General features: G+C 34.9%; 1 pseudogene; it reads left to right on the plus strand.

Moving 5' to 3' along the window:
* The first annotated feature begins 11,838 nt into the window (after positions 1-11,838).
* Positions 11,839-116,401, plus strand: LOC141565498 (glyceraldehyde-3-phosphate dehydrogenase pseudogene; annotated as a pseudogene).
* The last annotated feature ends 27,778 nt before the right edge of the window (positions 116,402-144,179 follow it).

The raw sequence follows: 144,179 nt of genomic DNA on the forward strand, positions 1-144,179 counted from the left end.
CTGGCACATGGTTGGGTCCTTAAAAAATGACTTGACCCACCCTGTATATTATTTTGGTTAAGGAAATCACCATTCAGCTTCACCCTCAAGGAACCATCTTCAACTCCTAGCTCATATTCATCCTCCCTTTATATGTTACCTCTTCCACACCTTTTGCATTCATCTTTCTTTCTTTCTTTCTTTCTTTCTTTCTTTCTTTCTTTCTTTCTTTCTTTCTTTCTTTCTTTCTTTCTTTCTTTCTTTCTTTCTTTCTTTCTTTCTTTCTTTCTTTCTTTCTTTCTTTCTTTCTTTCTTTCTTTCCTTTCTTTCTTTCCTTCCTTCCTTCCTTCCTTCTTTCCTTCTTTCTTTCTTCCTTCCTTCCTTCCTTCCTTTCTTTCTTTTTGTCTCTGTCTCTGTCTGTCTCTGTCTCTCTGTCTCTCTCTCTCCCTCTTTGTCTCTCCTACTCCCTCCAAAGGTAACTTCAGCTAGAAGTATTAAGTATCTGAGGTCAAATTTGAACTCAGTCCTCCTGACTTGAGGATTGGTTTCTGTCCACTACACCTCTTAGCTGCCCCTTTGTATTCATCTCTTAATCTCTATTCTTACCAAAACACTCTGTGTCTAGCTCCTTAATACATATAACCTGTATTATTTCAATTTGCCTCCTCAATGATCTTGCCTCCAGTTTTTCCCCTTTCCAAGCCATGTTCTATATAACCTCCAAATTAATATTTTAGAATACACTTCTAACCACAATATTCTCCTGTTTAAGAAACACCCTAGTGCCTTTATGATAAAATACACATTCTTTTGTTTGCCATTTGAAGCAGTTCCCAAACTGGTTCCATGTTACTGTTTCAGGCTGATTGTAGATTATTCCGACTCATTTATTTAGCACTAGACAAATTAGCCTACTTGGTGCTCCTCATCTACTCTATTTTTTTGTACAAAAAATGCTATCACTCCATCTCTATGTTCTAAAAATCTTAGTTCTTTTCAGACCTCATTTCTAGTTCACTTTTGCCTATCTCCTAATTGAGATTTCTTAAAGTCAACGACAAAACTTGTCCTCACGAATTTATCAAAATACTTTTAAATTTGTTGTGCATTTATCTTACACAATGTAAACTAAACACAATGAAAAGGTGTTTAGTGACCCCCAAAATTATCACAATAAATTTGAATTTATTTTGTGTATACTCTGTATTTAACTATGTAAGACTGTAAACTCTTTCAAAGGGAAACTCTTTGCACTTTTATTTTGTATCTGTTTTGCTTCAAATGGTACCTGGCCCACAGTAGATGCTTACTGAATGCTTATCAATTGGCAAAAGGGTAGAAGTAAAAGTGATGAAAGCGAAACCAGACAGCCCAGTAAAGTTATGTAAAATCACCAACAAAACCTTATACAAACTTAAATAGACTTACATTCTCTGGAGGAGAACTCCTTTCTTATACAAACTAAAATGGCTCCACATCCTCTGGAAGCAGGAAGACCTTTTCAGATACAAACTTAAGTAGTCTTGCCTGTTCTGTTCTATTATTCTATTTCTGTATAGTTTTCGATTATGTTTCTTTGCAACTTCACTTCTCTCTTGAGTGATTTGCCCGCCAATTGGCGCTTATTTCTAACCCAATAAAGCCTTTCTTATCACAGCTGTGAGTAGGTGAAATTCTTTCACTATGGACCCGCCCATAGAACTTTGGAGAGAGAAGGACTGCAGACCCATCCCTGCACTATATCACACCCTCATCAAAAGATCAAGATCCCTTAGAATGAATCTGCAGGACTCAGAATCACTACTCCTTTGGTGTGTGCTGTGGGTTTAATACAAAGCAGAATCACACACACCATAAACATTTGGAGAGAATGGAGGGGTCGGATCCTGTTGCTCCTTCTCCCATCTGTTTAGCAGGCAAGTTCTCATAAAACAAAGAATAGAAACATGAAGGATGGCCCAGGCCAGCATGGAGGAGCCTTACCTACCTGTATACTCCAATGCTCCTCTGAACACTGAACCTCCCAAAGGATGCATCCCTTTGAGCATTAAACAAGTAGTAGTAAACTTAGCTAAAATAGTTCCTCTTTCCTGTACCTGGCCATAGGGAAGTATCAGAAACTTATCCCTTTCTTGTATCCAGAGGCAGCTAAGTAGAACTGTGGCTGGAATGTTTGACTTGAATTCCAAATTCTGCTTCAGACATTTATTAGCTTTGTGACTCTAAACAAGTCACTTCAGTTTCTGTCAACCTCAGTTTCTTTATCTGTAAAACGAGGATAAAAATAGCACCTACATCCCTACATAGTTCTGAGTAAGGAGCAAAAGAGAGGCTATCATCTTAAAATGCCATTGAAGTGCTAGCTTTTTTCATCCATCCCCAGGTCCTTCTCCAGAGATGGTCTGAGATAAGAAGGGTTTTGACTGTGCTACGATGTAAGTTGGAGTCTCTCTGGCTAGAGAATGAGAAGGATATAGTTAGGAATTTTATACACAAGGAGGTGGCAACAATGTTTTTGAGACCTGGAGATACCTCGCTGAGGAGCTAGAGGCAGAAATGATAGTGTGAATCAGAAGCAGTGTCTTTGTCAGGATAAAAATAAAATCATAAACTAGGGTTCAATTTTAAGATAACAGAAGTTGAAGTTTAGCAGAATTAATTGCTTCAGTTAGCTACATTCAGTTTTCTTTAGATATTTGTAATTTTTTTTTTAGTGTTTAGTTGCATGAAGTTGTTCAATGATCAAGAAAGAAACCAATATATTTACTGAAGAAATGAACAATGGTTAAATTATTTTATTTTTCCCTCTTTGTTATTTGCTTTTTGGAATACTATTAGTGAAATTCAGAGTAAAAGGCATCTTTTACCTATTTTTAAGAATCCTCTGCTGTTAGTGTCAAGAGAAAACTGAATAGAATGAATCCTCCTTTGTGCATTATATTATAATCTAACATGCTATACAGTGGGGACTGTCAAGCACCAGATATTAAATATTCTAACCTCCCACTTGAAAATTATTGTTAGTGACTGCTGACAAATTTTGCCATTTTTCAGAAGAGTGCCAAGTATCAACTGGAAGAGGGTGAAGTAATAGAAGCAAAATAGCAAGTGAAAAGTCAGCAAAATAGAGAGAGAAGAGATAACAATTCAGTCTCTCATACTCTGAAAGTCTGAGTTGCAATTTTTTTTAGCATGGACTTTCTGATTAAACTGTACATGCAGTTTCTATTGCTAGCAAAGGAATTTTTGTCCACGAGGAATAAATTTATTGGAATTGTAATATTTGAGTTAAGGCTTTCAAAATCATGCCTGGATTATTATTAATGTCATTATGTTAAATTTCTGCATGTGCCTTTGAATAATTTTTGGATCAGTCCTTATATGGGACAAGTTAAGACTTGGCAAGATCAGATTTTCTATTCACTTTGAAATGAAAGATGAATATAAACTATTGTTATTACTTCTCATCCAGCACTGAGGCTCACAGAAGCCCATAGAAGCTGGGACTCTCATCCTTTCCTGAACTTTACCCAACCATGTGGTTTGGATTGGCACATGATGTTGGTCAATATCCTCTAGATGCTTTTCAGTTATCTATTCCTTTCCCCAAAATCTGGCACCTAGAGAAACATGATAGTCCAGAAATGGTTTGCCTAGTAAAGAGTTCAATCACCATCCTTTTCCTAGATATTATCTTTCTTTATGTAGCTAATGACCACATTTTCCCTCTCGGTTCCTATTTCTTTACTCACAAAATCAGGTGGTTGCAAAGGTGATTTCTAGCATTCCCTTTAGTTCTAAATTCTATTGTTTTATCATCTTCATTTCTTAAACCATCTCAGGGCACAATTAATTATTCAAAAGAAATGTTAGTCATTAACATGGAAATATGTTTTGCATGACATGCATGTATATATGCATAACATATTGAATTGCTTATCTTTTCAAAGAGGAGAGGAGGGGAGGAGAGAATTTGGAGCTCAAAAATGTTAAAAATAAACTTTTAAAGGCTGGAGTAGAATCTGCTATGCTTCAGGTGAAGTAAAAAAAAAAAAAGCAGGGGTAGCCATCCTTATCTCAGATCAAGCAAAAGCAAAAATTGATCTAATTAAAAGAGATAATGAAGAGTACTATAACTTGCTAAAGGGTAGCATAGATAATGAAGCAATATCAGTATTAAACATATGTGCACCAAGTGGTACAGCATCTAAATTCTTAAAGGAGAAGTTAAGAGAGCTATGAGAAGAAATAGACAGCAAAACTATAATAGTGGGAGATCTCAACCTTGCACTCTCAGAATTAGATAAATCAAACCACAAAATAAATAAGAAGTCAAAGAGGTAAATAGAACATTAGAAAAACTAGGTATGATAGATCTTTGGGGAAAACTAAATGGAGACAGAAAGTAGTACACTTTCTTTTCAGCAGTTCATGGAAGCTATACAAAAATTGATCAAATATTAGGGCATAAAAACCTCAAATTCAAATGCAGAAAGGCATAAATAGTAAATGCATCCTTGGAAATTACATTCAATAAAAAGCCAAGGTAAAATAGACAAAAAATAATTGGACACTAAATAATCTCATCCTAAAAAATGATTGGGTGAAACAGCAAATCATAGACACAATTAATAATTTCACCCAAGAAAATGAAATGATGAGACGTCATACCAAAATATGTGTAATGCAGCCAAAGTGGTAATAAGGGGAAATTTATATAAAGGTCTACTTGCATAAAATAGAGAAAGAGAAGGTCAATGAATTCGGCTTGAAACTAAAAAAGCTAGAAAAGGAGCAAATTAAATACCTCCAGTCAAACACTAAACTTGAAATTTTAAAAATAAAAGGAGAGATTAATACCATTGAAAGTAAAAAAAAAACTATTGAATTATTAAATAAAACTAAGAGTTGGTTCTATGAAAAAACCAACAAAATAGATAAACCCTTGGTAAATTTGATTAGAAAAAGGAAAGAGGAAAATCAAATATTAGGTCTTAAAAATGAAAAGGGAGAATTTGCCACTAATGAAGAGGAAACTAGAGCAATAATTAGGAGTTACTTTGCCCAATTTTATGCCAATAAATTTGATAACTTAAATGAAATGGATCAATACCTTCAAAATGTTGGAGGGGATGCAGGAAAACTGGGACACTGGTGCATTATTGGTGGAGTTGTGAATGGATCCAACCATTCTGGAGAGCAATTTGGAACTATGCTCAAAAAGTTATCAAACTGTGCATACCCTTTGATCCAGCAGTATTACTACTGGGCTTATATCAAAGAAGGGAAAGGGACCTGCATGTGCAAAAATGTTTGTGGTAGCTCTTGATGTAGTGGCTGGAAACTGGAAAATAAATGGATGCTCAACAATTAAACAATGGCTGGATAAATTGTGGTATATGAATGTTATGGAATATTATTGTTCTATAAGAAATGACCAGCAGGATGAATACAGAGAGGCTTGGAGAGACTTACATGAACTGATGCTGAGTGAAATGAACAGAACTAGGAGATCATTACATACTTCAACAACAATACTATATGAGGATATATTCTGATGGAAGTATATTATCTTCGACAATGAGAAGATCCAATTCACTTCCAATTGATCAATGATGGACAGAACCAGCTACCCCTAGAGAAAGAACACTGGGAAATGAATGCATTTTTGCATTTTTGTTTTTCTTCCTAGGTTATTTTTACCTTCTGAATCTGATTTTTCTTGTGCAACAAGAGAATGGTATGGATGTGTACATATATATTGTATTTAAGATATACTTTGATATGTTTAACATATCATCTAAGAGAGGGGATGGAGGGAGGGAAGGAAAAAGTTGGAACAGAAGTGATTGCAAGGGACAATGTTGAAAAATTACTCATGCATATGGTCTGTCAATAAAAACAAAACAAAACAAACAAAAAAGAAAATTATCTTTGGATATATTTTGGAAGAATAATATTATTACTTAAAAGGAAAAATAAACTTTTAAATTATTTTTACATGAAATTGCAGAAAATAAAATATTAAATCATCTTTAAAAAAAGAAATGGTAGTCATTAATTCAGCAAGAATTTCTAAAGCAAATAACTACTTTAGACAGAGTTTGAGGTTGTGAGGGATATACATCAATGAAGTCAAGCCAAATCATTGAGTACAAGTGTTGTTCCAAGTGCTATGCTAAGGAAGTACTGGGACTGCAAAGAAAGATTAGAATAGTTCTTGATCTCAAGCTCACAGTTCAATGGGGGAGACTAAGTGCAAACAAACATGGTATATATGTTAAGTTGGTGACAATCTTGGTGGAAGGCACTAGGATTATGGGAAAGTTCATCTGTCTATCTATCTATCTATCTACTTGTTCATTTGTTTGTTTGTTTACTTATTTTTATAGAAAGTGGGAGTTGAACTAAGTTTTGGAAGATTTGGGAAAACCAGGAAGCAGAAGCAAGGAGAGAGAGAATTCCAGATATGGAGGGAGAGCCAATAGAAAGGCATGCAATTGGAGATGGAATGTCCTTTTCTAGGAAAAGCCAGGAGGCCAGTATCACTCAATTGTAGAGCATGTGGTAGGGAATAATGTTTAAGAAGGTTGGAAATGCAAGATGAGGCCATGTTATGAAGACTTTTAAAAACCAGAGAATTGTATATTTAATTTTGGAGATAATAGGGAGACAAGGATAATATGTTCCTTGTCCTCAAGGAATTTTACAATCTAGTAAAAAAAAAAAAAGATGAATACAAATACTACGATAAGAAATAGAGCATGAGTGTACAAAACAGATGTGAAGTTCCATGGAATCTCAGAGATAGGAGAAATCATTTCTGGTTGCAAAGATAAGGGAGGCTTTATGGAAGAAATAACATTGGAGGTGGATAGTAGATTTTCAAGAAGTGAAGATGGGGGAAAAGGCCTTCTAAATGGAAAGAACAAAGGTATGGAAACATGAGTTGATAAGATATGTCTGAAGATCATTGCATTTGTGTTTTGCACAAGTATAAACTATATCATGTTGTTTACTGTCTCAGGGCTGGAAGAAGGAAGGATAAAGGGAGAGAATTTGGAACTCAAATCTTTAAAAAATGTTTCAAATTGTTTTTACATATGGAAGATGTGTATAATAGGTTGGGAAGGTCAATTTATGGAGTGACATAAATTTCAAACTTTAGAGTTCAGACTTCATTAAATAGGCAAAGGGGAAGATCACTGAAAATTTCCCAACAACAAATCATTCAGTTGAATCTTTCCACATTAGGAGACCCAATCTGCTAGTAGTATATAGATAGATTTGATGGGCAAACACTAAAAACAAGAGAATATGTAAGGAGTCATAACATTTAGCACCCCAAACAAGAGATAATGTAAGCCTGAGTTAGTATAGTGAATGGAGTAAAGGGAATTATGGGACAGATTATGTAGAGAAACTGTGGAAGTAGAATTGACAGGACTTGACTGATTGGATAGGGAGGGAGAGATCAAGGTTAGAACTCTGAAGCTTAAGTCAGTGACTGACAGTCTCAGTGACTGAGAATAGTGATATGATTGTTAGACATGAAAATAGAAAACTAACTGTTGAGAAAAGCTACAGTATGGGATTTCTCCCTAATAAAAAGCCTTTCTCCTCTTGAGAAGAGGTATAGATTGCTTTTTAAATTTCTAAGTGTTTGTATAACATAGTAGTCAAATACCAATGTTGTATAGAAAAGACTAAATGACTTGGGATGATGTGATTCTGGGACACTGAAATTTTTCTGAGATACATTGTCAAAAGTTATCACCCTTCAATTGACCTGACCTTCTTTGACTAAGACCCTGAATAGGCTGTATTATTTCATAATTCTTTAATTAGACAATTGGTTTATTAGAGCTGTCAATGCAATTTGTGAATATAGGCTTTGAAGTAAATTCTTTCCTTATTTTAAAGGTTTATCTGTGGAGACAACAAGACAGATACAGAGGGTGTTTGCTTTACAGGACAATTGTGGAATATTAAATATAGGCTCTTGGCAAAGATCACTGTGCCAGTTAATGGCATCCATCATCCATAAAAAAGACTTACAAACTTTGATCAACTGTTAAAATAGTAAGTTATGCACAATAGCTATTGTTTTCTTTGAAAAAGATTTTCATTGACATCTTTTATTTTTATATAGTCCAGATTTCCTTCCTTCTCAGAATTCCTCTTTTAGTTTCCACAGAACCATTACTTATGGCAAAGAATTTTCTTTCTTTCTTTTTTTTTTTAAGATAAAGAAGGAAAAGCAATACAGCAAAAGTAGTCAACACATTAAGGAAAATGTCATAATATGTATTGCTTCACGCCTGGTAATCCAATCTTTACAAGAGTCGTGGTGGCTGTTATCTCTTGAGTGCTTCAATATGAAGTCATGCTTGGATTAAGAATGAATCATTGCACAAACAGTAAAATCCATCAGATTTCCCTGGAAACACGACTCTGAATTAGAAAACAAAGCTGTCAAACTAGTCTGGCCATACACTGTAGATTGAGGCAGTCTGACAATGAATGTTACTTTTAACCTGCAGAATATACAAGAGTGAGTCATTGGTTTAAACTCATGCTTTTATTCTTTTTTAAGTTTTTCCAACAATAGGCATAAAAGACATTGGACTGTGGAAAGGTGCACATGAAAACAAAAGAAGTATATTGTGAATAAATCCTTTCAGAATTCCTTCCCTTTGTAATTATTAATGATGCCATAATGTCTGATTGGCTACTCTTTCAAAATTCCCTTTTGTGGATTTGTGATATTTTAATTGTATGTATTGTCTTGAAATACTTTAGTGGGGGGGAGGGATGAAAGTATTTAATGGTTAAAAAAAAAACATTACTGCAACATGAAAGAGGCATGTTATTACAGTTTTTAAAAAATACTGTCAGTACTGAAATTCCGCATTGGCTCTTTTTGTCTCTCCAAATAGTTTTATGGTATTTATTAAGCATTAGAGTCAATTTTAGTCAAATCTTTAACTTGGTTGACATTGAGTAAATGGGTGGAACAATATTATTTTCATTTTGCTTAAAATTCTGTTGATGTTCTCCTTGTGTATGCAATTTAACAGTTGTACTGAATTTAAACAACATTGTTATGTGAGTTATTTCTCATATTGGAATTTTCCAGGTAATTAAATTTTACTCCTTTTAGCTTCAAAACTAAAAAAAAAATTTAAATCATGTTGAATGGAAAATTGTCAACAATGTATTGTATACTTCTCTGCTTATTTAAAGAGAGGACAATGAGCATAATTTAATCTTTTGATGAGTCAGAGTTCTCAATACAAATGTCTGCTATCTTGCTTTATATACAATTTAGTTCTGTGTGTGCTTTTTCAGTTTTTCTTTTTCTTCCTTTAAGATCAGATTATCAGTTGCTATTTTCCACTGTTTTCACTAAGCCTATTTCTAACAGATCTTCTTCATCCCTACTTTTAATCCTTGTTTTATAATGAAAGGATTTCCTTCTCCATAAAACTCTATTGGAGGGGAAAAAAAAACCCTCATAAAATTCTGTTGGGGGAAAGTTGGAAGGTCAGTGAAAGAATAAAATATTGCATAGCATTACTGCTTAGGTTAGATGGGACAATGATAACTGATGACAGAAAACTGCAGAACTATTCAATTTTCATCTTGCTTTTTTTTTTTTCTTTAGTGTGAAGAAGAATGACATTTGATCAGAAAAGGAGAGAACAAAAATGGTTAAAAGGGAGTTGGTATTCAAGATTATTAAGGAGCTAATGAAAATATGCAGCTGCCCATAATGAATTTGAGCCAACTGTACCATTTGAACTACCATATCATGGGGATACTGAAAGAATTGGCAGACATAATTCCTGAGACCCTATTAGTGATATTTGAAAGTTTATGAAGAAAAGGAAAGACAGCATAATTGAGAGAAGGAAAAATGATGTTCCAATTTTTAAAAGATAAGAAAAAGAAGAGAGTAGAGTTTATAAACCATAGACTGGTAAGTCTGACTTCAGTTCCTGACAAAAGTTTGGACTTGATTACTAAAAAGATAATTAATGAATCTTTAGACAAGGAAATGATGAGCATAAAAAGCTCTCTCTCTCTCTCTTTCTCTTTTTTTTTTTTTTTTTTTTTTGATGAAGTTGATAAATTGGGAGATCAGGGAAATGCTACAGACCAAATTGACCTAGGGATTAGCAAACTTCACAAATTATTTCATGTTATTCCTATGGAAAATAAAGAGATATGTTATCATGAAAGAGTACAAGTCCAGGAATTTATGCTTGGCTCTAGGCTGTTGGACATTTTTATCGATAACTTGGAAAAAGTCACAGACAGCATGCTTATCACATTTGCATATGACACACAGCTGAGAGGGATAAATATAAAGTCTAACATTTGGATTTAAGAAATCACTGGGAGACATGGTTAGACAGTAGTTTTGATAAAAAAAAAAAAAAAAGATCACAGGGGGTTGAGTGGATTGTAAATTGAGCATAAGTCAGCAGTATGATGTGACAACTGCCTTAAAAAGCTAAATTGATCTTAGGTTACATGAAGAGACACAGTTTCTAGGAATAAGGAAGTGATATCCCACTGAGGTCAGAACACATTGAGAATATTGCTTTCAGTTCTGGGCTCCGTAGTTGAGGAAGGCTGTTGGTGAGTTACACAGTCCACCAAAGGCATCTAGGATGGAAGAGGGCCTTAAGCTTATTTCATGTGAGGATCAGTTAAAGGGGATGGGAGTGTTTAGGCTAGAGAAGAAAAGGTGGGGACTGGCAAAGGTAGGGTATGGTAAGTTCTGGAGGGCAATTTGGGAACAATGCCTAACGGCTACAAACTGTGCATAAGCTTTGGTCCAGCAGTGTTTCTACCGGGCTTATAACCCAAAGAGATTTTAAAGAAGGGAAAGGGACCTGTATGTGCAATGGCAGCCTCATTGTAGTGGCCAGAAACTGGAAACTGAGTGGATGCCCATAAGTTGGAGAATGACTGAAAAAATATGGTATATGGTTATGGAATATTATGATTCTATAAGAAACAATCAGCAGGATGATTTTAAAGTACTGGAGAGACTTGCATGAACTGATGCTAAGTGAAATGAGCAGGACCAGGAGAACATTACACACAGCAACAAGACTATAAGATAATCAATTCTGATTAACTTGGCTCTTTTTAACAAGGTAATTCAGGCCAGTGCTAATGGTCTTGTGATGGAGAGAGCCATTTGCATCTAGAACAAGGATTGTCAGGAATGAATGTGGATCACAACATATTTTTTTCACCTTTTTGTCGTTTGCTTGTTTTTTTGTTTTGTTTCTCATTTTTTTTCCTTTTTGATATGATTTTGATTCTAATTTGATCTGATCAGCAGCATGATAAATATAGAAATATATATAAAAGAATTGTACATGTTTAACATATATTGGATTATTTATAATCCAAGGGAATGGGGGAGGGAACGGAAAAAAATTTGGAACATAAAGTTTTGCAAGAGTGAATGTTGAAAACTAGCTTTGCATGTATTTTAAAAATAAAAAGCTATTATTAAAAAAGCAGGGTATGGTAGCTGTGGTCAAGTATTTCAAAGACTTGTAAAAGGGAATAAGGCAGATTCTCTTTTGTCTAAGGATGGGGTAGAACTGGGAAGTGGGGGTGGATATTACAAAGAAGAAAACTTAGGCTTGGTGTCAGAAAAAAGCTTTCTAACTATTAATATTAAAGGTTGAATGGGCATTGTGACTTTAACCTCATTAGAGCCTTCAGGCAGAACCTCCATCACCACTTGTTGAGTTGGTTGCACTGTGGAATTCCTCAGAAGAAACGGATTGGACCAAATGGTGGCTAATATTCCTTCCCACTCTCACAGTTTGTGAATTCTATGAATTCTTCCTCTGCCTGCCCTTCCTCCCCGATCCCCGAGCTCCATTTCTCCCACTTTGACTGCTTTATCTTGTACTAGACATTTCTAATTTTTCATCCATTGCATTACGGATAAGGTAAGCAAATGTTAGGATTGTGCCACTAGAACTTGGTGTCAGAGGTTCATGTCCTGTATATATATATATATATATATATATATATATATACACAGGACATGAACCTCTGACACCAAGTTCTAGTGGCAATACAGCAGAGCACAATCCTAACAAGCAAAGACACCAGCACTTTAGATCCCAGCTGTGATTCCATGTGGGGCTTCATGACTGGATGTGGTGGACATGAAATTATGATCAATTATCAGTAAATGTTCGATTTGTATACCTATTTTATATACCTATATTCCCTGGGTCATGTAAAAATTTCTCAGGCAAAATCACAGGCAAAAAAGTTTAGGAAGCCTTGCTTTTGATAAATGTCTAGTAGTCCAATCTGGTGTGGTCCTGCCTCTGGGATAAAGGAGATTGTGAAATGGCAAAATAGGGCTAGTCAACAAGTTACAAAGAGAAAGAAATTCTTGGAAAGCTAACCAGATTGCATTATTCCAAGCAAAAGCCCATGGGTTCCCAGATATTAGAAGCAACAATTTAATGAGTTTACTTTCAGCTTCATAGTAATTCCTATTTGTACCAAACAAGTAAGCTTATAAGAACATCTTAAGAGCAAATGAGTCCTGAGTGAGAGAGGAAAGAGGAAATGGGAAGGGAATAAGCATTTATATAACACCTACTATGTGCCAGGCACTGTCAAGCTCTAAAATAGAGAATTTAAAGACTCATACTAAATAAATAACATGACTTTATTGATAGATAAGAATTGGTCTTCATTTCTGAGATATGATATTGTTTTAGAGTATAAAGTTATTGTAAATCTGATCTTCAGAGAAGCTAGACTTTATTATGCTATCCTGGCTTGATAGTCTCTCCCTTCCTTTGCATTATTTAATTTTCTGATTTTTATTCCATACTGTGGTGATAGCCTGCTTATTCAAGTGGCATTGAAATGAATGAATAAATGTTCGGTTACATTCCAGCTGTTTAAAAAGGGTCTGAATGGAGAAAGAATGAAACCAAAAGAAGAGGGGAGTATTTGGGGGAAGTGTGATTGAATTAGAAAAGAAAAATGATTTCTATAATAATGGGTCAAGATTTCTCCTGGATTCCATTTACTTCTCTTGAGGGAGCCCTGTATGTTAAACTAGGGTGTCACTAGAGAGAATGATGTATTGTGAGGAAGGAATGGAAAAGGGAGGCTATGGAATTTCATATAATATGCAGAATATATCCTGGAGATGTTTCCCTCATGCTGTGGGTGGGGTGGGGGGAAGGGAGGAATAGCAGGATAAAGTGACCATTTATACCAGCCTTCACTTCAAAACTTTGAAAGGGGATATTGCAAGAGAGTCACTGAGAATGAAGCTGGAGTGTCATTACTTAGACAAAACTAAGCATGATAATTAAATGGGAAGAGTATATAGGAAGCCCATTAAGAGCAGTCTCCAAGGTATTCAGACTCTTCATGGAAATAGGGACACCATTTAAAATTTCTTCCTATTCCCAAATTAGTTATATCTGTGTCTCCCAAGGCTCCTACCTCCTTACAAGCTCCCCCCAAACACCCCTATTCTCCATGCCCACATCACTTGTCAGGTTAATACCATAGCAGAGATTGAATTTTAGGCTATCTCAGGAAAACCTCATCATTATTGAACTGTAGCCAATGGAGATACCAAGCAAAGCCATAACGCTCAGATATAGGGAATGCATAAAAACATCCATATGCACACAACTCCCCTAGCTAATATCCTATGAGAGAAAATACAGGCACATGTCTCTGTAAGGGAAGTCTCCTAGGAAACTTGCCAAATGTCATCATTTTTTTTCCCTAAACCCTGTAGACATTCTTCAGTCTCTGGAGCCCTCCAAAGACTATAGAAACTGCTTTGAAGCTTTAGACTTTTAGAATCTGTGAAGTAAGATCTAATCTTTCCTGCTACTACATGTTGGTGAACTGTAAGTAATGGTGGCTCAGCTGTAAGCACCTGGATTTGATCCTTTTCAGCAATGGTAATTCAAGTGAGAATTGTTATTCTCCCTGCCACCCTCAATTTCATCAATTTTTCAATGCCTTTAAAAACATGTAAGACTCACATGTGCTCATGAATTCCTACCTTAAGTATACTGATCAATGCAATGCTCAACCATGGTTCTAGAGGACCAGATAAATTGTGCTATCCACTTTTTGACAGAGAAGTGACATACTCAAGAAGAAAAATAAGATGTTATGGTTTTGGATATGAATAAGGTGGGAATTAATTTTGCCTGACTATACATTATTTGTTCCAACTATTTTCTTTTGTTTTTTCTTCTTCTTAGTGGAGTGGGAAGTAAATAAAATAAATGCTGGTCACTTAAATAATAAAAGATTAAAAATCTCTACAAAAGAATTATAAAAATATTATCTTCCATTTTAAAATGAATTTAATACAAAATCCTTCACTTGAAAATCATATCCATCCCCTCCCCCAATCACATGAAATCATTTTACCTCCTTTAAGTCATTCATTGTTTCCTTGATTATCCCTTTTATTTTTCAGGTTCCCCAAAAAGCCTAAATAAAAGCAATGTATTGAGTTTGTGGGGGAGGTAGGTTGTATCATGGATTGTGCTAGGCCTGGGATCAAGAAGATTTATCTTTGTGACTTCAAATCTGGCCTCAGACACTTACCATGTGATCCTAGACAAATCACTTAACACTATTTGCCTCAGTTCCTCATCTATAAAAGAAGCTGGAAAAGAAATAATAAGCCATTCCAGTATCTCTTCCAAAAAAACCCCAAATGGGGTCATGAAGAGTCAAGCATGACTGAAAACTGACAATAACAAAATTGAGGTTTTAGAGTGGTTCATTTCAGTTCAGTATAAGGAAAAGCTTCTTAAGACTCAAAAAGGAAGGGGATTATGGAAGGCCTCGGAATAGAGACTGCTTCTTGAGGTACAGCTAAAACTAAATAAAATTCTGAAGTTTCTTCCAGATCTGAGAAGCTGGGACACTTTTCTCTTTTAAAACCGTACTGTGGTTTTCCTTACTGAGAGAAAAACAAAAAAAACAAAAAACAACTTTCTTACATCCTATAAACTGACGAGCTGACATCCTGTTGTTTGTCCTTTGATTGCCAAACTTCTTTAAATGGAAGTCTATATTTCCTCCACTTCCTCATCACTCACATAGTTTCTCTATCAATCTTTGACTTTCATTCCTCTCAGGTCACTGAAACTTGCTTTGAGGATGGCTTCTAATCTGCTATTTATTATAGTCAACTGTCTTTTTCTCATTCCCCCTTCTCCATGACATTACAATAAATGTAGATAGGGCCTCCTAGACCTAGAATTTCATTAGTTATAGGGAACTCCCAAGTTGGGAAACGCCCTGTACCAATAAATATTGGTACCTTCTCTGCAAGTTATAATCTTAGAGAGTTGTTTAGAACTCTGAAAAGCTAAATGATTTGCCTTGGGTTATACAATCAGTATGTGTTAGAGGTGAAATTGAATCCAAGTCTTCTTGGCTTTGAGAGTTAATTTTCTATCCATTGTGGTGCGCTGTCTCTTATTATAGCAAACAACAAACCTTTTCCTATAGTTGATATTATTGGCTGTCCTCTAAAATTCCTCTCCTTTTTTTGGTGACACTGCATTGTCTTGGTTCTCAGGCTCATAATTTTTTTCCTTCATTGGCTTCCTTCTTTTCTTCCTCTTGAAAAATTAATAGAGGAGACTACATGTATTAACTTCTTTTGATCTGAATTCTCATTCTATATCCAAAAGAAATCATGCTCTCAGATGTCACCAAATGACATCTTAATTGCTAAATATTATGGCCCTTTTCTCAGTCCTAATCTTCCTTGAGTTCTCTGTAATGTCTGATACTATTAACAACCATTATCTCTAGGATATTCTCTGTTCCTTAGCCTTATTTGATTCTGTTGTATTGTGGTACTCTTCTTTTTATTTAAACATTCTTTACCGTCTTCCTTAATTAGTTTGCTAGTTTTCTGGGACCTTTCTTCTCCTTCTATAATCTCTCCCACGCTTGGCTAAACCATTCCCACGGGTTTATTTATCAGCTCTATGAATATGATTACTCTCTAAATCTAGCCCTAATTTTTCTTCTGGCCACAAATCTCACATCTCCAATTACATATGCTGTGGGCATCTCAAACTCAAAATGTCTCAATACAAACTCATCATCTTTCTCTTAGGACTACTTTTTGTCAAAACATTTCATTCCCTGTGGACCATCCTCCCAGGCTTAGGGTAAAAGAATCATAGATTTAGCGTGAGGAAAAACTGCAGTCCAGCCCTCTCATTGTAGAGAAAAAGAAACTAAGACCCAGATTGCTTAAATGACTTACCTACAGTCACCTGGATAGTAAGTGTGAGGACTAAGATTTGAATGAAGGCTTGTTTAAATCCCCCTTTCTTCTCTTTCTACATCCAGCCATTTGTCAATAATTATAACTCTACTATGTCACATCTACTCCTTTCTCTCTACTCACTTCCCTGCCATTGTATTTCAGTCCCTCATTATCACTCACTGGCCCTTCTGATCAGTCTTTTTCCTTTGTAATCTATCCTCACGCAGTTGTCAAAAGTTGTCTCAGTTTGCTTATCTTAACCTTGCCATACATATAACCTTGTGTGGCTTCCTATATTGTCTAAGCTATAATAAAATAATAGGAACTAGCATTTACATAGAAATTTGTAAAGTTTGTGAAGCCCTAAATCATATCTCATTTCATTCTCACAACAACATAGAAGGTAGGTGGTATTATTATTACCCCCATTTTGTACGTGAGAAAACAGAGGCAGATAAAAGTTAATTGAAGGTCTTAATCTGAATTTGAACTCAGCCTTTTCTGACTCCAAGCCCAGTGTTCTCAACACTGAGCCACTCAACATATCAATGGATTGAATTGGGGAGGAATTGAAGATTCTAAGATAGAAACCTATGGTATCTTAGAGAATCATAGTGTCATAGGATGAACCAAATAAATTATCAGGAGAAGCAAGAAGCAGATTTTTTTTTTTGTTTTGCTTTTAAAGGTTTAAGGGTTTGTTTTCCCCCTTTCCCCGGGGTGGTAGATATTTGGTTTTAGGTCTTTAGGGCTTACTTTTACTATCTGAACCCTTATTTATACCTATAAATTCTGACTCTTCTATATTTGGCTTCCCATAATTGGCTCCCTGGTCATGCTCTTGGATTTGTTTATCCTGATCCCACCTTTTCTTGTTCATTTGATTGACATGGACCTTGGAATGCCCAGTCTAGACTGACTACTTGGTAGTTCTTTCTTGTGCCCTCTCCTATAAATTCATAGCTACACCATTCTTCCTTCCCAAATAGAGTCCCAGCTAGGATGTCTGACAGGTATGTCATTCTAGATGCTTCAACTTCCAAGTTGGACCAGCCTCACCTCCACCTCTGAAGCCTCTTTCCTCCCCTATTTGGTAGCAAATCACCACCTAGTGTGGATAGAAAAATCCAAATTTAGGCAAATGGATAGAAAAATCCAAATTTAGGCAAACAGACAGAAACAGAATGATTAAAGTAAAAGTATTCGGGCTGAAGAACAGTGCCAGGAATGAATAACAAGGAAGGGTTATGAGTGTTCTTGCCCATTTCCTATTCAGAGCATCCATACGTTTCCTCTAAAAGCAAGAATCAATCCCAGCAGAGCCAGTTTAGGATGATCAGGTTTGGCATATTAGACTTAATGATGTCTAAAGTTCATAAAACCATAGCTCTGGAGCTAAAAGAAACACCGGAGACTATCTTATCCAATGCCTTCATTTTACTGGTAAGAAAATTGAGGCTCAGAAAAAAAAGGGATAAAAACATTTAGATTTTGTATAAATAGATAGAGCCCAGGACATTGAGTGGGGAAGAACTTACTTTAAATCGTATCTTAGTTATTTACTACCTGTCTGAGTTTTTGTATCTGTTTTCTCATCTGTAAAATGTGGATAATAGAATTTAGCTAATGGCTTGAAATACTAGATATTGTTGTCCTATGGTCACACAGGTAGCAGTTGTAAGAGAGAGAATTTAAACTCTAATCTTCTAGGTGTTTCTGGCACTAAGACCTTGGCAAATCTCATTTTCCTAGGTCTATGGGGAAGGGTCTTAAGGAGAAATGGAAGAAATACTATATCAAAATTATTTTTAAAAAGTAGATAGGAAGCATGGAATAGTGGTCTCAGATCGGGAAGAGATTGGCTTAATGGGGACATATAGATTTTGTGACTCTGGGTAAGTAATCACCTGCTTCTTGGTGCCTCAGACAACTCACTTAAGATTATAAATTTCAGAATAGTCACTAATCTGTATTGATTGGTCGAGGGAGTCTTTCTTACTTGTGAGTTTCCTTCACCAATGAAGTCAAAGTCTGGACCTTGGTCTCTAGTGCTCTCAGTCCCCTCTCTTCCTGAGAGAGACAGACAGAAACAGAGAGACAGATAGAGACTAAGATAGAGATATATAGACAGAAGGAGATCTCTATCACAAAAAGAGAAACAGAGACAGAAAGATGGAGAAAGAAGAAGAGAAGGAAAAGAGAAAAAAAGAACAAGCAAAGGATACATTTTTCTTGGTTAGCTTTCCTTATTCAGGGAGTGTAAATATAATTCATGTGGATTGCCAATGATCTGACTTCACAGTGTTTAGCAATTCTGGGTCAACTGGAACAGAAGGATCCTTCACAATACACCTACTATGTATGCTGGCTCCTAAGGGCTTGACACGTGGTCTGAATGTCCCGAAAGTGGAGCTGACGTCCTGGATTCCAGAGGACTTTCTGCCAGTCACAGGCTTGCTGAGTGACCTTAAACAAATTACTCACATATCTCAGTAGCACATTCCCTTTATCTATAGTGAGTATGTCAAGTGTTCTGTTCTGTGTTTGGGACATTCTTTGTTCTTGATTAATTTAAAAGCACAATTAGTTAAATTGGCTAACAAGTTATGGCAGACTGGTACTTATTGGCTTTCTAAGTTACATAGTTGATCCAAACTTTGCAGAATTGTGTTCTTTAATTTTTTTTTTTTAATCTGAGGTTTTACTCAGGGTACTTTGATTACACTAAGACTTTTTTTTTTGAGATGCCCTCTATTGTCCTTCATGTTCTGTAGTTTATTTCAAAATTATCTCTCTGTTCTTCCTGAGGCTCTTAAATATTTTTATTCTTTTATGATTCTTCTCATATTAGGTGGTGTTTGTCCCTAGAGTTTTCTGCAGTATTCTAGCCTGGCTTGTTGGGAACTTAGTTCCCCCCTCCCTCTACAATTTACTATGTGATCCTGGCCAAACCATTTCCCCTCTGACTCTGGATTTCTTTGTGGATGAAATGAGACTATGAGTAGTCACGCTACCTTCCTCACCCACAGGGTTGCTATGAAGGAAGCATTTGGCAAAATCTTAAAGAGATATTCCAGCTATTATTTCTTCCTAGTTTTCTATCAAGATTTATTGAGTAGCAAGTGAAAAATGAGGACAAGTCACATTATTTTCCCTTATGCAAGCCCAAAAGGATGTAAGTCATTTTGAACTTGAAAATAATTAAACTATGTTCTATTGGTCTTTAAAAAATGCTGTAAAGGGAAACAAACTAGCAAGAAAGGATATGACTATAAAAGTTGATACTTGTCATGAATATGGTCTCAACCTATTTTTAGGATAATGTGTTTTGTGTTTAGTGACATATCCTCAGAAACAGAATGTTTGTGTCTAATAACAGTCTAGCACAAGGCATGGTAAGGAGAAAAACACACCAAATATTCTGATGTGTTTCACAGACTGAAATGCTCATAGAAATGGCCACAGCAAAAGTTCAGTTAACCATAATTCCACTAACTGAATTCTTCTTTCCCCCTTTCGTTTGCAGGAAGAAAGAGGCATATAACAAGAAAACACAGCTCTATTAACAGTTTATTACTTTAAAAAAAAGACAAACACAAATTTTGTGGATGTATCTTAAATGTGCCTCATCTTCCATGCTAGAAAAGCACCATGATATAATAAACAAAGTGTTGGAATGAAGAAGACTTCAATTCAAGTCTCACCTAACTTTCTGGCAGTGTGATCCTGGTCCTTAGCTTCTCCATTTGAAAAAGAGGAAATTGGATTTCATAACAATCCATTTCTTTATCTATGATCTTATGAATTTTTATGTATTCCTATCCAAAGGGCTGTATATAAAGAGAACTGATCTGCTGAAGGATGTCTCCAAGGATGGTACCCATTGGAGAACTAAGTATCCTTAGTTCTTACAATTTCAATTATATTCATCATATTATAATTAATAAGAAATATGAACAAATAAATTTTTCATTTACTTACATTTTACTTTTCATTTACTTACAATTTCAATTATATTCATCATATTATAATTAATAAGAAATATGAACAAATAAATTTTTCATTTACTTTTATTGTTGTTCAATTCATTAACATATTTTGTTTTAACACCCAAACAAGTTATCTTGCAAAGTGTATTCTTTCAAAAAGTTTGTTTAAAATTTTTATTTTATTATTTTTTCAATTATCAAACATTTCTTTCCTCTTCTTCCTTCCCTTTCTCCTACCTTCCCCACCTTTTTTTTACTAATTGTTAACACAAAAGAAACAATGTGTCTTTCAAATCTGACAATATATTCCAACCAATGACCTTATCTGATCAGAGAGTTTTGCTTCTTCACATTGAATTTACTTGTTTGTCATCAATGCAAATGTTGTTGCCTTATTTTTTCTTTACTCTATCATTTTATACAAATCTCATGTTTATCTGGATTTTTCACAATTAAAAGAACCACAATGAAGGAACAAAAAAAAGAGAAATTTACTTGATAATGTTGTATACTTGAAAGGAACAACAAGTTGTACATAGTAGATTTGCAATTTCACATACAATCATACTTTTTTATTGTTTTATAGATTTGCTTTATTCCATAATTTTTTTAAAGTTAAAAAGATTATACAAAATTGGAAAATCCAGCCTTTTCATTTTGCAGATGAGATCTCCTCCTCCTCCTTCTCCTTTTTCTCCTCCTCCTTTTCTTTCTCCTCCTTCTCTTTCTCTTCCTAGCAGTGTTAAGTGACTCATTTCCTATGATTATACAGGCTATAAATATTCAAGGCAGAATTTGAACCCAGATCTTCTAAATCCAGAGTCTGTTATTATAATTTATATAAATATTATCTATCAGTTATATTCTACCACAGCTTTAACAAAATCACAAATAATGTTGTTTTAGGTATCTTTTTTTTTTGGTACATGAGTCTTTTTTGTAGTCAATGTCCTCTTTGGGACACTGTCCTAATAATGGAATCTCTGGTTGCAAATATATAAACACTTTATATTTTTTTCTTGCACAACTCCAAATCATTTTCCAGAATAGATTAATTAATTCATAACTCTATCAAGAGGGAGGCAGCATGGTAAAGTAGAAAATGGCAACAAATTTGGAATTGTAAGGCATGAGTTCATATTCCATATCTTATTGTTTCTTCCTCATCTGTAAATGATATTGGAATGGTAATTGCTAAGGTATTTTCCAGGTCTAGATTTATGAGATTATAATTATTTTGCTAGTCTTCTGACAGCTTCCTTAATTATGGATTTTCCATGTTTATTTTAGATTAGGTCTCTGTGTCTCTTCCAAGATAGAAATGTAGTCTTTTATAGAAATGGAAACCTCTATTTTCTAACCTATGCTAGTTTGTCCCTCCTTAGGCAGCCCAGTGGCTCCCCATTCTCTGGGACTTAGCATATTGGTACCCGATTTAGAGTAGGTTGGTGCAGATGGGCTGACTGAAGCTCAGAATTCCTAAACTTAAATGATGTATAAACCTCTGCCTCCCCTGAAAAAGAGATTAGAAGTGGACATTTTATAGTATTTTTGTTAGCATGTTAGGCATGTTAGCATGTTTAAATTTAGAACTTTTTAAATTTGCATTTTTCTTCTGGTGATTTTTGGCCTTTTTGGGTGGTTATTGATATTTTATATTTCTTCTTTTAAACATTAAGGATCTTTCCATTGAATCTTTCTATCTCACTTTCAGCCAAAATGAGGAGTTAGTTCTTCTTATTAGAATGTGTGTGACTTAAAGCAATAACTACTTTGTATTTGTACTTAATAAATGTTTCTTCTTCTTGCCTTCCTTTCTTCCCTCATTCCTTCTTTATAACTTCTCTCATTTTTGTTTAAAAATTGTATTTGTATTGATCTAGGTGCTATGTATTTCTTGTAAAGTTACTTTCAGGTAATGTAATTTATGTTTATATTTAATAGAATTTCTGTTCCTAATTCTACCTCTGGGGTTCGAGTAATGTTAGACAGAAAAGTTGGTGAATTCTCTGGATTTATTTTATATGACTAGTACATTTTGAGAAAGAATTTTCAAGCACACAAGATTAAAACAAAGTGAGATTTCTGGTAAAGACATAATAACTTCAATTGATTCAAATATATTAGTCTCCTGTGAATTCTGTAGAACTGAAATTTTACTATGTTCCTTGTAAATGTTAATATTTTGGCTCCCAGGACTTCTGGTATTTTAATAAAAGCCTATGGAGTTTTTAAAAAGTTTTTTTTTTAATTTAAAAAAATAATCAAAAGTTCCACTGGGAACATATAAATATGAATCCGAGCTGATATGCCAGAATGGTTAGGTAGATAAATCCAGGATGGGGACAGCCTGGTCATATTTTAATTCTTGTTTAAATGCTATGAAAGCCTTTGTGATTTTTATAAATGCTCTTGCCTGTTCTAGCTTTCTCATACTTCAGTACTTTGAACATTTGGGATTGAAATGGAAATTCTATTTGTATTGGGATTTTCCATCAATGTAAATCACAAGCCTTCTTTTGTAAATGCTATAGTCAAAAAATTCATCACTTTGTGGCTAAGTTGGTGGTAAGGCTATGAAATGAATGAGACTGGTTGTCAGATGACAGGCCCACAATTGGTCATGGGACCCATCTTTCAACCTGTTTTGATTTGATGGGAAATAGTATACCTTATTTGAGAACCACAATAAGGCATCAGCGTTGGTCTTTGGTGGAAGGAGTATGCTTCTAGGAAGTTAATAACAGGGGGAATTTAGTAAATGTTCTTATTTACCTTATATAATATATCCCAAGTCCTGAGTGCAGATGCTAAGATTTTTAATAACTTTGATTAAGCTTTAATAGCTTAAAACTGTGCTAAGTCTTTTGGAACACACTATAAAATGCTAGAACGAAATCCATTTTAAAAAGGGCTTTAATGATTTTTTTTATATATCATCACTGCTTCCTGATGACAACTCCCCCCTTTCCTTTATAAAATTCCATCGGATTTTTTTAAAATTAAAGTACAGTTAAACAATGTAAACTAACACATTGGCTTTTTCTAACCAAAAAATGTCTCCATTCAGCACCTTCTGCTGAGAGAAAGGAGATGCACAGCATTCCAGGCTTCTGAAAACATGATGTATTGATTTTACTCCTTATGTCACTCAGTGTGCAAAATTTCCCTCAACCTTATTGTGGCTAACTTTTCTTGTGATTCTGCTTACTTTGCTAGCATAATTTCATAAAAGTTTGGAAAGAAATCCTAGTAAAGGACTCAGCCTTTTAGTAAAGACAAATAACAGAAGTGGTATTTTATTCCCAGGAATAATGGTACTTGGAAAAGCAGGAAGCTTTTTCCATAATATCTCAGCATATGGTGGCATTTTAATATGCCAAAAAGAAACCAGAGGAGATGTATGTTTTAATGGTGGCTCTTTGTATTCTGTATTGCAAGAAAAGTCTGTAAAATATAGCTGTTTAGAGGTACTAAAAGTTATTTTTATGAACATTTTCATGTGGGCCATAAAAAGTCATTCCATTCCATTTTGAAAAGAGGGTTTGACAAGGAGAAACCCACAGGATGTTTTCTCCACACACACACCTTTCGCTAAACAGATTTTAAAAGTGGAAGACATTTAATTACTTGATTCTATGATCTTGGGTATTGGCTGATTACAGCTGTTCCCAGGAAGTGGATAGGAATATCATTTCCTTCCTCCCCTTCTCAAATCAAACTTACATAAAAATAACCTTGGCTAATTTATAGTTGATGAGTTCAGCATTTTTTCACTTTGGCTCCCAATTTTCCCTAGTCATGCAAATGAACACTTGGTTGCATGACTTGAAAACAGTTTTTAAAAATAAACAGCCAACCAGAAGAAAGGAGGGAAGGCCCTATATAAATTTAAATACATTCTCACACCTTCCATGGCCACATCATGATCCAAAGTTCTACCTAAAATTTGCTTCTTTAATAATAATATTTTCCTCTGCTTTATTGATCTTAGAATTACATAGTATTTTTCCTCACTGTAACCACTGGTTGTACTAGGCCATATATGGGACACTCTAACCATGATCTATCTTTGCCTATTATTTGGGAGACTGTCCTGGATTAATCCAGGTGGGGATCATGAACCAAAGGAAAAGAAATTAATTCTTTGAAGTTAAATTCCCAGATTAACCTTCGTCTGTATGAATTTTGGAGGACCTTAGTAATGTGTTATAGCCTTCCTTGTGCTTCAGTCCATCTCCCCATATTTTGTTCTGCCTTTTCTCTCTTAGTCTTGACCAAACAAATTACTGGTTGAACCCTTTAATCCTTTGTCCCATGGTCATAGAATTGGTTCATACTTTGTCAAAAGTCAACCAGAGATTGTTTTCAACATTTACCTTCTTGATTCCTATGCTAGAAGAAGACTGATGGAATTGTGTAGAAGAGAGCTGCTGCAAATTCACATTCTCATTTCAAAAACATCATACCCTCTGAGCTGCTCAGCAATCCTTCGATCTTTTCTGGACTCATTGTCATATTTCCTGCAGTGGCTCAGTCTATGTTGAAAGTTGGAACAGATCTCAGGGATTATCAGATACAAATGAGAAATTTATTTACAAATGAGAAAGCTAAAGCCCAAAGAAGAGAAGCAACAGTAATAGGAAGTAGAAGCAGGACACAAACCCCAATTCTTTCACTCCAAATTCATTCCTTTTTTTTTTTCTTACTATAATATGTCTTATAATGTGTTTTCCTCACAGTCCCATGAGTTTAAGTAATGCAGGTGCATAACACATAGTAAATTCTTAATGAAATGGTTGTTGATTGCTAAGCATGAACACTTAAATGAATGAAAGGGTCTATGAGATTAATAACTCATGTGAATTTAAAAAAGTAGATTAATTGATTTTTGTTTGCCTATTGAAGAAAACCATATAGTGTTTTAGCCCAAATTTGTGAGAGACCATTCATTAATATGCAATCATTTCTCCTTGGAGCAAAGTTAAGCTAGGCAGACTTTGCTCTACAATTCAGAATACTCTTAGACTCTAACAACTTCTAAATTACATTTGATAGTAGCCAGCAGCTACTAAGACTTGATTTTTTGCACCAGGTGTCTGATATTAGTAAGTATCAGAGTGTGAAAGTAGTACTCTGTGCAAATCATTTAATCCCTATTTGCCTCAGTTTCCTCATCTGTAAAATGAGGATGATAATAATAGCATTTATTTCTATAAGGCCTATGGTGAAGATCAAATGAAGTGCTTTGCAAATCTTAAAGTGTTTCATATGTATATATACATATATATATTCTAGCTGTTTATTGTTATTATTTTGAAAATCTTGAAAATTTTTGATAACAAAGTAAAATGAAAGTAAAAAGTTTATGTTTAGAATTATTGATTGATTTAAACAGAACAATGAGAATGTCACTGCTGGGGAATATGAGAAAACTATCTACCTGAAAGCAGTTACATCTTTTAACCATTTTCTCTAAGGATCCCTTTTTCAATATGGTTTTTAAAAATGAATAAAGACTAAAGAATATCTTTCTGAAAGCAATTACACCCATTTTTTTTTTACCCATTTTGCCCAGTATATTTTACCCATTCTCTCTAAGGATTCTTCTTTCAATATGGAAAAAAATTAATAAAATAATTCTTTTTTAACTAGATTAAATAAGAAGACATCACCATTAGTTTGATAACTGTAAACAAGAAAAATAATCTTATGATCTTGATCTCAAGGAATTAAAATCCTTCCTTGAAACTTATTGTCTTTTTCAAGGAAACTGGAGAAGACAAGATTTTTATGCCATTGAGATCAAGGTCTTCAGACTAGGACAGTCAGAATATTATTTAAATTTTTAAAATTAAAATCAATATTTTAATGTTTCATAAAACAACCAAGATCCACCTTTTATTTTTTATTGATAATAAGTTTTATTGATGTCTTTTAATTTTATATCACAGTTGTTTCTAAATATTAACAGATGACTGTATCTTCCTTCCCTTTCCCATCTCTTTCTCTTGTTATTAAGAAAAAAAAAAAAACAATTAAGCAAAAATCAACTAACATTGCACATTTATAGATCTCCCCACCCCTTACACAGCTCAAGAATAAGAAAGTGCCTATTCTCATCTCTTCACTGCAATCAGAACTGGTTATAGTTATATCACATAAAAGCTTTGTTTTATAATTCTTTTTCATTTCCAATTTTGAAGATGCCATCTACTTTGTTTCTGATGACTTCATTCTTCATCAGTTTAAACAAGTCTTCTGATGTCTTTTTCTGAATTCCTCATCTATGTTTTACAGTTTAATAACTGAAATTTTATTATGTATATATCTCATAATTTGTTTAGTTATAGTTTACTTGCTACTTTCTTCTACTGAAAAAGTGATGCTATGAATATTTTATTTTATTACTGGACATTTTTGCCTTTGGCTTCTGTGGTTTATGGTGAATTCTTTCTGTTATAAGGTATGAACAGAGTGATCTCTTTCTCCACCCCTTTGCCTAATTCCAAATTATTTTTCCAAAATAGTTGGACCAATCTATGACTCCACCAACAGTTTACTAGCCAGCTAGTGTTCTAAGTTTGAGTTTTATGGATTTTAGATGACTTAGAGGATCACACTGTATACTTTCAAGGCCTCTTATTTTTGAATGGATCTTTTGGAGCCAGTACTGCTGACTCACATGTCATGGATGAAGGTTGATCAAGCTAATTGCTCAGGGGGAAATGGTAGGTGGAGAAGTACTTAGATGCAACTAGTGTTGCTCTGCTCATTGTTATGATCTCTCAAAAATGTTTCTCAGACTGGGAATGTTTGAAAGGGTGCTTGTTCTTTGTTTTCTGATGCTGCTAAATTTTATAATAAGTCAATCTGCAAGTTAAGCTCAAGATAGAAAAAAAAAATCAGTGAGATGAGATAATACTTCAAGGGTGGTTATGACACAGTCTCTAACAATAAACCCCCATGCTGGGAGAACAGCTGGTAATTCCTCTTAGCATCTGGAAAGAAGGTCTGGAAATTATCAGAATGCTCTTTAGTTTGCATTGCTTTACAGGTGTCATCTCACTCAAGCAGATGGTGATAAAAAGAGAAGAGCTACAGCTAGCTGATGGGAAGGAAGATGCAAATTTATCAAAGGGGGAGATGGTGTCTCTACTTTCCCTTCAGCTCTCCCTTCTAACCTGGGACCCCAAACCAAAAGCTTCCCCCTCCTGTAAGTGCTCACAGCTGCCCCACTATTTCTGCATTCCTGGTGCGCTGGTTCCTTCTGGCTCAGGAAGCACAGTTGGGCCTGGCATTCCTAACCAGCAGAGGTTTCTTCAGTTTTCCCACAATCCTTACAAAGTCCAAAAGGTGAAAGTTTCTATGGTTTCTGCTGAGGTTCTGGCCAAATCCAGCTCACCCCTGGGCACTCTACTTAGAGTTTCTGCAGGATTTTCAAGTGGGTTAATCCCCCACCTGAAGTCCCTCTTCAGATCTTCTTGGATTGTGCCAGGAGGATCTCTGTTTTGCCCCAAGATTTTTCAGCAGTCTATGTTCACCCTGAGGTTCAAATTTGTTCTGTTTGTGGGATAAATCTGGAGAGCTTAAAATTTCCTAACCTATTCTACCATCTTCCCAGAATCCTCCTCTTTTATTATTTTTTGAAATATGTCTGGACTCTTTTTTTAGATCATGATTTTCATGTAGATCAATAATTCTTAAATTATCTTTTCTTGATTTGTTTTTGAGGTTAGTTATATTTTATGAGATAACTTACATTTTCAAAATTTTTTCAACTTTATTTCAATATTTCTTGTTTTATGATCTATTTAACTTCTATTTGGTTCATTCTAATTTTAAAGGAATCTTTTATTGGATAAGAGTTTTTTGTTTTTGTTTTGATTTTTTTTAACATTTGTTAATTCTCTTGTTAAGTCTCTCTTCTATGATTCTAATTTCTTTTCTAATTATTTCCTCTTTACTTTAATTCAATTCATTTCACTTTAACATTTTAAAACTCTTGAATAATTTCTTTTAGGAATTTGAATTGAATTCGAATTGGATAAGCTGTGTTTTCCTTTGAGATTTTGCTTGTATGTGAAGTTATTTTCTTCCTATGCATTTGTGTCTTGGGTAATCCTAACCTTATAATAGCACTTTATCTTTCTTAGGTAAGTCATTCATCCAATGATCTGTTCTCAAAAGCCCACTTGTTGGCCTAGGTGAAGGCCCTAGGGAGAGGAGTGTAATTCAACCCAATCCCTCATAGTTGTCCCAGGGATGGAAGGAGCAGAAGTGAGTCCAACATCTTCTCTGGTCAACCCCATGCTCAGAGTTCTGGGCACTGAGTCTACACTCTTGGCTCTGTGTTGCTGGTCTGTCCTATGGACTGAGTCCACAATCAGGTCTGGATGTCTTTGTGCTGCTGGCTTTATTCTAAGTTCTGGGCACTGAACCAACAATTGCTGTCCCACAATTCCAGACCTTGTCACTTTCCAATGGATAAAATTTTGTAATTTTGGGCTAGAAAGATAACCTATTGTGGTTATTCCTTGGATTTGCTAATGACTATTCAGTGCTGTGGCAGTTATTGCAGTATTTGTGGGAGGAGCTGGGTTATAATGATTGTTCCTATTCCACAATCTTGGCTGGTCTTTAGTCAGCATTCCATAAAAGGTCATTCTACTTTTGAGCCAATTTAATTGTTAGGAAGATTATCCTTATATAGAATTGAAAAATGCATCTCTACAACATCTATCCATTGTTTCTAGTTCTATCCTTTGGGGCCAAATAGAACAAATCTAATTCCTTTTGTTCTGATAGGCTTTCAAAAGTCAACTAGGATACCTCTTTCTAAGTCATCTTTTCTCTACACTAAATATTCCCATTTTCATCATCAGCTCACCAGATATCAAGTTCTTTATTCTTCTTTTCATCTTGGTTATCTTCCAGATTTGTTCTTGTGTATTAGTCTGACAATTTTCATTGTATGAATTAATATTGATGTACTAGTCTAAAATAGTATCACTTGTGAAAGAGATTGCTTTGCTTTTGTGGGAATTTGCCATTTTGGGGAAGATTTGTCTTCATGATAGTGCCATCTTGGGTGAGGGATAAATTCATTGCTTTTAACAATGAAGCTCTGGGTTGGGAAGGTGACTTTTTGATAAAATAATATTTTATTTAAAATAAATTTAAAAATAGATCGGGGACTTATACTGATATCATATGCCAACAATTATGCAAGATGGTAAGTGGAAATCAATACATAGCAATTGTGTGACCCTGACTTTCTCTAAGAAAGCAAGCTTTCTTGGAGATCAGCCTGTTTATTTCTTGGCTCAGAATTTCTGATCATGGAGTTAACTATATTTATGAATTAGCTGTACCAGAGAAGCATTAGTGGAAAGAAGAACATCTAGGTGATTCAGTGGATGTAGTCCCCAGACTAGAGGCAAGAAGACTTAATTTCCAGAGTCCAAATCTAGTCTCACACTAGCTATGCGACCCTGGGCAAATCACTTAACCCTCTTTGCCTCATTTTCCTCATCATGAAAAGAAAATGGCCAACCACTCCATCTTTTGCCAAGAAACTCCCCAATGCAGTCACAAAAAATTTGGACATGATTCAACAGCAACAACAACAATGATACTAGAAATTACACTGATATTGAAGTCAAAAGATGCTAATTGGAGTTTCAGCTGTGACTTTTATAAGTTGTATAAACTTGGGTAAGTTGTTTAAGTTCTGTGAATTCCAGTGACCTCATCTGTAAAATAGGGATGGTAAGTACTCGCACATTTTATCTCTCAGAGTTATTGTTACAAAAGTATTGTATAAATCCTAAGTGCTATGAGGTCTGTGATTCTGTGAAAAGTACATCTCCATTTGAGGACTAATTTGCAGGGTCAGGTTACCAGAAATGTCAATTGCCTATTTGTTCAATGGCCCATGGAATCTAGTACATTTTTTTGCCTTTGGGGTAAAGGGAAGGAAAACTGCAATGAAAATCTGCTAGTGCCCTATCTTTCTGGACTTATTTCAATCTTGTTTATATTATTTACCCTTTAACTCCTCTGATAAACTGAAAAATGTGTACCAAATTCCAGGATGTTACATTGGAATTTTATTTTTACTTGACCAAACATCTGCCCCTATTTAAGTGACAATAGAATTAAATCTGTCTCCTTTCCCTTTTTCTTTCTTTCAAATAGTCCTCCCCCCTCCAGCCACATCACAATTTCAGATATACTGTTTAGAGGCCTGCAACATATGATTGCTCTCTGTCTCTCCCTCTCCCCATCTCTCCCCCTTTTACACCCTATCTCATCCCTCTCTGTCTCTCTCTGTCTCTCTCTCTCCTTCAGTTCCTCCCCCACCTCAAATGTGTATTAGATTCACATGTCAGCAATTTCTTGGCAAGAGTACAACACAAAGACACATGCATGCTTAGATGATGAGGTTTGGCTCTATTGCTAATCAAATTATTTGAATTCTCTAATGAAGTTGTGTTAACAGTTACTGCAGAAAGTGGATCTTTTTAAAAAGTGACTAAAAATCTCTCTAGAGATTTACTATTGATAAAATTAAGGAGATTTCATTTCCATTTCTTCTTTTTTTTTAAAAAAAGTTATTTTACTAGCTGTTTTGCTTAACACACACACACACACACACACACACACAGCCTTTCTTTTTTGCTCTTGGCTAGATGAAATGATAATCAACACCTAGTTTGTTACCTGTCAGTAAAAATATTATGGGAAATGCAAGAGATTGGATCTGCCTTTAGGGAACTTAGAATTTCATTGGAAGACAAGATCAAAACACATGGAAAGTTCAAAAATGATAGTTTTAGCAGAAATGGAGAAGACTTCATAAGGTTGGATATAATTAACAACCAAATGAATGATATGAACGGAACATGTCTTTTTTACAAAAACCAATCATTTTCACTTGGGGTGGTTGTTTAAGGAAGTGAGATTTAAGCTGACTTGCATAATGAATCAGTTCTAGATAAATAAAGAGGAAGTTGTTTAATGTAGGGATAATAGAATGGAGGTGGAAAAGAACAAAGTTGTTACCAAAAAGAGCACTAAATCTTCAGATTGCATAGGTTTTTTATAAATAATGAAAATTAGCATTTTTAAAGTATATTCTATGCTCTAGGAAGAAAGAGATAAAAGTGTTTTGTATAGAGTAGATGCTTACTAAATATTTGGATTTAATGGACTTTTGTTGAATTTCTTTCCTCATGAAAACCCAAAGAGTGAAGGGAAAGGTTTGTTTTATATTTTGGCAATGGGGAGACAAAGATTGGTAGAAAATATCAGGAGGAAGAGAGGAAGGACATCAGCTTTAATGTCTAGTATCCTAACTCTAGAGAGGTTAGAACCAATTCAAATTTTTTTTTTTTTATATCAACCTCTCTGCGACCTGGAATTTAGCTATTAGCCATGACTAAGGCAGCATCTGAGCTAAGACCTAAGACTGCAAGGCATTTTTATCTTTTGCCACTTTTACATTTATAATTTGCTGTGTATAATAATTTAGTGAAATGAAATCATCCAAATTCTGAAGATTGCAATTTTACAAATAAATCCTAGGATTAATTTCATTCTTTGTGTTTTCATAGAAAGGATGTGAAGAGTCAGCTCTGTGTTTCAAAATTTTCCTTTATAAGTTAGTATTTTGGGGCAGTCAAGCTGGATTTATTATTAGCTAATGATTTCTGAATTCATGCCATTCTTGTGAAGGAAATAGATGTGAATTACAAGATAATATAATTAGATGAATTAAGAATTGGTTGGAAGGTGTGACTCCAACAGTAGTTGTAAATGGTTCAGTATCATGACAGGAGGTCTCCAATGGATTACTTTAGGGATATGTGTTTGGTTTTATGTTCATTAACATTTTTATCAATGATTTGGACAAAAGCACTGGTAATCTTGCTCATCAAACTTATAGATGAGGCAGGAGAGAGAAATAATTAACCTACTTCATGACAGTGCCAGGATCCAAAAGAAACTTGACTGCCTAGAGCATTAGGCTAAATCTAAAACTATGAAATTCAGAGAGATTACCTGTCCATTCTTGCAACTAGGTACAAAAAGTCAACCTCACAAGTACAAGAAGAAAGCATGTTTAGGCGACATTTTTTCCTGAAAAAAGATTTGATGATTTTAATGGAATGCAAGCTCAGTATGAGCCAACAGTGTGATGTGGCAATCAAACAAAACAAATGTAAGTTTGGACTGCACTTAAGGCCAGAGTTTCCAGGAATTGGGAGGGAAGAAATATTGTGCTCTCCCCTAATCAGACCTCATATAGAGTACTGCATTTTGAATGTCACAATTTAGGGATGTTGATGAGTGAGAGAATCTAAAAGAAACCAGTCAAGATGATGGAAGGCCTTGAGCCCCTCAGTTGATGGAAGTTGGAATGTTTAGTCTAGAAAAGGGAATATTCAGGGATGAAAGCTTTCTCTAGGTATTTGAAGGGACCAGGCATATCCTGCACAACTCCACAGGGAAGAATCAGGAGCCATGAGTGCAACTTAGAAAGACTCTAAGAAATCTATGAGATTTCCTTCCAAAATCACTCAAAAGCAACACTTACAGGACTTCATATTTTCCAAAGCTATCTCCTGCCTTTCTGAGGAGAATCAGACTGTGCTTTTTGAGTGTTTCTCTTTTTAGTGCTAAGTGGTACCTTAAGAGTGACAGGGCAGCTCTAAGCTCACTGGGGATGATCAATGCCATTTGGATTAGTATTTGTATTTGGAAGTCCTTCCTATTTGGCTTTAAATGACACATGAATGGTTGAATACCCATACCCAAAGGCTCAAGGATGTTATCCAAGTTTAACATGAGACATGTTAACTTGTAAGCACTGAGAAATTATGGAAAATGCAGGAACATAGTCCTGGCTTTAAAAGCTGTCTTTCTTCTTAGATTCCTGTCAATCCTCTTTGAAATTAAGGTCAGAGGACTCTTTCAAGGGAGGTTAAGTTCTGTCAAAGGCATCTTCATGTAGGCCCTTCTTCTCTCTGTTCAACAAGGCCTAATAGGATTGAGTGCTAGACTGTAATGAAGATTTGAATTCAAATTCTGCTTCTGAGACTAATTAGTCAACAAGCTCTTACTATGGGCTAAGTACTGTAGATGCAAAGAAAATGAAAACTACTCCTTATCCTCAAGGATTGTATATTCTAATTCTTAATGTCTTCCAATCTTCAATTGTGAATATTGTGACTAAGGGGATTGCTCTAAGCAGGACCACAGAGTATATAGGGAATGGGAGGGGGAAGAGTTAAATTAAAGAAGACTGGAAAAGTGAGAAGAGATCAGTTAGATCAGAAACTTAAATGCTAAGCAGAATTAATAGAGAGCTACCTTAGCATCTGAGTGAAAGATGGATTCATATAGGGAGAGGTCAGAGAAGGAGAGCAGTTAAAATTCTAATGCAAGATTCCAATAGAGTTGATAAAGGTCCAGGCTATGGTGCTAGCTCTGTCAATAGAGAGAAGGTGACATGTTTTTTGTGAGGCTTTGTGAAGGTAACCATATTAATCATTTAGCATTTCAGAAGCTATTTTTCTCACCTGTAAAATGGGTATAATAATGTTTGTAATAACTAACTCATGGGGTTGTTGAGGTATTGTATGTAAAGTAGTTTGGAACTGTAAAATATTGGACAAATGTCTTGACTACAGGTTGGGTGTATTAAAGCTAGCTGCTGTATTATAGCAGAATGATTATCACTTCCTAATCTAGTCCCAGATTCCATGCCTCTCAAAAGAGTCAAACTTTGCTTTAGTTTTCTTGCCTGGAATATCAAACTGTTGGTATTCATATTCACACTTTCCTAGTATTTGTGAATATCTTTTCAAAGGTTTTATTTTAAGATAGAGAAAGATAATTTAGAACTAGTTTTGCTGTATATAAAACATCTTTAAAAGGATGGCAAGAGCAAATACCACTATTTCTAGCAAATGACAGAGATCAGTCAAGGTCTAACATAAAAGATCTCTACCCCAATTTCCCCATTGTCTCAACTCCTTTGCCATCAACTTATATCAGGTATGAACTCTGAAGGGAAGAGAAAAGAATAAGCATTTATATAGCTCATAGAATGTGCCAGGCACTACACTAAATGCTTTTTATTGTGTGTGTGTGTGTCTGTGCAGACATACACTTCCCCCAATTACAAGTTAAAACAATCTTTAACATTTGGTATTTATTTTTAAGTTTTGAATTCTAAATTCTATCCCTTCCTTCTCCTTCCCCATCTCCTCTCCCTGAGAGATTAAGCAATTAGATATAGATTATACATGTAAAATCATGTAAAACATTTCCATATTAATCATTTTGTACAAGAAGACTTGAATAAAGGAAAAAAAGTGAAAAACAGCATGGTTCAGTCTGTATTCAAATAATATCAGTAATTTCTCTGGAGGAAGATAATATATTTCGTCTTTAGTTCTTTGAGATTTCCTTGGGTCATTGTATTACTGAGAATACTAAGTCATTCACAGTTCTTTATTGAACAACATTGCTGTTACTGTGTATAACATTCTCTGGTTCTGTTTACTTCACTTTGTACCAATTCACATTAATCCTTTCCAGGTTTTTCTGAAATCATCCTATTTGTTATTTTTTTTAAGCACAATAATATTCTATTACAATCATATGCCACAACTTGTTTATCTACTTCCTAATTGATGGGTATCTATTTGTTTTCTAATTCTTAGTCATCACATAAAGAACTGCTATTAATACTTTTGTATAAATAGATCCTTTCCCTCTTTTTAGATGTCTTTGGGATATAGACCTAGCAGTTGTATTGCCGAATCAAATGGTATGCCCAGTTTTATATCCTTTGGGCATGGTTCCAGATTTCTCTTTAGAATGGTTGGATCAATACACAACTCCACTAAGAGGGCAAGCCTCTTTTTAAATTCTGATAGGCAACTTGTCAGATATTATAGATCAGAGGAAACCACATGAAAAATGTAGCATTTGAATTGAGCTTTAAAAGAGTTGCAATTATAATAAAAATACTGGACAAGAATCTAGAGAGACCTGGATTTTAATCCTGCCTCTCTAAAGAAAACTCTGATTTCTGCCTTTGAAGAGAGCAGGAGAAAACCCATGACTGGGGACTTGTTTCTTCCCTTCCCTGTACTCAAGAAGGATAAGGAATAGAAATATATCTATCTACCATATCTCAAATATTGCTACTCAGGGTATACAATACTTTGGGACGTAGAACAAATAACAATTTTCAGGATTGCTTTCAAGAAGAGGGCATTTTTAAACTTACTTTTACCATTTTAGCTATCTCCCACCAAACACTGATTATACAAAAGACCCTCATAAACAGTCTAGTGTATAGTTTTTTTTTTTTTTTTATCAAAGTAAATGGAATCCAGAAAATTATAAAGATTAGAATCGAACAAAGAATACCCAAGAGTAAAGGAACTTTTCATATCGAGAATAAGCTAAGACTACCTCTGTTCTACTAAAGAGAGAACAGTTGTATCAGAGGGGAGGTCTTCTGAGTTTAGGGGTTGCGAGACCTGGAAGTCAGATAGCTGTTGGAAGCTAATTCTTCATATATGTGACTCCAGGATAATCTCCTGACGTTTAGATATCTGCCTCTCCTAACAGTATTTCTCGAAGTCTTCCAATCTTCAGAAATTACATCAAACAGTCATACTTAGAGTCACAGGGATTTCCCTCAGAAAAACCTCTTCAAGTTTGGATAAAAGTGGGGTTACACAAAAAGCTATCAACATCATCATCATCATTATTATCATTGTCATCAATAGGAGCTGGACCTTATGATTTAATTGATATGGGAAAATCATGTTATTATTTATATATATTATTATAATAAAATGATCACTTGAATATTTGGTTACATTATTCATCAATGATAAACAACTTTTTTTTTTTTTTTACTAATGCTTCTATTGTCCCATCATAATCATTTCTAGAAATATATTTCTATTGAAACTGAATTGCCTTTTTTCAGACAAATAAAACAATTAAGCAAAAATATCTCACATAATGAGTACATCTGACAATGTTTAGTTCTTTGGTCCATCAAAAGGCATTTACTATATGCCAGTCATTGTACTAAGCAGTGGGGAGGGATACAAAGAAAGCCTGAAGGGAAAAGAGTCTCTGCTTTTCTATAAGGAGCTTATAATCTGATACGTAAAATATTCTTTGTAAAGTACTTAGCACAGGCAAAGCCTGGAACATAGTAGATACTTACTAAATGCCTATTCTCTTCCCCTTCCTAGCAGTTTCCAGACACTCTGTCTGGGAGATATATTTTTATTATTTGTTCTCTTGGAACTATTATTGGTTTGCCATTTACTTAGAGTAGGGATTCCATTGTATGTTTTCCATTTATTTACTTCATTCAGAGGCAGTTCATACAGTCCTCTATTTCACTGAATTTCTCATTTGTCATTTCTAAACACACAACAATTTATTCTATTTATATGCTACTCTTTTATCAAACTATTCTCTGACCACTTCAATTCCCATCCTTTGCTGTACCATCACCAGCTTCCCTTTTTTGCTTTTTTCCTGTAATGCCTTCATTTTTAGCAAGCTGGCCTTGGAGCAAAATGAAAATTAAAAAAGGATAAGCCATTCATTCCCCATCATCGATTGCTAATACACAGTGATACAAATTCACATTTGTATAGTACTTTAAAGTTGACAAAACATTTTCCCAGAACAATCTCTTGAAGTGGGTAGCATATGCCTTCCAAATTTTATTTTATAAAAAAGAAAAATGGCCCTGAAAGCTTCTGTGACATTTTCATGGGCACATAGCTACCAACCAAAGGTAGAATTTATTTATTTATTTTGATCAAGGCCATTTGTTGAAAAAGATGCTCATCACAAAAAAAAAAAAAAAAATCAAACTTCATGGTCCCCAAAAAGATCAAATAGACTTAAATATAAAGCTATATCCTTTTTAAAAATTTTATTTTATTATTTTTAAAAATTTTATAATTATAATTTTTTGACAGTATATATGCATGAGTATTTTTTTATAACATTATCCCTTGTATTCATTTTTCCAAATTATCCCCTCCCTCCCTCTACTCCCTCCCCTAGATGACAGGCAATCCCATACATATTACATATGTTACAGTATAACCTAGATACAATATATGTGTGTAAATCCAATTTTCTTGTTGCACGTTAAGTATTAGATTCCGAAGGTATAAGTAACCTGGGTAGATAGACAGTAGTGCTAACAATTTACATGCACTTCCCAGTGTATCTTCTCTGGGTGTAGTTGTTTCTGTCCATCATTGATCAACTGGAAGTGAGTTGGATCTTCTTTAAGTTGAAGATTTCCACTTCCATCAGAATACATCTTCATACAGCATTGAGGTGTACAGTGATCTTCTGGTTCTGTTCATTTCACTCAGCATCACTTCATGTAAGTCTTTCCAAGCCTCTCTGTATTTCTCCTGCTGGTCATTTCTTACAGAACAATAATATTCCATAACCTTCATATACCATAATTTACCCAACCATTCTCCAATTGATGGACATCCATTCATCTTCCAGTTTCTGGCCACTACAAAAAGAGCTGCCACAAACATCTTGGCACATACAAGTCCCTTTCCACTCTTTAGTATTTCTTTGGGATATAAGCCCAATAGCAGCAATGCTGGATCAAAGGGTGTGCACAGTTTGATAACTTTTTGGATAAAGCTATATCCTAAAGGTTCTCCTTGACTTCAAATAAATTCCATAAATATTTATTTAGTGAATTTTAGGTAAAAGATAACATTGAGTAGGTAATTTCCTTCCTTCCTTCCTTCCTTCCTTCCTTCCTTCCTTCCTTCCTTCCTTCCTTCCTTCCTTCCTTCCTTCCTTCCTTCCTTCCTTCCTTCCTTCCTTTCTTCCTTCCTTTCTTCCTTCCTTCCTTCCTTCCTTCCTTCCTTCCTTCCTTCCTTTCTTCCTTCCTATTTATATGAGAATGTATACTTTCCTAGGTATGTTGCTCACAATGGCTTTAGGAAGTAAGGAGAGCAAATTATATTAAGTCCTTATTCTACAGATAAACAGACTAAATGATTTGCCAGGAATCATATAATCAACTTTCCCACCCTAAAGTTCAACTAAAACTTTCCCACCCTCTCATGCCTCCCCATGTCCAGGTTAAAAAGGTTGACTTAATCCATTAATCATATTTGGAAATTTCTAATCATCAGGACATCTGGAACTTTTACCCCACACATTCCACCTCCCCCACTCCCTACTCTGAATAGATTTTGCTATAGTGCTATATATTCCTTGGTGAACAGACCTGCCATCAAAATGAGAGCTTCTGTCCTCAATTCTTCTATCATCTATTACACTGAGGTCTTAACTGTAGATGATTATCTCCTACAAGTGTAGCCTGGCCTGGCTAACTTTCAGATCATTCTTTAAAAAAAACTAAAGTTACATATTAACTAATAGCCAACTTTTGGAAGACCCCCAGGGTCTTCCAGAGTTCCAGGGAACTCTTGGAGGTGAGAGAATAGGAGTGATTTTCCATCTGTTATTTTCCTGAAAAGCTAGAAGGCTACTTTGTAGGAGCCTATTAGATGATGTCATTTGTGACCCTTCTTTAACATTTATCCTTTCTAATCACATTTACTGGATACAGCTGAGCTGTCTCAAGGCTGTGCTGGAGTCAAATTCAACTAGCTATCCAGAGCAAATTGTTAAATTTTCCATATGAGCATTTACGCTTCAAAGCAATGCAGATGTTACAAATCAGAACTTGATTTATTGTTTTGTTTATTATCCAGACTTAAGAAAGTGATGGTGAAAATGTCAATTAAGTACATTATAAGGTAACTAGGGGATGTAGTGAATAAAGCACTGGGTTTGGACTCAGAAAGATAACAAGTTCAAATCCAGCAAGTCACTGTTATGGGATATAATCATAGTGCCTACCTTTTAGGATTTTTGTGAGGATCAAATGAAATTATAGTTGTAAAGTACTTACCTGACACATATTAACTGCTATATAAATGCTAGCACTTCTGATCGCCACAAAAGAATTCATGTTTTGAGCTGTCTTAAACTATGAGTGGCCTCCTCTGCATACCTGCTTAAGTGAAAAGGGGTATGGATAGGTAGAACCTCGGATCCTCTGGGGAACCTCCAAGATCTTGCAGACAAAAGAGAAAACTTTCCATGGCTGGTATCACATATAAATAAGTAAAAAATTTAGACCCTCTTGTTGTCTAAACAAGGCAGATCAGCAACTTACAACTTTAAAAATATTATCCGAAGTACTGATAGACTAAGAATTTTGCCCATGATTACAGGGCTAGTACATGTCAGAGGCAGTATTGTAACCTAGGTATTCCTGATTCCAAGGTTAGCCATGTTGTCTTTCAATGAGAAATTGTTGTAGTACAAATCACAAAATGCAGCCATTTAAAAAAGAAAGCAAACTTAGGTCTAAACTGACAGCCTAGAAAAGATTCTGAGAAAACTGGCCCCTAGTTCGAATAAATGCTAGATCAGTGGGATAATTTCCAGTAGAGATTTAAACTCTATAAAGGTACTTAGAAATCAAATTCCAAATGTTTGTACTCTGGCCCCTCCCTGATAATGGTACAGAGAAGATAACAGGTACGAGGAAGAAGGAGCTTGGTCTACAGAGTAGCCTTCTAAATTTCCATGTTTGATATGTCTACTAATCCCTTTCATGACTCAAAATTGCTCATCTCTTGATAGCTTGACTTCTTATTTCCACAGTGACCCAGCATGTCTATGTTCACCCTGCTTCTTTATGGTTTTAACCCTGTGTTCTCAGTTCTTGTTGGTTTTGCTCATCTTGATTTGTTTCTGCTGGTATTCTGCCCTCATCAATTCAATGCTTGGTTTCCAAGTTTCCTGATTCCTTTGGATTTGATGCTTCCAAATCCTCCCTTATTTCTGTTGATGTTTTCAGCACTCTAAGTCTAACTTCTTGTCTCCTGCTATGCTTAGATTGGTATCTAATTATGTGGGACTTTTCAAATGTTAAAAAAGGATTACAAATCTCCCAGAGGCAGATATGTTGGGAGCAAGGAAGCAGACAATTGCTCTCACATACTCTCCATTTTGGAATTTTTTCATTAAGCAGCTCCAGAGTAATTTGAAATAACCCATTTCAGTTGCCCACAAAGAGAGAAGGGATGAAAAGAGAATTAGGGAGTGAGAGTGATAACCTAAACTTTTATAGGTGAATGGCAGGAGTGTCAGTGCTGACAAAAGTGCATGATTAACTCTGAGAGCTACAGGAAAAAGGAAGAAAATGCAATGAGTAAAGGAGAGTAATAACTTACTATAACTAGATATGGGGTTGGAGATAGAGCTTCATTGAACATTGCGGCATAGTGGGAGTTCTCATGTCCATTTAATAAGCCTGAAAGTTTCAGGAAACATGGACAAAAGAAAGAAAACAACCTAAAATTAATGAAGGTTTGAGTTTGAAGCCGTACAAAATACCCTTCCCTTTAAGACTGATTTCATGTGTACCAGCTTAGTGAGTTGGTCTTTTTGGAAGGGGAAGTATGCCATTGACTGGAGTGTTTAACTGTGGAGAGCCACAAGTTGAGATAAGAGCAGACACCTCCCACTGGAAGAGATCTGAATTATGGAGAGTTATAATCGGGCCTTATTATAGTTATTTCTCTAGGCTCAGTAACTATTTGATGAATATATATACATATATATATATATATATATGTTTAAAACTACACCACTTTGCTTGTCTAATGCCAAATTTGAGAATATAAACTCTTTGCTAACTTGCTTATTTTGTCCTTTGAGCTGTTTAGATTCCATATATGGTATTAAATTCTTGACTTCTACTTTTAGCCACTAATTAAAGGAATCTAGATTTTTTGATAATCTTCTAGACTTTTAAAATTCTTTTTTTGCATTTTTTGTGGTTACTATTAATTAGGTGGCTAGCATTTATATTTTCTATTGCATAGCTAAACCTAGAATCCCATCTTCCTATGTCTTTCTGCAGATTTATGATATAACTTTCTCAAGCTATTACTACCATGATGGTATTTGGTAGCTCCATTTTACTTCTTATGGTTTTTACTTTGAAAATGGTTGCTGCATATACTGTTGTGTGCAGATTCTGAAATGTCTTTTAAAATCACTTTTGTCAAATATTTTAGAGAATTTGTTCACGATAGTGATTGGAAATAATATGTTTCTGAATTACTGTTTTGTGTTATAGTTGAACAGAGAAGGGTTAATATGGCTATCCAGCTCCTCTTCATCCTATTTTGGGACATTATACTGATTTTTGTCATCCATTTATTATTAGTTGGAATCTTTCGCAATTATGATAGAGATTTCTAAGGGCCTCAATCTCTTTAATATTTCCCTCTTTAGGTTTTAGTAGCATCTCAATTTCAGCTCTTATTTAATCTAATCTGGATTTAGGGATCATATCAATAAAACTCATTTTACATTGGCCCACAATGTATTGTGTGACTTGGTACCCTTGGTACTAAAATATATTTGAAAGATTTAAGAACTCTGATCAATACAATGATAAACCACAGGTGCAGAAGACTGATAATGAAACATGGTTTCTATCTGCTGCCAAAGAGGTGATGGATTTAAAATGCAGAATAAAACATGGCCAATGTAGGAATTTGTTTTCCTGGACTGTGTATTGACAAAAAGCAAAGTGAAGCCCCTGCCTACAACTAGTAACATCTGTTTCCAATTTTGGTACCATAGAGTAGGGGTACATGATGGAAACATTCATATCTACACTCATTTGAGACGTATTTGTGGTTTCTCTGCTTTAGTGATCAGCTCCCCTTGCTCATTAGAAGCACTCCAAAAGGTTTTTCTGATTTGTTGCAGTTTATCTTTCTCCCTTATGTTTCTAGAACCTGAAAGCATTCTAGTCACTTCACTATTTTCTGTGTCAAGCTACTTATTACAGTGCTTCCGAGTATTGCAGTATTGTAACTCTATGCTCCCCTATTGATTTCTTTGACTCTCAGGAGCAGTGATATTATGCTGACTATGCTAAGCACTAACCCATTCAGTGGTTTCCCCCTTAATTCCGGTCTTGACCCAGGGCTTCATACATACTATAGCAGTCTCAGGGCACACAAAATCCCTGCTGTAAGTCAAACTGATTGCTCTTCTCCTATTTTATTTTTCCTCTCTTCACTGCTCCCCCCCCCTTAAAAAAATTACTTATTTATGACATTACCTCAGAGATACTTTGGGTTTAGTTCCAGACCACTGCAATAAAATAAATATCACAATAAAGTGAGTCACAAATTTTTTGGTTTCCCAGTACACATAAAAGTTATATTTATGTTATAGTTTATTAAGTGTACAATAGTATTATGCTTAAAATGTATATAGCTTCATAAAAATAATTTATTGCTATAAATGCTAATCATCATCTGAGCCTTTAGTGAATCATAATCATTTTGCTGGTGGAGGGGCTTGCCTCGATATTAGTGGCTGCTGATTTATCATGGTGGTGGTTGCTGAATGTTGGGTAACTATGGCAATTTCTTAAAATAAGACAATAATGAAGTTTGCCATATTGATTGACTCATTATTTCATGAAAGTTTTCTCTGTAGCATGAGATGCTATTTGGTAGCATTTTACCCACAGTACAACTTCCAGAATTGGAGTCAATTCTCTCAAACCTGCTGCTTTTTTATCAACCAAGTTTATGTAGTATTTGCCAATATTATTGTGTCTCAGGGAAAAGAGAGGCTTGAGCAGATGGGCCAATCAGGACACAAACAAGAATTATTGATTGAGTTCATCATCAGAATAATTACAATAGTAACATCAAAGATCACTGATCACGAATCATCATAACAGATATTATAATAATAATGAAAAAGTTTGAAATAAAGAAAGAACTACCAAAATGGCACACAGAGACACAAGGGGAGCATGTACCAGTAAAATGGAAAAATGGTGCCAGTAGAAATGCTTGATAGAGGGTTGCCACAAATCTCCAATTTATAAAAAAATAAAAAATGCAATATTCATGAAGTGCAATAAAATAAAATGCAATAAAAAGGTATGTATGTATTAACATTTAAAAGAATATTTTAATTCTAAATTCTCTTTTCTCCAATCTTTCTTTTACTCATTAATAAGTCAAACAATATGATATCAATTATACATATGAAGTCATGCAAAACTTACTTCCATGTTAGCCATGCTACAAAAAAAGGGAAAAAACCAAGCTCCTCCCCCCAAAATTGAGAAAAAGTATGTTTTAATTTGCACTCAGAGTTCAATAATTTTCTTTATAGATGGATAACATTTTCATCATGAATCCTTGGGTCATTATATAGCTAAATCACAGTGGAGCATCGTTACATTATTATGTACAATATTCTCTTGATTCTGCTCACTTCATTTTGTGTGAGTTGATATGTCCTCCCAGGTTTTTTTGAAGCCATTTTTCTCATTTCTTATAGCACAATAGTATTCCATAACAATGTAGGCTAACTTGTCTGCCAAGACTGTTTTACTGGGTTATGGCTGCTGTGCATCCAATAACTTCTTGGAGCCACAGGTGAAAATTAAGTGACCGCAAAGGTGTATGAACAGCTCTGAAAAAGACTCTGTAAGTCCTACAGATCTCAAATCTGCCCATGAATTAGGGGGATATTTGCACCAAAAAAAGGAATTTGATAGGACTCCTTATGTACTTTTTTTTTCAAATAGCTTACATAATTTTAGAATTAATCATTTCTTAAATAGAATTTACTTGCAAATTTATCTGGATCTGGAGATTTTTTTCTTAAGGAATTCACATATGGTTTGTTCAATTTCTCTTTCAAAGATATTTAAATATTCTGTTTCCTTTTCTGTTAAGCTTTTGTAATATTCATCCTTTTAAACTTAGATTGTCAATTTTACTGACATATAATTGGACAAAACAGCTACAATAATTGCCTTTATTTCATTTTCTGGTGCATATTTACCTTTTTCATTTTTGATACTGGTAATTTGGTTTTCTCTTTTAAATCAAATTTAGAAATGTTCTAACTACTTTACTGCCCCCTTTCATAAAACCACCTTCATTTTAATTATTAGCTCATTTATTATTGTTATTATTATTTAACTTTTATTTAACATTTATTATTATTATGTAACTTTCAATTTTCTCACTCCATTCTTTACATGAATGATTTCTTTTTGCTTTTTTATATTTTCTTTTTTTATGGGATTCAGATAGAAACTATCCTGAAACAAGTCACTTTCTCAGAATTAGTATTAGTATTAGTATATGAACATTTGTGTATTGACAAAATATTTAACTGGTCTTTGTAATTGAATAAAAGTATTAGAATAATTTTATCTTTTATAATAAAGCTTCAGTTGTAAGGATGAGATGTACTTTATCCTATTTCCACATGATTTTGGTTTCTTTTGATAGATCTTTCACCATTTTTAATTAATTATTTTTATAAACATTGTTTCTTTCCCCATTGAGCAATTAAAAAAAATCCTTATACCTAATATTCATAGTTTCACCAAACAAATTTCTGTATTGGTTTTATTATTATGTTTTATTCTGCATTTTAAATCTATCACCTCTAAGAGGTGAATAACATTTCATCGTCTATACTCTGGACTTGTGGTTTATAATTGCATTGATCAGAGTTCTGATGTTTTTCAAAGAAGTTTTCTATCACACTTGTCATTGGGTACATTATTCTTCTTGATCAGCTCACTTCATTCTGCTTTACTTTGTAGAGGTTGTCCCAGTTTCCTCTGAAAATTTTCCATTTTGTTATTCTTTATATTACATTCCTTTATTACATTTTTAAAGCTATTTTACCCCTTTGGTTTCCAGTTTGGGACTACTGTGAATAATTCTCTTTATTCTGGAAATCATCTCTCTTCTTTCCTCTCCTCTTCTTCATTCATTATGTCTTGCAGCCCCCTTGTACAAACCAGGTACTTCTCTCTTCCGCTTGAAGGATAGTCATTATCAGTTATTAGGAACCTTCATTGTTCTAAGTGTCACATACATGTCACACCAGCAAAAGAATGTTGATATGTTAAAAAGAAAAGACTTTTTGGAACAAACAGGATTGTTAAAAAAAGCTTTATGACTTTTTGTTGGCAACTTAACCCACTTTGCTCTTCCTCTTTAATTCTGGGCCCATCTCATTGTCTATTTACCTTGTCTGTCCTAGTTGTACATACTGATGGAAAAGCTTTAAGGATTGTCAATCTAATTGCATATTAGTCAAAAGACATACTTTATACACTTGGTTTTCAGCAGGGCAAACTCGTTTGTGAAGTTACAAGAGGTATTATAGTATTCAGTGGTGGAGTAGTATTTCATATTATCCATAAAATTTCTTTTCCTCTTGAACTCTAGACTAGATTTTTCTCCTTTACAAAAGGGAATATTTTTGACTAGTACATATCTCCATGTTTTATATCTTATCTGATTGTTTGTGATCAGGAAGTCATTGAATAGGGTTATCTCTGTTGTTATTTCTTCTGGGGAATCTTGAATGACTTTTAATATACAGATAGAAGATAAATTGAGGGAAAGCCTTCAAGGCAATGTTTTGCTTTTTTGAATCAAATGCTTTTACATTATCAGTAAACACTTGGTACAATGTGATGTTGTATTTTCTACAACCTTAATTAAGAAATGGTGAAACTGTGGTTCATTTTAGAATATTGCTTAGAAAGATTGTCTGTTCCCTATTAATACCCCCTCATCAAGACCATTTTTTGATTTATATGTAAATGACTCTCGTAAAGATTTTATATAAACGAGAGAGCTGTTGTCATTCCTATTTTTATTATTTCTCATCAGTAAAATGATGGCATTGGACTAGCTGACCTCTACAGCCACTTCCAGTTGTAACTACCTAAATGAATGAACTTGATTAGAGATTGTCCAATTAATCCTCTGAAAATTACTCCACTTAAAAAGAGTTTCTTAGCTATGATTAATCTGATGTGCTCCCCTATAAATGTTGTAGTCCTGGAGAAGACATATGGCAAATGTCTAGTGTAATGATACCACTAACTCATAATAATCAAATCAATGGTTGCTTCACTAAGCAGTCTAAAACCTGTGCAAGGAAGTACAGAATATGGACTGAGTTAGCATCTGCTTCACTTTATTTTTATGTAACTTATCATAATTTCCAAATATTTGACTAAGCAGTTTTAACTTTTAAAGGTAAAAATATATCTTCAGATTCTATTTCTTTAAAAGCTAATTTGGTTGATTGGTAAAAACCCAAAGAAGTAGTTTCAAATCTCAGGGTTGTGGAGAGATTTTGGGAAGGGAGAAGGTACAGAAACTGTACTTGTATAGGAAAAGTATATATATTTTAATATAATTGGTTTCTTTTGGAATCCCACGTTTTATATTTTAAGTATTTAAAGCATTATTCTAAGATGGAGACTTTAGGCTTCACCAGACTGGCAAAGGGAAACATTGACACAAAAACATGATCTGGAGAGCAATTTCTAGATGAGCTCCTAGAGGTTTTTGATGGAAAAAATTTGAAGGTACAGGCAAAAGAACAAATCAAGGGAAAAAATTTTTTTCTAATCCCTTAGTGATCCTTCTAAAATTCCTCTATGGATCAAGGAGTTAAAATACAAATATCAACCATCCACTATAGGAGCTATATTGAAATAAAGATAAAGGAAATTGCTTAAATTGCTTGGCTTCTAAATTACTTATTCAGAGTTTCACAGCTTATTATTGTCAAAAGGTATTTGAGCCTGGATCTTCTTCACCTAAAACCCAGGAGTGTGTCCATAGCACAGGTACCATACTGCTTCTTTTATGGATTTAAGATCATATACAAAATCAAAATCTAGACCTTCATTTCTAAAACAGCAAATTAAATCTGAAGAGTATAGTTGTGCTACAAATACATTCGTTAGACTCCTTTATTTTGAAATTTCTGATAAAATTTTGTCTGGGCTTCACTAAAATGTATTCTGGATGAACATTGGATTTTTTAAGGATTTAACAATGAAGACAAAATTTCAGAGATATAATTAACTTATTCAAAAGGATAGTTTTATGTGCTCAATATCTTGTGGACAAATAACGATAATTACAAATGAATTTTTTTTATCCATCAAAAGTTTGGGAAGTCATCAGCATGATCGCTGAAATTAGAGTATGAATATCAAAGATTAAATCATTTAGTCAATCAATAAACATTTATTAAATGCCTACTATGTGCCAGACACTATGCTAATCTCCAGTGATACAAAAAAAAGAGGCAAAAACCAGCTCTTATCCTGAAGAAGCTCCCAATCTGATGGGGAGAAAAGAAACAAGAAAAAATGTATATTTTTTATATATTATATATATATAGTATATGTATATATATATAATATATATTTAGGATAAAAAGGAAATAAAAGTGAAAAGGCACTGTAATCAAGAGGAGATAGGAAGGACTTTCTATAGAAAATGGGATTTAAGTTGGGACTTAAAGGAAGTCATTAGATGCAGATAAGGAGGGAGAGCATTCCAGGTTGGGTAAATGGAAAATATCTGGTCTTATTCAGGGAACAGTGAGGAGGCCTTCTAAAATAGTCATTCTAAGAAATTCTACAATTCAATTATATTTAAATTAATTCAGGATTGTAGAAGTTAGCATGTGAAGACTTTCCATTGAATCTTGGCTTTGACTCTAGTTGTGTGACTTTGGGCAAATAACTTCATGTCTTTGACTTGTTTTCTTTTAAAATGAGAAGGATGGACTAGATAATCTTTAAGGATATTTAAATTTATTATCTCTTTCTCTCTCTCTTCCCCACTCTATCATTCAGATATCTACTTACCTATTTCCTGATTATCTCAATCTTGTGAATTTTTTTCTGTATTTCTGTTTCTTTTATTTCCGTGTCAATCCAGTACCCCGGGCTTTTTTCTCTGCTCTCTAATTAAATCAGATCAATACCTACTTATCGAGTCCTTACTTTGTCATTCTATTTTGATATTTTATTGTGGTGTCAAGGTGATCCATGGTCCATTCAATAATAAAGAATATAATAATAACTAAATTATAAACTATAATAGCTCCCTATTACCATTAAGAGCAAATATAAATTCTACTTCACAACACACACACACAAATATACGCTACTCACCTTAGAATACAAGTTCCTTGATGGCAGGAATATTTTACCTTTGTATAAGAAAGTATGTGTATGTGAGGAAGGAGTCTACTCTACCCCAGTTAAATTGAATAGGTCCAGATTTCTCACTGAAACTATTTATCAGATGTATAATCTAGGCATCCAAAGTTCTAGATATGTCATTTGATTTGATGGGGTTCTAGTGGCAATCAGAGAGTTGTGGAAATCCTCTTTTGATCCAAGGTGCAGGTCCTTCATGAAAGAATTCATGAACCTGAAATATTAAGTGGAAAAATGGAAATTTATTGTTGGATGAAAAGTAAGCTTCAGTTGGAGAATGACTTTTTCAGTGGTAGAGAAATAACAAAAGGTTTTTTGCTGAGAAGAGAATGTCTTTACACTGGGCAGGGGTCCTGACAGGCAGCTATACCAAGGTACGAGGCATAGTCCTGTTTTGAACATTCTGCAAAGAAATGTGTGAACAGAAACCTACTTTATGAGCAGATCTTGGTGAGGGGCTGGGGGCAGTTTGAGCTGATTATCAGACCAAGATCTTTTTCGAGAATCTGGGATTTCCTGAAAAAGAGGCAACACCAAAAGATCAATGGAGTGCTTCTGACCAAGATTTCCAATTGAATTAATGATGTTTAACTTATCTGGGGAGATATGCTTTCTCTCAGACTCTGTGGAGTCTGGGAGGCCAGGAATCAAAGGGGACAGAATTTCAGAGTGTTAATTTTACAGATCTAAAGGGAACACAGTTTCATACCCCCATCAGAATCAAAAACATAAACTAGGTAAAAAAAAAATCTTTAATCAATTTAGGAGTGAAGTTCCTGAGAGCTTTGGCTTAAATGAGACAATACTACATAAGAAGTGAATTGGAATCCATCAAAGAGAATCAGTCATTCCCTTAAGGGTTTCAATAAACTAGCAAGCTAGTTAAGACTTTTATTCTAATAACAAGTCAACCTAATGGAGAAACAGCTCCAATCAGGAACTCAGAGGAAATCATCACTGGAGAGTATGTGTGGGAGGAGAGACTCTCTGTCTCCTTCACTTCATCTTTCTCTTGATGAATTTTTAAACTTTGAAAAAGATTTGGATTTTCCAGTGGTAATGGTCAGCATCCCAGGAACAGTAGCAGTTAATGTGGTCTCTTTTTTGAGAATTGAAGACAAATTAGACATTTTTATGTCCTGTTTTAAAACTACACAAGAAGCTCAGTAAAAACTAGACCTAAAGGAAATTTTCTGAACCTGAAACAGAGAGAAAAGAACTTTAAATAAACAAGAAACTGAGTTCACCATTTTGCCTAAACTTGTGATAGTTTAATTTATACTTTATGTTGGAAAGTCTACTTGCTCCCAAATTGTTTGTATATGTATGTGTAAATGTATGTGTTCCCCCCAATTCTTTGTGGGAAATGTTTTGTACCAATATTGCTTTAGTAATACTAAAAACTAACTTTGCCTAATTGATATCAATTGAAAAATATGTGGAAATGTATTGGAAGGGGCTCACAAGTAATAATGCTAGAACCTTTCTTTGCCCAGCTCCTCGTGGTTATCTCTACAATCCTGAGAAAAGAAGTTATCCATTTGTCTGTTACCTGAGGATAAACTATGACCAGGTTGGCTACAAGAGGAATTTTTTTCTTTTTTGGCTGGAGAGATTCTCAAACACCTTTTACTAAGTCACACAGAGGAGGGAAAGAAATAACCCTTTATTTAGTACTACTATGTGATTTAAGATTACATAGTGACTAACTACCTGAAACTGGACTTGTATTTGGGTCTTTTTAATTCCAGATTCAGCACTCTATCCATTATACCACCAAGCTGCCATGCTGGCTGGTTAGCATAAGGGTCTGTGTTGGATATAATGAAACTAAACAAAGGACAGACGTGTCTTTTCAGATTATACTTCTGCTTACTATACTTCAGGACACATCATGCATTCCTAGCAGAAACATTCAGCAATGTTACACTGTGCCTGTGGGTGCCTGCAGGATCATTTGTTGTCTAAATGTTGGGATTTTTTTCCCAGCCATCCTTTCATAGCAGCTACCCAGTCAATGCCCCTTCTACCTCCTGTTCTAGACTCCTCTGGGAACACCTCTTCTGTGTTTGCATTAGGTGATTAAGTAGGTCTGTAGGCAGCAATTTGCTTGCATGGCTGATCAGACTAATTGCATGGTAATGACTATTGTCTTATTAATTTCTTGAGCAGTGGGATAGCACCATGTGCCTTATGGGATATCACCCATTTGCAGGGTACTTCAGTTGGCATTTTGAGTTTCCACAACATGCTGGTTTGTAATTTACTTCATCCCAGAAGTGGAGTGATTTTTATCTGTGCTTTTATTTTACTCTGTTCTCTTCCTTCATACACTGCAGTGATTTGAGTGAATGTAAAGTTCTTATGGAAAGTAGCTGAGATCCTTTTACAGCAGAATTATTTCTTCCTTGATTTCTTTGTTCTAAGTTCCATAAACATCTTATGGGCAGTCTATGTGGTGTGACTGGTAGCTGTTAATCATTTCTCAGTGTGACGTCTGTCATGCAAATGGAAGATCACAGCATTTGATCTTATCCAGTGGAGGAAAAAGGTCATTCTTTCATCTCATGACCTATTTCTTTTCACCAAACAGTGAGACAATGTACTGGAAAAGCAGACTGGCATAATGGGAAAGAAATTCTGGATTAGATGTCAAGGAATCTGTATTCAAATCCTAAACTACAAACTACCTGTTTGATTTCTGCCAAATATCTAAACCTCTCTGGGTCTCATTTCCCAGTGGAAAATGAGGGGATTGGATAAAATATTGCCTAAGGCCCAGCTTCTTAAACTGTGGTTCATGATTTTATAAAGAGTCTTATAAGTGAATCTGGAAGGTTGTGAAATTATGATTTATTATCAGGAAATATTTGAGTTGTATACCTGTTTTATATACCTATATACTTGGGGTCATGTGAAAATTTCTCAGATAAAAGGGTTCACGAATGGAAAAAGTTTATGATGGCCTGGCCTAAGGCACCAAAGATGCTTTTGCTCTGGCATTTATCAGTCGTTTAGGCATATTTTAGCTTAGCTTCAAGCATTAAAAGGGGAATCAGGACTTCTGGTTTTGGACCCTAGCCCTGCCAATGACTTGTTCTAATTCAGTGCGATATATATTTACTAAATGATTATTATACATAGGACGATCATATATAGGATATATCATATGTTTACTGGATATTGAGAGATATAAAGCACAATTACAACTTAATCCTTACCTTTCAGGCACTTAAGAGTCTATTAGGAGACTAAGTCAATGAATCATCACGCATTTAGTATTTTCTTGGTACCAATCACTATGTTACATACAAATAACAAGAAGAAAGAAAGCTCCTTTCCTTAAGGAACTTACATTCTAATGAGTGAAAGACAGATAAAAGGAATAAGGGAATAATAGATATGTACACAGATATATACATTAAGTAATCAGATTGATTTGTGAACTCATCATGCAAATATTCTCTCCATCACTGTAAACTAAAGCTCATCTCTATCTACCTATCCTATGTGACAGTATTCCAAGAGTAAGCACAGGGTATCCACTTGACTTTTGGGGCGCTTTCCTCTTTTTCTTTTGACAAGATGTCAATGAAGTTTAAAAAATGAATATTTTATCTTTTTTGAGCATAAATTTTTAATGACATCTTTAATCTTTTTCTTAAATTTTTTTTGTTTTATATGTGATAAAAACCAGCACACATGAACATAACTGCCAGAATCTGTCGATTTTAGCTTTAATACATCTCTCAGTAATGTATTCTTTCCAATGATACTGCCATCACCCTGGTGCAGGTCCTTATCATCTCTTGTCTGGATTATTAGGATAGTCTGCTAGTGGGAATTCCTGCCACAAGTTTCTTCACATTCCAGTCTATCTTCCATTCATCTTGCTTAAGTACTGGTCTGACTATGTCACCCCCACTCCCAGTAATCTCCAGTGGCTCCCTATGACCTTCAGGGTCAAATGTAAAATAATTTACTTTCAAGTTGACCTTCAAGGCCTTTCAAATCTTCCAAAGTTGTTTTTATTTATGGTGTAAGCATTGTAGTGTAATCATTGTATAAATTGTTCTATTGCTACTTACTCCATCTGCACCAGTTCATATAAGTCTTCCCAAATTTCTCTAAATTAATCTCTTGTGTCTTTTATTTTTATAATATTTTAGTATCCCAGTACATAACCATGTCATAATTTGTTCAGCTATTTCCCTGTTCAGTTCTTTTTATGTATGGTCACATGCTCTTACTCATTATGCAATTCTTCAGTACCCTCTGGATGATATTTGTCTCTAATTATTCAGAGACTGTAGCGTTCTTGGACTTAGATGCCAGTAGCCTTTGATAAGGAAAAGATTAACCTTAGTTTCAGGAAAAAGTTTGGGTCTGTGAAACAAGTTTTACAATTTTCCACAAGCAATCCAGTCTACTCTTCTCTAGGCTAAGTCCTCCGTTTGTATTGTCTGTATAAAATATATTTACTTTGAGTGAGATCTTTTATTTATTTTTTGATTTGGACTCATGACTTCACTGGAGGGAAGAATTCCTGGTGTAGAAGTCTCCATTGATGCAGGTTCACAATTCATCTCACATTTATTATCTTAGTGGTTCTGGCCACTGAGAGTTAAGTGACTCATACAGGTAATATGCATTAGAAGTTGGACTATACACCCAGGTCTTCTGATTACCAGACCAGCCTCTCTCTAAGGTACCGTACAATACATACAATTGGAGAGAAACAAAACAAAAGGAAGTAACATCTGAAGTGTAAGGTCATTATTGACAGATGAGATCAGGGACAGAGACAGGGAGGAGATGACATTTGAGTTGATTTGTCAAGGATAGATAGGGCAGGTATTACTTGTATCATCAGCTTAAATTACTCATAGCCACAATTTAAGTGCCAATGAGGAAGGCAATAAATCCCCATGTATTTAGTAGGAGCCATACCCATCACACAATGGCAAATAACAAAGATAAGCTGTCTCAGACAGAGAGGACCAACATGCAGGCAGGAACCAATGCTGCTGAGGAGTCTTCTTGCCAGATGCTTTCCCTATTGGAAATAATGAATGTTATCTCATAAAAACTGGTGATCATCAGATATCTTTAGGGCTGATGAACTGATTTCTGGCTGCTTGCCTCAGCCTAGCTGAGACAAGTTATTTTTGTGGAAACTCTGAGGAATCACAAGTAAGAATCTTAAATAGGGCCATACACCCTGCAGAATCCCAGTCTGGATATTACAGGATCTTGTTTCTTTCTAACTTTCTTTTTAAAAAGAAAATTACAATTTTAATTTTTTATCAATATTTTCTGTTCTTTATATAAATATAGTTATGCCTTATTTCCCATTCTCTTCCCCTCTTAGAAATCCCTTTAAATCCAAAAAGTATTTTTTAAAATTCAGAATAACTGATTGACGGTGAAAAAAATCGAAACTATGTGCAGTGTGTAATACCTGTGGACCTCTCAGCTCCACAAAGAGGTAAGTTGGGGGTCCATTTTCTCTTATCTCTTCATTTGAATATCTGTTTGAATTTATAATTTGTTACATTTACTTCTTGTTGTATAATTTTCTTTCCATTTACAATGTTTAGTTACTTTGTATATTATTTTCTTGGATTGCTTTACTTTACTCTTAAATAGATCATATGGATTTTTTCAATGTTTTTCCGTACAACATATCATTTCTTACAGCACATTAATAGTCTATTACATTTGTGTATATTTGTTTAGCCATCCTCCAGTTCCTAGGTATCCATTTTGTTTCTAATTTTTAGTTATCAAAAAAGGGTTGCTCTAAAGATTTTGGGGTATATATGTAACTTTTTTTTCTTATCAATGGCTTCCTTGCAATATAAGACAGTGAAGGAATCTATGCACAATTCCAAATTGCTTTCCAAAAATGGTTATACCAGTTTATTGCTCTTTCAACAATATTAAATTTGTGTGCCTATTTCACAACCCCGCCAGCATTTGTCCATTTAAAGGCTATAAGGTTAAATTTCAGAGTTTCTTTGATTTGTTTTTCTATTATTAATGATTTGGAGTATTTTTTTCATGTGGCTGTAAATAATTTGTAATTCTGAAAACTATTTGTTCTTATCCTTTGACCATTTATTATCTAATGGGGAATGGCAATTTCTGTCTAATTTTCTTGATATGTTTCTGTAGCTCCTTTAGAAGCTGCCCATTCCATTATGGCCCAATAAGACATGTCATGTGTGTTCCCAGGAAATCTGTGATCTCTGGATAGATACATTAAGTTTATGTTTATTTAAGCATAGGAGAAAGTAACTGGGGAATTGGCTTGAGTTGATCATTTTATGAGAGGTAATGGTCACTAATTTAAATTAGTCTCAAATGAGCCTTCTTCACCTCATCTAAAACTGTTCAATTTCTATTCTTTGATGAATGTCTCATTGGAAAAAAAAAAGTTAGGCAAATGATTTAACATTTTTGGATTAAGTTGGGCCATTAAATGATGCAGCAAAAGTTCTCTTTTTCTACTTCATATATATATATATATATATATATATATATATATATATATATATATATATTTGTGAAAAATTTATGACAGAAGCAATAGAAAATTCTGAGCAATTTTACATGTGACCCCTTTGCTACTTTCTAACTGGCAATATAGATGTACAAGCCTATCCTTATATTTTCATTGTTTTTTTAAATAAAATTTTGTTGATATCTTTTGTGGGAATATAGGAATATTGCCTAAGTCTCCTCTGTGTACCTTTTCCCCTCCTAGAGAGCCATTCTATATAATATAGAATTTTTAAAGTAAAACAAGGAAAAATAAAATAAAAGAAATTTGCATAATATATTAAAAATTGTTCATATATTATATTATCCTCCTCTATCTCAAAGAGGAGTTGAGGAAGATGAATCCTCATGACTCTTCTTTGGGGCTATGCTTGTTCTTTGCAATTTTACAATGTTCATTTTCAGATAATTTTGTAGTTGTTTTTTAAATTCACATTATAGCATTGTGACTATTTTTCTCATGATTCAACTTATTTCACTTTGCTTCAGTTTATTTAAATTCCTGTACCACTTTCAAGGCCTCTTAAGAACTTTAGAATTGATTTATGACATGGGAGCCACTGGTACAGCACTATCCTACATGGCAGACCCTCATCAGTGAGAGTGGTCTTCTATGGGCAAAGCTGAATTGAATTAAACTCAGGAGAAATGTGAGATGTACAAAATTAGAAAATCACCCCAAATGTTCATAAAGTCTATTTATGTGCAATCTGTGGGAGAGCAGTCTGAGCTTGTATTGGTCTGATCAGCCATAGTCAGACAGACTAACTTGACACTAACATAGATAATAATGTTATTATTATCTATGTCATTTTGGGTCTTTGAGGACAAAGGACAACTATCAACCAACAAATCACATGAGTCTTTTTTTTTTTTTAATAGAACTAAAACATTTCATTACAAATATATACCGCAATTATTTTTTTAATTATTCCCCAATGTAAAAGCACCTACTATGTTTCCACTTCTTTACTACCACAAAAAGTGCTGCTTTGAATAGTTTTTCTTTTCATCAATGACCTCCTTGGGGCATATACCTAGAAAGAGAATATCTAGGGGACAGAATATGGCCCATGCTCATTCTTATTAAGGAACTTTCTATTATTTTGATTATTCCTTGACACCTTGTTTGATTTTTGCTATTTGAAGCTAGAGGCCAGAATAATCATTTTTAGAAAAGGAAGAAAGAATATACTTGAAAAGGAAAGGTTTTCTCAACATACAGGATAGGCCCAGCTCTTATGATGAAGCAATACTCCAAAGTGAGAGTCAAATATGGCCCACAGCCTACTAGCTCTGCTGATGAGGTTAGAAGGCCAGGGGACCAAAGGAGACTGGGTGAGGTTTAGGGCAAGTCCTCCAGCTCCAGATGGGGAAGGGTAGAGAAAAAAAGGAGTCTCTTTCTTTGGAATATTGGTTACATGCTCCCAGCCCTTACTCACTAGGTACTCTAAGAGGAGTCTTGGGAGGCATATGACAGCTGCTAGAAGCTGTCCAAGATATATAAGCTAAAGTAACCCAACATACCACCACAAGTTAGGCATGGAGGGCTCCAAGGAAGTGCTCAGGAAGCAGTAAAAATAGTAGAAACAGAAAGCAGAGAATATAAATAATTATATTCAGAATTTATTCATGACCAAAAACAGCTTAGATAAGTCCCTGGGATAGGTCATAATCATTTCCAAGAATACACATCAAAATATGAAATAATTTTTAGAAAGACATTTATTAGATCATTTAGGAAGGATGGGAAAAGGGAGGGAGAGAAGAAAGAGGGAGAGGAGAGAAAGACCTCTAGGCTTTAGAAAGTTGACATTATATAGGATTTATTAAGGATACCTACATAAGAATCACATCTATGCAGTACAGCAATTTTCCTGAGAGGACAACTTGAAAGTAAGTAGGTAAAGTGGATACAATAAATGTGAATATTCAGTCAAATTTGGAAAGCTTAAGTGGAAGGAAAACCCAAAACACAAGATTGGGTAGACTCAAAACAACATATGGGATATGTTGGGATACCCAGAGCAATCCTTCCTTATTTTTGGAGTGTCTCTGCGGCCAGCCTTACCTCTACAATAAGCTTTTTGGTTTAGACAATTTTCTATCCACATAAAGTTAGATTCAAAACACATTAATAAATGGTAATAATTCACATCATCCTCAGGCAATGTGATGCCAGAGATTTGGCTATGAGGGAATTACATAATGGTTAAATGGGATCATAATATTCTCCCTTTTCCCTGGACCCTGGTCAAGAGGTTTAGGCATGGCCAGGATGCAATACTAAATAAGCCCCACTAAGCCAAGGAGAGCAGGAGGTACCATTTTTTTGATGATAAGAGATTTATTAGTATACAACTTTAAGATGATAGGCAGGGTCATCATGATCCTGATAAGGAACTAAGAAGGACAAGGAGTATGTGTGTGTGTGTGTGTGTGTGTGTGTGTGTGTGTGTGTGTGTGTGTGTGTGTGTGTGTGAGTGTGTGTGTGTGTGTGTGTGTGTGTGTGTGTGTGTGTGTGTGTGTTGTAGAAACTTTATATAGAGGAAAAGTCCTCTGTATGAAATGGCTACAATTGAAGATTCACTTAGAGATCTTTGTGGCCAGAAGTTACTTTCTTCCCTTTGGATATGGCTCCTTGGAAGCCTGGAAACAGCATTCTGGAAGTCTTTCTCTGGGGGCCACATCAGTGGGCTCTCTTGATGGTGCCAGACTAGAGATTGCATTTTATTTATACTCTCTTGGGCTTTCTTTCTTTCTGGTGAGTTCAACAGCAGCTCAAGCAAAACTCCCCAGCCCTCTGGGTCTAGTTCCCTAACAAAGCACATCTCTCTTTGTCCTTCCCAAATGGCCTTATGCCAAGAAAATCCCCAAAGGACCATATGGGCAGACATAGTTTTGATATAATTCTATCCCAATTCTTAGCACACTGCCTGGCTCGTCATAGCCATTTTGGACATCCCTCTTTTTTTGCAAGGAGTTTGCTTCAACCCTCCTTTATGCTCATTTAAATTTTATTCCTCATATCTGCTCATTTCTCCTTTCCTGAATTCCAAATAACATTAGAAATGTCTGCCTGACCCTTTTATGCAGAACCTGGCAAGATGCCATGTGCCATTAGTAGTGACTGAGGGTGAGACCAGAAGGAATATTTGCTTCAATAACCAGATCTGAATGTAATGATACTTCCAGTGTTAGAATAATGTACGCCAATTCCATCATAATCCTGACAGTTTTACACATTTAAATGTTTTAATGGTTCCTTCCACTAGTATCTAGAAATTTGGATAGCCTATTGAATGAGATGCTGCATTTTTAAGGAGAAAATTTTCTGAGCTGTTTGCTCAGCTCAGTCAGTCTGTGAGCATTTACTAAGCACCAATTATGTACTAGGAACTATATGAAGGGGATACAAAGAAAAGCAAAAACAAATCCTGGCTCATAAAGTTGCTCACAGTCTGATTGGAAATGGAAGGAAACAACATATAAACAAGATATATAGATATATTATATGCATATATAATACATATATATCTATATATCTTGTTTATATGTTGTTTGTGTATATATATATATATATATATATATATATATATATATATATATATAATAAATGAGAAAAATCAATGGAGGGAAGGCACTAGAATTTAAGAAGATCAGAAATTTTTTTTTGAAGAAGGTGGAATTTTAGTTGGAACTTGGAGGAAGCTAGGGAAGTGAGGAGGGGTAGCCTTCATGGAAGACAGCTAAAGAAATACTCAGAGTCAGGACATATAGTGTCATATATGAGGAATAGAAAAGTACAGTATAATCAGATTGCAGAGTAGTGAGGTATGTAAGATGTAGCCAGACTAAAAGGTAGAAAGGGGCCAGCTTGTGAAAGACTTTGAAACCAAATAGAGAATTATGTAATTGGGAGGTAATTGGGAGTCAGTGAATTTTATTGATTGTATGTATGCATGTCTGTGTGTGGGGGGATGGGAAAAGGCTGATATAATCCTATGCTTTAAAACCAGTTTGATAACTGAAATGAGAAGATATTTGAGATAAGGAGATCATCCAGGAGGCTATTATAGTTGTACAGGCCTGTGGTGGTAGGACCTGCCTGGGGATGGAAGCAATGTTAGAAGAGAGAAGAGCACATATATTAGATGTTTCATGAAATATAGTGGTTTCTATATGTTTGGGGGCACATTCCTTCTCACTAATTATCAATAACTAATATCTTCTTCATTTTCCTTACTTATTCCTTTCTAAGTAGTATGCACTTGAAAATTGAGTTAAATGAAAAACTAATATTAAAATGTTTTACTTATAAAATTTCCTAGTTTCAGCAAGCATTTATTTTTAGGATTATAGCTTTTTATTTACAAGATATATGCATGGGTAATGCAATGGGCAAAACCTTCTGTTCCAACTTTTCCCCTCCTTTCCCCCACCCCCTCCCCCAGATGGCAGGTAGACCAATACATGTTAAATATGTCAGCAAGCATTTATAAAGCAACTCTTTTGTGTCAAACACTGTACTAAGCTCTGGAGACGCAAAGATGAGAAAAAAACATCAGCCTTGCTTTCAAAATGCTAATAGTTTAATAGGAAAATAAGTTAGAATATGAAAAGCACATAAGAGGATAAATAGGAGCACAATAAATTCAAAAATGAAGTAATAGATCATTTATAGTAAGAAGGATTCTCAAGAGGGCTTTAGGGAAGAGATTTCCTTGAAGGAAAGGAAAGATTTTAAGGACTAAGATATTGAGGGATTTATTCCAGGTATGGAGTACTAGTTAGCAAATTGATGGAAGCTAGAGAAAAAGATAATTGATTAAATACATGAAAATATAAAAGGAATATTGCTTTTTTGCAGTTGATTATGATAGGTGAGGTAGAGATCTCTATAAGGTCAATTATTAAATTAATTGAAACAATTTATTTCTATGATTGATGGTTTAATGAAGGTTGAAATAACCAATAATCATGAATTCCACTGCAGTGCCCTATTTGGTATAATGATTGATGAGAAGATTAGTATATTATATTAGAATGTTAGCAAATTCCAATGAATTCTGTATTTTTAAATTATTAAAGTAACCTATGGCTTATGCTTCTTTTATACAGAATATTTTTTTTATTTTTGAATAAAATATGAAACTAGAAAAGAAAGTGCATTATATGGTGGCCAGGAGGTGAGGAATGAGGAAGAAAGTTAAGGTCCAATTGGGACAGAAAAAGGAAAAGAATAAGCATTTATGAAGTGCCTATTTTGTACCAAACACTTTGCTGAGTTCTTTACAAATGTTATCTCATTTGATTCTCACAACAACCTGGAAGGCAGGTTCTAGTATTTGATCCATTTTACAATTGAGAAAAATTGAAGAATTCAGAGGTCAAATTATTTGTCCAAGGTAGCACAATTAATACATGTTGAGGTTAGATTTGAATTCAAAAGTTTCTGACTCTAGACCCAGCTCTTTATCTATTGTACAACCCAGTTGTCCATAGAATGTCATAAACAGTGAAGGAGAAGGGGAAAGTGCTAATATGTCAGTCAGTAGAAAAGAGAATGAAAGTGGAACAAAAAATAGAAGAGAAGTTTCTCCAATTGAATGTAAGCTTTTTGAGGATAAAGACTGATTTGGCTTTTTGTCTTTGCATCTACACATAGTAGGAACTTAATAAATAGTTTTTAAATTGGAGTGATTATAACTTAAGGGCAGAGCTTCCTTTTTCAGATAGAACTGGCTGAAAAGCACAGCTAAATAAAGATTTTAATAGGAAGGAAATGCATAATTACATAACATGTTCCAAAATCAAGGGGAACTTTGTGACCATGAACTTCTTCTAAAGAGAAGTAAACTTGGACTGAATCTACAGCAGCTATTAGCTACATAGAGGAAAATATTAATGAGGTGACCATGGATAGGTCAGTCTCACTGAATCACTACCACTAAATGTGATGATATTAATGGTAATATTAATGTTAAATGGGGATGATATTAATGGTAATATCTATGTTACTTTTGGGATGGCCAAATGTGACAAAAGTCTTTGCAATGCTTAAAGTGCATATAAATGTTCATTATTAGCATTAGTCTTATCATTGTGATAATCCATTTTTGTGTAGAAACATAGACTTAGAGATTAAAAAAAACCTTAGAGCTCATCAAATCCAACAAGCTCATTTTACAGAGGAAGAAATAAAGGCCAGAGAGTTTATGACTAGCTCAAAATAATGCAGATAAGGATTAACAAGAGGTAAGATTTTCAGTCTTGAAATTCAGTCTTTTTATAGTACCATGGATAGAGCCCTGAGACTGAAAACAGAAAGACCAGACTTCAGATTGGGCCTCAGCCATTTACCAGTTATATGAGTCACATAACCTCTATCAGCCTCAGTTTCCTCAACTGTAAAATGGAGACTAGTTTCTGTCTTTCAGAGTTGTTTCTAAAGATCAAATGAGATCATATTTGTAAAAGTGCCTAGTGTTGTACTTGGTAAATTCTTAATAAATGTTTGGTTCTTTCCTCTTTTTTTTTTTGCTACCTATTTGCCTCTAGATTCTGATAAATCTTCCTTGAAAAATTTATCAGCTTCTAGGAAGTCTGGCTCTGGTTCTTTTAAAAATAATATTTTGCACATATTAACCAATACAGTGCTCAGACTGTTATCTTCTGTTTTTGCTTTGTGACCAGTCTATTTTCTTTTTAGTCATATGTCCTGATGATGTTTTTTTTAATGATGTACCTAATGAGTCAGTGATTGGTAACATATTCCAGACTTCCTAGGTCTGTCTTGCATCTCTTTTTTTGTTGCTGTTTGGATCAAAGTACAAATGTCTTCTGAAGTCAGTGTCCCAAGATTTTCAGTCACATATCAGCATAATATAATGACAAAACTTTTTATTCTATATTGTGTTTTGACTCCTATGGAATTTCAGTCCTGAATGTTGTTGTTTTAATAACTTCATTGTGATATGAAGTTGTTCAATCATTTCAGTCACATCCAAATCTTTGTAATCTTATTTTTTTGGTGTAGGGAAATTTTTTGGCAAAGATACTGCCATTTCATTTTCTACTTCATTTTACACATGAGGAACTGAGACAAATAGAGTTAAGGGGCTTTACCAGGTTACTTTACCAGACTAGTAAGTGTATGAATCCATATTTGAACTCCAGAAGATGTTTTCCTGATTCCAAGTCCAGTGCTCTATTTACTGCTGTTCCTAACTGCCCCTCATATATTTAGATATATGATAAATGAAGATGGTATTGGAGTTCTTTGCCTCTCTTTAGTTTTCAATTGCAGAATTGAATGAGCTCCTGGTCATATTGGTAATACTGTTTGTTAAGAAGCAACTTGGTCATGACATCTAATTAACTTGTATATGAGAGAACAACTATTAATAATAATAATAGAATAATAGTAATAGCTAACAGTTACATAACTCTTACCATGTGCCAGGGACTGTACCAAGCACCATAATTATTTCACTTAATCTTCACAATAACCTTGGAACACGGGTGTTATTATTATCTTCATTTTACAGTTGAGGAAACTAAGGTAAGCTGATCCTAAAAGACTTTTCCTCAAGGTCACATAGCTAATAAGTGTTTGAGTTGGATTTGAACTTTCTCTTTCTGATTTCTGGCCCAATAATTTGCACTCTATGGCTCCACCCAAACTGCCTCTAAATTCTGCACAAATAAAAACTAAGAATGTGACCACCTGATCCCAAGGTATTATGCTCCTTTCTTCCTTTATTTAATTTTCAGTACTTACCTTTCTTTACATTCTTCAGAATTGAATTAGTTGAGGCAGCATTTAATTTTTGTCTGTGCCCCAAAGTACTTATACTTTGTATGATATTTGTTGGTTATTTGTTAAACTGAGTTAAATTAAATGGGCAACATCAAATTATGAGCATAAATTTAGATCTCTTGGGAAGGGAGACATTGTTTGGAGGATTATACTAGATGACTTATAATTTCCATTCCATGTCTAAAATTTTGGGATTTATTTTATAAATAAATGTGTTGATTACTGCCTTACATTGTGCTGAGATTTCTTTGATGTGAGTACTCCCATCAATAGTGCAAGTTTCTTCATGCTATCCCACCAATCTTCTACAAAGGAGTCATCCAATGTGCTGGTGACATGTCTCTTCATTTCTTGATACTATGTGGATGCTAGTGAATCACACAAGTTATCTATTGGGTTTTCAAGAATCTTGCTACATGAACTGCTTACCTAATTTTTTTTAGGTCAAAAACTTTTCATGTAATTCTTTATACTACTTTTCCTATATAATTCTTGGCTGACATGTTGTTCCCAACTTTCACCCACTATATATCTCTTCATTGCCTTTCGATTTACAACTTTAATTCATTGAATACGGTATTTTTCGTTTCTCATTTTTAAACAGCATCATCAAAAGAATACTGTTACAAATTATGGGCCTTTATTCAGTGAGAAATTTGGGTTATTAAAAAAATTAAAATTTCCCAAATTAAAAATAAAAACTTGTTACTTAAAATGGTTTAGTTAAAATAAGAAATAAAGACAAGTGAGCCCATTTTCTTTCTCTTCAATTCTAAATCCAGCTTATTGTCTACATTCAATGTTTATCCAAGTATATAATGGATATCTGTTGCAATTTTCTTATTTATACTTTTGGAGTTAAAGAATCTATGACTTCTTCTAGTGTTTGCTATATTCTTTTCTTTGAGATTTCCTAAAAGCCTACTACTCAATCCCCTCACATTATTTCATCTTTAGCATGGACTTCCTTTGTGTTTCCTTTGGTTTAGTCCAGTTAGTCTTCTTATTTCAGCTTTCCTTAGTACTATTTCTGCTTCTTTTATGAAGCATGTTAAGAATAATGATAGTAACCAAATGTGGTGGGATGAGAGAAGTATTTATTGTAACAATCCTTACAGATCATTCCCATTTTTCCTCCCTCTCTTTTATTCTTCTATTTTCATCCCTAAATACCTTTGGGATGTTCTGGTTTCCTTCAGATTTTTGTGCAACTTATCATAAACTTATTTTTCTTCCCATAACTTTTCACTGTTTGGAGGCTATATTTTTAACAACCTGTCACCATTCTCTTCAGTAAGATTTTATAAATGAATTTTTACATTGCAAATCTGAGGTATGTTTGCTTGACATATCTCTCAGCCTGGCAGGAAGACTAGTGCAGACACTAGGTTTTTTTGGTTTCATCATGGCAATTGATTTACATTGGTCAAACATTTTTTTTTAAAGAAAATAGAGTCTGTGACTTTGTTTCCCATTTTTGACAACAATAAATAAGGATAAAATTGACTCAGTCATATGCTATATCTTCTTATGTTAACTCTTATCTTAATTTGTTATTGCTTTTAATCTATACTCTAATAGATCAATGATCGGATTGGACACAAAACCTTTGAGAAATAACTTCCATATAAGTAGCATTAGTCATTTTTGTATGGCTAGAATATGATAAATTTAACTTTGAATGATGTTAGTTATCAATATGTCCAATACTTTCCACTTCTTTAAGAAAATATTTATGATATGTATACATATATTGTATTTAACATGTACTTTAACATATTTAACATGTATTGGTCTACCTGCCATCTGGGGGAGAGATGGGGGAAGGAGGGGAAAAATTGGAACAAAATGTTTTGCAATTGTCAATGCTGAAAAATTACCCATGTATATATTTTGTAAATAAAAAGCTATAATAAAAAAAGAAAATATTTATGATATAGAAACATAAGATTTCTATATCACCTCAAAGTCTTTCTCATGTCCTACTCCTAATCTATGGTTTTAATCATATATATTCATAGATATGTCAATATATGATATATGTATTTAAATATATTTAAGTTAAGTTCACTATACTCCAAAAGCCACAAGTTTTGTCCAGGTTCTAAACATGTCTTTGCTAAAGATTTCCAATCATTAGGGGTTAAAATTTCATAAGCCAAAATCTCTAATACCATCTAATATAAGACGATGTAGCCCCATAAAGAGTGCAACCCTTTTTCAGATTTTTGATAATTTCCAGATCAAAAGGAGTGTAGCTTCTCCTTTATTGACCTGAAGAGTCAATTAGTTAAATTGATTAAATATTTGATATAAATTTATATCACATACGAACATAAAATAGCACTCTAGATCCATACATGACATAGAATATATCTAGATTTATACCATATAGAATCATATATTATATATATTGCATAAATATCAATTATTAAGTCATTTTTTTCAGTCATCTCTCACTCTGTGACACCTTTTAGGGTTTTCTTGGCAATAATACTGGAATGGTTTGCCATTTGCTTCTCCAACTCATTTTACAGAAGAGAAAATTGAGTAAAACTTTCCAAGACTTATAGAGCTAATAAGTGTCTGAGGCTGGATTTTAACTCAGGAAGACAAGTTTTCTTCCTGACTCTAGAGCCAGTGTTCTACCTATTGTGCCGCTTGCTGCGCATATATTATAGAGTTAGGCCTATATATTTACATAGATAGCTCTATCAACATATCTAGATATAGGTATATACATATCTAGATATGACATAAAAATGTATCCTATAGTTCTAGATGATATAGATATATAAACTATATGTGTATTATCTGTCTATATCAATATATTTGCTACATTCCCCTATTGCCAAATTTATATTAAGATCCACAATTATTGAAATATTTGTTGATTTATTTTGGAAGGTTTTAGCAAATTCTTTGTACAACTCCAACTCTTTCCAAATCATTGACTTTATCTCCTCCCCACTGAAACCTTAGTTCTACTCTTTGATTAATGAAAGGTCAGAGCAGAGTTAAATAGCATATTAGATAATACAGGCTAGATTAAAAAGGATAATGACAAGCAAAAGTATTAGACTGAATTGAATAAAGTGAAATATGATAAGTATTAGTGTAAAGTCTCATGCTTTCAGTTCAATCATTTTTCAGACATGTTTGACTTCATAACCCTATCTGGGATTTCTTTGGCAAAGATACTGGAATTATTTGTCATTTCCTTTTCCAGTTAATTTTATAGATGATAAAACTGAGGCAAACAAGGTTTGTCCAGGTGTCTGAGACCAGGTTGAACTCAGAAAGATGAGCTTTTTCTGACTCTAGGCCTGGTACTTTATCCACTGTGCCACCTAGATGCCCCAAATTCCTATTCTTAGGCTCTAAAAATTGACTTCAAGTTCTAGAAGGGGAAGGTATGATTTAGCAGCAGTTTGCCTGGAACTGGAGAGATTTGGAGATTTTAGTAGACTACAAGTTTAATATTACTCAATAGTGTGAAATGGCAGCCAAAAAGCGACTGGGATTTTGGACTCCCTTTAGAGAGGTGGACTTGGCTTCCAGGAATGAAGATGTGATTGGTCCTTTTTGACTCCATCATGGACAGATCACAACTGAAGCCACCATTCAGTGAGGGAAACCTGGCAAACAGCAGAACATTCAGAGAAAGGTGATCAAGATGGTGAAAGGACTGAGAATCAAGTTCTGCAGGGCTTCATTGAATAACCAAGAATAGTTACTCTGCAAAAAAAAAGTTTTAGGGAGAAGTATAGGATAACCATCTTTGAGTATTTCAAGAGCTATCATGTAAAAGATGAATTACTTCCTAATCTCAAAGGGCAAAACTAGGAGAAATGAATAATAGTTGCTGATGGATGCATTTATTTGATGTCATGGAAAGAACTTTCTTGGGGTAGGTAACTGGTTTCTCAAAGGCTACGTCAATGGAAATATATTCTTAGAAAGTTCTGTTCAGTCAGAAAAGCTGTGTGATAGACTATATATTCTAAAAGTCTGGAATTAATTTTAGAAGACCCTACTTTGAATCCTGGCTCACCTATTACTTATGTAACCTTAGATAAAGCATTTTATTTTTCTCCATTTTAGTTCCAGTGAAATGAATGCATTGGATTAAGTGACCTCTAAAGTCCCTCCCAATTTTGGATCTTTGATCCTATATCTATTGAATGAAAATGATGTTTGTTGTCAGAGGACCAACTTATATGAGCTGGAGATGTCAATCCTTACGGTCAACTATAAGGTTCTCAATCAGCCATCAATGAAATTGGATTTTTCAAGGATTTGTGTATTATTGTTATTGTACTATGTACACATTTCTCTCTCCCTTTTTGCTTTTCTCAAAGGATGTTCTGTTTCCTGCTTTGCTTTATCCTCTCTATATTCTTTAAGTGTTGCTAAAGCCTTTCTTGCACTTGGAAAGACTTAATAATACTGTATTAAGCGGGTAGCAACAATGTTATGTCAAAATTTCTCTGGGAACAAGATTTCTTTGCTATCACAAGTGTACCTCAGTAGGGGGTGGGGTGGGAGGAGGGTGGTGGAAACTGTTAAGCTCCCAGCATATGTACTCAAATATTGTAGACCCTACAATAGAGACTTCTATTTTTAACAAAGGCTCTATGTAAGCCTTTATCTCCAGACTCCGCCACCTGGTGTGTCTGACAGCTTGAAGTGCACCATTATTCCCAGTTTAATCAAACCCAAGGCACAGAAGGCTCACCAATGGCTCAATGTGCCTTCCCTTGAAGCAGGGGGCCCCCCTCAAAATGAGACCGTTCGTCACACCAAAGCTGCTCATTTTAGAACTCAGTGGCCTGTGACACAGACCCAGCAGGAGATATTGACTGTTTCCCTTACAGATGAAAGCCATTTCTGAGGGTACCTCCCAGCTAAACTTCCCTTAAGAGGGAGGAAGGAATATTGGTGGAAAGAAGCAGATGGAGGGAAAAAACCCCACAATACATCAACAGTGGTGGCAACATGTCCTGAGAATACTCAGACTGTGGAGCTTGCTGAAGACATTATTATCTAGATGTGACTTGTGCCCATTGATTCAGTTCCTGGTTTTGTGATAGATTTGCTCAGGTACATTCACAGAAGAATGGGGATGAGGGAGAAGTTTTAGAAACACAGATGCAAAAAATTAAAGCTATGAATGAATGTAGAAATCATGAAGACTACCCTTCTTGTTTTACTGATGACATTAAGGCCCCAAGAAATAAAGAACATTTCCAAACTTTACCTGGAAAATAAGTGATACTTTTATGATTTAACAATTCTTATATACCCATTGTTTAGTTGAATCTCATTGGATTTTTAAAACAAACCTGTGAGATGGGTATTACAGGTACCTTCCCTTTATAGACACAGCAACTTGTTGAGATTTATTCAGTGTTATATAGCTATCAAGCCAGGATTCAAATCCAGGTTCTCTGATCCCTAATTTAGAGCTCTTTCCAGTAAACTGTTCTGCCTTTCTGGAAGTCTGAGATAGGGGTCATCTCTTTTTAAGATTAGCTGTTCTTTAAAAGAACATTTTTTTAAAGAGTTTTTTTTTCAAAAAAAGGACATGAAGTATATAATATCCCACTTCAATATCCAAAGGAAGTTGCCCATGAGATTATTCTTGTAGACTGTAGTCCAGAAGATCATGGTACTTTCCCTTGTTAATCTTATTATACTTACAAGAAATAGACTGGGCTGAATCTACATAGCAGAAGGAGAAATTCTGAGTTTTGCCTAAATCACTTGGAATCACACTGTTTTAATACAAGCTAACAATAGGACATTTAGTGGGTGCTTTAAAAAAAAAAAACTTAATTTAGTTGTCAGTTCCAAATTCTCAGCCTCCCTGTACCTTCTTTCCTACTACTTGAAAAGACAAGAAATATAATATGCACTACACATACCAAACCATGTAAAACATTTTCACATTAGCCTCTTCTGAACGAAAAAAAAATACAACTGAAGAGGGGAAAACTTTAATTTGTACTCTGAACACATCAGTTCCCTATCTGGAGGTGATTAGCATTTTTCATAATGAGTCCTTCAGAATTGTGGGGGGACATTGTATTGATCAGAGTTACTAATCTTTTATAGTGGATGATTCTTACAATATTATTGCTATTGTTTAAAATTCTCTGAGTTCTGTTCACTTAGCATTGTATCAATTCAGATTTTTCTGTGATTATACCTTGAAAGTTAAGTATTTCTAAGTGAAAGCTTATTGGATTTTTAGCAATTAAATGGAGCTGAGTTATAGGAAATTCTGCTCTTATATTTGGAGGAATACCACTGATGGGGTCTGGAGCCATCAATAGAGAGCCTAGATACTTCCAAAGCCTCAAGTTTACTGGCGAGCCTTGGAGGAGGATAATTATGATATACATGGTTTTCAGGCAGTGGGGCATGTGGGGAGTTTGGGTGATGTTACACATCAGTGGGTATCATTACAATTTCAAGACATCAGCACATTGTGTAGATCTCCCTTTTGAAGAGTTATGGGAGGACATAGGTAGAAAGATCTATATATGGAAGATTTGGAACTAGAAGAGACTCTTAAGGTCATTTATTCTAAACCCCTCATTTTATTGTTGATTACCTCCAATATATTCTATTATTATCTTGTTTGCATATAGTTGGATGCACATTGACTCCTATATTAGACTGTAAGGAGTTGAGGGCAGGGATTGACTTTTGTCCTCCTTGTATCTCCGTTCTGTGACACAAAGTCTGGGTCCTTATTATTCAGCCATTTTTTAATCAGGTCCAACTCTTCATGATTGCATTTAGGATTTTCTTTTTTTTTTTTTTCCTGAGGCTGGGGTTAAGTGACTTTCCCAGGGTCACACAGCTAGGAAATGTTAAGTGTCTGAGACCAGATTTGAACTTGGGTCCTCCTGAATTCAAGGCTGGTGCTCTATCCACTGCACCACCTAGCTGCCCCCTACTTAGGGTTTTCTTGACAAAAATATTGAAGGGTTTGCCATTTTCTTCTTCAGTTCATCTTTTAGATTGAGGGAACTAAGGCAAGGAAGGTTCAGTGACTTATCCAGGATGACATGACTAGTAAGTGTCTGAGGCTAGATTTGAACTCAGAAAGATGAGTCTTCACGATTTCACAACTGGCATTTTATCTACTGTGCCAATTAGCTGCCTGATAGGGCCCCAATAAATGTATATTTTTAAAAATACCTGAGACAGAGAGCTAGTACCTAGGATTACCCAACTGGTAAGTAGCAGGACTGGGGATACGATTGGTAACACCAGAAAAATGCCCATATACATGAAATCATAGAATATTGAGGCCTGTGAAAGGTAGCAGGCAAGAAAGCAACATAAACCTGACAATGTTGGACTGGCTAAGGAGCTCTCAGGATAATGTGCCTTATGAATAACATATCATTAGGCATATGGTCCATTAATTTTTAACAGTAGGATTGTAAAGAAGAGAGGTACATATTCCCTATTTACCAGAAAGTTTGAGCTGACCCCATAAAATCACAGAATTTTAAAGTCAGAAGAACATTTGTTTTTGTTTTGTCCAAATCTCTATCACAGTGACTTGCTCCATCTTTTTTTTTTTTTTTTTTTTTTTTAATTACCACCAACCTTTCAATCAACTGAGCTATTAACCTCCCTGGCTTTTCCATCTCCTTTGCTTTCCATACCCAAACAGTGGTCTTCACACTTTTAAAATGGGGGGCCAGTTCACTGTCCCTCAGACTGTGGGAGGGCCAGACTATAGTAAAAACAAAACCTCACACTGTCTCCTCCCCTCAGCCCATTTGCCATAACCCAGCGGCCGTGTAAACATCCTCAGTGGGCAACCCGAGGGCCATAGTTTGAGAACCCCTGCATAAGCTGTCCAAAGTATTATCCAATCTACATCCATAGTAATAGATCATATTTTTATAATGCTCTAAGATTTGCAAAGGTTTTTTTATACATTATTTCATTTGAGTCTCAAGGCAATCCTAGAAGGTAGGCACTTTGATTTCCTCCAGTTCCCCATTTTATAGATGAGGCATCCATAGCTCCATGAAATGGAGTGGTTTATCCAGGGTCACCCAATTCATAAGTCTCTGTTGTAGAATTTAAAATCAGGTCTTCCTGATCACTATACACTTCAACAACAATACTGTATGAGGATGTATTCTGATGGAAGTGGAAATCTTCAACATAAAGAAGATCCAACTCACTTCCAGTTGATCAATGATGGACAGAAACAGCTACACCCAGAGAAGGAACACTGGGAAGTGAATGTAAATTGTTAGCACTACTGTCTATCTACCCAGGTTACTTATACCTTCGGAATCCAATTCTTACCTTGCAACAAGAAAATTGGATTTACACACATATATTATATCTAGGTTATACTGTAACATATGTAATATGTATGGGATTGCCTGTCATCAAGGGGAGGAAGTAGAGGGAGGGAGGGGAGAATTTAGAAAAATGAATACAAGGGATAATGTTATAAAAAAATTACTCATGCATATGTACTGTCAAATTTTTTTTATAATTATAAAATTAATAAAAAAAAATCAGGTCTTCCTGACTCCAAGTCTAGAACTGTCTTCACCATGCTATACTGCCTTCTAATGTACTTGTTTATAACATCTCTTGTATCCATTCCTTTCTCTTAATTTGTGCTGCTACCATCCAACTTTAGACTCTTATCATTTCTCCCCTGGACTATTCAGTCAGGCAATCAACATTTACTAAGTTCCAGTATACTAAGTACTAAGGATACAAAGAAATGGGAAAGATAGTCCCTGCTCTGGAGAAGCTCAGTCTAATGGGTAATAATATTGTAATATCCTAATTTGAATTCTTGAAATTCACCTTCTCCCTCTTTCCAATCAATCTTCTATATAGTTGCCAAAGTGATTCTTAATGCACCTCTCTGACCATATTACACCTTACTCAAGAAAATTCATTGGCTAACTATTATGTTTAGAATAAAGTAAAAACTCTTCAGTTGGACACTAAATAGTCACAGACTGTTTGCCTCTTACTTTTCCATAATTATTTCACAATGTTCCTCTTTCTAGACCATCCGTTTCAACCAACTGGACTATTTGCTATTCCTTGAACTCAGCATTTTAGTTCCTGCATCCCTGACTTTGCAAAGACAGTTTTATACACCAAAAATAATAGCAGACATTTACATTGCGCTTTAAGGTTTGTGAAACACAAGTTTATGGTATAATAGAAATAAATAGGATAAACACAAATCAATGGGATAATCACACTCATTTGATAGAGTTGTCATAAGGATCAAATGACTTTATCAAGTAGTGCTATTATTTTCTTTTACAAATAAGAAAACTGAGAATAAAAGGAGTTAAAGTACTTGCTGAATCTCATACAACACATGACTTGTACCTAAGTCTTTTAAACTCATATTTTAACCATCTTGTACATTATGCTGCATTCCCTCTGGAAAGCATTCCTATTTTTTGTTTGTTTATTTGCTTTACTTTTTAATTTTAATAATATTTTATTTTTTCCAAATACATGCAAAGATAGTTTCCAACATTCATACTTGCAAAATCTTGTGTTCCAAGTTTTTCTTTGTCCAATTCTTCTAAATATATTTCCATATTTGTCATGTGGCACACACACACAGAAAAAATCAAATCAAAAAGGGAAAAGTAGGGGGGAGCAAACAATAATAACAACTACAAAAGGTGAAAATATTGAATTTTGACCCACATTTAATCTCCATACTTTTCTCTCTGGGTGTGGATGGTACTTTCCATCACAAGTCTATTGGAATTGTCTTGAATCACCTCATTGTTGAAAAGAGCCAAGTCCATCACAGCTGATCATCACATAATCTTGTAGCTGGGTAGGATGTTTTCTTGGTTCTGCTCATTTCACTTAGCATTAGTTCATATAAGTCTTTCTAGACTTTTCTGAAATCAATCTGCTTATCATTTCTTATAGAAAAATAATATTCTATTACCTTCATATACTATAACTTATTCAGCCATCTCCAGATAATGGGAATTCACCCAATTTCCAGTTCTTTACCATTACAAAAAAGGCCTCTTAGAATTTCTTTCTTCAAAACTCAACTCAACTGCCACATCCTATTAGAAGCCATTTTTCTTCCCTAAAGATATAAGCACCTGAAGAGCAAGTAACGCTTCTAATTTTGTGTTTATATTTCTCTCCCCGAAGTCAAAAGATTTTTTTTAACAACTTCTTGAATTGTTCAGCCAAATCTTTTGTGTCACCACCAGAAGCAATGATATATGCAAATGGTGAGTTCTTAATGTACCAAATAATACCATCTATCTGCTTTTCGAGAGCTATTAATTACTAGCTGTAAAACTGCTATCTTCTCATTGTGCTAATGAGATGTCTGGACCAGAAATATCAAATTACCTTGTGCTTTGTCAATGTGGGGCCAATCATTAGTTGGATATCTTGGTTTGCCAGAGGGTGTAGTGCTGGCTTCTCTTCTCAAGCAATGCACTTATTATTGCCAACTGTGTCATAATACAGATAGCTGGAATTCTTGAATCAGTTCACAGAGATTACTTACCAGCTCATATAGAGTAGAAGTTACTGATATGAGTTGGGTTCAGCCATATAAAGTGGAGGAAAGGACCTATAATACAATTAATAAACTGAGTCACATTTGTTTTCACGGATATCTATCTATATGACCCATCTCCTACCTTTTTTCCTACCTTGTAGCTTCTGTTCTGACTCTTCCTTTCTTAGCTTTTCTCCTCTCATATATATATATATATATATATATATATATATATATATTCTTTTTTGTAGGGAGGTGAATCTTTCCAATTTGCTTTTCTCACTATAAGTGGCTTGTTAATATAGATATTATAATATCTATAATAACAATATATTATTTATAGATATATCTATAGATATTGTAATATCTATAATTTAACTCAAGCAAAGGTACTGATTGAGTTAAATTATAGATATTACAATATGCTCAATTTCTATAGTCTGATTTTTTAATATACTGGAGGACAGTATATTGACTTTCTCTAACAATTGGGAGAAATCTTTTCAATTCAAGTACCTAATAGCAAGTCAAGAGGAAGAATGGAATAGTGGATAGTGAGCTGGCTGGCCTTAAAGCCAGTAAGACTGAATTTAAGTCCTGCCTCATATATGATTGGGTAACTGTATATGAAACTTAATCTTTCAGAGCCTTAGATCCCTCTCCAAGACTAAATTGCTATGAGATGGAATTCTTCATTGAAAGTTCACAAGTCAAGTCAAACAAAGGTTTATTTCTTGTTTATGTGCTAGGCATTGTTCCAAACACTAGGGTCTTCATGAAAGTAAATCATTGCTCCAGTTCCTATCTCTATAAAATAAAAGACTGAAACTAGGGACATGTGAACTCTGTTCATAAGGAGCTTGCAAACAGTCCAAAAGCTATCCAGATAACCTGCTTCCGAGTCTGCCTGCCTCTCTCTCCCCATTCCAATATATCTTACACTTAATCACCAAAATCATTTCCTCATGTTGATTCAGCCATGTCATTCCCCTCATCCCAATAAATTTTAGGGTCTCTCTGTAGCCTCCAGGATCAAATACAAAATGTTTTGTTTGGCATTCAAAACCGTTTGTAATCTATTGCTCCCCAAACCCACATTGCATCCTCCCAAACCTCTCCTACCTCATAGCAGTCTTCCTATACCATGCTCCCTACTAAGTATTCTTTAATCCAGTGATACTGGCCTCCTGGCTGTTTCTTGAACAAGATATCCTACAGATCATATTGTCCATGTAATTTTCTTGGCAAAGATGCTAGAATGGTTTGCTATTTTCTTCTCCAATAGATTAAATCAAACAGAGTTTAGGTGATTTGTGCATAGTTATATAGTATCTAAGGTTAGATTTGAATTCGTCTTCTTGACTCTAGTCAAGCTGTATACACTGAGCTTCCATCTCTGGGCTCTAGATATTTATCCTGGTAGCTATTTCCCATTGACTGGAATGTTCTCCCTCCTTATTTTTAGTCTCAGCTAAAATCCCATCTATTACAGGAGGGCTTTCCTATTAGTTCTTGATTCTAGTGCCTTTTCTGTTAATTCTAGTGCCTAAAGAAGATAAATTGAATGCATGTTGACATCTTTTAAATCCACTGAAATATAAGACTTACAGGTGCTCTCTTTTGGAGACCCACAATAAAGGAGAGGAAAGAGACTGGGGACTCAAAAACAGTAGGAAACACCATTTCATAGAACACTTAGATATCTGATCATTCCAGTGATAAATGTAAGTGAAACCCTTACAAATATAAATTGAATCTTGGGCTCCACATTGATTACTGAGATTGAAGAGATACAGAGATTAAGAAAAATTAACTAATAAGCATTTATTAAGCAATCATTACATTCCAAATACCATTCTAAGGACGTGAGTACACAAAGACATAAATGAAAGTTCCTTCTCTTAAGAATTTTACATTGTGATGGGGAAAACAACACAAACATGAATATATTCAAAATAAAAAGAAGACAGTTTTGGAAGGCAAGACATCATCACTAGGGGATTAATCAGGAAAGTCTCTTGTAGAAGGTAACTATTGTGATTTTCTAAATCAATATGTAGCCAGAGGGATTTTTTATGTACAGTTTTAGTATCCCCGGTTTCTATTTGAGCATGACATCACTGTATTATAGTGATAAGAAAACTTGAAACAGGAGTGGGTTTTAGGTTAAAGACAATGATTTCTATTTTGTTCATGTTGCGTTTGAAATGTCTGCAGCAGGAGGAGATTTGATTGAATTTCATGTGGGCCAATGTTCAGTCTTTCTAGAAAGTCAAGATTATTCCCCGATTCAAAAGTCCAACTCTTCTTAAAAATAGTATTTTATTTTTCCAAATACATGCAAAGATAGTTTTCAACATTCACCTTTGCAAAACTTTGTGTTCCAAATTTTTCTCTCTTGCCCCCAAGGTAGTGTGTGGTACAGAAATGGTGAGGGGTCACCATTTAATAAAAAAGCTGGAGAGATCTCTAGAGTAAAGCAAAGTTTATTGTACATTCTTGCAAGAAGGGAATCTATCTCACCCTTCCAGCAGACAATCGAAGAGAGGAAGTGTCTCCTGTGGGCAAAACACCCCCTCCTACCCCAGACCCTCATCCTCATTGGCTGAGAGTCTTACATTATAAATGCGAGATCTACCCACAAAATTGAACTTGACCAATAAGTACATAGTTGCCCATATTTGACTGAAATAGGGAGGAAATTGTGTCATGGGAGGATAGCAGGAAGGGGACTCAATTATGCCCTTGAATCAATGCTCAAAGTCCTTCAGGCCTACTCAAACTCTGAAGTAGATGAAGCCTTACTCGATTTTCACAACTGTCTTGAAAGATCTCACCTCATCTCATTCAGTAGCAAGCAATTATAAATTAAATATATAGAGTTCTAAACATATTTCCATATTCATCATGCTCTTCAAGAAAAATCAAATCAAAAGAAAAAAATGAGAAAAAAAGCAAATTATAAAAACTGAAAATATTATGCTTTGAAAATACCATATTCAGTCTGCATAGTTCTCTCTCTAGATGCAGATGACACTTTCATCTCAATAAATGATTTGAGAGACAAATCCATCATAGTTATCACTTAATCTTGTTATTACTTTTTATAATATTCTCTTTGTTTTGAAAAGCCCAACTCTCTAAGCATCAAAATTCTCTTCTTGATGCCCTATGACTATGAACTTTGGCTCTCTATGTTGTTATGAAGCTTGAAATTTTAGATGACTAAAACATTGATAGAAACATGCATGGTTTATATTGTGTATATTATATTAAGTAGATAGTGTGGATATGAGACATATGGGAAAAGGTATTATGAAGACACATGATACTAAAAAATTGGGAAAAACTCAATTGGTTATATTAATTAACATTTATATAGCATTTTAAGGTATATAAAGCACTTATACATATTATCTCATTTGGTTCTTACAGCAACACTGTGAGGTAGGTACTGATGGGAAAGTGAAACTAGCACAGGCTAATTAATGGGGGTTTGAATTCCAGTCTTCCTGAGAAGTTTAATACTTTATAGCTAATTAAATTAGATAATAAATAGATAGATATACTGATTGTTCTCCACCATATTGGATGGATTTTCTGTGGAGGATTAGTGTGGTCTGATATAACGGAAAGAATATTCAATTTAGAGACAAAATATCTCAGTCTGAATTAAGAGTATTACTTACTAACTGTGACATTGGATGTGACATTTTTCCTTGATGATCCTTAATTTCCTAATCTGTAAAATAGGGATAGTGGATCAGATGATCTCTAAGCCTCTTTCTGGTTCTAATATGATATTCATAGGATGGAGAGATATGCACAAAAACTACAACAGATGGAAAGGGGAGAGTTAACTTGTTTTGATGGATAGAATAAATATGTCTGTAGAGTAGAATATGAATACAGTATGTAAGAATTGTTAATCTGATTTCCTAAATTCAAGAATTTTTCAGATTGCTAGAATGTAATAGATTTTGCCCTTAACCTTTTTTATTTTTATTTTTATTTTTTTATTTTTTCTGAAGGTCTTCAAGCAGAAGTTATAGGACCAGCTCTTGGGTATTTTATACTGAGGATACAATTTCATGTATTTTTGTCACTATCATTTGGTCATTCCAGTTGTGTCCAACGCTTAATAAGACAATTTAGGGTTTTCTTGGTAAAGATACTAGATTCATTTGCCATTTCCTTCACCAGTTCATTTTTATAGATGAGGAAATTGCCTTCACAGCTTATAAATATCTGAGGTAAGATTTGAAATCAAGAAGATTGGGTTGTCTTGACTCTAGGTCTTCTAAATTTCTTGGGTAAAGGTAAGATTATATGGTCTCTGAGATGTCTTCCAATTCTGTAATTCTGTGAGTTTTTCCCATTACTCTTGTCTCACTAGCCTTCTATTTAGTAACCCCATATTTTTAAGAACAAACAGTACATGTCATTCCCCCAACTTTCCATTCTCATGTTAAGATTATGTAAGGTGACTTAAATTGTAGCTTCCTGGAATCTTTATCTTATGTCTTACCAGCTGGGATGTTCAAACAGCAGCAAGGCATAACACTTGTCGGCTGTAGCAGAAGGTAAGATGTGCCGGCTGTCTATTTTGAAATTCATCCCTGAATTGAGCAGCAGAGCTAAGACTGCATATGTAGTCATACTCCTCCTCTAAGCCTATGGGTTTGAATAAACAGAAAATAGAAGTGCAAATATACAGTTTAATTTTCAGCCTTAAGGTTGATTTTTGTCTGCTAAACAGTGGAAATTGTAAACTTCTGACCCTCTAGGGCAGCAGACATTTTTTTAGAGACATTTATGGAAATGATGTTGGTAACTATTTTAGTTCCTAACTAATTTAATTCAATACCTAACTAATTTTAGTCCTTTGCTAGACTCCATACACATCTCCAATTGAAGATAAGGCCATTACTATGTTAAAATATGTGTTGGGGGGGAATGTAATATGAGGCACACGTTTAGGCATTTACATAAAATTTTCCTCCTTTGTAAAGAGAATGATTGATTGTTTGATACTCTACCTGCTAAAGGATGAAGGAAAAAGCACTAGGGATGTTATAGAATGTCTTGCAAAGAACATTGGATTCTAGTCCGTTTTCTCGATTCAATTGTCAAAGTGATCTTCCTAAATTAAACACAGATCTGTCTGATTATCACCCCAGCCTTCTATTCAGTGAATATCACTGACTCTTTATTTTTTCTAAGATCAAATATAGAATCTCACACACACACCTTTCCAAGCTTCTTATGCATTACTTTCCCCCACTTCATATCATCCAACTCTGTGATCCAGCAACTCTGGTCTCCTTGTTCTTTTGTATCTCCATTGAGATTCTGTTTCTCAACTCTGCATTTTCACCCCATGTCTGGGGTTCTCTCCTTCTCATCTATGCTTCCTGGCTTCCTTCAAGCCTCAGCTAAAATTCTACCTTTAGAACTATCCTTTCCTAGTTCTCTTCAATGCTTGTGACTTCTCTGTGAAAGTAATTTACCTCTACTTTCGCCAGGATGCATCTTTTCTTACATGTACATAGAAGTTAGCGTATTGTCTGCCCCATTAGATCATCATTTGAAGACAGGGATTGTTTTTGCTGTTCTTTGCATCCCCAGTGTAAGGTAAAAAAAAAAAAAATGGACTCTAGTGACTGAGCTTCTTGACCTGTCTAGATTTAGAGTCAGAAACTGGTGATTAAAATCCCTGTATGTTTCTTATTTCCTGTGTTACCTTGAACAGTATTTCTTTGATCCCAGTTAAATGAAGATTTAGCATGAGTAGACTCTGACTGCACTGGCCTACTACACTTAACCCTTTCACCAAAGTTCTCCAGTACCTTTAAAGGGATTGGAGAAAGGATCTCTCAACTTTGTCATAAACCAGACTCCCAAAATATTGTGTTCCCTCTATTGTAGGGGCACAATGACGAGCACTAAAATTATTTTTTACCTCTTATATCAGATTAGCTTTTACAGAGGAATATTTGTTTTCAATGTATGAATCCAAACAAAAACATTTCTTTTAGTATCCTGGTTTCTGAGAAGAGCAGTCAGAATAGACTCAGTTTTTTTCCAATTTCTACGTAGTATTGCCAAACAGTTCAAGTCAAAATCTCTCCTCCTCCAGCTTGCTGATACCCTGGATACTCAAGGTTTTCTTTCTGGGCTGATTCCAACATTCAAGCTGTAATCCTCAATTCCAAATTCTGAATCTAGGCCTCCAATCCTTAGACCAAGAATTGAAAAAAAAGACAAACAAAAACAGACTAAAAACCTCATTCCCATTTCTTGGGTCCACAAAGTCTAAGAACAGGTGAAGGTAGCCCTTAGGCTTCTGCTCCTTACTATATGGCCTTTCCCACTGTGAATGAACCAGTCCTTCATCTCTGGATACTGAAGAAGAGAATATTTGTGCTTAGGTAGATCTGAAGATTCAGAACACTCCAGCTATGGCAATGAATGGAAACAGGCTGCTTGTAACCAAGTGGTCAGCCAACTCAGAATGTCCATGCCTTTACCAGCCCTCCTAACTTCCAGAAGCAGGTCTCCTACAGTTCCCATGTGTTACCTCTATCTTAGGAGATCTAGAAATGTGTTTTTTCCCTATTTTAAGGTGTTTGGACTACAGGATCTCTAAGATCTTTTCTGGCTCTAAATCTGTGAACTTTAGAAATCATCTAGTACAAAACCCTCATTTAACTTATGAAAAATCTGGGGCCCAGAAAAGTTATATGCTTTGCTCAGAGTCACACAGGCAATCCATGGCAGACAGAAGATTTGAGACTCCTCTTTCCATTGAGCCATACAGAGTTTAAACCAGGAGAAATAATTTTCAATTTAGAGTGCTCAAATAGACAAGTACAATGAGTTCTGTCAATGTAATTTGACTGGACTGATTAAAAGATGTTTGATTCTTCCCCCCCCCCCTTCATTTTTGCAAAATTTCCCCAACCCAATCCATTCTAATTAGCTGTTAGGCAAATCAATTTGGTTTTTATGATGGCTTAAATAATCGAACTTTCTGTAGCTGCTCTAGTTGTTTTGGTGATCTTGAATAAATTTCATAAATTGACTGTTTCTGCTCACTTGCCTTGCACTGGGGTCCCAACCTTTGTCAGCATCTTTGCTGTTATTGGTCTGAAGTATATACTGCAAGCATTTTTTAAAGAAATGCATAGGGTACTGCCCATAAGTAAACAGGATGAGCCTAGGGCTATGTACTAGATGCTGAATTGAAGACTAATATTGATTTCTATCATTCCTCCTCTCTTCCCCCTCCTTATTTCTTGTCATTAGGCTTTTCATTAAAAAAATCCATTCAACAATCATTCTGGAGAGCAATCTGGAGCTATGCCCAAAAAAAGTTATCAAAATATGCATACCCTTTGAGCCAGCAGTACTACTGTTGGGCTTATATCCCAAAGAAATACTAAAGAGGGGAAAGGGACCTGTATGTGCCAAAATGTTTGTGGCAGCTCTTTTTGTAGTGGCTAGAAACTGGAAAGTGAATGTATGTCCATCAATTGGAGAATGGTTAGGTAAATTATGGTATATGAATGTTATGGAATATTATTGCTCTGTAAGAAATGACCAACAGGAGGAATACAGAGAGGCCTGGAGAGACCTACATGAACTGATGCTAAGTGAAACGAGCAGAACCAGAAGATCGCTGTACACTTCAACAACAATGCTGTATGAAGATGTATTCTGATGGAAGTGGAAATCTTCAACATAAAGAAGATCCAACTCACTTCCAGTTGATCAATGATGGACAGAAACAATTACACCCAGAGAAGGAACACTGGGAATTGAATGTAAACTGTTTGCACTATTATTTTCTACCCAGGTTACTTTTACTTTATGAATCCAATTCTTACTGTGCAACAAGATATTCAGTTTTACTCACATATATTGTATCTAAGATATACTGTAACACATTTAACATGTATGGGATTGCCTGTTATCTAGGGGAGGGGGTAGAGGGAGGGAGGGGAAAATTTGGAAAAGAAGTAAGAGGGATAATGCTATTAAAAAAATTACCCATGCATATGTACTGTCAAAAAATTATTATAATTATAAAATTAAAAAAAATCCATTCATCTTCAATACTGAGCTTCAGGGAGGATTAATTATATTTTCCAGTTCTTATCATCCAAACTAGTGGCATGCTTATTGTGTATTATATAAATCAAGTGAGAGTGGAATCTATTTGAAATCATTTAAAGGACTTTTAAGTATTAAGATAACTTTCTTTATAATGAGAAAACTTAATTATGTAGCTTTCTATTGAGTTGCTAAAGGAGGAAGAATCAAAAATATATATGGGCCAGGAAGAGGCTAGTTTGATAGTGTTCTTTTTCTTTTTCCCCTAGGAAAAAAAGTTGTGCTGAATGTACTAAGTGTTTAAGAGTAAAGCTATAATAGAAAATGAGAGACTAAATGATGTTTGCTATGACTGAAGGATACAAACTATAGTTTATTCATGTGGTGGGTTTTGTCCTTGAATCACAATATATGGGTTTGATTTAAGAAAATTTAAGAATCAGATGATCTCAGTTTGGGACTTAGCTGTGTAACTACTCTGGGCTCATTTTCTTCATCTGTTAAATGAAAATGATAGATCAGATGATCATAGTAACTAAAGTACTGACTGACAAGTAATAGTTCTGTATCAAATATTTTAGTTGGTCTGACAATTCAGTATGACTAAATGGACACCTCTAAACCAGTCCCAAAAGAGAAAATTCCCTTAACTTGGTTCTTTGAAGGGAAAGAGAAGGAAAAGATAGGAGAAGTGCTTACTATATCCCACATACTTTATAATTATTATATCATTTTAAACCTCACAACAATCCTATGAGGTAGGTGATGTATAATCCCCATTTTACAGATGTTAGGGAAAAAATTTTTGCAATTAGAGATGTCCAGAAATAGAATGGGTTTTTTTAGGATACTTTGGATTCCTCCCACCTTACAGATCTTTATGCTGAAGGAACTTCTTTACAATCATCAGGGTTTGCACTGGCAATTGCTGCCTATATGTAGTTACTGACTAAACTTATAAAATGTTTATTCATGTCTCACATTTAGGCAGCAGACAATTATGTCCATGTTTAGTGGCAATCATATTAATCAATCAACAAACACTTAATAATCTTAGTATGTGCAAGGTGGTCTGCAAGGATTGGTGAAACAAACATAAAAGTCAAATAGTCCCTAATCTCAAGGAGCTTATATGTCACACCTCTATATTCCTCAACATTCAGAAAAACCCCTTGCTATCAGGGAACATTCAGTAAACAGTCAGGGAAGGTAGGTAGTATAAATAAATAGAGGGCCAAGCCCAGAGTGGGGAAGACTTATCTTAAATTCAATCTGTCCTCAGATGCTTAATAGCTGTGTGACCCTGAGCAAGTCACTTAATCTTGTTTGCCTCAGTTTCCTCACCTGTAAAATGAGCTGGAGAAGGAAATGGCAAGCTACTTCAGCATCTTTGCTAAGAAAACCCCAAATGGGGTCACAAAGAGTCAGATATAGCAGAACAATTAAAGCTAGAGTCTCTTCCTCTTCTCCCCTCTTATCCCATCTGCCAGCCATTGCTAAATGTAGGTGGAATGCTGAAATGAGGTGTTGATGATAAGACCTGGTAAGTGCTATTCTCTCTTCCCAATGTAATAATCATAATTTTAATGCTAGGAAAAATAGCTCATATTTATTTCTATGGCATGCTGTGATTTGTGGTAATGTACAATTCTGTTGATTGATTTGCAATGTCAGCCTGTAGAATAATGTGATTTGCCATAAAAAAATCTTTACTACCCAGAATGAAGTGTTCTTTTGTCATATAGATCTCTCTCTCTCTTTTAAAAAAGAAACCTAGTATATATAAATCCAAACTTTGGATAAATCTATGATGTAAATAAGTGATTGGAGCATCATGAAGGATACTGAGATAGGGAAACAAGTGTTTTGTCTCTTCTTCACATGTGAATGCTGGTTCTGCCTGGAATAAATGCCAAGAGAGAATTGAAAGAAACTTAAGAGGAAATGTAGCCCCTTCAGTGGGTTTTTGGCAATCTGCTTCCTACCCCCTAAGAGAACTAGAAAGTCAGGAGAATGATAATCAAATCCATTGTAATGCCTTTTGTAAATATTTAAATGAATCACTCTGAGCACTATACTCACAATCAGGAGAAAGCAGGTGCTATTTATAAAACTCAAAATAGTGCTTAGAAGTTGATTTTTCTATTATTTTCCTTTTATCCCCCCCCCCCAAATGCCAAATTACTGTCATTTAGCCTATAAAAAACTTTTCTTTTTCCTCCCTACTGAAAAAAAATCAATAAGTACTTTAAAATTTTTATTTTTATCTTTTGTTTTAACATTAACTACATTTCCCAATGTATCCTTCTCCTTCCCTTCTAGAGAGTAATTCCTTATAAAGAACAAAAAAAAGGGAAAGAAAACGTTGAATAGTATTAATAAGCCTATCAAACAAATCTGCCATTACAAAGAGCACTCCCATTCCTAGTTCTCTATCCTTTTACAAAGATGTGTGTCATGTGTCTTCATAGAAGAATATGTAGATCAAGTACAAAGAAAAAACAAAATAGGAAAGAAAAGGCATTAGCAGGCAAAGGAATCAAGCTTGGTCATGTTTATTTTATAATACTAAGTTTCTGATTTTGTGGTTGTTCTTTTCAGTTAATTGCTTTGTTGTATTCCTTGTTCAACTTTCTTCCTCCTGCATCAGTTCATATAATATTTTCCATCTTCTCCATAGTTGTTATATTCATAATTTCTTGCAAATTACTCTCAGTGGAACAATATTCTATTTGTGCCATCCTTGAGTTGACAGGTATTTCTTTTGTTTCCAATTCTTTGCTACTACAAATAATATCTACAATGTATTATATCAGACTAGGTTCTGGACACAGAATGACACCGACAATAACAACCAATAGTTGCTGCCTTCAAAGAGCTTCCATTCCTCACAGGCAGAGACAACATGTTGAGTACATATTTAAATACATACAAAAGAAACATATTTAAATAAATGTTCTGAGACTGTTAAGGAATTTCAGTGCTATAATATTCAAATATCATGATGGAATTGAAGTTAAGGAGCACAACAGAAAGAGCATAAAATTTGGGCTCAAAATATAAGGTTTAATTCTTGTCTCTGTGTATATCATTCCATTTCTATGAGACTCAGTCACTATTAAAATAGTCACACTTCCCAAATTAGCTAAGATGACAGGAAAAGATAATGATAAATGTTGGAGGGGATGTAGGAAAACTGGATTGGTGGAGTTGTGAAATGATCCAACCGTTCATTGAGAGCAATTTGGAACTATGCGCAAAGGTCTATAACACTGCACACCCTTTGAACCAGCAGAACCATTACTGGGTCTGTATCCCAAGAAAATCATAAAGGAGGGAAAAGGACCCACATGTTCAAAAATGTTTGTAGCAGCTCTTTTTGTGATGGCAAAGAATTGGAAAATGAGTAGATGCCCATGAATTGGGGAATGATTGAGTAGCTCATGGAATATGAAAATAATGGAATATTATTGGTCTATAAAAAATTATGAACACGCTGATTTTAGAAAGGCTTAGAAAGACTTATACAACCTGACACTGAGCAAAAGAAGCAGAACCAGAAATACATTGTACATAGTAACAGCAAGACTGCTATGATCAACTATGACAGATTTGGTTTTTCTCAGTGGTATAGTGATCCAATGCAATCCCCATAAACTTTGGATGGAAATAAGTATTCACACCTAGAGAGAGAACTATGGAAATTGAACATAAATCAACACATTTGTTAACTTTTTTTCCTTTGTCTTCTGTTTTATTTTTCTCTTGTGGTTTTCCCTTTTTGTTCTGATTTTTCTCTCCCAACATCATGATTTCTCTCCAAACATTTCATATATATATATGCATATATATAGATACACAAATATAAATAAAAGGGGGGGTACATGCAGGACAAATAAAAAATCAATTAATAAAAAAAGAATAGGGGGTTGAGTTAAACAACTTCTGTCCTCACTTGCAGCCCTAATTCTACATTGAAATCCAAGGTCCAGAGGAATCAAATGAATAAATTATCCATCTAAGTATATTCATCTCTTCTTTCAAAATAGTTCGACTTTCAATTTTCTAGCTAGCAGTTCAACTCTTCAAACTTTTTCTTTAGTTTCCCTTTACTCTTTCAAGGATTGGAGAAGTATGCAGACAGGGACAAAGACAAGTAGTTGTTTTGTCATCTGGGTGAATTTATCATATTCTATGGGCATTTTATAACAAAGAAACACTGGTGAGGCAAAGAACAATAAGCATGTTTGATTATTCTTGATTATTGTTAATAATTTGTGTGGTACCATATAAAATGTTTTATATACATTATTTTATTGGATCCTCACAATAACTTTGTGGGGTAGGTACTATTGGAATCAAGGTATTGTACAATTGGTATCTACATCTCACAAATGAGAACACAAAGCCTGGAAAAGATTGGAAAAATTTAGCAACTTATTCATGGTCACACAGTTTGTACATGATGGTTTTCTCTCCAAAGATACTGATCTCATAATCCCCAAATTTGGAGATATTTTCTTAGTCATTATTCTTGATCTCTTGGCAGCATTTGATAGCATTGACCAATTCTCTTTTCTCTGTCTTTCTTTTTTCATGCCACTAAACTTTTCTCGATTCTACTCTTATCTGCCTGTCCGCATTTCAATCTTCTTTGCAGACCCATAATCCATAGCATCCCCCACAAATTTTGGGTGTTTCACAATGTTTTGCCCTGGTCCCTCTTCTCTTTTCCTCTAACTTTCTTTAGGTGACTTTATCAGTTCTCTGGGGTTTATATCTATGCACATGACTTAAACTAATTAGATCCAGCCCTAGGCTCACCAATGAATTTCAGTTCTACAGCATTAACTCCGCTTTGGACATTTCAGATGTCCCTGAGACCTTTTAAAATCTACTTGCCTAAAACAGACCTCATCTCACTCCCCAACCCACTGCTTCTCCAAACTTTCTATTTCTGATGAAGATATCACCATTCTTCTAATCTCTCAGATTTATAACTTTGGCATTATCCTCAGCTCAGCACTCTTCTTCACCCAGTCTCAAATCTTGCCATTTCTCCTTCCATTACATCTCTCAATCTGATCTCTTCTTTCAGTTCATAGAACAACCACCTGAACTGAAGTCTTCATAACCTCTTGCCCAGGTTATAGAGATGCCTACTATTTGATTTGGATGCCCTGAGTCTCTAACCAAATTCATTCTAGCTCAATCTCCACACTACTTGGATACTCAATATAACCTTTAGTTCCCTGTTGCCTCCTTTAAAAAACCCTTCACAACCTGAGTCCAAACTATCAAGTTTATTACCCACTATTCTCCTCCTCTTAATTCTATAATCTAATCAAGCTGGTCTTCTCTCTCTTTCTCCTACTTTGCTCTTTATCTCCCATCTCATCATTCTTTGTGACTGGAATGTGTTGTTTCCTCATCTTGTCCTCAAAGAATTCTTCTCTTCCTTCAAGATTCATCTCAAGAGTTACCTTGGATATGAAATCTTTCCTTATATTACCTGCCAACCCTCAAACTGAATATTCTTGCTCCCTAAATACCTTGTATTTTGATAACTTGAATTTTCTTTGTATTTGTTTTATGTAGGGTTTTTTTTTTCAAATAGTGTTTTATTTTTTCCAAGTACATGTAAAGCCAATTTAAAATATTTTGTAAGAAAACAAGACAAGAAAGTCTTGGGGAAGAGGTGGGGAGGGAAAGAGGGAGAAACATTTGGAGCACAAAGTTTTTCAAAGATGAATGTTGAATACTACCTCTTCATAGAAAAAAGAAAATACTATTAAAAGAAAGAAAAATTTAAAAATAAAATGACTTTCAACTTTTCTACCTCCTCTTTCTTCTCTCTCATATTGATGAGGGTTGGGATCCCTTTAAGATTCCTTTCTAATTGCCCAACCCATGACTGACCTTGATTCACAAATCCTGGTCAAAGGCACCCTTTGAATATCTTGGCCCAGCCACACTCTCAGCTCAGCTTCCCCCAGCCCTCACATGATCTGGGCTAACTGAAAAGCCCACCAAGAACTTGGGGGGGTACCGCCCATTATCTTCTAGGTATAAAAGAAATTAGCCGGAGCTCTCTCTTTGCAGGAGCCCTCCCAGCCAACACATGGTATCCTTCCAGCCATGTAAGGGTTCCTGCCCACCTAGCGGCCACCTTTGGCCCTGGCATCTTTCTAACTGAACTGTACTTCCAAAAATAAACCTTTTATTTATCAATCTAGGTTTTCGGGCCTGTAAATTCATTTACAGGGGACACTGTGCCTTATGGGATTATCTATGTGCCGAGGAATGGGGTTCCCCCTTTCCTTTCCCTAATTAATATGACATAAGCAAATTGATACAGGTGATGTATGTGTAATTGTGTAAAATATATTTCCACAGAAGAAAAGAAAAAACACGAAAAAATTAAAGAAAGTGAAAATTATTTGTACTTCTATCTATATTCAGACTATCAGTTCTTTTTTAGAAGTAAATAGTATTTTCTATCATGAGTCCTTTGGAATTGTCTTTGATCATTGTATTGTTGGGAAGACCTAAGTCACCTATAGCTGATCATAGCACAATGTTTCTATACATTTCCAAATGTATATATTGTCCTCCTTGATAGTTTAGAAACTCAGGAGATTTTTTTCTCTATATGCTCAGTGCCTGCTATATAGTAAACATTTAGTAAAATGCTTGCTGATTGATTAGTGTTAGATCTTGAACCCACATCTGCTGAGTCTTATTTCCAGTGTCCTTTTCACTGTCCTACACTGTTTCCTTAATTAAAACACTAATGATTCTGAATTTTGGCACTGGAAATATCATTGATTACAATTATCTGTAGTTGTCTTTTCTCCACCTCTCTGCCAGCTCCTTAGAATACACTGTTCAATTTGAAAAAAAAAAAAAAAAAAAACCAAAAACTGTTGGGAAAACTGGAAATTAGTATGGCAGAAATTAGATATGGACCCACAATTAACACCATATACCAAGATAAGATCAAGATGGGTCCATGATTTAGGCATAAAGAATGAGATCATAAATAGATTAGAGGAACATAGGATAGTTTACCTCTCAGACTTGTGGAGGAGGAAGGAATTTATGACCAAAGGAGAACTAGAAATCATTATTGATGACAAAATAGAAGATTTTGATTATATCAAATTAAAAAGCTTTTATGGGGCAGGTAGATAGCGCAGTGGACAGAGCACCAGCCCTGAATTCAGGAGGACCCGAGTTCAAATTTGATCTCTGACACTTAATACTTCCTAGCTGTGTGACCCTGGGCAAGCCCTTAACCCCAGCCTCAAAAAAAAAAAAAAAAAAAAGCTTTCGTACAAACAAAACTAATGCAAACAAGATTAGAAGAGAAGTAACAAATTGGGAAAATATTTTTATAGTTAAAGGTTCTGATCAAGGCCTCATTTCCAAAATATATAGAGAACTGACTCTAATTTATAAGAAATCAAACCATTCTCCAATTGATAAATGGTCAAAGGATATGAACAGACAATTTTCAGATGATGAAATTGAAACTATTTCCACTCACATGAAAGAGTGTTCCAAATCACTATTGATCAGAGAAATGCAAATTAAGACAACTCTGAGATACCACTAGATTCCTGTCAGATTGGCTAAGATGACAGGAAAAAAATAATGATGAATGTTGGAGGGGATGTGGGAAAACTGGGACACTGATGCATTGTTGGTGGAATCGTGAAAGAATCCAACCATTCTGTAGAGCAATTTGGAACTATGCCGAAAAAGTTATCAAACTGTACATACCCTTTGATCCAGCAGTGCTACTACTGGGCTTATATCCCAAAGAAATACTAAAGAAGGGAAAGGGACCTGTATGTGCCAAAATGTTTGTGGCAGCTCTTTTTGTAGTGGCTAGAAACTGGAAAATGAATGGATGCCCATCAATTGGAGAATGATTGGGTAAATTATGGTATATGAATGTTATGGAATATTATTGCTCTGTAAGAAATGACAAGCAGGATGAATACAGAGAGGCTTGGAGAGACTTACATCAACTGATGCTGAGTGAAATGAGCAGAACCAAGAGATCATTATACACTTCAACAATAATACTAAATGAGGATGTATTCTGATGGAAGTGGATATCTTCAACATAAAGAAGATCTAATTCAGTTCCAGTTGATCAATGATGGACAGAAACAGCTAGACCCAGAGAAAGAACACTGGGAATTGAGTGTAAAATGTTTGCACTAATGTCTTTCTACCCAGGTTACTTATATCTTCGGAATCCAATTCTTATCGTGCAACAAGAAATTTGGTTTTACACATATAATATATCTAGAATATATTGTAACACATTTAACATGTATGGGATTGCCTGTCATCTAGGGGAGGGAATAAGGAAGGGAGGGGAAAATTTGGAAAAGTGAATATAAGGGATAATGTAAAAAAAAAATTACCATGCATATGTACTGTAAAAAAAATTATAATTATAAAATTAATTAAAAAAAGAATACACTATTCATTATTCTATAGTTCTGTGCTGATTTTAATATAGCAAGCTGTGCCTATGTAGATCAGAGATTCCTGCCTGGATGATGTTTAGAGGGCTAAAAAATGGGATAACTGTTGCTATCTTTAAGATGTCTCACAGTTTAGAGACACAATCTGCATTAGTAAAGTCCAGACCTCTCCTCTCACAGTTCCTGGAGAAAATTTTGGATTATTTCTTTTAAATGGAAAAGAAAACAATGTATCTGGTATACAATATAGCATTAATGGAGTATAAACCTGCATATTCCATAAATAATTAAGTTTCCTCAGGGTACAGATCAGTAAATATTTATTGTGTGTCTGCTGCAGAAAATGTTTTAAATTTTAAATACCCACGTAACTTGTTTTCTGTGGATGACTTAAAGAATTCAGATAGATTCAAAACTACTCTTGTTTGTTTGTCTTTTGGATAGATTCAAAACTACTCTTGTTTGTTTGTCTTTTGGATTCCTGTTCACCTTGAAGGCTCTGTAGGAAAAAGTGAGGGTGGTGATTTCACAGCCTTCCTTTACTTAAACCCAATTCTCTTGCTTGCTACAGCCTCACCTCCCTGAGGTCATGATTCTCTTTGGGAACAAAGGGTAAGCAACAACAACCACCACTTCAATAATACTTAGTAGAGATAAAATTCCAATAGTTTGTCTCAAACTTCATTGCTTCATCTTTAGTCCTGTTTGTGTTAAAGGGGTAAATTTAGCTGTTTTTCTAGGGAAAGGGAACCTAGATGTTAGAGTTAGAGGTGAATCTTTGTAACTCTCAAATGTTTGCCTCTGGGCAACCATAAAATAGTGCCTCAAGATTGGTCCTAAAATAGCAAAACCAAGTAAGAGATAGTGTGAAAGATCACCAGGAGGGATCCATATCACTTGGGTAAAGGGGAGGTGCAATCCAGGACTGGAAGCTTCCTAGCAAGCCAGCTGCAAGTCTAACCTCGGCAAACTAGCAAGAGATCCTGAACCCCAGTATGGTACAACAAGACCATATTGTCTTGACATAGCCAGGGAAGCCTGTGGACTCCAGCTCCAGGAAGTGCCATGTGCTTCAGCACAGTCCCAGGTAAATAGGTGGATGCCTAGTTGTACAATTGCCTAAGCAAGCAGGCAGCCACCACCATGAACCAGCCTCCAGAAGCCAGACTATCACATGCTTCAGTGTAGCTCTGGGGAAATGCAGAAATATCCCACTGGGACTTGACATATAACAGATACCACTACTAGGACCTCATCACAGGGAAATTATCAGAACAATACAGCCTCCAGTTACACACCCCATCCCATCCCTTCAGTGTGCTACCACACAAGGGTCTCCCATGGAGCTCAGAGCAGCATCAGTGCAGCACTAGGGAAATAGTCAGATCTTGCAGCCATTGATACAAGAAGTCTATGACAGTATTCCTTCCATCCTGGGAGCAGAACTCAAATTTAAAAGAAAAGGAAAAGACCAAAAACTGAGCAAAAAACAAAAACAAAACATGGCAAATAAGAAGGCAACAATGTCAAAACACCCCTGGGCAAAATCTGAAAGAAAACTAGGAAGTGGTCTCAAGCCTAGAAAGATTTCATGGAAAAGCTCAAGAAGGAGCCTAACAATCCTGTAACAGAGCTAGAAGAAAAATTGAGACTAGAAAAGAGTGTGATGTGAGAGAATTATGAAAAAGTCAGAACACACAAAACTGCTCAAAAAAGTTGAATTGGTCAAATGGAAAAGAAAATACAAGGGTAAAAGTTAGAATTGGTAGGAGAACAAAGGACAGTATATCTCTCAGATCTAGGGAACAAAGGGATTTATGACTAGAGAACATTATGAAATGCAAAATGGATAATTTTGATCATATTAAATTTAAAAAAAGTTTTTGCACAAACAAGATGAATGGATCCAAGATTAGAAGGTACAGAAAACTGGAGGAAAAAATTTATCTCCAAGGTTTTGATAAAGACCTCATTTCTAAAATATATAGAGAATTGACTCAAATTTGTAAGAATAGAAGCCATCCTCCAGTTGATAAATGGTCAAAGGATATGAACAGACAATTTTCAGATGAAGAAATTAAAACCATTTCCAGTGATATGAAAAAATGCTCTAAATCACTATTGATTTATAGAGACTATAGAGAAATACAAATTAAGACAACTCTGAGGTACCTTTCACATTGGCTAAGATGACAGGAAAAAGTAATGATAAATGTTGGAGTGGATGTGGGAAAACTGGGACAATAATGTATTGTTGATGGAGTTGTGAACTGTTCCAACAATTCTGGAGAGCAATTTGGAACTATGCTTAAAGGGCTATGAAAGTGTGCATAACTTTTCATTTAGCAGTGTCTCTATTGGACCTGTATCCCAAAGAGATCATAAAAAGGAAGAAAGGACCACATGTACAAAAATATTTGTAGCAGCCCTTTTTTATAGTGGCAAGGAACTGGAAACTGAGTGGATGCCCATCAGTTGTGGAATGGCTAAATAAGTTATGGTTTATGAAAGTTATGGGCTATTATTGTTGTATGAGAAATGATCTTGATGATTTCATAAAGGCTTGAAGAGACTTACATGGATTTATGTTAAGTGAAGTGAGTAGAACTGAGAGAACCTTGTACACAGCAACAACAAGATTATGTAATGATCAGCTGGTGATGGACGTGATTCTTTTCAACAATGAGATGATTTAGGCCAATTTCAATAGACTTGTGATGAATAGAGCCATCAACATCCAGAAGAGGATTTTTAACCTATTTTTTTGTTATTTGCTTTCTTTTTTTCCACCATTTTGATCTGATATTTCTTGTGCAGCATGATAAATGTGGAAATATGTATAGAAGAATTACACATATTTAATCTACATTGGATTACTTGCTATCTGTGGGAGAGGGATGGGAAGAAGAAAGAGAAAAATTTAGAAAGGTTTTGTAAGGATGAAATTTTGAAAATAAAAAGCTATTTAATTTAAAAATAGAATTGGACAAATTTAAGTTAATGGTTCTATGAGATGTCAAGAAAATAAAAAATTCAAAAGTATGAAAAAGTGGAAGATAATGTAAAATATCTCATGGGAATAAACAAGTGATCTGGAAAATAAATCAAGGACAAACAATATCAGAAACATTGGATTATCTGAAAGCCATAATCAGAATGAGGACCTGGACAACATCTTTCAAAAATTATCAAGGAATTATGAAGGAAAACTGTTCTGGAATCAGAGAACAAAATTGGCATTGAAGGAATCTACTGATCACCTCAGAAAAGAGATCCTAAAATAAAAACTGCAAGGAACATTATGTCCAGATTTCAATCATACTGTGGAAAAAATCTTACAAGTGGCCAGAAAGAAACAATTCAAATGTCATGGAATCACAATCAGGATTACACAAGGTTTAGTAATTGCAGCTTTAATGGATCAGAGGCCACAGAACATGATATTCTAGAAGGCAAAAGAACTAGAGCTACCATCAAAAATCACTTACCTAGCAAAATTAAGCATAATACATAAAAGAAAAAATGTTCATTTAGTGAAATGGAAGAATTTCAAATATTCATTAGGAGAATATCAGAACTAAACCAAAAATTTGGCCTCTAAAATCAAGACCCAAGATTAGCATAAACAAGTAAAAAAGGAAAAAAAAAAACCAAGGGATTCAATAGAGCTAAACTGTTTACATATCTACCTGGAAAGATGATACTTGTAATTCTTAAAAATTGTATTACTAATACTACAGCTAGAAAAAATATACATAGAAAGTATGAAGAATATAAGATAAAGTTGAGGAAAAGACATAAAAAAGTAAGGGAAAAGAAAGAAGAATATACTGAATGCAGAAGAAAAGAAAGGGTAGAATGTTGTAAATTATTTCACATGAAGAAGCACAAAAGACTTATTACTGTATAGGGGAAGATGGGACAGTGAGTGCTGAGCATCATTTGAACCTTACTCTCCTCAGTGTTGACTCAGAGAGAGAACAATATACACAATCATATATAGAAATCTATTTTACCCAAAAGGGACATAGGAGGGAAGGAGATTAAGTAAAGGGTGGAATGGGGAGTGAGAAAAGGAAGAGAAGACTACAGGAGGTACAGAAGCAAAATACTTTTGAGGAAGGCAATGGTGAAAAGAAAAATAGGATGGAGGGAAACACACAGGTAATATTTGTAACTGTGAATGTAAATGGGATGAACTTTCCCATAAAATGGAAGCAAATACAAGAGTGGATCAAAAACCAGAATTCTACAATATGTTATTTACAAGAAACATATTTGAAACAGAGAGATACATGAAGTGAAAAGATAAGAATCTGCAGCAGAATCTATTATGTTTCAGTGATAGTTGAAAAAAGCAGGGTTAGCAAGATCTCAGACAAAATTGAAGTAAAAAAAACATCTGAATAAATGAGATAAGGAAGGAAACTATATCTTGATAAAAGGTGTCATAGATAATAAAGCAATATCAATACTAAACATATATAGATCAAAGGTATAGTCTCCAAATTCGTAAAGGAGTACTTATGTAAATTATAGAAACAAATAACAAAACCTTACTAGTTATGGACCTCAACTGTCCCCTCTCAGAACTTAATAACTCCAACTAAAAAATAAACAAGAAAGAAACCAAAGAGCTAAATTAAATATTAGAAAAGTTAGATATGATAGATCTTTAGAGAAAAATGAATGGGAACAGAAATGAATATATCTTTTTTTTTTCAGTAGCATATAGAAATGCTTTAGTAGTAGCAATTACACAAAAATAGTCCAGGTACTAGAGCATAAAAACTTCAAAATCAAATGTAAAAAAAAGTAGAAATATTAAATATATTCTTTTTGGATCATAATACAATATAAAATACATTCAACAAAGGGTGGTGGAAAGATAAATTAAAAATTAATTAGAAACTAATCTAATTCTAAAGAGTAAATAGCTCAAAGAACAAATCATAGAAAAAAATCAATAATTTCATTAAAGAAAATGAAAACAATCAGATAGCACATCAAAATTTATGGGAACAACTACTAAGCAGTACTTAGGGGAAAATTTCTTTCTTTAAATACTTCCATCCACAAAATGGAAAAAATACTGAACAAGGAATTGGGCATGCAAGTAAAAAATTTGAAAGAGAACAAATTAATAATCTTCAATTGACCACCAAATTGGAAATTCTGAAAGTAAAAATTGAGATTCATAAGACTGAAAGCAAACAAACAAAAAACAAGAAAACAGCAAGCTATTGAGTTAATAAACCTAGGAGTTAGTTTTATTGAAAAAACAAAAAAGATAGGTAAGCCATTGGTTAATTTGATTTTTTTTATAAAAGAAAGGAAAAAAAACCCAAATATCTAGGGTCAAAAATGAAAAGAGTGAAATTGCCACCAAGTAATTGACCTGGATTCAATTCCCAGTCAAATCCCTTGTTTAAAGTGATAAACCGGGGGCAGCTAGGTGGCACGGAGGATAGAGCACCAGCCCTGAATTCAGGAGGACCGGGAGTTCAAATCTGGTCTCAGACATTTAACACTTCCTAGCTGTGTGACCCTGGGCAAGTCATTTAACCTCAGCCTCAGGAAAAAAAAAAATAAATAAAAAAGAATAAAGTGATAAACCACAGCATGGTTCATTGGATAGGGCTCTAAACTTAGAGCTGGAAAGACTTGCATGACTAGGCAAGTCACATTACTGCTCTGTGGGTCAGTTTCCTCATCTGAAAAATGAAAGGATGACTCTGTGACTGCTAATGTTCCATCAACATCTAAAATCTTTGCTCCCAGGGATACCGGAATCCCTTTAATTATTACTCAGCAATATAGGTGGCATAAATTCATCAGATATCTGATCATAATTTTCCCTAGAGATTAGAAAGGGGCAAGTGATTGATAAGACAAAGGTAACTTCAAAAATTAGCACCATAGTTGGTTACCTTTTAAGAAAAAACAGTTTTTCAAGCACTGCAAATGGGGAAAAGCATGAAAAGTCTATGGCACTAGAAATCACACATAGTTTTGCCTATGACTAGTTGTGTGTTCACTACTCCCCTTTTTCTAAAATTAAAATACATTTTCTCCAAATCATCATTTTCAGTCTTTACCAGATTAAACTTCAGTTCCTCATTTCCAAGCTTCTCCACTCTTTTACTAGACCATATAAAAAGGCCTGTTTTTTATAGGTACTACTGAAGTTTCCCAAGTCATCACACAGCCATGAGAAGCTTTCACTAAAAACTGGTCTTCAAATTGTCTAGCATGGGGCTTCATAATGAATGAAATTGCTCTAGGAAAGTATTGTTTTAATACTTTGGAAATTAAAGTCCCTTGGATAAATTATCTGAGAGTCTGGGCATTTGGCATATTTGATTAAAAAGTAAAGTATTTAGGGAGTTATGGTAGTTTAATAGGGTCTGCCATAAAGACATGAATTCAAATCTTATCTCTGACACAGACTGTTTGTATGACACTGGGCAAATTACTTTATCTCTAAGTGCCCTAAACAAATCTCGTTTTAAAACTGTAAATTGCAGAACGGTGACCATTTGCATTGGCCAAAGAGAATTTCTTTGTTGGAAGTTCCCTATAACAATAAAATCACAATTTTGGTTAAAAATCCTCACCAACACATATTTTAAAGTACATTGTTATAATTTATAAAAATGAGGTTATAACTGACTTTTAAAGTTTACATTAGTCCAGGATGAAAGAGAATTTGATATAAAATATAAGGCCAGTTAGGAAGTCAGAAAAAGCTTGGCTTATACCCTAACAACCATCCAAACATAGTAGCAGTATGATCTTGGGCAAGTGACCAAAACTCTTAGTACTTCACAATTGAGGTGGCTTCAAACTGAGATCTGTTGAAGACCTTTGCTTAAAAAGCCAGATATCTCCCACTGCATCCAGGGCCATCTCTAGTCGTCCTGATCAACTTCTGGCCACTGGACCCAAATGTTTCTGGAGGGGAAAATGAGGCAGGTGACCTTGTATAGCTCTCCCTCACTTAAATCCAATTCACTTGCATGTCATGACACCCCCTCCCTGATGCCATGGTTCTCTTCAAAAGTGAAGGACAAACAATAGTACTGCATACAACTGACTCTCTGAGACTATAAATTACAAGTGGATTGCCAAAGTGGTTTATTAGAGAGAGTTTCTATACTTGTGAATCTCTGGTCCAGACCAGAAATAATTTGCATAAAGGTGAGTAGTACTCCCTGTAGGAGTTGACATTGATCTTGTTACTTTAATAGTAATAGTAATAAATTTGTTGAGTTTCAATTTGTCTCCTTACCTTTCTTCACTTTTCTGAAACTCCTTTGACTAAGAATTGGCTATGTGCCAAGGCAACAGTGCTATTGATAATGAAGAACAATACCCAGTTCTCTGGGGATTGATACAATTTAGTTACTAGTTTTTTGGGTTTTTTTTAGAAACTTTAATTTCTTCCTTTCCCTCCTTCCCTCTCTCCCTCTCTTTTCCCCTCCCTCCTTCCTTCCTTCCTTCCTTCCTTTTTTCTTTCTCTTTCCTCTCCCTTCCTTTCTTTATTTTTTATCCAAGTTGTGTGTATATGTGTGTGTGTATGGGGACTTATAAATATTAGGAGAGAATAAGATAAGTTTTGTGATTATAGAATCACAGATTTAGAGATAGAAAAAACCTTTGATGATTATTTGGTATGAAATTCCTTTTTTCTAGTTAAAAGTTAAGTGATATCCAAGTTCCCAAAGGCAGTAAGAGAATAGAGGGAGGATTTGATGTTGGATCCTTTGATTCTGCATCTAGCATTTTCTCCATTGTATTCTATAGTCTTTTTAATATTTAAGTATTTGCATATTTAGCTATTATAAATAGTAGTTTTGTGATTATAAGAAGTAATCATTCAATCTGATCACTAGGAGGGACCTTAGAAACCAACCAGGGCCGCTGGATTAGTGAAGTAGACAGACTATTGACTTGTATTCAGCAAAACCTGAGTATAATTATATATAGTTATATATTAGCTATGATCTTGGGAAAATCATTTAACCTCTTCAACCTCAGTTTCCTCTTTTGTAAAATAGGAATAATAATAGTGGATTATTGGGAGGATCCCATGAGATAAATGATCCAAGTGCTTTGAAAACTTTAGAATGTTCTATCAATATATCATCATCATCATCATTATCATCATCATCATCTAGTCCCTGCTTGAAATATCTCTTGACATATCCAGGTACTCAACCAGCATTAGTCTTTTCCTTCATGACCATCAGTGATGGGGAATGGTCTATTTTAAAATGTATCCTCTTAGTTATCTGTATCATATTTCTTTCATAAAAGGAGTTTTGGAGGATCCCTTCATTGCCTATTATTGCAAATAATTTGTTTAATATTGTGATTTCTTGATAGAATTTATTTGTAAATTAACCTGGCCCTGGTGCTTTTTTAATTAGGAAACTCATGGTCTGTCCAATTTATTTTTTTTAATAGGTCTATCATGATACTTTATTTCCTCTTCTACTAATCTAGCCAAAGAAATTTGCATGATAACATTATTATATATTTAAAAGGAATATAAAAAATGCATATATTTGCAGTTTCATTTGCTTGTTTTATCCCATAAATTAAAAATAAAATAATTTTAAAATGTAGCTTCTTACATTGCTTGATAGTTTTTAATTATCAGGGGATAATTCTCTACTTCTATATGCCATTTTCCCACTGGTACTACTTGTGGGACCAATCATGACAGATTTAATTCTCCCTTCCACTCTTCAGTTCTTTGAAAACTGCTTATTATGCTTCCCTTAAGCAATAAGACTAGTAATTAATTACTATAGGAATTCACATTTACATAGGGTTTTAAGATTTACAGTGGTCTAATCCATCTTTTCCTCAGTTAAACATCCCTGGTTCCTTCAACCTAGTCATTTATGGAATAGTTTCATATCCTATCACTATCCTTTCACCGTTGAAACTCTGGAAACTTCTGATTTGTTTCCTAAAATACACCACCCTGCATGGAACACAATACTGTAAATGTAGCCTCTCCTGACCAGGGAAAAGTGTATCAAGACTACTGACTTTGTTCTGGACTCTAGAGTTCACACTACCAATTGCTTTGAGTTTCTGCTCAAGTCTCACTCATCTGGGTGTCAAGCTGATGATGGAGGAGGAGGAAAACTTTTTTTAGGTCTAAGTCAAAACAGAACAATTAATAATTAATTTTAACAATTAAGAATCACAAAAAACTATATTTAAGTCATGTAACATAGTTGGTACACTGGACTTGGAGTCAGGAAGACGAGATCCATTCCTGCCTTTGGCACTTGACTAACTGGAAGTCATCTACTCTCACTGAGTCTTAAGCTGAATCATCTGTACAATAAGGAGTTTGAATTGTAAAGCATCCAAAATACTTTCTACCTCTAAATCTATGATTCAGTGTACATTTTAAGCTGGATTTTCTTTTTTTTTAAACTTTATAATTATAAAATTTTTTTGACAGTATATATGTATGATTAATTTTTTTATAACATTATCCCTTGTATTCATTTTTCTAAATTTTCCCCTCCCTCCCTCTATTCCCTCCCCTTGATGACAGGCAATCCCATACATTTTACATGTGTTACAGTACAACCTAGATACAATATATGTGTGTAAATCCAATTTTCTTGTTGCACATTAAGTATTAGATTCCGAAGGTATAAGTAACCTGGGTAGATAGACAGTAGTGCTAACAATTTACATTCACTTCCCAGTGTTCCTTCTCTGGGTGTAGTTATTGCTGTCCATCATTGATCAACTGGAAGTGAGTTGGATCTTCTTTATGTTGAAGATTTCCACTTCCATCAGAATACATCTTCATATAACATTGTTGTTGAAGTGTACAGCGATCTTCTGGTTCTATTCATTTCACTCAGCATCAGTTGATGTAAGTCTCTCCAACCCTTTCTGAATTCCTCCTGCTGGTCATTTCTTACAGAGCAATAATATTCCATAACCTTCGTATACTATAATTTACCCAACCATTCTCCAATTGATGGACATCCATTCATCTTCCAGTTTCTAGCCACTATGAAAAGAGCTGCCACAAACATTTTGGCACATACAGGTCCCTTTCCCCTCTTTAGTATTTCTTTGGGATATAAGCCCAATAGCAGCAATTTTAAGCTGGATTTTCAAGGCAAATCTTAGGTCAGTCAGTAAGTTTTTGTGAAATGACATGGTTTCTAAAATTTCATTACCCTTGGAATCCCATAGAGTGGCAGTCTGGTTTATCATCTTTTTTCTTTCTCTTTCAATGTAATTAAATCACTTTTTTCTTTTGAGTATTTCATAGTTCCCCTTGACTTTTTGGAGAGATCCTTGAGAGTTCTATAGCAAGTTGGTAGTTTGGAAAAAAAAAAAAGTCAAGAATTTTGCCTATCACTTGTGATAATTTTGACAAAGACATAAAAATTTCATTTCAACACGGATGAGTAGAAAGCATAAAAAGACAGGTTCAATGACAGATTTATGAGACTTCTGGGTTATGTGACAATATGGAAGTTTGAAATTTTCTGTGATCCTCACAGCCTCCAAATATAGGAATTATAAACAAAGAATAAAGCAATTTCATTTATCTCCATAGTCTAAGATACTAACAACTTCAATGAGGTAAAAAACAAATGGACTAACAGCAGAGACATTTAGTCCCAACCTCTAAGAAAGCACACACTCCGTATCCCTTTCTTAACAATTTATCATACTCTGGCAGGGCTGCACAAAGCCAAATCAGATATTGCAATATAACAAAACTCTACTATCCTCTCCTCCTAGTGTAATAGAAAACCAAAATACAGAAGCATATTATGGTTGGGACTACAGTTCTCTGCTTTAATTCTTATGTAGAGAACTGAAGGATAGAAGTAACTAGCAGAGTCTAGCATATTTCTGACTGAAACAAAGGCTCCAACATCCATCTGGGGCCATTTCTGTCCTCCAATAAATTATTTGAGATTGAGGTGGATAAAATATGAATTGTCCAATCTGGTATGAGACTGACATGGCTTTGAGGTCCAGACCTCAGAGAAACTATAGGGAAAGGAGAAGGAGTCAGAAAGTGAACAGTAGGAAAATATAAGGAAAACAATTGAAATTAACAAAGCTCTCAAAAAGGAGGAAGCTCAGTTAATATTCTTGAGCATCATCAGATAAATCAAAATGGAAGATATTCATAGCAGAAGGGAATATGGCCTCCAGATCAAGTAAATGAGTTCAGGTTTTTGTGAATATACATTATAAAACAAAGAAAAATGAATCATTATCTGATGAGGCAAAGGATCCTGTACATTCCCAAGAGATCATAGGAGTGCATCCGGATGTTTCCAGATTATTTAAAAGAGAAATAAGAATTGTGAAAGCAGAGTCTATGATCCATACAACAGAAATAATTGGCAGAATAGAAAAATATGAATCCACAATGGTACATCTCACTAGAGAAATAAATAAGAGAATAAATTATTGAGAATTCAAACTCACAGAAATGTAAAACAATCTGAAAGAAGAGAAACAAAAAACAATAATGCTAGAAGAAAATCTGATTTCCATAAAAAATAGAATGATTTTGAAGACATAAGTACAAAAACAAACTTTACACAAAGAAATAATACAAGAAAAAATACTTCTCAGAATTTTTGAACACAGAAAACAAAGTACCAATTGAAAAATACAAAAAATTGCCTGCAAAAAAACTCAAAACAGAATAAAACAAACAAACAAAAAAATGCACCTTCCAACATGCATAGTGATTAAGTTTCAATGACAAGTAAATTCTGCAAATGAGTAAAGAGAGAGACCCTTAAATATAGAGAAAAGGAAACTTCATCTATACGAGACTATTCCTTACCCGTTAGAAATTAAAGAAGGATATGGATAGTGTGTTCCTTGAAGAAAAGGAGATCAAGATGCTATTCCAAGGTAATGTGCCCTACAAACCTAAATTAAACTGTTAATGGAAAAATTTGGAAATTAAATAAAAAGATATATTTGAATTAGTCTTAGAAAACCAGATCTGAACAAATAGTTTGCTTTTCTCATCACAGCTTTGCTACCAGTGTGACTCTGGGTTAAGTATTTTAACCCCTATGGTCCTAGACTTCCTCACGTACAAAATGAGGAAGATGGACTAGATTAATTTTTAATGTGTATTTTCTTGCACATTATCCCCAAACCAGTCCAACTACATTTTTTGGTGGTTCTAGGGCTATACGTCTGAAGGGTTGAGAGGTTTCTTCTATGATGCAATAAATGGCTTGAGCCTCACTCAGTCTAAGGTTATTTTCCCCCACTATTAGACATTCTACTTGGCTAATGAACACTAATTGGGTACTACAAAGGGATATTTACTTTGAAGATAGAACTGGAATAGAAATATAGACATTCTCTTTATCGTCTTGGGGGAGGGGCAGTCACCTATTTTTTGGGGACGGTGAGGTCAGATGATTCAATATCTACATAGCATCAGTTCCACCAAGTTTATGTATAAATATGGCATCATTGCTAAGTATATTCTTGTCTTAGCTATTGCTGGACAGGGCTCAAAAGTCACTCCTTGCTGGAGCATGAGTATTAGGCTCACTATATCACCTGGCATAAACTGAACTCCTAGACTCCTGAATCTAGCCTCCTAAATTCAGCAAAGTTTTCAGAAAGTACTTATGCTGCTCTCTTTGAAACTTCTCAACGTGACTTGTTCTCCTAACCTTTCAAAACTCACAAGGTCATAGTTTGCAATTCCCTTCACCTAACATAAAAGAGCTAATACTGAGTCAAAGAGCTGAGACCTTTATTTGTAGGGCTACATGATTACCTTGGAAAGAGAGGGCTCAAGGTCTCTCCCTTTATAATATTGTCTCTCACCAGGTACCATCAAGAAATCACATGAAGGTGAAAATCAAAACCAGAGAAGGTAAGCTGAAGGAAAGTAGTCAACCAAGACAAAAGGCTGATTAATTCCTTTCAAAGGTAAAATTCAAGTTTTGCAACTATATGCATTCAAAGAAGCAGCTATTACAGTTTACAGATCAGATCAAGTTGCAGATTTGCTATGTATTCTCCAGAAATCTCCAGGACATTTATATTACATGTCATCATGACTTCCCCAGAAGCAGGGAGTCTAACCTTTTCCTTGTGGGGAATTGTAGTGCTAACATTCTTTCTATGGCCAAAAGGCCTGGGCTCAGTGGCCAGTTTCTCTTTATATCTTCTAAGATGGCTTTCAGTTCTAAATATGTTATCTCATAATCATTTCATTAAATGCTTATTTCAGAGTGCAGGGGATAAAGCCAAAAAGGTAACATGTTCCTGCCTGAAGATAGCACAAAATAAGATACTTTCCCATAAAGTAGAACTAAAGGTTTATTTTTTGTGAATGAAATAAAATCAGATATATAAAATACCCAACACCCTGTAAAGTTTTCAGAAAATACTTATACTGCTTTCTTTGAAACCTTTCAAGCATCATCACCTACCTTACATTTAGTAAATGCCTCCTAGGTACACATTACCATGCCAGACAATCATTTCCTAAGGAAAATATTTAATTCAAAATTACTCTGTTCCTTTGAAATAAGAATAAAAAAATTATTTTTTTTGAGATTGTACTTTATTTTTCATTAAATGAAAGAATTCAGTGAGCTTTAGAAGCTGGAAAATTCAATCAACATCTAAGCATAATCTTCAAACAAGGTTTCAGTGTATAAGAATTTGAATTGAGAATTGAAAAGCTGTATTTGGCACTGGTAACAGACTTCTTAAATGGTCAGATATGGGCACCATTGTCATGGTAAGAATAGGAAAGTTGATGAAATTTATAGGATGCTTTAAAATATAATTTAGCTCAACTTAATTTAAAAAATATCTGAAGCTGCAATGATTAATTGATCTTTTTTTGTGGGATAAAGCAAGGAAGTGTACAATGATTAAAAACAACAATCACAACAACAAAACATTGCCTCTATTGTCCTACAGAAAGCCTGGAGAGGTTTTTCCCTAACCCTATATATATATATATAAGTATATATATGTATATATATACATACATATATATATATATACACATATATTGTAGTTATATAGCATTCTTTGTTTTAGAAGATTAATTGTCCTTTAAAATAAGTTCTATGCTTTCACCAACTGTAAAGATGAAAACTATACAGCTTAGTCTTTTGTAAGTAGTTTAAGTGAGATTATATACTTAAGGCTTCACAAACTTTAAAATGTTTTTGCACTACATATTATGTTAGTTTTTGTTGTAATTGTTACTAGCTAGCCAGGTGGTATAGTGGATAGTCAGAGTCAGACCTTGAGTGCAGATTCTGATTCAGACACTTATTAGGTATATAACTTAGAATAACTCATTTAACCTCCATTCCTGCCTCAATTTCCTTATCTATTAGCTCCATCTCTAGTCATCCTGATCTTTATCTTACCACTGGACCCAGATAGTTCTGGGAGAGAAAGTGAAACTGATGATTTTGTATAGACCTCTTTTACTTAAATCTAATTTACTGGCAGGTCAAGGCATCAGCTCCCTGATCTTGGTCTTCTTTGAGAATGAGGGATAAATAACCACAATCCTTATCTTTACAATAAGAAATAGCAATAGCAATTACTTTCCAGCATTGCTGTAAGGGGACAATTAGATAGTATTTATAAAACACTTTGTAATGTGCTGTAAAAAGCACCTTAACATATTATGTAAATATTTACTGGAGTTATTATTATTGTTGTTGTTGATTTTTTTTTCTCATCTTTATATTTAATAGCTCAGATAGAAATGGTCCTGGGATAAGTTGCTATCATGTCATTCTTATTGTGTTATGAGCTCAAGTAGGAAAAAATATGAATTTCTCATAATTGAAAGTAAATATTTATATGAAGGTTTGTGTTAGGTAGACTATTCCAAAGCATTTTTGGAACAACATCAGTAGTAGGCAGAAGAATAGGATTCATATGTGCTTCTTCATGTTCTCACACAGTATTACTTTTTTTGTTATGTCTTTAAATAGATTTTCTCACAATTAATGTAATTATAATAATTTGAAAAATTTTAAATTCACTAAGACTTTTGAGATACTTTCTATTTTGAATTTTTCTATTCCATTTAATTTGGAGGTTATTAGTATTTTGTATGGCCAAAGATATTAAAAATGTTATTTTTTTTGTGATTAATGTTATATCCAGACGATTATAGGTAATAGTTTTGTCTATGAATGCTCTGGTTTCAAAACAGTTTATTTGCTGAAATCGCAAGAATCTTCTGAGGTTTATACATATAGTATAGAGATTAATGAATCTGTTAGTATATAAAAAATTATGTTTTTATTCTCTCATTCTCAACTCTTTAAAAGGTGTTCAGATATTATTATTATTATTAGTTATTAATTATTAATACTTCCTAGCTGTGTTAAGCTGGACTACTTAAATAGTTTCTATGTAGCAGCACCAATTGCTTTGGAATTCTCTACCAAGGTACATATAAAATATGTGTTTTAGTGGAGAGAGTTCTCAACCAAGTATTTCTTCACTCTGAGAAAATTATAGCTCAGTTGTGTGTTGTCTCATGATTACTATCATGACAAGTGTACCTAGAAATGTGAGGTTCTTGTTTCCTTTTAGGTGAATGAATTGGGGTTGAAGGACCTGAGCTTAATTGTGAATCTATTTCAGAGCAAAGGGCAGATGAGAGAAAAATACTCAGAGTCCCAGAGTTTTATCTGCTTTCAGCCTGTATTTTCTGGTACCTGAGGTTTGATTACACTTGCCTTCCATCTCTGCTTCTGGAACTACATGTCAAAGACAAAATGTAGTCACTTTGGTGAGCATACACATTTTTTCCCCCGATCTCACAGTAAAATAAAAAATCAAAGTAGAACAAATTCTTTTTTTGCCCTTTTTAAAAAAATGGGCTGCTGTATATAACACAAAGAATTCTGTGTGTGTGTGTGTGTGTGTGTGTGTGTGTGTGTATGTGTGTGTGTGTGTGTGTGTAGATTCCTTCTTGTTTCAAAATAAAACTAAAAATGTCCCTATTCTCCAGCACAGACAAATGAAATATCCATATTTGATAGCAAGTATAGACATTTATTTCACTCTCTCTGGGCCTAGGCCTCCTTAGTTCCAAAATGAAGAGGTTGGGTTGGAGGAGTTTTAGAGCCCCTTTTGTTGTTACTATTTTATGATTTTATAATTCTACAATTCATAGTTTTAAAATTTTTTTCTTTCCCCTCAGTACTAAGAATACTTACACAAGCAACTCCCCAATTCAGATAGTGCAGGAGTTAGGGATCCTTTCTAGGCAGAATGGACTCATATCTCTTTTTCCCAGGGTGGTAGATCACAGGTAATTTCTTTAGAGAGGTGAAAACTAAGTTTTATTGAACCTGTTGAAGAAACTATAGAATTCTGCTTTGTATTCCCAAGAATATGATATAATCTGAATTTCCAAAAATCACATTTTATTTTTACTACATGAAATGGAACCCTCTTGGTAAAGGAATGTTTTAGTGACTTCTTGGGCACATTAAAGAATTCTTTTATGTTATGAAAAGTTACAACCTAATGTAAGTTCGTGTTTAAAATATTGGGTTGGAGCAACTAGGTCACCCAGTGGATAGAATACCAGCCCTGAAGTCAGGAGGACCTGAGTTCAAATGTGATCTCAAGGCACTTAACACTTCCTAGTTCTGTGTGACCTTCGGCAAATCACTTAATCCCACTTGCCTCAGCAAAATAAATAGATAAATAAATAAAATATTGGGTTGTCTTAAAGCAGGCCACACCTATATTAGACTATGCTATTTAAAGTATTTTGAAAAAAACAAGTGATTTCATCTGTGTGAAGAACATCCCATGCAACTAGAGAACATGTCTGTAACTTACATTCTTAGAAAGTTGCTTGGGGAAACTAAAAGGTTAAATGTCTGACCATTGGAATTCTATCTCTCCTCATCTCAGCCTCCAGGCTTAACTGGCAACTTTCAAGATTCAGTTAAAATGACAAAGAGAAGCCTTTCCGGTTCTCCCCTAATTCCAAGGCTTTCTTTCTTTTGATTATCTCCAAATTATACTGTAGATATCTTTGTAAATAATTGCCTGCATGCTCGTAACTATTAGATTGTGAGGACCCTGGGGATAGGAAATACATTTTGATAATTTGTTTTTGTTTTTTTAGGGAAAGGGATCTTTCTTTGTATTTTTAGCATTAATGCATGGTTCTGGGCATACAGTGAGTATTTAATAAATGCTTATTTCCTGGTCTTTGGTCATATTGCTGGTCAGTTTCAGAGATAAGGTTTTCCTGACTCCAAGGCTGACCCTTTTGTTTTTGTTTGCATAATGATACTTCGGCCTGTGAAACATTGCTTATTTATTTAATAGTACTGACTCATTTTCCCAAGTACTGCACTAACTGTTACTCTTTCTACAGAGTGGACAAATTATATGGGTTTTGCACATTCTGTTGACAGGGTTAGAACTAGAACTAGCAGACTTTTTCAAGCTGTGGATTGATGGGATTGATGCTGTGGAGGTACAATAGGCTGTTTATAGCAAGAAACTAAAGACTGTAGAATTAGAAACAGTAAGCAATGAGACACTTTTGAATCTTGTCTTTGCCTCTTTACTTTCCCTCCCTCCCTTCCTTCCTTCCTTCCTTCCTTCCTTCCTTCCTTCCTTCCTTCCTTCCTTCCTTCCTTCCTTCCTTCCTTCCTTCCTTCCTCCCTTCCTCCCTCCCTCCCTCCCTCCCTCCCTCCCTCCCTCCCTCCCTCCCTCCCTCCCTTCCTTCCTTCCTCCCTTCCTTCCTTCTTCCTTCCTTCCTTCCTTCCTTCCTTCCTTCCTTCCTTCCTCCCTTCCTCCCTCCCTCCCTCCCTCCCTCCCTCCCTCCCTCCCTCCCTCCCTTCCTCCCTTCCTTCCTTCCTTCCTTCCTTCCTTCCTTCCTTCCTTCCTTCCTTCCTTCCTTCCTTCCTTCCTTCCTTCCTTCCTTCCTTCCTTCCTTCCTTCCTTCCTTCCTTCCTTCCTTCCTTTTGGTTGAGTAACTTAACTAGGGTCATACAACCAGGAAGTGTTAAATATTTTAGATCAAATTTAAACTCAGGTCCTCCAGACTGCACTGCGGGTTTTCTAAACACTGCGCTACTTAGCTGCCCTGTTTCCTCTCATTCTTTTTTGTTTGTTTGTTTGTTTTTTTGCTGAGGCAATTGGGGTTAAGTGACTTGCCCTAACACAGCTAGGAAGTGTTACGTATCTGAGATTACATTTGAACTCAGGACCTCCTGATTTAAGGGCTGGTGCTCTATCCACTGCACTACTTAGCTGCCCCCTAAAATGCATTATTCTTACATTTTGAATACAATGTTTTGAATCAAAGATACAAAGTTACATGACTTGAATTACCATTTTACTGTTATGGTTCTTATATGTTTTCCAAGTTTCAATATTGTGCTCTCAAGCAAAAAACCTCAGTGATGAGTTCCTTTAAGCCTTGATTACTATGAAAATCAATAGGTTTCTAGTGAAAATTTTATGCTCTTTTAGGGTACCCTGCAATGCCAGGAAGGTAGTTTATTTGGGTAGGTAATGTCGGGGATGTGCAGGCTTTTGATGAGACAAGGCTCGGGTGAAGTAAAAGAATTTACTAAATTATAAGTAAAAGTAGAAGTAAAAGTTTATTATAAATCATCAAGAGATCTCAAATGGAGCAGAACTCTTTGTTGGAATTAGAGTTCTGTCCATTCTGCCCACCCGCCCATTCTTCCCACCCTCATATATATGATTTGAGACAATACAGAGCTATTGGGTTTGAATAGGCTTCAGTAAGGCTATAGAAAGTTTGATTAGTGATAGTTCAAATTGTATAGAGCTTAAGTGGAGGTACTTAACGTGAATTCAGTTCTATTGAAAGTTAAGTAGGGGTACTTAGCTTTAATTCAGCTCTATAGAAAACTTGGGTGGTGTCAACTGAACTCTATAGAAAGGTAAATTAGTGGTACTTAACAGAGGTACTTAATTGGCTTCTAGGTCACCACAGAGTAGAAAGTTATTTTTTGGGGGGTCTGGAGCTTCAGTTTCCCTTTCAGATTCCCATCAGCAATATTGAGCCTTTAAGTTGAAGGATTGTAGAATTAAAGGTAGTATGCCAAAAGCAAACAGAAATGGGGGACATAAAACCATACACAAGGTTCCCAGAGGCTGCATTTACTTAGAAAACCACAAGTGAACATTATCTATGTTCTACTGTATTTTTATTTATTTTGTTAGATATTTCCAGATAATATTTTAATCTGATTTGAGATACACTGGGGGACGGTGCCAGATATATGGTCACTTTTGCCACCTCTGGTCAAGAACACTGGTTTTGGAGTCAGAAGGCATGAGTTTCGATCCTACTCAGTAACCTTGGACGATATGCTTTTACTTCTCTGTTTACCACTCTATCAAATGATCAGATTGGAGTACCTGACCGACCGCCAATGTCCTTTGGCAGAGCTATGCTCTGCTTCTCAGGAGCAACATGTGTTCATTTGCATTTGCACAGCACAAAAGTCATTTTGAGCTATAAACAAATATAGCTCTTGCAACTTTCAATCAGGAAAGTTAGAGGCAGTAGGCGGGGACTTGGCAGGTGCAAAGGTACAGATTGTGCTATATCTTTCCTCCTTTATCTCCTTATTTGCAATGTTTGCTGTTTATACAGAACCCTTCTCCAAGGACCTCTCTCAAGGCCATGAGGTGCTTGAGGCATATCAGCCCAGGTCATAGTTAAGGCATTAAGGAATAGGTTGTTTGAGGCTCTTTACTGAATCAAGGTCATTTGTAAAGGTCTTTTTTTTTTTTTTTTTTTTTTCCATTTTCAGTTGAAAGAAAAACAGTGAATTGGGGGAGGGATAGTTTCTTGAGTCTACTGGATCTGAATCTTAGCATTTAAGTATTTAAGCTTTACAGCCAGTGGATAATAATACCTATTAACTGTTAACAGGTCATTCTTGTTTTTTTTTTTGCCCCTGAGACAATTGAGTTGTGACTTGCCCAGGGCCACACAGCTAGGAAATGTTAAGTGTCTGAGGTCAGATTTGAACCAGCTCCTGACTTCAGGGCTGGTGCTCTCTCCACTGCACCACCTAGCTGCCCCAACAGGTCATTCTTGATGAGAACAGGGCTTTCTTGTGTCAGACCACTCAATAATAATAATAGCTAAAGCTGTGCTTATGCCAATCCTGTAAGGTATTTATTGTTATTAGGTATTATTATGAGGCATATATTATTATTATTATTTCCATTTTATAGTGAGTTTCTGAAGTTACATCATTTCACATTGCTCAGCCTCTGTTTCCTTATCTGTTAAATGGTTGGTTGATTATCCTTAATTCTCAAAGAGGACCAAAATGATATCAGTATGTTAGAGTCAAATTATAGTGTATCCAACTGTGACTGATGTGACCAATATGAGTTTGGTCATCAAATTTACTGAAAAAAAAAAAAAATCAATATGGCTTTTCTTGGGGAAATTGATTGAATCCAATGGATATAAGTTGTGTCTCTAAAAATGCAAGTCAGAACTGTACTTGAACCAAGATGGGTCAGCTTTTAAAAAATATTTCACACACACAGGTGATTGCTGCTTTTTTGTTTAGCCCATCAAATTGCCCCAGTCTCCTCAAGTATCCTACCAATCAACAGAAAGTTTCTTCAGTTTGGTGACCAAATACTCAGGATATAAAATATATTTATGCTACAACTTTATTCTTCTAGAATTTTTGTACCTTTTCCTCCAAAAAAAGCCAGCTTGGATTTTTTCCTATTTACTCTATTTTATTTTTTGGAGGGGATTTAAATCTAGTTTATTTTTAATACACATTGTTTTATGAATTATGTTGGGAGAGAAAAATCAAAGCAAATGTGAAAAACCATGGGAAAAAAAAAACACAGAAAAAAAAAAGTGAACATAGAACGTGCTGATTTACATTCAGTCTCTTTAGTTCTTTCTCTAGTTGCAGATGGCATTTTCTGACCAAAATCTATTGGGATTCCTTTGGATCACTGAACCAAGCTTTTCATAGTTGATCATCACACATTCTTGCTATTATTATGTGGAATGTATACCTAGTTCTGCCTAGTTTTACTCAACATCAGTTCACATAAATCTTTCCAGACCTCGCTATAATCAGCTTGTTCATCATTTTTTATAGAACAACATTATTCCATTACCTTCATGTACCACAATTTGTTCAGCCATTCCCGGATTGAAGGATATCTGCCAGCTTGAATTGAATTGGATTTTACATCTCCATGGTCATATAATTAACTAGAAGTAAACTCTCCTTTTGTTTTATCAAAACTTGGACTTTTCACATTAGCTACATGGGCATCTCATTTAGAGATAGGCAAGGAGATACATAATCCTTATGTTCCACTGCCTTCAAACATTTTTAATGATAACTCCATTAAGATAAAATGAAATGTGAAAACCAAATGTTTATCCAAAACTGATGTTAATTTAGTTTATATTAATTTTATTTTGAATGCATATCCTTTTTTTTTTCCATCTCATGAAAATCCTTCATGGCCAATGTTAGGTTCTTACTAAGTGCTAATGAGATAATGAGATATTAGGTTCTTACTAAGTGCTAAGTTGGTACTTGACAATTCTCTAGTTCCGGCCTTTACTGGGAGTTTTACTTGTGAATTCCTGGGGAAGAGCTTGCATGCTTAGGAGGAGCAAGTTCATTGGTTGAAGTAATTTTTCCCAGAAGCCCTTGCATTATCCCATGCCCATTCTCTGGGAGGATAAAAGAGGGCAGCTCTGGAGGAAAGGGAGAGTTTTGTCTGGACGAGACTTGAGGCTGCTCTCTGCAGGAAGGGAAGTCGTCTCTCTACAGGAAGAAGAATCTGTCTAAGAGATTTGAGTTGACACAGCAGATCTTTTCCCAGAGACCAATGGGCAGCTTCTGGAGACAACAGCACATTACAGGCCAACCCAACTTCCTTTTCATTTCTTTAACTCTTTCCCATCCAGAAATTTAAAAACATTAATTGAAGCTTAATTAGTTTAGAGTTACACCTCTTAATTTGTATTTTTGTCTAGCAATAAAACTCCTGAGAATTTTCATTGCTTTCTCTGACAAAACTCAAAAGCTAAATGTCAGGATTTAGTTGCTATATAACTATATTAGGGTGAAACAATACAGAGAGCACATACTCCGACCTTCCATTTCTTTGCTCCTCTCTCTTTCTGCTCTTTTCTTTCTTTGATTTCCTCATTTCTGCCTTGTTAGCTTCTCTTTTCCTCTTTTCTTTTTCCCCTCCTTCTCTTCCCATTACCTCATTTTTCCTTTCCACTTCATTTTTTTTTTTTTAATGGAACGGTGGATGATTGTTTTTCTTTTCTTTTTTTTTTCCTTTTTAATGAGGATGACACAGCTGACTATGAGGATTGTATTCACTGATGAGCTACCATCTGTCTTTTCTACTCTATACCTATGAAGTTTGTTCTTTGGATCTGTGAATCACAAGTCTCTTTTTTCCCATCATTTGCCTGATGTCTGCCTTCGAAAGAGCTGCCCCATTCCTGAATAGAGCCATGCCTCATAGGGCTGTGTGGATTGCTGTGCCCTCCCAGGAGCCTTTTGCTTTGCCACAAAGTTTGAAGTTATATGCTTGAAGAATCCTGTACGTTTCTTCCTCTTGTACTTTTTTTTCCCTTTGTTATTAAACCAAAAAATTTCTCATCCTAGCAAGAAAAATGGAAAAGCAACTGAAGAGATGGGAATTTAAATTAAATTTCTCTTAAACTTCTCAATATGGAGAATTGTCTGAGCTAAGAAATCAGGCTGATTTTGGTCTTTAAGTGACTGTCTCTTGACTTTTGTATGGTAGTGACACATTTACTTCTAGAATAAACAGGTTATGATTTTCTGAGTGTCAATTTTCTCAGTTTAATATCAAAGTGATGTCTAAAACCCTTTCCAAACTTAGCATTCTACAAGTTTTTGATTACTTTTCTATCAATCTGTCAATCAAGTAATATTTATTAAGTGCCTATTATGTACCAGACACTATGCCTTAGCACTGGGGATACAGAAAGAGGCAAAAGATAGTCTCTGTCCTCAATGAACTTACAATCTAATGAGGGCTGTTCAAATACAGGATAAATAGGAGATAACAGAAGAAAAGCCTGGGAAATAAAGAAGGAAGGCATGGGGAAGATAAAGGCTCTATGTTATAAAGAGAGATGCTTCTCTGTGTCAAGATGAAATGGCATCTTTTTAATGCTAAACCTTAAAAAGAACCAATAGGGGCTGAACCTTGTCTATGTAGCAGAAAAGAGACACCTTGTAAAAATGGGCTTGGCTCAGGGCTAACTCAAAAACCTAAGTTCAAAACCTTTTTAATATTTCCATGACCATAGGCAAGTCATTACCCATTACTACTCTAGAGCCTCAATTTCTTAATCTAGAAAATGGAAATAATGTTTGAATTAGCTATCTTAGCAAGATCTGATATATATAATCAATATCTACATCATAGATATTGTCAGGAAAAGCACTTTGTAAACTTTAAAGTACATGATAGAATAAGGGGATAAAACATTGAATTTGGAGTCATAAGCTCTGAATTCAAATCCTTTCCCTCTTATTTATTTCCCAGGTGATGTTTGACATGCCAATTAATTTCCCTCCACCTTATTTTCCTAATTTATAAAATGAAGGGGGAAGGAAATAGAAAGAATGTTCCTTGAGTTCCTTTCTAGCACTAGCTCTCAAGTATAAATTGTACATATTGTCTGTTATGCTTGGAATATTTTCCTTCCCTCCCTTTTTCTTAGAATACTCAGTTATCTTCCTATGTGAAACATTTCTTTTCTGTCCCCACCTACCCACTCACAAGCAGTGGTTAGTGTTCTCTCCATTCTCCTCATACTAAATTACTTCATATTTACTGTATGTATGTGTATTGTGTTTACTTAGGTGTGTACATGATATGTGTGTGTGTGTGTGTGTGTGTGTGTGTGTGTGTGTGTTTCCAGGAAAATGAAAGCTCCTCAAGGGAGGTTTTTTTTTTTTTTTTTTTTTTTTTTTTTTTTTTTTACTATTTTATTCTTAAGCTATAGATGCTTAATAAATGCTTTTTGTAATTTTTAGCCAATCCCAGAGTACACTATGTGTGACTTTCACATTAGTGACCAGTATAAGAGTACTGATCCCATTCAGAGAATCCATCCAAAGAATCTCTTACTTCGGAGAAATGCATTATCAACTTAAACTTTTTTTTGCCATATATCTATGTGAGTTCATCTCCAAGTCTCAATTAGAACTAGAGAAAGTCCTTAGAAAATGATTCCTATCTCTCAGTGACTTGTGTCATTTTAATTTATAACTTTATGACACTAGACATCAGCAAGAAAATGCTAAAAAAGACATTATCCGACAGCCTCATGACACTGTCACTGCACTGATGGGCTAATTTGTCCTTCTGAAAGAAGTCATTTCTGGAATAATTATTTGGGGCACTCAATGACAGGCTCACGCTATTCTGGGTATGAGCTGCATTGTCTACTGACATACATACATTTACCTGGAAGATAATGCGAGTGGCAGGTAAAATCTGAAAGTGATTCATCTGTCTTCAAACAGTTCTTGGTACTTTTCACTCCTCTGTTTTCAAGTGTTGCATGAAAAATATGTTTTGGAGAATGTTTCCTATGTAAGTATGCCTTAAAGAAACATATTTGTTCTTTATTTATCAACAGTGCAATGGATATTCACTCAAACTAGCCCTGTGGAAGAAGCCAAGTAAAGTCAGTGGGCATGGAGAAACACAAGATTCCATTTATGGTATTTCTGAAGTTTTCTGTCAGACTTACCATTTGGAACCCATTTTAAGTCTATTTTGAATAAAGTTGCTATATTATGGAAAATGAGAAAACACGTCTGTCTTTATTGAAAACTATGGGGTAGGCTCTCAGCTCCTCTTCCAAGCTCGCTGCCAGGATCCACTGCTTTGCGAACATCCCTGAGACAAGATGGTGAAGGTCGGAGTCAATGGATTTGGCCGTATCGGATGCCTGGTGACCCGTGCTGCCTTCTGCTCTAGCGGAGTAGACATTGTGGCCATCAATGACTCCTTCATTGACCTTAATTACATGGTTTATATGTTCCAATATGATTCCACCCATGGCAAGTTCAATGGCACTGTCAAGGCTGAGAATGGAAAGCTGGTGATCAATGGAAAGGCCATTACCATCTTCCAGGAGCAGGATCCCACCAACATTAAATGGGGAGATGCTGGAGCCGAATATGTTGTGGAGTCCACTGGCGTGTTTACCACCATGGAGAAGGCCGGGGCTCACTTGAAGGGTGGAGCTAAGCGTGTCATCATTTCTGCACCTTCTGCTGATGCCCCCATGTTTGTGATGGGAGTGAACCATGAGAAATACGATAATTCCCTTAAGATTGTCAGCAATGCCTCCTGCACTACCAACTGCTTGGCCCCCTTGGCCAAAGTCATTCATGACAACTTTGGCATTGTGGAAGGACTCATGACCACAGTTCATGCCATCACTGCTACTCAGAAGACAGTTGACGGCCCCTCCGGCAAGCTGTGGCGTGATGGGCGTGGTGCTGCTCAGAACATCATCCCTGCTTCCACTGGCGCTGCTAAGGCTGTAGGCAAGGTCATCCCTGAGCTGAATGGAAAGCTCACAGGCATGGCTTTCCGAGTTCCTACTCCCAACGTATCCGTTGTGGATCTGACCTGCCGCCTGGAGAAACCTGCCAAATATGATGACATCAAGAAAGTGGTGAAGCAAGCATCAGAAGGACCCTTGAAAGGCATCTTGGGCTACATAGAGGACCAGGTTGTATCCTATGACTTCAACAGCAACACCCACTCTTCCACCTTTGATGCTGGCGCTGGCATTGCCCTCAATGACCATTTTGTCAAGCTCATTTCCTGGTATGACAATGAGTATGGTTATAGCAACCGTGTAGTGGACTTCATGGTCTACATGGCCTCCAAGGAGTAAAGTTGGAAGCCATGGATCTTCATCGCCAGCCAAAAAAAGTTGTTCCACCACTGGGGAGCCCACATCCCTAACCTATGTTCATATACTGAGGATTCCATGCCCCATTCACAACATTGTCCTACAGTCACCCCTGTAGTAAGGGGGAGAAGCCTAGAGTGTCCTATATTGTGTACCATCAATAAAGTCATCTTATTTCAGTGAAAAAAAAAAAAAAAAAAAAAGAAAACTATGGGGTAGATGGTCAGGAATCACAGATTCTGAGCTCACTAATTCAATTCAACAAAGATTTATTCACAAATATTATTCACAAAGAACTATAATTGATATTATGGATTCAGGGATAAAGTAAATTACAGTCTTTTCCCTTGGGAATTGATTAATCAGCAGTCATTTTGAAGCACCTACTATGTGCCAGGCACTATGTTAGATGTTGGAAGTATTTACATAAAGAATTAATTAATTGATATTTACAAAGAACTTGTATTTAATGGAGGAAATAATACCTCGTTCTCTTTAGATAGATATTGATATACAGGATAAATATAAAAATAATAAATACAAATATATACAACCATTTAGTAGAAGGTAGTTTTGGAGGGAGGGATAATTAGGCAGATTTTTAAAAATTATGTAAAACATATTTGAACAACATTGAGGTGGAGACAGAGAGTGCATTCTAAGCATATGGCATGAGTTTGGAAATCGAGTATCATATGTAACAGCAATGTGAAGAAGTTAATTTGAACCAGCTACTAAGAGATAACTCAATTTTCCTTGTGTATTCCTCAGAAACCAGCAAAAGCAATACATCATTGTTACCAATCAATAAATTCTTTTGTTGATTGTCCAGACTTTAAAAAAGTAATGTGTCATTTGAACATAGGGAGCCAGATGTTAAACATTTACTGGCACATCCCAGTATGAAAGGAACAGAGAGAAGACCATTTTGGCACGATTGAGAATGTGTGGTAGGTAGTAATGTCCAAAGAGATTGGAAATATAGATGGGCTGGATTGTGAATGGCTTTAAAAACTTTACAGGGGAGTATATATTTCATTCTGGAGGATTGATTTCAGAAAAGAATGACATGGCATATCTATATGTTAGCAAAATTATTTTGGCCACATCATGTAGGATGAACTAGAGTGGGAAGACACTTGAGATAGGGATAGCAATTAGTAGTCTGGGTTAAGGAGATAAGTGTCTGTGTGTGAGTGGAGGTAGACAGATTTAGTGACTGATTGGATATGAAGAGTCTAAGAAAATTCTGAGGTTGAGAATCTAAGGGACTAGAAGGAGGATGATACCCAAATATGAGGATTTGATTGCTTTCAGGAAGTTTCAAAGCTTCTTTAATAACCCCAAATTTCTTCCATAAACTAAGACTTTCTTTAACATAGAAGTTGGTGGTCGAATGGATGGATTGCTGATTTGAGAATTAGGAAGACCTGGCCTCCAATTACTAGTTATATGACTAGACAAGTCATTGTATGTTTCTATTTCCTCAAATGTAAAGTGGAGATTAAAAAATAACACTTACTTTGCAATGTTATTATGTAGATCAAATGAAATAATATTTATACAAAGCACTTAGCATAGTGCCCAGCAGATAAAAGTACTACTTAAATGCTTATTCCCTTACCCTTCAATCCAGTATTCCATCAGTATATTTTTTATATCATGAAACAATTATAGCTAAAAAATTGAAAGCATGATGTAAATGGGGCAGCAGGAATTTATTAATTTAGCATTATACAAAGCACTGGGGATACAAATAAAAAGAAAGACATCCCTGGTCCTCAAGGAACATACATTCTAAGGGGGGAAGATAATATACAAAAAGAAGCTAAAAAACTTGGACATCAAAAGGGAGGCTGGTTTGCAAGTCTGGACAGTTAGAAACAGCACTTGCAGAGGAAAGAAGGATGCCTGGTGTAAGACTCTCCACCAAATGGGGCCTCAAGAAAAACTCATCAATGGAAGCAGCAATGTCTGAATAGAGGAATGTTTTTGGTGAGAAGATAACTGAGCCATTATAACAAAGTCTAGAAAGTCAGGAGCTAGGCTAGTGGGGAATGAAGGGAAATTCAATGAAAAACAATGAAATGACTCATGACATGGGTGAATAAGCCATAACCTATACCAAAGGAGGAAACTCAGAAAACTGTAGTAAAAGATGTTATCATGGAAATTGATGAGAGAAGAAAATGTTATCGTACTCACAATGGATAGAGTACTAGTCCTAGAGTCAAGAAGATTTATTTTCCTGAGTTAAATCTAACATCAGACTTATACTATCTATGTGTCACTTAACCCTGTCTATCTCAGTTTCCTCACCTGTAAAATGAGCTGGAGAAAGAAATGATAAATCCCTCCAATATCTTTTCCAAGAAACCCCCAAAAGATTCATGAAGAATTGGATATGACTGTAAAATGACTGAATAACAACACATTTTATATAATCGTAGTATCTCAGTATTGGAAATGACTTCATCTATAGCATCAGAAGTGTCAAACTCAAATAGAAAGAGGGACAGTAATTAGAGATTCTGATGGCCACATATTAGCCTAGAAAACTACATCGGCATTTTTGTTTATTTTATTTTGTCAAATACTTCCCAATTATATTCCTTGTTCAAGCTGCTATAGAAAGTGTTTCAGGCCCACAATGCAGCCAACCAAGTATGTGACATATTTGATCTACCCCAATCCACATAGGAACAAAAGGATCCCTTCTGCAACATACCTGCCAAGCCTTTGCCTGAAGATCTTGTCTTACAAGGTAGGAAGAATTTACGACCTTCCAAGGTAGCCCATTCTACCCAGGCACACTTCTAGTTGTAAATTTTTTTCCCTTAACTTACTGGGTCAGTGGTTGTTAATGATTGCTCAGTCATTTTTTTGTTTTTTAAAAATGTAAAAGCACAGTTTATGATCTTTCCCATTCCTCTGAGTTTTATCTTGACAGCTTCTGAATTCTTTTAAAATTTATCAGCTCCACTGTGGATTTCTACTCTATATTTAAGTTTAGTTGCTCTTCCCAACTTTATCTTCTTGGGAGCCATTTCTTTAAAAAAATGAATGTGAAATATTAAGAAATAAGCAAAAACATTTCAATATATAAAGAGCAAAAAAGATGATTGTTTATGAAATTACAAACTTGTCATGGAGGGTTTTTATTTTTTATTTTTCACTTAATTTTTTATTAAAGCCTTTTATTTCCAAAACATATGCATGGATAATTTTTCAACCCTTACAAAACCTTGTGTTCCAATTTTCCCTCCCCTTCCCTCATCCCCTTCCCTAGATGGCAAGTAATCCAATATATATTAAACATGATAGAAATATGTTAAATCAAATATATGTATATATATATTTATGCAATAATCTTGTTGCACAAGAAAAATCAAATCAAAAGGAAAAATTGATAAAGAAAATAAAATACGAGCAAAAAACAACATAATGAATGAAAATGCTATGTTGCGAACCACACTCAGTTCCCACAGTCCTCTCTCCCGGTGTAAATGACTCTTTGCGTCACGAGATCATTGGAACTGGTCTGAATCATTATGGAGGGTTTTTTAAAGTAGACTTTAAAGTGTCTACTCCCGAATGCACTTTTATTTCTTCTATGACTGTTTAAACTTTTATTCATTCTTTTTGTATTTCTATTATTGTCCATTGACTTCCTCCTGCAACACTTCAAAGAAAAGCCATCCTTTGTAACAGATATAGTTAGATAAAACAAACACCTAAAGATGTGTCTGAAAATGATTCTTCATTTGCTCTTCTAGTCCACAAGCTATCTGCCAAGAGGCAGAAGGCATACTTCGTTACCAGTTTCTTAAATTCATTTACCACTGCTTTGATTAGAATTCTGAAATATTTTAGGTTTTTTTCTTTTAAATTATAGTGATCATTATAGACATTATTCTCCTGGTGCTATTTACTTAATTCTACATCAGTCTTTAAAAGTCTTCCCAAACTCTTCTGAATTCATGTTAAATATTTCTTGTCACTCAATAATATTCCATGGTATTTACATACTACATTTTGTTCACCCATTCCCTGATTAAAAGGAACTTACTTTGTTTCCTATTCTTTATTCCAACAAAGAAGATTCCTATAAATATTTCAGGACATATGGATTCTTTTACTCTCTCTGCATTTGATTTGTCCAGAGTTCTGGTTATGGGTCAAAACGTTTTTTTCAGGTATAAATTTGGAATTATATCTTTATAATACCTTTATATATTATACCATTATAATATTTACTTTGTAACATATTAGGAATTAGGTATTGACATAGATTCTAAAATGTGTTTCCTTTCTAATTGATGCCTATACACTACTGTTGAAATGTTGGCAAATAAATTCAATTTTGTATGTATCTGTTTTCCATATCAATTCATTAAACAAATTTAATTTTCATATCACTTTAGAATTTTATTGTACAATTCTTCCATGTTTAATGACTGCCAAAATTGTAGTCATTCTGATACACATGTGTTATTGTTGCCCATGTTAATGAATTCCATTCCTTTCCTTCTTCCTCAGCTTCTTGTATTCTTACTTATGCCAACTGCATATCAATTTTACAACAGATACAGCAGCTCCCAAGAATATAGATACTAGCTGGGTGATGTTGATGCCTGTGGCTGCCAGGCTGAATTTCTCAATGTATTTATTCAAGCTCTTTGAGGATAAGGCACTCTATACATCTAACAAATAAGTATTTTAAACCCCCCTAGAGAGAAGTTAATGGAAAATGTAGTGAACAGGATTTGAGAAAAGTAGATAAAAGTTGTAGTTTAGTTTAATAAGGGTGATTATTCCTCCAAAATATGACAAGATGTGTCCATTGTGAGAAAATGCAGTGGGAACAGCTCCATGCAATCTGCCATGGCAGCATCCACACTATTAATATCCTTTTTCAGCCTGGTTAAAGAAGATGAATGTGACACTTTCAGATCATTTTCCAGCACTGCACAAAATGATGCTAAATTAAACCTAAGAATTGGGAGACTGATACAGAGCTCTTCTTAACCAGGGGGCTTTCTTTCTTTTTAATCATTCCAGAATATAGAAGAAGATTAATTTGAAGAACTGAACTGAAGGGTTAAAAATGATCCCTCCTCATTCCCCAGAGACCACAGCTTCTGTTTGCCCTGTAAAGCCATTGACTCGCAAAGGCCATGAGGGCACATTCTGATGAATACTGACTCCCTAGAGATTTGTTGGTTGTTGTGGGAGGGATAGGTATTGATTGATTCATATTCGAATCATACATTAACTCCATATCTGTTATGTTGTTGGTGGGAGGAGGAGCAAAAACATTCTTTTTTCACTCCTTAGGCTATCCCATGAACAGTTCTTAGTCCTAAACTGTGATAAATTCCATCAGGTCTTCCAAAATATAATCTCCCTCCCACTAAAACACACATGGAACAACAGGAAAGAAACTGCTTGTTGGGGGTCTTGTCTTCTGATAAGGGAAATTTCTTTATGAATTAGAAGGCAGCCTTTAGTAGCTAATGAATGCCTGTTCACCTTTCAAATAACCCATGATAATATGATAATAATAACTGACATTTACCTAACTAGTTTTTGAAAATTTGCAGTCTTTTATGTACATGACCTCATTTGTTCCAACACAATCTGTGAGATAGACAGTATAGATATTATGATTCCCATTTTATAGATGTTGAAACATGACTCTGAGAAGCTAAATGATTTTCCTGAGTAGTATGGTAATTAAGTGATTAGAAAAGAGACGTGATGAATGTACAATATGGAAGAGGATGAAATTTGGCAACATATTGAATCTGGGACATGGAAAGAGAGAGAGTAAAGATTTAAGGATATAGTTGTAAGAACATGAATCTATGTAATCGAAAGGATAATGATGATACCTTAAAAGAAGGGAAAACTGAGTATATAAACAGGTTTGAATTTGTGGAAAAGTATATTTCTAAATTTGATTTGTTCTTTCTGTTGATTAAATCAAAAGCTTAAAGAGATTGTCTAGCTCGTCCCCTTTGCCCCATTTCGTAGGTGAAGAAACTAAAGTCCAAAGAGGTTTATATGACTAGCTAATAGTCATTAAAGATAGGATTTGAACCCAAGTTCTTTTTTTTTTTTTTTTATAGTTTTTATTTACCAGATATATGCTTGGGTAATTTTACAACATTGACAATTGCCTAACCCTTTGTTCCAATTTTTCCCCTCCTCTCTCTCTCCCCCCCCCCCCCCCCCCCGCCACAGATGGCAGGTTGACCAATACATGTGAAACATGTATAAATTAAATACAATATATGTATACATGTCCAAACAGTTATTTTGCTGTACAAAAAGAATCGGACTTTGAAATAGTGTACAATTAGCCTGTGAAGGAAATAAAAATGCAGGTGGACAAAATTAGAGGGATTGGGAATTCTGTGTAGATGAACCCAAGTTCTTTGACATTAGAGCCAGGGCTCTTTTCATCATAACATTCTTATACCATTCTATCTCCTTTCTTTAATCTTCTGAAAGAGATTCAATTGTGGATAGCTTAGAATTGATTTTATTTCTTATGTGGAAAAATTTGTGTTTTTGTGGTTATACCACCCTCCTTCTTTCTTTCATTGAGAATCTCTGATGACATTGGAACCATTTGTAACTTTAGCTCTGCACAGACTTTTAATATTGACGTTTATATGTATGTATACTTTATACAGGATATCCCAAAATATTAGTTTTGTTTTAAGCTTTTAAAGCAATAGCACTTTAAAAATGAAATAAAACTTTTGGAGCAGTGTCTGTGTGGTGTGTGTGTGTGTGTGTGTGTGCACGCATACATATATAATTCAGGTTTAAAATTTATCTCTGGCAAATAGTGACTAGTGTGATCTGGGCAGTAACTCTCTAAGTAACCAATAACTCTCTAAGATGATAAAATGTAGTCCTACATAAGATGACCTACATTGATTGATTTCCTATACTAGCGAACTCATAGGTTTTGTCATTAACAATAAAATCATTAGAAATATTTGAGTGATTGACAAAAAAATCAGACTGAATGAAAATAATAATTTAGCCAATAATACTACTTTGATGGTCAATACTCATTTTGATGATGTTTTGTTATATTTGTTAAAATAGACATGGAATATTCTTTTTTGTGACTACTTTGCTTCATTTAAAAATTACATTTTCCTCCTTATGCCATTTTAGGTTCACTCTACTATTCATTGCTTATGTGTAAATTCTAAAAGATACCTTTTATTTCTTTCTGGTTTTCAGTTTATATGGTCATAATTGCGTATGAATCTATCCCGAATCTTTGAAAATTCTTCTTAAGAACAGACAAGAAGAAGTGCTTAACTGAAGTCCAAATATATTGCAGTTGCTTCATTCTTTCCATTTGGTAACTTATTAATCAATCTAATTGTAAATCATAATCTAGAACACTGGCTAGCCAGGCACCACTTGGCAACCTTTGCCAATCCATGTCCTTACCTGCCTGGAAGACAGAAATGGCTCCATTAGTATAACCATTGTTATTGTTGTTATATTCAGTCATTTTTCAGTCATGTCCCATTTATTAAAACCCTATTTGAAACTTTCATGGTAAAGATGTCACAATTTGCTCTTTCCTTATTCAGCTTATTTTATAGAGAGGATTGTATCTTGCCCAAGATCAAACAGCTAACAATTGTCCTAAGTCAGATTTGAACTCAAGATGAGTCTTCCTGACTCCAGAACCAGCTCTCTATCCCCTTTGCCACTGACACTTCACTTAGCATCCAATTAAATGCCATCATGGCTGTTAGGAAGGACTCGATCATGCATCATTAAGGGAGTGTTTGCTGCATCAGGTTGACTGCATTGAGGTTTCAATCAGGGATCAAGAAGTGCAATGTTGATATCTGTATCTTTATTATTAACAACTTTATTATCCCAACTTAGTGTTTGGTAGAACCCAAGAATTGTGACCTAGAACTAAAATTAATAACATGTGTGTATATATATCTCATCCTTCTCAAAATCACCCCAGGAAAATCACCCCAAAATCACTTCACTTGACAGAGGAGAAAACAGAAGATCAGAGAGTACATATAGTGAGACCTTGAACTCTACTGATTTGAAATGTAGAACACTTTCCTCTATATCAGGATTCTGGGAAAGACTAAGGAAAGGGAGAAGGTTTTTGGAAAGCTTTAAGAGTTTATCTTGTACTTTTAGATTAAAGGAGCCTAGTTTGTGTCCCTAAAACATAATAGCCTCCCTCTAAGTATGTTAGTATGATAAAAATTCTATCAGGACTTTCAAAGAAGAACTTTTGGGATTGAAGTTTCTCTACTATACCTTGGAGTGGCCTTTTCAGAAATAATGTTTTAGGGGAGTTCTAACAATGAAGAGGCTCTGTCAACACAGACTATATTGCAGGAACAGTGTTGCTAAATGTTATGATTGCCAAGATCAATAATAGAGAGGGCAAATGTTCTTGTGGTTTAATTGGTAATAACATTGTAGTTCCAGTGTTGTTATAAAGGGGAAAAAAAAAAAACTAAGAAGGTATTGCATATGGAACATTTTTTTGGCTCCTTTTCCTTTCCAAGGGTGGGATTAGGAGAATGGTATGTATAAATTCTGGCGTCTGTTTATTCTTATAAAGTTTTCTTTATGAATGATGGCAATACCATAGTAGAAATTGTTTTGGCTCTTTTGTGTATGGTAGTGTTTATATAACTTTCAGCTCATCATCATTATTAACTTTATGTAAGACTTCCCATAAAATCTGGATAATATTTACTCATTGGAAAGTCGTTCAGGGTGTCTGGAATCCTATGAGTCACGGACAATAGCTTCAATATAATGTGAAGTCTTAAGAGGGTTTCTAAGGTAAAAGAAGGGAGGAGCCAGCTAACAGGCTTCCTCTCTGCTATAGAGAGAAAATATAGCACTTATGGTCCATTTACCCATAACTAATTTAGGAAAGATATTAATCTTTCTACATTCAGTGAGTGCCTTAGTGAAGCATCTGTTCCTACTTTAAAAGGAACTGTTAATGATTCTCTTAATAATATTTTGTGACTTAAAGCTCTTTCCTTGAGTACTTCTTTTGTAACATCATCCTTACCAGAAAGTTTTTTTTTTTAAGTCATCTATTTATCTTGAATGAATCAATTGAGAGTCAGTCTTATGTTAAATAAAGTAGTTGTAGTAGACTGATCTTCAGAAATTCTTTCTTTACTCTTTCTGTACAGATGTTCTATAGGACATTCTAGTGAGAATATAATTTCTTTTTTTTTTTTTTGTATCCAGTTATCTTCACCCATAAACCATATTAGATATAATTTTGGAAGAATATCTCTAATAAAATGCTCTAGAAATCTATGTTTGGCACTTTTTGTAGTGGCAAGGAACTGGAAACTGAGTGTATGTCCATCAGTTGGAGAATGGTTGAATAAGTTATGTTATATGAATGTTACAGAATATTATTGTTCTATAAGAAATGATCAGCAGGATGGTTTTAGAGAGGTCTGGAAAGACTTACTTAAACTGATGCCGAGTGAAGTGAGTAGAACCAAGAGAACATTATACATGGCAACAGCAAGATTATGTGATAATCCACTGTGATGGAGGTGACTTTTCAACAATGAGTTGATTCAAGCCAATTCCAATAGATTTAAAATGGAGAGAGCCACCTGCATCCAGAGAGAGGACTGTGGGGACTGAGTTTCGATCACAACATAGAATTTTCACTTTTGTTGTTGTTGTTTGCTTGCTTTTTTTGTTTTCTTTCTCTTGTGTAGCGTGATAAAAGTGGGAATATGTATAGATTCATCTATTTGTTTAACCTATATTGGATTTTTGCTGTCTAGGGGAGGGAAGAGGAGTAGGAGGAAGGAAGGAGAAAAATTTGAAACACAAAATTTTGCAAGGATAAATATTGAAAACTGTTTTTGCATATATTTTGAAAACTAAAAAGCTATTATTTTAAAAAAAGAAATCTATGTTTGATCCATATTATATATAAGTGTCCTATCAAGGTATATTTGGTGTGTTTAATATTTATTTGTAAGTGTTATAAAGCCAGGAAGTTTAACTAATATAATTGAATAGTCTTTGATTATATCTTTGAATAGATAATCTGATATTGACCCTAGATTTTGAGAATGAATGGATGAATGAAAAGGCATTTTAAAAACACATTTTCTCAGAACTGTGCTTAAATGCTGGGGATACAAATATGAATGTGAATAGTCCCTGCTTACATTTTAATTGTGTAAGCAGAGGTAAGGTCCTATGGACTAGAATCTTCAGAGGAAGTTGATTTATGAGGAAAAAGAAGCTTTTGAGAAAAAAAAATTCAAGAAGAAAGAATTCTTGCAAGGAGGAAAAGAAGCCATTTGTCTAGATAGACCAATGTGAAAAACTAGTCAATTGAAAAGAATTTTATTTTGTTACTTTAATAATTATTGAATAAGTATTTATTTTCTTTCCTTCCTACCTCCATTAAACAAAAGGAAAAAAAAGGGAAAATCTCTTTTAATATTCATAGTTAGGCAAAACATGTAATATGTGTATATCATCCTATACCTTGAGCCCATTAGCTTTCTCATGAAATAAGTTTCATGCTTCATCTTTGTCCCTTTGAGTCAAGGGTGGTCATTGCATTGATTAGAGTTCATAAATCTTTTAAAGTTGTTCATCTTTAAGCTCTTGTTATATAATTGTTTTTGTGCAACTGTGATTATATAAATTTTCTTGATTCTGCTCAGTTCATTCTGCATCAGTTCATTAAAGTCATTTTAAGGTTCTCTGAAACTTTTAAATTTTTATGTCACAGTAGCATTCTATTGCATTTATATGGATTATCTGTTTAGCCAATTTCCAATTGATGAGCATTTTCCAGTTCTTTGCCACCATGAAAAGCTGCAATAAATATCAAAAGGGATTTGGAAAAATAAAGATATTCAGAACATGGAAACACAGGAAATAAATAATTCTAGAGGTGAAAGGGAGCTACTGGAATTTATTGTGCAAAAGAACAGCACTGTCAGACCTGCTTTAGGATGGTCATTTTGATAATAGCAGTTCATTCAAATCTTCATAGATTTCTATAACGGCTAGAAAGAGGATAGGAAGAACTGATGCTAAGTCTTGTTTATGAACTCCTGAGTCTGTGATCCTTATAACCTCTATCTTGTGAAACTATCTGAAGACTATACATTACAGAATACTTTATCCATCTGTATCAATAATTTCCTCACCAACATTTCTCTTGCCTGATAAAATCAGAGTTCTAGAGCAAACAAAACAAAAAAAGCAAATGAAAGGGGATGGGGTATAGATTATCTGTACATTTGTTCCCCTATTCCTCTGTCATATTAAAAAAAAAAAGACATTACTTCCCGAAGGGATTTTTTTTTTTTTTTTTTTTTTTTTTTTGCAACACAATAGGGTTAAGTGCCAAAGGGACTTTTCTAAAAAGTCCACTTACTTGAATTGAACTAGGGAAAGGGGGCAAAATGACTTGTGACTCAAGTACACAAAAATAGATAGGGGAAGATGGGGAGGACTGGGAGTGGGTACACTTTTTCCTATTGTTCTGTCACTAGAGAAAAACAAAAGTTCTGTGCTCATCTTCACAGCATTTCCTCCACTATTTTTGGTTTAATTAGTCATTTGTAATCATACAAATCACAAAATAAAATCCTTTTTTTTTTTTTTTGCTTAATATTACATTTTTCATCAATGAAAAGTCTGAATTCTTTCCCTTTAACTTTTTCTTCCCTTTTCCCTGCTCTCCTACTACTATTGAGAAAACAAATCCTCGTACAAACATGTATAGTTAAGCAAAAACAAATCCCTGCATTAGCCATGTCTTTAAAAAAAAGTCTTAATCTTATAATCTGAATCCATAATCTCTCTATCCAGGGATGGGAAGCATATTTCATCATAAATCCTTTGGAATTATGGTTAGTCATAACTTAGATCAGAATTCTTAAATCTTTCCACATACACACACACACACACAATTTCTCTTCAGTCTACATCAAACAGACAAAATAGCAAGCTTTTAATAAAACCTTTACTAGGTGTAAGGAACTATTTTGGGGATACAAACAAAGGCAGTCCCTGCTCTCAAGGAATTCAGTATAACTGGGAAGACAATATGCAAACAACTATGCACAGAGAAGGTATATATAGGATAAATTGGAGCTAATTAGCAGAGGAAACCTGTTAGGTTCTTATTAAGTGCTAATGAGATAATGAGATATTAGTTTCTTACTAAGTGCTAAGTCGGTACTTAACAATTCTCTAGTTAACCTAACATCTCCCCCTTTCTTTTGATTTAGAACATAAGGTGGTCATGACCTTGAAACATAAATCCATCAATATGGGAGGCATTACACATAAATACATAGATTACATAAACACATAGTAACATAGAACATAGTAACATAATACATACTAGAAGTATGTAACAAATAACATGATCAAATAATCATAAATTGAGAATTTATACATGTCTATAAGTCCATTGTCCATTAGTCTCATCTTGTGTTAGGAAATCCAATGATTCTTGCTGGTTTTAAAGTTCTTTAACAATCTTCTTATTAGCCATGCTCTTTCAGTGTCAGATGTTTCTTAAATTTTCTCCTTTGTTTTGAGGTCTTTCTCTTTTTTGATGTTAGGTTCTTACTAAGTGCTAATGGGATAATGAAATATTAGATTCTTACTAAGTGCTAAGTTGGTACTTGACAATATTTTAGTTCAGGCCTTTACTGGGAGTTTAACCTCTTCAAACTCCTGGGGAGGAGCTTGCATGCTTAGGAGGAGCAAGTTGATTGGTTGAAGTATTTTTTCCTAGAAGCCCTTGCATTATCCCGTGATCATCTCTGCCTCTTGTTTGGTCATATTCTCTTTCTCTAATCATAGTCCTTACCAGTAATTTTTTGCTTGCTTCTGATGATACCCTTTTATGTTTAACTCATGTACCCATTTATAACTTATCATGGGATTCATTATGAGATAATGAACTATAACTAATTTGTGCCAGACTATTTTCTAGTTTTCTAATAAATTTTGTAAAATATGAGTTCTTACTTCAGTGACTGAGGGTTTGGGGTTTAATCCATACTAGTTTATTGAATTGTAGTACTTCTTGATCTAGTTTCTATAGATTATAATTTGTTCCCAGCAAGAATTGGAGGAAAATTTCAGCTTCTATTTTATAAACTTTACATTTGATTTGACAGTCATTGGGGTAAAAGGGAGGCTGCCAATTTTTAAATATAATGTCAGTTTTGAGCTAAAAATATCCCTTCCTCATCAATAACAGGAAACTGCCCTTAGGCCACTTACATGGCTCTCTTTTCTGAGTCCTATTGTTTTATCTTAAGTAGACCATGAGAGGATGTGCATCATTATCCTCTCTCCCTCCAAAGAATTTAAAGATAATGAATATCAATTGGAAATTTCAATATTGCCAAGAATAGTTAAGCAGGAAGGCTTTTGCCTGAGAAAGAATTTAGAATAAGTATATGAAGACTAGAGAAGACAAGGCAAGAATAGTAAATGGATATTAGCCTTCCTTACTGGATTATTGTGATATCTATCAGTTTATTCTTCCTTACTGGAACATTATGATATCAACCTGTAGAGATTGTGGATACTATTATTATGTTACTCCAAAAGTGAATGGAATCTTGGAGCTGAAAATTTAACCATGATCCCAAAATCTTTTAACTGGAATGATTGGAAAGAGAATGGCTAAGAGCAGTGGATAAAGGACTAAAAGAACCTTATTCCTGAAAGACTGAGGTAGCTCCTAAAATGAAGAATCTAATGGGGCATTTCCTAAGACAACTTAATTTAGCTTCTATCTGGTGAAAAAACAGTGAATTCTTGAGAGTTTTTAGTGACCATGGTGACTCTATTTCCACAAATAAGGAAAAGTCTGTAATAACAATAATAAAGTTTTCAGCAGCAGTGTTCTTTCTCATTTCTGATACATTATAAATAATGATTTATTATATTTTATTTTTACGATTGACAATTCTTTATTACTGTTTTATGTTGTTAGTTAATTAAGTAGCTGATAACTTTGAGACTTATTTAAGCCTAAGCAATGGGGGAATTTATATGTCTACATACATAATATTTATGAGTATATGTATGCATATATAACATACAAATTTAGAGAAACAAACAAGTCAGAATTTATAAGAAAAACTCTAATTATTTAATAAATAATATTTAATAAACTAGGGTGAAGCCTCAGAGCTAACTGATTAATAAGACCAATTATAATTTTGGAAAATAATGAGAAAATATCAGAATATACTTCTTGGTTGCCTCAGAATGCAGTATGAAAGTATGACTAGGTAAAAAGGCAAATAGCAGGGTTAATGATGGGATTTTAACCTGGCAGTGGATGAGTACATCCAAATAGTAATCATGAAGATTCTAAATTAGATTAATCTTAAAAGTTACTATAAAATACAAAAAGGAATAAATGATGGCAGAATGGTAGCTTGTTGCCAGATGCTAGAAGGCCTTAAATATCAGAATCAGGAGTTAATAACTTTTATCTTAGATAAATGGGAGACACTGGTGTTTTTTGTGTTATTGTTGTTGGGTTTTTTTTAATGTGGTAGTAACCTGATAAGATAAAATGTATTTTCAAGATTTCTGAGACGGTGGTATAACAAATAGACTTGAGAAGGGGATAAATTAGAAGTAGGAAAGCCAATACAGAAGCTATCATGATCATCCAGATGAAAGGTGATGGAATATACTAGGCAGTTACAATGGAAATGGAGAGAAGTAGAAAGACACAAGAGCCATTGCCAAGATAATAACTGACAATACCTGGTGACTGATTAGATACTGGGGATAATAAAGAACAGTAAATTTATATACCTTTCATTGTATTATCCCTGCCACATTAATATTAAATAACTGTGAGCATATTATGTTTACATGCTTTTACTGTAATAGCTTTGTAATCAATAGGTAAAAGCATAATATCAATATGAATTTGAATAAAAAATTAACATGCATTTATCCTGTCATAATAGCTTTGCTATTGAATTGATGAATAGGACCAGAGCCCATCTATATGACAATGCCACCTTTTTTTGCATCTTTAAGTTGTTGTGTACAGGTTGAGATGATAATAAAAACCTCAATGGCTTGGCCATAACTTTTGATGAAAACTATTTGCTCAGTCTTGGAAAAGGATGATTCTTGGGCAAAGCACTGAAGATACATATTGACCAAAGTATAGTTTGTTTTTCCCTTAATGTATATCTATGGAAGACTTACATGAATGACATGTTTTAGATTTTCCTGGAAAAAGGCTTAGCAAAAGCTAAACTGTCAAGTCTCTTTGAATTTATAATATATAATCTTGGTTTGTACTTGGTTGTCTAGTCTTTTCTGATTTATGAAGAATCAAATCTACTATGGGAGTTTGTATAGGAAATGGCAAGAGTCTGATCCCCTCAGTTTTTAAATTAAAGGCAATGCAAATCTAAAGTGCTAAAGGACCCCTAAGGTCCTCTAGTCCAACTTGAAATTTAACAGGAGTCTTTTTTATAATGTTCCCACAAAGTAGTCATCAACTTCTGTTGAAAAACCTAAGTGAGAGGGAACATTTATTCTCCTTTCTTCCTCAGTGAATTTACTGCTTAGCTCACCAATTTGCCATCCCAATCCTGGCCTCCTTTTAGGAGACTTCAACTCTTTTGTAAATTATATACATATTATGTGTATAATATATTATATATTATGTTTGTGCATATATAAATATATACACACATATTTTGCCTATTTATTTATATGTTGCCTGCATCATTAGAATTTGAGCTTGTTGAAGGTAGGGACTATTTCTGCTTTTCTTTATATCCCACATACTTAGTATGGTGTCTCATATGTCATGAGTGTTTAACAAATGATTGTTGACTACCACCTAAAATGGTTCCTAGTTTTAAACAGTCCTAATTCTTGTGAAGTGTTTTCTTCCATCAAGCTTAAATCTGCTCCTCTGTAACATTATTCCTAGCTCTGCCACTCAGGATGAATCTAATCTATTTTCCAAAGTCATACTGAATAAGCCTTTTTGCATATTTGAAGATAACTATTCTGCTGGCCAGCATCCTTCCTAGCCTTCTGCAAGTTTTCTCTAGGCTAAATATTCTTTATCTCCCATTCTTTCGATTTCTTTTCAAACAGCATGGTCTTTTTCTTCTTTTCATTTTCTACAAGCTACTGAGTTTAGACTCCACCATCATAACATTCCTCCACAAAAATTATCGTGGAGATTGCTTCAACTTTGGTTCTCATACCTCATCTGGACCCTTAGTTGCTTCTTCCTTCTAATTAAAGACCCAGAGGTAGAACAAAAGACTTCTCAAAAAGTCTTTCTTTATAATGGATTATCTTTCCAGTTCTTCATTTCCCACTATCCTCTCAACAAGAACTCCCAACTCCACTAACATCATGGTCCTTCTTGTAGACAAAGCATCACCCTTTAGAACTCCTGAAAGTGAAGAATGTCTATCTTTTTAGAATCATAGGAAGAAAAAAAGCTTTTGAAAAGACTTTGAATCATTGTCACATAAGGTAATCTATCATCCTTTCACTTCTGAGAGCTTAAAGCCATCCTGCCATTCTTCTTGCCATTTCTACGTATTCCCCCAATTCCATATATGTTATATGGAGGGGGTAGAGATGGAGTGACTTAGGAAAGGAAGACTATTTTCCCAGCAAAGTAATTGCTGTAATTTTCCCAATTAATATATAATTTCAAAACCAATTCATGTATGTCTGGCTGAGTAGCCTGAACTTGGTTGGTCTGATTCTGACAAAGAGGAGGGATGTTCTTGCCCAGTCTTTCCCTTTCTTCATCCTTTACTTCAAGCACTGCTTAGTCATCTTGAGCAAATGCAGTTTATTTTGATAGTGATAAATTAATGATGAATCATGAATCAACCTTTTGACCAAGCTTAGATCTCATTAGAACTTAACACTGAATCACTTCATGAAAGAAGCTCAGACATCTGCATTTTCCAGGAATGTGCTTTATTTTAGTTTTAGTGTTGCTCACTCTGTCAGTTTCTGATTTTGGGGAACCTACCCTCTTCCCCATAGATTACATATCTTTTTAGTAACCATGATTATGTCATTTGAATGTAATTGGAGGAGGCTACACTAATTGTGTCTGTTTATGGTGCTTATTTGGAATGTGATTTTTAAAAAAACAAGATAACCTTAGAGAGAATGGCACTTTTCTTCTGCTGGAATATAGAAATAGAGGCAATGATTTTGTGGCTGGGAAAAATGAGAAACAGATGTCCAACTCTTCAAAGTCTTCTCTCACCAAGCTAACCCCTGTGATTTGTTTGGAATTATGGTGAACATTATGTGAATTGGAGCAGTTTCCTCCTTATAGTTTCACCCAACTCCTTAACCATTTTAATTTTAAGTGAAGTTCATGGAAATTATTTGCTCTAGATAAGGGGTGCAATAGGAGATAGAAACAATTTTCTGATCATAATTCAGATGGCAGTTAGACTAAAAAGACTCTAGGAGTAGCCATAAAGGAAGGAGTTCAAGAGATAAGACTTTACTGTGGTCTGAAAGCTTTTCCTGGCTATTTATTGACTGTTTAGGTTTAGTTGCCATGTTGTTGAGTTGTTGTTCAGTCCTGTCAGATTCCTTATGATTCCTTATGATTCCATTTGAAGTTTCCTTGGCAAAGACGTTGGAATGATTTGCCATTCTCCTCTCTAGCTCGTTTTACAAATGAGGAAACTGAGGCAGACAGGATTAAATGACTTACTTGCTCAGGATTACACAGCTAGTAAGCAGCTGAGGAAGATTAGTCGTCCTGACTTCAAGTCCAGCACTCTACCAACTGTGCCACCTAGTTGCCTTACCTTAAGCTAATAGATCAAAAGAGTTTTTTCCGTCTCTTAGAGATTTGTCAGATGTTGTACCATAGCACATTAACAGCAAAGCAACAGATGACCTGAAGAGGTTGAATGCCAGCAGATGGTAGCAGTATGCAGCAAAATGAATAATGCAGCTAGAGATAACGGAGACCCAGAAGACATTATTTGACTTCTTATAGAGAGTAGCATGGTACCCTTAGTTCAGTAGAGTGAGCAATTTGCCCACTGACTTCACTAGACAGTATTGGTAGCTCAGCAGCATAGGAGATATGTAGGGAACATGTGGGATTCTACAATTCATTTTTTTTTTTTTTTGATCAGACATGTTCCAGGTATATATCTTTCTTCATTGGTATTATGGAAATCAGTCAACAATCAAACTATGTGTTGATTATAGGATACAAGGGCACAAGTGATTCCTTCTTTTAAGGATATTATGTTATAATGGGGGAGACAATGTGTAAGTAATTAATTATATTTAAGACTTACAAAGAGTAATTAGAAGAGAATTTGAGTGATGAAGGCACTTGTTGAGGGGGATGGGGCAAGAAAAAACTTATAGAAGATAGTATTAGAGTTGAGTCTTGGAATAAGCTTTTATGTGAATGGAGAGAATCTTTCTTGCCACTTATTACCATTTTAGCTAATTCTGTGCCCTTGGCCTTCAATCCTGTGTCTTCTGGCGAGATCACAAAAAAAACCACACCAAAAAATACAAAGCTAGAGATTCACAAGAAATGGTTTTGAGTAGATGCTGATCTATACCCATAATGTGTCTCAAACGTAGGGTAGCATTCAGGAAATCTGTGTGTTTTGCGATCTTGGGTATTTCTCATATGTATTTTTGTAACTGTACATAGTAAGTTATAGAAAAAAGTCTGTATCCTCAGATTTACTGGAAAATTATGAGAAACTTGTAATTAAACTTGAGTCATGTAGTCTGTTTTCAGTTGGCAAAGTATAATGTTCAGGTTTAAAAGTGGAATAAAAAGCAGGTTTTGAGGCTTTGGAAAATATATAATTGCTTTTGCAAAGCCGCCTTTTTAGGAGTCAGTCAGCTGTGAATATATGAACTGTTTCCCTAAAATTCACAGAGTTTAACAACGAAATAGAATACATAATATTTTTAAAAGATTTGTATCTATTGGAATCGATATTACCAGGTTTGCCCTAAAAATGAGGAATTCGTAAGAAATATTTCTTTATCTCCATCCTAAAATGTAGTGTAGTCATAATTGAATCATATAAATTTTATTTCCTCCTGATGTATATTAATTTTCATACCAATAGGAAAATTATTCCTTTAATTACTTCAATACTTCTCCTTCTACACAAATCACAGTCCCTCTACAACAATTGCTGTGTGTGTGTGTGTGTGTGTGTGTGTTTCGGTGAGAAATCCATCATGTAGGATTATAGTTTTAGAACTGAATCTGGATTCAGCTCTAGAGATCATCTAGTCTAACCCAGTCATTTTACAGTCAAGAAAACTGAGGCCCAGACAAGTTAAGTGAATTGCCAAGGTCCTATGAATAAATAATAATTAATTCAGCCAGTATTCACACACAGATTCTCTGGCTTTTAATGTAGTGTTATTTCTGTTATACCATACCTTTGCCTATTGATAAAACTTTTTCTATTTGGTTAGGCTGGTCTTGAGGTGATGCTGGAAACTTTTTTAGCTTAGTAATACTTTTTCAAGGTTTTTGTTCCACTGTCATAATTCTCAAGAACTCAATTATCTCTATTACAATCCGAAGCACCCAAAGATGATTTAAGGACAAAATTAAGGAGAAAACTCCTTTCATTTGTAACTGTTGCATAGAGGTTTCGTGCTTACTGTCATTTTCCACTGCTTACTGTCAGCAAAGCATGACTTACTATTCCAAAAAGCAATTATTTGCCTTCTCTCTAATAGCATCCAGCATACATACTCACCTCACTCACCTAATAATCTAACTATCTTCTCCCTTCCCATTTGTGACAGAGTGGCAAAGGGAGTTTTTTCAGCTCTTTTCCAATTCCTTAACTGAACTTCAAATGAAAAGTACATTTTCTCAGATAGCATCTAATTAGTATCTCCTGTCACAACAGAACATTGCTTTGTGGAATCAAATTACCTGCTTGTTCTGTACTTCAAGTAGAGCTTTATGAGGAGGAATTGATTGAATGGTGCAGCCCATCCTTTAAGCTTGACTAATGGTGGTGAGCAATTACTATGCTTGTTTCTATAACTGGGACTGATCAATTCTAGGTTTTAATGTTTGCCCATAACTCCCAGCAATTTGGAATAGAATGACAACTTAATAAGAAAAATACACTTGGTGTAGAGGGTCACTACTTCTTGTGGAGCACCTGCCCTTTATTTCTAGGCCAATATTTATCTTACTAATACTTGCTTCTGGCAGTGGGAACAAGAGTGATGCAGAAATCATCTTCCAAGCTATCCTTCTCATTGTGGATATGCAGAGACACTGTTCCAGCAAGTATTTAGAAGTTCCAAAGGCAAGCACATTTAATGGGTTTTTATTTTTGAATTGGAGAAAGTTAATTTGTACGGAAAGCTTGCTATGTCTTGTTCTTCAAAGTCATAACTTTCTGAAATAGCCTTGGGGAAAAAGGAGGTTGGGGTGCATGAAAATGTATTCAAAATGTATTTTTAAAATTTTAACTGGGGAGATATTTTCCAAGTAAAAAAGACTAGGAATGGGTAATGAAAGGGGAAAAGTAGGACTGTAAGATACAAATAAATGTATGTAATAAGAATTCATGGTTTCTAATGAAGTCTTTGTTTCCTTATCCTTTATTCAAGTTGTGACTGAGTTTGTTGATAACTAAGCATAATTTAAAAAAAAGGAATAGCCCAGACAGTACTGGATATGAAGACCTTCTCTGGTTTATGCATTACCTGTTATTTCTTGAAGTGTAATTTCCTGTATCTTAGGAATCAGTGCTGAGGATAATCAATGTTTCAAAATCTCCTCTCCATGAATGTGGTAGAGGATCTCAAAACTGTGAATATAGGACTGGTTCCCACCTTTTCTTCAACTACAGAGGTCTAAAAAATAAGATTAGAGCAGACACCAAACTGAGCAGGGGAATCAGTGAGGGAAAATTAGGATTTGGATAACCATCAGTCCCAGAATGAGCTACTAGTGTGTCCAAAGCACTGGGTTTCTCCAAAGCAATTCCTATAGATGGAATTTTAGCTCTAGAAGGAGCCTTAGTTGTCATCTTGTAGAATGCATATCAGACATATTTACTATAACATTTTTGACACAAGATCATTCAATTTTGCTTAAGATCTCCATCTCTTGAGGCATCATATTTCACTTTTCTATCTATTTCATAGAAATATTTTCCTGATATCAATTCTAAATTTTCTTTTCCTTTTCCCTTTCCCTTTTTCTTTCTTTCTTTTAATTTTTTTTTGCCATTTCCATCCACTGTTCCTGGTTTTGTCCTCATGAGCCAATCCCTCCTTCACATGACTGCCCTTCAATTGTCTTTGTATTTCACATCACTTAAGTCTTTTCTTTTCCCAGCTAAAAATCTCATTTTGCTTTATTAGCTCTTCATACAGCTTGCACTCAATGTCTTTCACCTTCCTTATTGTTTTCTTCTGAATGTGCTAAGGTTTTTGGTATCCTTTTTAAATGGATCACCAGAACTAAAGAGTGAAATTGTTGAGAGCTAAGGATAGTTAAGAGCTAAAAATTACAATAGATGGTGATGACAATCCAGACAGCCCACCAACAGTGGGAGTGCTTTGAATAAAGTTTGTTTTATTAAAAGTGAAAAAATACTTTGATGTTTTGGTGAACTGTTTAGGTCCTACATGTCTAGAATTTAAGTGTTTAATCTTGTGTGATCTACTTGAAACTAAAATGCAGTCTGCTGAGAAATTTTTATTATTTATTCTAAACTAATTCACTAGAATAAATAAACTATTGAATTAGCAAGTATTTAATAAGTACATATTAATCAATAATAGATAAATTAATTTGAGGTTTTTAAAAGGTGGTACAATGCTTTACTGATATGTCATTTGATTCTCACAACAACTATGAGAAATAATGCTATTATTTCCCCTTTTTATAGATGAAGAGAGGTAAACAAAGGTTATATAACTTATCCAGGATCACATGACTAGTAAATGTCTGAGGATGAATTTGAACTTGGATCTTCTTAACTCTAACCCCAGAATTCTATCTGTTGAATAACCAGCTACCTCCGTAAGCAATTTCTTTATCTGTTACTCATAATTATTCCTTAAGAAAGTTTGAGAGGTTGTGAAGATCAGAGAAAATATCTCATCTTCTTTATTATTGGTTGCTCTAGTAGTTTGGATTTGAAAACAGGTCAATTCTAGAGCCAGGGATTTATTTCAATCTAACAAGTTATATCTTAGTGTTTAGAAGAAGTTGATGTATTCTATCTCATTTTTCCCCTAACTGAGACAATGAAATTGGTGGGTACTCCTAGGTGTTATCTTTTTATCTTTAATAATTTTTTTTTTTACCAATTATGTGTTAAAACAATTTTTTAACTTTTGGGGTGTTTTTTAAGTTTTGAGTTCTAAATTCTATTCTTATTTCCCTTTTCCTTTTTTTGCCTTCCTGCGATAGTATGCAATCAAATGAAAGTTATACTTGTGTAATCACATAAAACATTTCTATATAAGTCATTTTGTACAAGATTCAAAAGAAAAAGAATGAAAAACAAAGTGAAAACTAGCAGGCTTCAATCTGTTTAGTCAATAGTAGCTTTTTTTTCTCCCTCTGGAGGTGGATAGTATGTTTCATTATTAGTCCTTTGGGGTTGTCTTGAATCATTGTATTGCTAAGAATAGCTACCTAATTCACAGTTGTTCATCAAACAATATTCCTGTTACTACGTACAACTTTCTCCTGGTTCTGCTCACTTCAATTTGTATCATTTCATGTAAATCTTGTTAGATTTTTTCTGAAATAATCCAGTTTGTAATTTCCTATAGCACATTAATATTCCCTCACAATCATGTACCATAATTTGTTTAGCTGGATATTGTTTTGAATCCTCATTGCATTTTATTTTGGAACTGATGTCTTTCTATGATCATCTTGCTGTGCTTTAACTTATTTCACTGGCACCACATTGATGTTGAGGACTGATTTATGATCAGTTTATACACCTGTCCTATATCCTAGGCCTTCTTATTTCTACATTGATTAACTTTGTGTCTTCTTGAAGTGACTGCAGGAAACTTTCCTTTCATTTCCTATTTTCCTTGCAGTGCTGGTGCCTGAGGCTCAAATTGCATCCCAAGATACTACTTCTGGAAAGTTGAGCTCATCACACTTGCTCATGTATTCCTCTGGTCTCCAACTTTGGGCTAAATTCATTCCTTTAACTCTGAATAATTGAAGGTGTCTGGTCAGGTAAAACTTACATGAGAGAATCTGAGATTCCAGTTTTCCAATCTGGATTTGTACAGAAAAAAAAAGAGAAAGAAGGAACCTACTAAGAACCTGGAAGTCATGAGTGGAATGACTATCCTAAAAGTAGGAAGCCTGAATTTTGCTCTGGGTTAGGGACTCTTCCACTGTTTTGTACAATGGAGTACTTTGGCAGGCTCACGATATTCATTATAATAGCTTCAACTACTGATGTTGTGAAAAGTAGAAAATGGATGAAGGTGAAATAATTGCCTTTGACTACCATCATTTCTTATAGAAGCTTAGTTAATAGGTGCTATCGTAGCTAGATTACTGGCCCTGAAGACAGAAAGACCTGAATTCAAATTTGGCAAAAGGTACACACTATCTGTGTGACTCTAAGCAAGTCATTTAATCTCTGCCTCAGTTTCCTCGACTATAAAAATGAATTCATAATTGCACCTACCTCTCAAAGTTGTTTTAAAGATCAAATGTGATATTTATAACATGCTTAGCACAGCCTGGTATATAATAGACTTTGAATTAGTGCTTGTTTCCTCCCTTCCTCCCTTTCTCTGTTCCTTCTTTTCTTCCCTCTCACCTTCTGTCCCTCCTTTCCTTCCCTCCATTCTTTCAATCTGTGCAAATCTCATAGTGGGGACTACATGTCCTTGAACACCTTTGTCCTTATAATCTTTATCCTGCCTAGGGAATCTAACCAATCCTAATCTTGGTTTATTATCTGGGTATGTGTTAGGATAGTAAGAATATTTTGTTGTACTCCCCCATGAGGATTTTGATTCTTTTAAGATATATTTGTCCCATACAGAAAGTGGGACATTGCCCAGCCTCTGTGCCCCCAGTGTTCCATGTCAAAAAGTTATAGGACTAACATCAATGATGGTGAATTCCCTACGGTTCAAGCAGGGGCTCAATTCATTCAAAGGAGTCCTCCCTAAAGTTTGATTATTTTGACTATGTCCAGTATCTTCATCAATTATGAAGAATTTCTCAGTTCACTGCAGATTAACTCCTAGTTAACTTTGAATTTGGTAACTGTTGCTTCTGCCACTTTGCACGTTCTAGTTTTTCAATCTATTAAATGAGTACAAATTTTATGGCTTGGTTCCAAATTAATATGAATGTAAATGGCTTTCTTAGATAGAAAAAAATGTGATTACATTTTTGTTTTGTTATTTCTGTCTTGTCCAACTCTTTGTGACCCTATTTGGGATTTTCTTGGCAAAGATCCTGGAGTGGTTTGCCATTTCCTTCTCATTTTATTTATGAAAAAATTGAAGTAAACAAAGTTAAATGACTTGCCTAGAGTCACACAGCTAGTAAGTGGCTGAGTTCACATTTGAACTCGTTTTCCTGACTGTCCACTGGACCACCTAGCTGCATACAGAGATGGAATTTTATATGAAACATGAACCATTATTTGGAAAGGTACATTTGGAGAATTGTGGAAACCTTTAGAGGGATTTATCTTCCAACTGGCAATCTGTATTAATGGTTTTCTCAGGCTTTGTGGCAGTTGTTTTACAAGTGAAATGTGTTTTTCTTTCTTCATACCAAAGCTTTTCTCTCCTGGTAGGGCTATCATAACAGGTCGGGGATCTGTTTAATTGGAAAGCAATAAATGTGGCAGACACATATAGTTCTTCTCCTGGCTCCTGCCTACAACATGTCTTGTATTTGGACATCTGCTTTGTGCTCTATAGGGTCCCTGAGTGCCCTGTTAAGCCTTTCTAATGGAAGTTCCTAATATGTCTCATTCAGTCTATGCCCCAGGGTCTAATATGGCAAACTTGCTCAAATGTAAATGAGTTTCCCTGCCCTCTCAGTTAGAGGAATTGATGCTTTAGTTTTCCTGGCTGCAGCTTGTGTGGCTTGAACCAGAGGTCATACTATTCTGTTCCCAGATATCTTGTTGATGGTCTCCAGCCTGTTGAAAGGGCATCCATAGAGAGCTGGGACTGTATGAAGGCTAAGTCAAAACTCTCCTGCCTTGGAGGAAGGACATCTTACTGCCTAATCTGGTATATGCCCTTTCCTAAATACAAACTCATATCATCTATCACTGCCCTCTGCTGAATTAAGTTCCTCATCTTGGATTCAGTCATGGTCCAGCTCTAAGCTTTTGTGCTACAAAAAATTATTCTACAGCAGAACAGACCATGAATATCTCTGGAGAACCTGAGATGACAAAATTTCCTACTAATATACTTTGAGTCCATTTAGCTAAGCTATCTGGTATCCCCTATGAAACTTGATGCTTGGGCTTAAACTGAGCATACAAATCCAGGAAGAGCTCAGGCACAAGGAGTAACATTTTTTTTAGAGAAAAGAATATTTATTTTTTGGAAGCAGAAAAAGTTTATGGTTGAGACAGAGCAGTTTGAGAAGGTTAGAGTTAGCCAGAGCGAGTTAGTCAGTTAAAAATCATTTATTAAGTTCCTGCTATGTGCCAGATAACTATGATAAGTGCTAGGGATACAAGATAAAGATAAAAGTCTCAGCTCTTGAGCAGCTCATAGTACAATGGTAGCGGCCACATGAAATTACATAAAAAAGATTTGGATAAATTGGAGGTAACCAAAAGAGGGAAAGTGCTAGAATTAAGAGAGTTTGGGAAAAGTCTCGTATAGAAGGTGAACTTTTAGCTGGATACTTACATAACTGTTTACTTTTGTTTTCTCTTTCACTGTGATTGTTGAAGTAGACCCAAAGAGGAATGAGGGCAAAGGACCTCTGGTCAAGAGTGATAAGTAAGTCAAAGATATGTGGAGGAGACCCTGAGATTCAATGGTCTGTTTTAACAATTGTTTGTCTATTTTTCATGCTTTCAATTATTACTCTCCTTCATCTTTTCACTTGTTGCCTTTCTCCCCCCTTCCCTATCATCTTATGCTTTCTCTTTCTGATCACTTCTAGCTCTTTTCAACCCAAGTTAATGCCAGAGTAGTGAAAATAAATCAGCTCAGGGGGCAGCTAGGTGGCGCAGTGGATAGAGCACCAGTCTTGAATTCAGGAGGACCCGAGTTCAAATCTGGTCTCAGATACTTAACACTTCCTAGCTGTGTGACCCTGGGCAAGTCACTTAACCCCAGCCTCAAAAAAAAAAAAAAAAAAAAAAAAATCAGCTCATCGGATCACAGATATAAAGGATTTTAGAGATCTAGTCCAAACCCTTCCTTGTACAAGAAGTGAGTCCCTTTAAAATATTATGTTCATACTTTAGTAATAAAAAGTAATAAATAAATAAAAGGAACAGAGTAATAGCAATAAAAGTAATAAAAGTAACAAAGTATCATTACATAAAAGAAAAGAGTTAAATCAATTATCAGAGTATGTAAGATATTGTCATCATTATAACCATTTTAATGCCTTAAAGAAAATGGAAAATAACTTTTCATGCTAAAAGTTTATAAACTAGGCATATTAAGAACACAGCTTTTAGATGGAATTTGATCAGCTTTGAATTGTACCATAAATATAAAGATTCAGATTATTTTGTGAACAGTGTAAAACTATGTCTCACTTGCATGTGAACCATTCGATGTTTTATAGAGACAAAGGGCAGGAAAGAATATTAGTTATTTACCTTAAAATGGAAAGGTCTGAGCAAGAAAAAACAGGCACACAAAACTGAGATACTGAACAATCTTGTGGTCTTCGGGTTGTGGTGAATTGGGATGGATACCTTAGCTAATTAGCATATAATTATATTATTGAAGAAGATAAAAGATAACACATATATATTGGGATTTCAAGTAGAAAATTTGGGTAGTTTTATTACTTTTTAAGCGGAAGATACATCGAGTCAGGAGGCTCTCAATTAAATCATTGGAGGAGTAGAACTTAAAGATTTAAGAAGTGATTTCTGACTGGAATTGGTAGGAGAGATTTTATTTCATTGGCCAAGTACTTCAATGACAAATATTTCATTTACTGCCATCTAAAAGATGAAAAGGGGTAAGCTTCTCATAAGTGCCATTAACTATCCTTTGCCACTTGTGCATTGAGAAAGCAGAGCAGAAGGGATGACTAGCTTTACAACAGCTTTGTATTCTGTTGAAATGGCTGGTTTGGTTTGCCTTGCTTAAATATCAGCAAAACCTGGGCTGCTGTGAGCTCTGTTCTTATTGACCAATTGTAGTATCTGGGTGAATAAATAACTGACTGGTCTGGTCTGTATAAACCACAATAATCAGCCTGATGAGCTTTGCAATTCTCAAAGGAAACTGCTGTTCATATTAAGAGGCAATACTTTCTAATGCCCTTTCAAAGGTGATAGAAATTGAATAAGCATGCAAATGCTATTTTCCAATAAATAATATAAGAGCATTTGCCTAGTTGTAGAGAGATGACAACCATTATGAAAACAATATAGAAATATATAGGGCTATTCTATAATAACAAAAAATTCTGCAGTTCAGGACTGTAAATTACCCTGAGCATATGTTAGGCTTTTTTTTTTTCCTCTCATTTTCTTCCCTGCTAGGTCCCTATAACTGCATGAGCATTCTCTCCCATAGGTTAGTTCATTGGTAGGAGGATATGACCTAGATTTTTGTGTGGATTATAATGTAGTTTATTATTTATATGCTTACTTTACCATATAAGAATT

Source organism: Sminthopsis crassicaudata, chromosome 4 (genome assembly GCF_048593235.1).
Source record: "Sminthopsis crassicaudata isolate SCR6 chromosome 4, ASM4859323v1, whole genome shotgun sequence".
Classification (NCBI taxonomy): domain Eukaryota; kingdom Metazoa; phylum Chordata; class Mammalia; order Dasyuromorphia; family Dasyuridae; genus Sminthopsis; species Sminthopsis crassicaudata.